This window comes from Muscardinus avellanarius (assembly GCF_963383645.1).
Source record: "Muscardinus avellanarius genome assembly, chromosome: 5".
Classification (NCBI taxonomy): domain Eukaryota; kingdom Metazoa; phylum Chordata; class Mammalia; order Rodentia; family Gliridae; genus Muscardinus; species Muscardinus avellanarius.
Window position 1 is genome coordinate 82,933,528 of NC_137790.1, and position 144,179 is coordinate 83,077,706.

The 144,179-nt window shown below is 39.6% G+C and overlaps 2 protein-coding genes across 2 annotated transcripts; one reads left to right on the forward strand and one right to left on the reverse strand.

Moving 5' to 3' along the window:
• Positions 1-2,149: 2,149 nt before the first annotated feature.
• On the forward strand, positions 2,150-35,704 carry TMEM207 (transmembrane protein 207; the record flags this gene model as incomplete). Its single annotated transcript, XM_080696729.1, has 5 exons — positions 2,150-2,224; positions 4,246-4,283; positions 16,740-16,784; positions 17,772-17,914; positions 35,568-35,704. The coding sequence occupies 5 exons, from the start codon at positions 2,150-2,152 to the stop codon at positions 35,702-35,704; spliced, it is 438 nt and encodes a 145-aa protein (XP_080552855.1).
• Positions 35,705-53,970: 18,266 nt separating this feature from the next.
• Positions 53,971-75,947, reverse strand: CLDN16 (claudin 16; the record flags this gene model as incomplete). The annotated part of the gene is made up of 5 exons (XM_080695726.1): positions 53,971-54,104; positions 54,735-54,926; positions 57,489-57,653; positions 61,669-61,771; positions 75,834-75,947. The coding sequence occupies 5 exons, from the start codon at positions 75,945-75,947 to the stop codon at positions 53,971-53,973; spliced, it is 708 nt and encodes a 235-aa protein (XP_080551852.1).
• Positions 75,948-144,179: the final 68,232 nt, after the last annotated feature.

A 144,179-nucleotide genomic window follows, 5' to 3' on the forward strand; every position in this document is an offset into this window, starting at 1 on the left:
AGATAATCCATACACCTTAATGGCCGATTCAGAGCAGTGGTTTAGTTAACTACTGTGGTCTATTTGTTTCTGTGCAATCTATGTCTGTGATCATGAACGAGTTCATATATTGTAATCTGAATTGCCTTTGGTGGACTATACTGGGGCTTAAACTACAATATATTTCTTCTAAATTATAGATGTTTGGGTTCAAAATTGGCCCTTGGAGATATATACATAGGTGTGTGTGTGTGTGTGTGTGTGTGTGTGTGTGTGTGTGTGTGATATAAAATATATTTATAATATATACATATATGTACATGATGATTAAATGACATATAGACATTATAAAATATAATATATCAAACATATAAGACACTAGAAGTAAAAAGTAATTCTCCCTCCTACTCTTTCTTACTGTTTTAGTCTCTCATTTCTGTTTTACAGAGACTAGCACTGTTAACATTTTAAATCAGGAATATTCTATGTATATATAAGTATATAATATACATGGGTTTTTTATTGGCGATTGAATTCAGGGGTATCCTACCTCTGAACTATGCCCCTCAGCCCTTTTATTTTTATTTTTTATTTTGAAACGTGGTCTCTCACTAAGTAGCTGAGGGTTTTGCTAAGTTGCTGAAGCTGGCCTCAAACTTCCCTGTCTTAGCCTCCTAAATATTGGGATTATAGGTGTACACGCTAACACCTAGAATGAATTTTTATCAAGAAAAAAACACTATAGTGGTATATTCCTATTTTGTATAAAATATAACACGATATGTTTTATGTTCTATGTTTTATTTAATAACTCTTAAAGACCTATCTATAATCAGTATCTATGCTATGTCTTCACTCTTTAAAACAGCTGCTGAGATTAGCAGCCATAGCTTCCTGGTATCCCATTAAATGAATATAACCAGCCAGGGGTGGTGGTGCACACTTGTAATTCCAGCATTTGGGAGGCTGAGACTGGAGGATTGTGGTTTGCGGACAGCCTCAGCTACTTAGTAAGGCCCTTCACAACTCAGTGAGACCCTGTTTCAAAATAAAGAATAAAAATAGGACTGGGGGTGTTGCTTGGAGTTAGAATGCCCCTGAGTTCAATCCCCAGTACTGTAAAAAAATAAATGGATATAACCATTTTTAAATTTATTCAGTTACATTTTGATGGAAATTTGCTGTTTCAGTAAACATTATTATATATGATTACTTGTACGTGCATGTGGTATCAATAATCATATAGATATTGTGACAAATATATATATGCAGTACTGGGGATGGAACCTGAAACCCAGGGGCATCTTACCTCCAAGCTACACCCCCAGCCCTATTTTTTAGTCTTTATTTTGAAAAAGGGCCTCACTAAGTAGCTGAGGCTGTCCAAGAACCATAATCCTTCTGTCTCAGCCTCCTGAATGCTGGGATCACAAGCATGTGCCAACATGCATGGCTATAATAATCTATATCTTTAATGATATATTCTTGGAAGAACAATTTTTGGCCAAAGGATGGTATATATATATATATATATATATATATATATATATATATATATATATATATATCCTAATTCTTTTTGCTTGTTTGTTTTGGTTGTAACTTTTCAAAGTTACATAGTTTTCTCAGTTATATATGAAAGAGTACTTCTCTATGTCCATTTCTCCCTAGTATATTCTCAAATTTTGAACTTGCCAATGTGATCATTGTAAACTCAAGCTGGGTTTAGTTTGTGCCTGAAAATGATACGCACAAAAAGAAGAGCAGAGGATACTCCAAGGGCAGAGAACTGAAAAAAATATTCCAAATATGAAATTCTATTTTTTAAAAAACCCATAAGTTTCCTGAAATGAAACATGCACTTGAATGTTGAAACTTATTTAAGCAGCCAACCAGCTTTGCAGGTCAGTATTTATAACCCCTCTTTTAAGGGCCTTGACAAACAGTGCCAAGGTTTTGGCCTTAAATTTAAATTCCTTAAACTTTTAGTACCCATGAGCATGCACCCGACATTCCTTCCCCTAGCTTGCATTGGATTTGTCACAAGGAGCTATCATTAATGCATGCCCTGGTAGAAAGCCTAACACAGAGAAGCTGACAAGGGCTCAGAAAGAGAGAGAGAGAAGCAGAGTCAGCAAACCACTATCTCTGAGCTGATCATCTTTTAAAGATGACCAAATCCAGACCTTTTGGTATTACTTCAGTGATCTCAACAACAGGAGCCTGGTGTTTGCCACTATTCCAGGTAACTCTCTCTTCCTGGGAGATTTTGTGAGGTACTCTAAGGACTTGATTTGCTATAGATATTTTTCATTGGGCAACTTAACTGCTCCTGCTTTTATCAGATTACTTTTACAAAAGTGTTACCAATGTCTTATGACTTAAAATATTTATTGGTCAAAGATAAGGAAAACAAAATATCCACAACATTATTTATTTTTATGTAGTTCTTTTATTATTTTATCATTATTATTATTATTATTATTATTGGAATACATGATGCAAATTTAAGCTTTATTTTACACTGCTCTGCTGTGAAATAGTTCTAAAATGAAAAATGCTATTGACATAAGAGGGTGCTATAGCTGAATTAATTTAAGAAATATTTGCTGTTGCCTGCAACCATACTTGATTCTTGAAAGTTTTTCAGTGCTGACAGACATAGAACCATTTTAGGTTTTTTGGGGTTCTGTTGTTCCAGCATCCCTTTCTGACTAATACTTGCATCCTGGCATACGTGTTACTTAAATGCAATGTGTCTGAAAGATTTAGGTCTCAAGCATATAAAGACTTCCCTTGTCATTTTATAATAACATGAAGTCTAACAGCTAATGCATTTGCAATGAAGTGGTAATAATGAAATACCATGTACTTTTAGCAATGGTACAACACACAGTGAAGACTAGAAGTGACTTGAAATGCTGGCTTTATTTGTTTATCTGGAAAGCTAGATCCCAAATGATTTCATATACTCATCAATAAACTTTCTTTATGGACAAAGTTTGAATGCTCATTTTCCTCTCAGTTAGTATGCAAATCTATTTGCAGCATTCTAGCAAAAGAGAATGCAACTCATTTTCTGTGCTTATAAATTGTTCATTATCATGTTCTCTGATGGCCAATTCATGGCTCCATCTGTAACTCCACATAGCTCTTTGCCCAGATAAACATGGTGGAGTAAATACAAGGTGCTAAAGAAGACACATTTGGGATTAAGGGAGGAAAATACACATCTCATAAAAAACCCCAGGTCTAACATTTTAGGTTTTGTAACTCTTGTACTTACACATTGAAGTCTAGGAAAACAAATGCTTCTACTAACCTCATCAACTCAGTTTTAGAGTTACATATAAGTGACATTTTAAGATTTTTCTCATTGTACATAGAAAGAATCATAGTTCACAGGAAAAACAAACAAACAAATAAATATAGTCTTTAGAAAGAAATATTTTCTCTCCTTGTGATTGTGGAAGTGAAATGTTATAACCTATAAAGTTTAACACAGAGAACTAAGATAATTATGTTAGAATGCTTAGGGTTTGGGTCTTGTAAAGGTTATTACTTTTCCTCTTTTTTGATAAAGAGATGATTGTAAATTTCAAGAGAATGCCATGCAATCTTAAATAGACCTCAGCCTTAGAGCAGGTTAAAGCCACCCCTTCGGGCATTTATTTAACACCCATTAATGCAAACAGTATTAACTTCTCTTCCTATAGACTGGGAATTTGGTTCCTTCTGAGGAAAATATACTCATAAATGAATCTTCTTCTGCCTAAAATGTAACATTGCATGCTATTTGTTTTTGTTTTTGTTTTTTATTGGTATATTGTAGTCAACACATGCTATTTGAAGTGTTTTTAGAGAAAGAAAAATCTGTCTAGAAAAAAATACATAGAAAATAAAATCGGTTTGCAAATCCATCTGTACTGGTATGTAAACTAAGAATCTGGTTCATGATACCTATATCTTAATACTGCTGAGTTTAAGAATCTACCTAGATTTTTTTTGTGTGTGTGTGTGTGGTTCTGGGGATTAAACCTGGGGGCTCCTGCATGCTAGGCAAGTGCTCTACTGAGCTACACCCCGAGTCCCCCAGAGCATTTTTTTCAATTAAAACTCTGTGCACCAACAATAAACTATGCTGCAGAGCTTTTAATTAAAAAAAAAAGGAAAACTAAAAACCCCCATTGTCTCTAGGCACTGCTTGTATTAAAGGATTAGACTGATGAGATGTTTGGATTTTATTGTTCTAAACATGTGTTTCAGTTGGCGCTCTCGGATCTGCCATGTGAGGAAAATGAAATGTAAGTAAATACCAAGAGATCCCATGTTTGTATTTAGCATTTTAAAAGTTCAAAGGCTCAAAAAAGCTCACATATTTGAAAAGCCCCCAGAGAATTTCAAAAGATGGTGATAATTACATAAGAAAAACATGAGTAAATACTTTTAAATGCAAATGGCTCAATTTTTCTAAAAATAGGAAATATAATTTTCATTATAATTAGCTTTATTAAATAAATTAGAGGCCTAGTTTATTTCCAGGTATTTTTGCTCACTCAATTTCTCTCCCTTGAGGTTTCAAGGCTACTCTAAGTACATGGAAGAACCATGACCTCATCTGTAGCAGCATTCACACCATACATTATGTAATGATGGAAGGCAATATTCTAGAAAGTTCAGTTTCAAATATAAACAAACTAACCCAAACTCTAACCCATATTATGTGCATATCTCAAAGTAATTTTGATATGAATTATGTGAATAATTGACTCACTTTTCTCACTTTCTGTGCTGTGGGCTTAATGGTTCCCAAAATTCCATTCGGGAGATGGGGAGCCATTAATAATGCCGATGATGATTAATGATAACTGTAATGCTCTGTGACTTAGTGCAAGTGTCAGAAAAGCACTCTGCCAAGTGCTGCTGCAGCACTCCCTGCCAACCAGCTGTTTTCAATTATCATTGTCTGTTACCCTCAAAGCCAAGTCCACTGGTGCTGGCTTGGGAGAAAGAGACCAGGCCGAGTGGGCGCTTCCCTTGGCTTAGGAATCATTCACCCACTTCTAATAGACCCTCTTGTGGATAATCAGTTTATTAAGTCTGTAGCACTCTCAGCTTTTGTATCACCCCCTGTTGCTGTTTCTTTGCATCAGGTTTGAACTTGGACATTTGTTCTTTCTTCTGCTATTTGGGACATAACAGTGATTTTGATTGTTTAAATGTTTATCTAACTCAGACCTCATGGCTATGTTCACTCTGCCTCCACAGTTTCTGCCTTTACCCATAATAATAGAATATAAAAATTCATAATTAGAAAGAATCTTAAATGTTGAATTTAGCTCTTTAACCAACATGTCAAAAAATTGTTATTGAGGAACTTTTTATGCTGACATGCTGACTTTAGAGCTTCTGAGGCCATCAGTCCCTTCTCCAGGTTAAGAAATTGAGAGCCAGAAAGAGATAGCAAACTAACCACAGGGTTTTTTTGTTTTGTTTTGTTTTGGTGGTACTGGGGTTCCTGGAAGCCCTTCTACCTCCGGGCTATACTCCCAGACCTATTTTTACATTTTTATTTGGAAACAGGGTTTTCTAAGCCAGCGCGAGCTGCTGGCTTCGAACCTGCGCGATTTTCCTGTCTCCACCTCCCAAGCGTGGGGATTACAAGCGTGCGCCACCACGCCCGGCTAAACACAGGGTTTCAACTGATACGTAGGTATGATCCTTTTAGGCTACATCATGTTAAGGATTGTGTAAAATTACATTATTTTACATCTAAGTATCTGTTATATTTATCATTATTTTCTTTTGAGTGACAACCAGACACTGCTTCAAATAAAATGAAAATTATCAGGAAATAAAGACAGAGATAGTAAAAGAGTCCCAGAGATTGCAGGGAAATTACAAAGCTATAAAGCATTGAAGATAGACTCAGGGTTCTGACGCAAGATAGAACTAATGAGATAAGTCAATAGTGAAAGGCATGCTATTATTTTGGAGTGGAACACTCATGCCCAAACAAGATTCTCATCCTCTTCATATATTTATTCTAAAGCTTTTCAATTTAGGATTGATTCTTTGATCTGAGATAGTAACTCTTGTTAAAATGTTACCTGGCCAAGAATATATATTCATATTTGATCAACACTTCAGCAAGAGGCTAACACAAGCCCACTAGATTACATGTAAAAAGACACGTGAAGATGGTTTACTCCAAATGTCCTTTAGAAATGAGAAACAGGAGAACAGTAACTTGTTCAACATTTGCATACAAAAGGGACACAAAGAAGGGAGACATATTGGAATGCAAGGGAGCAGAAAAGGAAAAAATACTGAAAGGAAAAGAAGAGCTTCTCTGGTGGAGGCATAGTAAAAGAGAAAGGACCTCTGACTAGATGGAAATAAATAACTAAACAAATATGTATGTGTGTATATAACTAACTTCTACATTCTAAAACTTGTGCAAAGCCATCTATATATATTTTTCATCTAAAAATTTGAACCTACTATTAGTTCTACTTAAATTATTTTCAAACACTAGATTCTTTAATGCACTCGTTTTAAAATTTTATAGCTCTGCTTTTAACATAAAAATTCATTGCTCTGCTATCTTTTCATAAAATGTAAATATTATTAAGTAATTTAGGGTATAAAATAAAACATGATAGAGCCCCCTCTAATTATACTTTTAATCCATTCTCTTCTCCACAAATAACCAGTGACACTGATATGTACTTATGTACATAGAATTATTCATAAAACATGAGTATGAAATACCTGTTAAGGATTGTGTAAACTATGTTATTAGATTTCCTAATGACATGTTACCATCATACTTGGCTGAGTAAGGTTAAATATTCTGTTCAAGAACTAGTAATACAAGAAGCAAAGCTTGGATTTGCACTCAGGACCTACTCTAAATTCTGAACCAAGAAATTTAACTGTAGACAAAATCACATAGTATATCCAACATTTAATTTATTTTATATTTGCTAAAATGTCTAAGGGATATACAGTCCATCCATTTTCCTAAATTCCATGCAGTTTGCCACCAATTTCTTGTTGATATAATCTGATATTGAACTCTATTTCAAATTACTATACCTGAATTGCATATTGGCCTATGTTGGGAAATCATTTTTTAAAAGAACAAAATACATTAAATTTGTTTTCTCATTTATCTGAGTTCTATGAAAACACGATTCCTATTATTAACAAGGTTCTTTTTATAATACCCCATAGTTTAAATTTTTCTCTGGTTTCTATAGAAGGAATAGTTGTACATCTGGTAAATAATGCTATTTATTTTGTTCATTTTAGAGGACAATGTGTAACGAATTTTCTCTCACTCATAACTGTGAGGAAGCCAAAGCCAGATCTGGAATTCAGTTCTAATTTTATATGGGATTCATTACATTCAGTTTGCACACTGACCTCACTGTTGGCTTATTCTCTTTGTCACAGATACTCTCTATGCTCCCACTTTAACTTTTATGTTTTGGATATTTCTTTAAGGTATTTTGAAGCACTAATATTGGGTGCATTCAGGCAGCATGCCACACATCAATGTGAGACTAGAGCTGGCTTTCATTGTTCCCTGTTGCAGAACTTCATAGTGGTAAGGGACAGGACACCACAGCCAGGTCACGTGTATGTAACTCCTGCCTTTGCCCCATTCAGGAATGCTATTTTCAACAACCTCCCTATTTACACACCCTCCATATGACTGAGTGTTCTGAATCATGAAAGGAAGATTATAATAGTGTGGCCCTACCTTATAGTGTTGTACGCTCAAAAGTGAATTCTCTCTCATGAATGTATATATCTGGATTAGAAGAGGGCCTGTAATGGTTTGGATTAAAATGTCCCCCTACCTCTCATAGAAACAAGATAGTAATGTTGGGAACAGGGCTTGGTTGCTAATGAGGGGTTCCTGGTGGTTTGGGTTGGGGTATTATGTGGTTCCTCCTCCCTGTGTGTGCTCTCTGCTTCCAGCCTCCAGGATGTGAGGGTGGAGTTCTGTTTTCCCCCACACGCACTCCCCTACTTCCCTCCACCATGTATTGAACTTCAGACTCTAGCCTCATATGGACTGAACCCAGAATCTCAAAAATAAACTATAAGCAAACAAATCATCCTTCCTCTATGTTGTGTGGTCAGTCTTTTTGGATTATAGCAATGAAAATGTTGACCCAGACAATGCCCAACTAGAAAACGCTAGATGATTGTAATCAAGGAGCAAATGAAGAAGCTCTGCTGATTTCTTCTTGAATTTGCCTAAGTAAGGAGCTGGCGATTTTAGGTCCATAGATCCTCAGCAGTGAGAAGAACAATAATGATCAGCTGGTCCAACCATCTACAGAAAATAGGAATCATCTCCACAACATCCAAGTGATGAAGGGTCTTCATTGTTCCCATATAAACAGAAATTGTGTCTTTAAAATATACTTCTAAAGAGTTCTGAATTATTTCAAATGTCTTCTGTATGCCTTATAGTCTGCTCTCACTTCTCTTTATTTTTTCTTTTTAGAATTGTTGTCCTAATTTGATCAATCTGTGAATAATTTCATTTTTAAAAACCTGAAATTTTCTTACTCTACAGAGTTTCATTTAAAATTTGAATAATTAGAATACTGTTGAAGTTCAGACACTGTCTTTTTTTTATGAACTCAAAACATTTTTTGAGTTTGATAAAGAAATAGGACTGATGATGAGGAAGGATACACATTGAGTCAGAAAGTACATATTCTAGTCTAGTTTAAGTTCCTTGGCCAGCTGTCAGTAAATCAGTATATAAAATTCTTTGAGTGAAACACATAACTCCACAGGTGCCAGGTTTTCTGGAATTACATAAGAACTTTGCATTTCTCTGGCTAACAGGTTTCTGGCCATTTTATTGCATATCAGATCTGCCACCAGAGGGTGCAACGGGCTCAGAAAGAGAATGAAGTTTGGGTAATTGTCAGCACTGAAAACAATACTGGCTGGCTCATAAATAAGAATTATAAAATAAAATAAGGTACTCAATATTTAGAATTGGCTTTAAGCTTTATGGACTACTTTTAAGTGGTAAAAGAGAGAAGCAGAGATTTATATTTGTAGGGGATGAAATAAACCACAGTCTTAGTCATGAGTTTAAATGTCAAGACTCAAAAAAGCTTTCTGCATTTTCATTTGGTCAGGACATCATGAAAATTTCTTGCATTCATCTCTTCAGTGTTTTACTATATTTTAAAGATCTTCATATTTTAATATAATATTTTAATACTTGATTATTAAAGTGATACATGAGCATTATAAAAAGTCAAGCAATATAAATATATTAAAAAGAAAATGTTCCTTATATTTAAGAGAAGTAAGCATTGATGATATATTTATATGTAGTTAATATTTATTTTGGTGAAATCATTATTTGTGTAAAATAATATATGCAAAGTAAGCTTTCTAGATTGTTTTTCTTAGCCTGACTTTTAATTATAAATACAAATCTACATAGTTTTTAGAGTCCTGGACAGAGGATTACTTAGGAAAGTAAGGAATACACATTCAAGGGAGAATTTGGGCAACCCCAAGAATGAGAAGAACCCTCTAGATGTGCAAGATTCTTCCTTTATAGGGGACTTTTGTGAGGGGTGGGCAGGAGGTATCTGAGGATGACCTCAATCCTGTAGTCACAAGGTGTCAAGTCTACATCTTTTGATGGGTATTTAATATTCTTTAGAAAGATGTGTCATTATCTATTTTTTTTAATTAATTTATTTTTTAAATTGGTGCATTGTAGTCATATATCAATCACATTGGAGTACAAGACTTGAGAGGATATACAAGCACACATCATCCAATTAGCCCTCCTGCAGCCCCCGTCCCATTCCCTCCCCCTCCCTCCATCCCACACTTCTTTGGTGATTTACTTTGATACATTTGTTTATGTACCTCCTGGATTTTAAAGAGGCTCCATCCTCCAGTATTACATACCCTCTGATTGATCACATTAGTTGCTTCACTATAGGGCCCTTTCTATAGCTCAACCTCTTCCTGTTGCCCTTTTCCTCCTAGTTATTGCTGATTAAGAGAAGCGTCTGATTTATATTTTCTGCGATATTTCTCTGTGCATGCTGCGTTGCAAGTACCAATCCCACTCTTGATGGTCCCAGTAGTGGCCTGGCTACTCAGTGGACTGATCCAGACCTCGCTGGCTCACGCAGCGGCCTTGCCTCATGGGAGGACCCAGTTCTGGTCTCGCTGGCCCCTGAACCAGTCAAACCCCTAAGCTGGCTTTGGTCCCGACCTTGGAGGCCGCAGGAGTGAACTTGCCTAACGCCAGGCTCCGATGCTGGCCATTGGCCCCTGCACCGGTCTAACCCCTTGGCAGGATTCCAATCCCGGTCTCGGAGGCCACAGCACTGGTAATGCCTCAAGGCAGGCTCCGATGCCGGCCTCACTGGCCCCAGCACCGGCCTAACCCCTTGACAGGCTCTTATCCTGGCCTCAGAGGCCCCAGTACCGGCCTTGCCTCATGGCAGGCTCCGATGCCGGCCTCACTGGCCCCAGCACCGGCCTAACCCCTCGGCAGGCTCTTATCCTGGCCTCGGAGGCCCCGGTACCGGCCTTGCCTCACGGCAGGCTCTTATCCTAGCCTCGGAGGCCCCAGTACCGGCCTTGCCTCACGGCAGGCTCCGATGCCGGCCTCGCTGGCCCCAGCACCGGCCTAACCCCTCGGCATGCTCCGATCCCGGCCACGGAGGCCCCAGGACTGGTCATGCCTCACGGCAGGCTCCGCTGCCGGCCTCGTTGGCCCCAGCACCGGCCTAACCTCTCGGCAAGCTCTTATCCTGGCCTCGGAGGCCCCAGTACCGGCCTTGCCTCAAGGCAGACTCCGATGACAGCCTCGCTGGCCCCAGCACCGGCCTAACCCCTCAGCAGGCTCTTATCCTGGCCTCGGAGGCACCAGTACCGGCCTTGCCTCACGGCAGGCTGCGATGCCGGCCTCACTGGCCCCAGCAGCGGTCTAACCCCTCGGCAGGCTCCGATCCCGGCCTCAGAGGCCCCAGTACCGGCCTTGCCTCAAGGCAGGCTCCGATGCCGGCCTCGCTGGCCCCAGCACCGGCCTAAACCCTCGGCAGGCTCTTGTCCTGGTCTCGGAGGCCCCAGTACCGGCCTTGCCTCACGGCAGGCTCCGATGCCGGCCTCGCTGGCCCCAGCAGCGGCCTAACCCCTCGGCAGGCTCCGATCCCGGCCTCGGAGGCCCCAGCACTGGTCATGCCTCAAGGCAGGCTCCGATGCCGGCCTCGCTGGCCCCAGCACCGGCCTAACCCCTTGGCAGGCTCTTATCCTGGCCTCGGAGGCCCCAGTACTGGCCTTGCCTCACGGCAGGCTCCGATGCCGGCCTCGCTGGCCCCAGCACCGGCCTAACCCCTCGGCATGCTCCGATCCCGGCCTCGGAGGCCCCAGCACTGGTCATGCCTTACGGGAGGCTCCGCTGCCGGCCTCGTTGGCTCCAGCACCGGCCTAACCCCTCGGCAAGCTCTTATCCTGGCCTCGGAGGCCCCAGTACCGGCCTTGCCTCACGGCAGGCTCCGATGCCGGCCTCGCTGGCCCCAGCACCGGCCTAACCCCTCGGCAGGCTCTTGTCCTGGCCTCGGAGGCCCCAGTACTGGCCTTGCCTCACGGCAGGCTCCGATGCCGGCCTCGCTGGGCCCAGCAGCGGCCTAACCCCTCGGCAGGCTCCGATCCCGGCCTCGGAGGCCCCAGCACTGGTCATGCCTCAAGGCAGGCTCCGATGCCGGCCTCGCTGGCCCCAGCACCGGCCTAACCCCTTGGCAGGCTCTTATCCTGGCCTCGGAGGCCCCAGTACTGGCCTTGCCTTACGGCAGGCTCCGATGCCGGCCTCGCTGGCCCCAGCAGCGGCCTAACCCCTCGGCAGGCTCCGATCCCGGCCTCAGAGGCCCCAGTACCGGCCTTGCCTCAAGGCAGGCTCCGATGCCGGCCTCGCTGGCCCCAGCACCGGCCTAACCCCTTGGCAGGCTCTTATCCTGGCCTCGGAGGCCCCAGTACTGGCCTTGCCTTACGGCAGGCTCCGATGCCGGCCTCACTGGCCCCAGCACTGGCCTAACCCCTCGGCAGGCTCTTATCCTGGCCTCGGAGGCCCCAGTACCAGCCTTGCCTCACGGCAGGCTCCGATGCCGGCCTCGCTGGCCCCAGCAGCGGCCTAACCCCTCGGCAGGCTCCGATCCCAGCCTCGGAGGCCCCAGCACTGGTCATGCCTCGAGGCAGGCTCCGATGCCGGCCTCGCTGGCCCCAGCACCGGCCTAGCCCCTTGGCAGGCTCTTATCCTGGCCTCGGAGGCCCCAGTACCGGCCTTGCCTCACGGCAGGCTCCGATGCCGGCCTCGCTGGCCCCAGCACCGGCCTAACCCCTCAGCAGGCTCCGATCCCGGCCTCGGAGGCCCCAGCACTGGTCATGCCTCACGGCAGGCTCTGCTGCCGGCCTCGTTGGCCCCAGCACCGGCCTAACCCCTCGGCAAGCTCTTATCCTGGCCTCAGAGGCCCCAGTACCGGCCTTGCCTCACGGCAGGCTCCGATGCCGGCCTCGCTGGCCCCAGCACCGGCCTAACCCCTCGGCAGGCTCATATCCTGGCCTCGAGGCCCCAGTACCGGCCTTGCCTCAAGGCAGGCTCCGATGCCGGCCTCGCTGGCCCCAGCACCGGCCTAACCCCTCAGCAGGCTCTTATCCTGGCCTCGGAGGCCCCAGTACCGGCCTTGCCTCACGGCAGGCTCCGATGCCGGCCTCACTGGCCCCAGCAGCGGCCTAACCCCTCGGCAGGCTCCGATCCCGGCCTCAGAGGCCCCAGTACCGGCCTTGCCTCAAGGCAGGCTCCGATGCCGGCCTCGCTGGCCCCAGCAGCGGCCTAACCCCTCGGCAGGCTCCGATCCCGGCCTCGGAGGCCCCAGCACTGGTCATGCCTCAAGGCAGGCTCCGATGCCGGCCTCGCTGGCCCCAGCACCGGCCTAACCCCTCGGCAGGCTCTTGTCCTGGCCTCGGAGGCCCCAGTACCGGCCTTGCCTCAAGGCAGGCTCCGATGCCGGCCTCGCTGGCCCCAGCACCGGCCTAACCCCTCAGCAGGCTCTTATCCTGGCCTCGGAGGCCCCAGCACCGGCCTAACCCCTCGGCAGGCTCTTATCCTGGCCTCAGAGGCCCAAGTACCGGCCTTGCCTCATGGCAGGCTCTGATGCCAGCCTCGCTGGCCCCAGCACCGGCCTAACCCCTCAGCAGGCTCCGGTCCCATCCTCGGGGGCCCCAACACTGGCCTTGCCTCACGGCAGGCTCCGATGCCGGCCTCGCTGACCCCAGCACCGGCCTAACCCCTCAGCGAGTTCCGGACCCGACCTCGGAGGCCCTAGCACAAGCCTTGCATCATGGCAGGCTCCAATGCCGGCCTCGCTGGCCCCAGCATCGGTCTAACCCCTCTGCAGGTTCCAATCCCGGCCACGGAGGCCTCAGTAGTGGCCCTGCCTCACAGCAAGCTCCGATGTCGGCCACTGGCCCCGGCGCCCGCCTAACCCCTCAGCAGGTTCCGATCACTGTCTCTGTGGTTAGTATTTCAAAGGTTCCAGTTGTAATGTATCAGATCTCTGCCTCCCCCGAATATTGGCCACTGGCATTGCCACTGCCTCCACCGTTTCAAATCCTTCCCAGGCTCTTTTTCCACTCTGAATGTTGTCCAGTGTTCCTAAGCATGCGTGATGGTAGCATTCGACATTTAGTGTAATTTCTCCAAAAAAATAAAGTTGGTAAGATCCGGTCTCTGCTTCTCCTGAATACAAGTCTCCATCACCATCGCGAAGAACTCTTTCAACACCGCATTTCTCCTTGGTCTCCGCTAAACTCTCTCCTTATATGTGATGTCTGAGATTCTTAACAATATAGAGAAATAGCAGTCCTCTTTCACGGCGAATTTTTCCATAAGTTCCAGTGCATTTAGATAAGTTTTGTCTGCATCTCCAGTGTCCTGGCATCCATAACGGCTTTCTTACCACCTCTCCGATATTTTTCTTTATCTTTTTCTGTTCTGGGCCCGGTTTCTCCAGGGGTCTGGCGTGCTACTCGCAGTTCCGCCGGGACCCAGAGTCCCGCGATCCGGGCCCCAGCTGGCGTGCCCTGTACTCGACCCCCGCCCAGAACCCAGCGTCTTACTGGGCCTTGTTTCTCCAGGGGTCTGGCGTGCTACTTGCAGTTCGGCCTGGGGCCCGAGTCCCGCGACCCGGGCCCCATCTGGCGTGCCCAGCCCGCGACCCCTGCCCAGAACCCAGCGTCTTACTGGGCCTGGTTTCTCCAGGGGTCTGGCGTGCTACGCGCAGTTCGGCCCGGGGCCCAGGGTCCCGCGACCCAGGCCCCGGCTTTTGTGCGCCGCGCGCGACCCCTGCCCAGAACCCAGCGTCTTACTGGGCCTGGTTTCTCCAGGGATCTGGCGTGCTACTCGCAGTTCTGCCTGGGGCCCAGAGTCCCGCGACCCGGGCCCCATCTGGCGTGCCCAGCCCGCGACCCCAGCCCAGAACCCAGCGTCTTACTTGGCCTGGTTTCTCCAGGGGTCTGGCGTGCTATGCGCATTTCAGTCTGGGGCCCAGAGTCCCGCGACCCGGGCCCCATCTGGCGTGCCCAGCCCGCGACCCCCGCCCAGAACCCAGCGTCTTACTGGGTCTGGTTTCTCCAGGGGTCTGGCGTGCTACGCGCAGTTCGGCAGGGGCCCAGAGTCCCGCGACCCGGGCCCCATCTGGCGTGCCCAGCCCGCGACCCCCGCCCAGAACCCAGCGTCTTACTGGGTCCGGTTTCTCCAGGGGTCTGGCGTGCTACGCGCAGTTCGGCAGGGGCCCAGAGTCCCGCGACCCGGGCCCCATTAGGCGTGCCCCGCCCGCGACCCCCGCCCAGAACCCAGCGTCTTACTGGGCCTGGTTTCTCCAGGGGTCTGGCGTGCTACGCGCAGTTCGGCCCGGGGCCCAGGGTCCCGCGACCCAGGCCCCGGCTTTTGTGCGCCGCGCGCGACCCCTGCCCAGAACCCAGCGTCTTACTGGGCCTGGTTTCTCCAGGGATCTGGCGTGCTACTCGCAGTTCTGCCTGGGGCCCAGAGTCCCGCGACCCGGGCCCCATCTGGCGTGCCCAGCCCGCGACCCCCGCCCAGAACCCAGCGTCTTACTGGGTCTGGTTTCTCCAGGGGTCTGGCGTGCTACGCGCAGTTCGGCAGGGGCCCAGAGTCCCGCGACCCGGGCCCCATCTGGCGTGCCCACTCATTATCTATTTTTAACATCCTTTATTGATCGTCGCTTGTCTTAGGATACATTTTAAAATTATGTTTGAGTTACCAGTTTTTACTCAGCCATTCATACTTAAGAACTTTGTTAAACCTTCGAGGTACTTAAAAATAGAGTAAACAAACAAACAAACAAAACCTTGTTGTTTGAGTGATTGAGTTTTGCCTTCAATTTTTGAGGACCATTTTTAAGTTGATAACACATATATTAAAAAGTCACTTTTGACTGGTATAATGGCAGGCATGACACACTATATTCTGAGAGTTACTGGGAGGAATAAATTAAAAGGTATGGACACTTTCAAGCTGAAAGATATTGAGCATTATTTTGACAATGGTTGAAGGAGACGTGATTAAAGCAAGCTCCAACTCAGAAACTTATCAGGCTCTGATGAACAGGTTTCCACTGTTCAATCTCAGGGCCCCTTAAGAATGGCCTTCTACTGAAGCCTGAAGGAAGTCCATCTGTAGACACACAGTCAGCATTGTGCTGAGCACAGTGAGTGACTCAAGATGAACAACATGTATTTCTCTACACTTGGGGTTAAATCACTGTGGAGTTGTTTCTGTGTGATATTTTTAACACTTATGAATGTGATTTAGACACACAAATGACGAGGTCACTCTGACTGAAAAGATCTACTTGTGACTTCTTGGTAAATGGTTTGTGTGGGCATACTTGCTTGTTTTCTTTCTAGCCTAGTTAATTTTCTTACCAATTGTCCAACTAGAAAGCAACCAGCTGCCCAAAGTTTTATATTCTCTATCAAGATCTTAAATTTTAACAGAGATTGGAAACCTTCCCTGGAAGTTTTAGATTACAAAGAACTCTAGATATCTGAATGAACAGAATGAATTATCTTCCTTGTATCTACGACATGTTGGCTTTAAAATGTTAGTCACCATTTTCCTTTTCTTTTTTCTTTTTCTTTTTCTTTTTCTTTTTTTTTTTTTTTTTTTTTGGTACTGGGGGTTGAACCTAGAGGCATTCTACCTCCAAGCTATGCTTCCAAACCAATTTTCTTTCTTCATTTAGAAACAGGGTCTCACCAGGTTTCTGAGAGCCTCTCTATTCTGCTGAGGCTGGCTTTGAACCCGAGATCTCCCTGTCTCAGCCTCCCAAGTACTTGGATTACAAGTATGCACCACCATGCCTCGTTTAGGAACCACCTTCTAAATGCACGGCAGCATCTTTAACTCTAGAATCCAAATATTGCAGCGCAGTTATCTCTTGACATGTATAAGAGAGGCAAAATTTCCCATATTCTCAGTACCTTGGGTGCAGTAAGCATAGGGTAAATTAATTGCTTAATTGTTCTGGGAGTGGATGTGTGAACCTGTGGGATAAATAGGTGATTGTATGGAGAAAGAGATGTGGTGAGGAAAAATTTTTATGGTTTTTAAAAATGGCTTTGGCCATCCAGAGTCTTAGCACTTACTGCTTTTCCTTTATCACCAGGTGTGTAAATTATAATGATCAACACCCCACTGGCTGGTACATCTGGTAAGGATATCCTCAATTTGTTTTATAAAACATCTACTGGAATATTATACTTCTTTTCCTAAATAATTTGAGACAGCACATTAAATCATACTAAAATTTTAGGGGTCATGTGAATCAATATTTATAGAAACATCATTTTCAGGATGTTGGCCAGTATTTGCTTAATTACTCTCTGTAACAGGGAATATTTAAAGAACCTGTTAATTTTAAGAATAAAAGTATATTCCAAAGTTGGGGATTGTTGATGATAAAATAATTGTTCTTTCTCTTGAACTCTTTCTAAATGACTCCTGCACTGATTCCATTTCTGGCTACAAAATCCACTCAGAGTAAGCAGCCACCTCTTTTTTGAGAAAGTCCATCAGAAATTTTAAAATATTTATTAAAGCTGGGCAGGGTGGCGCACGCTTGTAATCCCTGTGCTCGGGAGGCGGAGACAGGAGGATCGTGCCTCACTGGCTTAAGAGACGCTGTTTCCAAATAAAAATATAAAATAGATCTGGGAGTGTAGCAGTACTACCAAAAAAACAATCTATTATAACTTCCTAAATCTTCACTTTTATATTTTCCAGGTTTATCATCATCGGTTCTATCAACTAGTTGGTTAGCTCCTCAAAGGCAGAGACCTTATCTTGTCTACTCTTGAAAACCTAAGCCTAACATCTAAAATTTGTTCACTCGCTTAAGTACTAATTGAACACATGAATGAAAATCTGAATGAAAGGAAAATTTAATTAAATAGTTAATTAACCCACAGAGACACTACTTTTTAGAAGAATCCCCTTATTTCCAAGGAGGAAGTGATTGTCACAGCTTGGTAAGATCAACTGTCTCAGAGGGCGGAGGACACTCCACATTAGTGGCCATTTATGGTGGGGAAGTTTTGGTAGAGAATTTGCACCCAGTGTAGTCAAGTCCTTGTCTACTCTCCAAGTGGTAACAGAAACTCTTGCCCACCTCTCTCCTCCCTGCTCCTTTTGGAATCAGGCTTGTGCTGCTGATCTTCATGGTGTCTCTTCTCTGTGGAGTGGTGCTCTTCTGTCTCCAGTGCTGTCTGAGGAGATCCCGACTTGATTCCCCAAGACGCACCATGGCTGTTTTTGCTGTTGGAGACTTGGACCCCATTTATGGTGAGTTATCTGCACGCTCCTGGACTTTTCTGTAAAGCCTTGAAAAACTATCTTCTGTAAAACAGACTGGTGAACTAAGAACAATATATTGCTTATGAGCAGTTCAACAGCATGCATTGAAGAGAGAATAAGTGAAGAGACATCAGAAAAAAGGAGACCCCCCCCCAAAAGAAAGAAAATATGTCTTTGGGAACTGAATCACAGTTGAGTATGGGGATAGAAGCTGAACAATTTGCCCAGTCAATAAGCAGACAAGAGATTCATAGGGATAGACACTCCATATGTGTGGTTGAGCTTAAAGTGCAGAAGAACACCCCTGAGCTGTAGATATCAATATCTCCTCCCCTGTATTCACAGTCTTATTTCCTTAGGCCTCTATGACTCACTTATCTGAAGTAACACTAGGCCAACTTCGAAGACTATCTGCTGCCAATGTGGAGCGTGAAATCACTGAGAGTGGGCAGGTGTCAGTCCTTATGCTCCTTTCTTCCAGACAGGCTGGTAGCATCCCAGTCCTGGCTGCACCCAATCTCCACCCCAAACAATGCCCCTCTCAGCATTTTTTAATTTGTAGTAGGGGTAAAACGAAGGTCCTAGAAGTATGTGTAACTTTCAGCCTTACCTGTAAATTGAAAAAAGAAAAGTACTATCATTTATTGATTTCTAGACATCTATAATTTATAGTTTATTTATTCATATTAAGTATTGTCCTTCCCTAGAGACTTATGAGACTTTCTAAGGTGCTCTATTACATACCACAGTTGCCTCAAGAGGGCTTGGTAAAAATAACAGCTACCTTTCAGAAACTTGGGCCAGCATGAGACTTTCTTTACTTTTCTCTCTTTTTCTTTTTATTTATTTTTTAAATTCTTTGATACTGAAAATTGAAACCAGGAATATTCTGCCTTCAAGCTCTACCCCCAGCTTTTTTATGTATTTTATTTTTTATTTTTTATTTTATTTTATTTTTTTTATTTTTTTATTTTTTTTTAATTAATTTATTTTTTAAATTGGTGCATTGTAGTCATATATCAATCACATTGGAGTACAAGACTTGAGAGGATATACAAGCACACATCATCCAATTAGCCCTCCTGCAGCCCCCGTCCCATTCCCTCCCCCTCCCTCCATCCCACACTTCTTTGGTGATTTACTTTGATACATTTGTTTATGTACCTCCTGCATTTTAAAGAGGCTCCGTCCTCCAGTATTACATACCCTCTGATTGGTCACATTAGTTGCTTCACTATAGGGCCCTTTCTATAGCTCAACCTCTTCCTGTTGCCCGTTTCCTCCTACTTATTGCTGATTAAGGGAAGAGTCTGATTTATATTTTCTGCGATATTTCTCTGTGCATGCTGCGTTGCAAGTACCAATCCCACTCTTGATGGTCCCAGTAGTGCCCTGGCTACTCAGTGGACTGATCCAGACCTCGCTGGCTCACGCAGCGGCCTTGCCTCATGGGAGGACCCAGTTCCGGTCTCGCTGGCCCCTGAACCGGTCAAACCCCTAAGCTGGCTTTTGTCCCGACCTTGGAGGCCACAGGAGTGAACTTGCCTCACGCCAGGCTCCGATGCTGGCCATTGGCCCCTGCACCAGTCTAACCCCTTGGCAGGATTCCAGTCCCGGCCTCGGAGGCCCCAACACTGGTAATGCCTCACGGCAGGCTCCGATGCCGGCCTCACTGGCCCCAGCACCGGCCTAACCCCTCGGCAGGCTCTTATCCTGGCCTCGAGGCCCCAGTACCGGCCTTGCCTCAAGGCAGGCTCCGATGCCGGCCTCGCTGGCCCCAGCACCAGCCTAACCCCTCAGCAGGCTCTTATCCCGGCCTCAGAGGCCCCAGTAGCGGCCTTGCCTCAAGGCAGGCTCCAATGCCGGCCTCGCTGGCCCCAGCAGCGGCCTAACCCCTCGGCAGGCTCCAATCCCGGCCTCAGAGGCCCCAGCACTGGTCATGCCTCAAGGCAGGCTCCGATGCCGGCCTCGCTGGCCCCAGCACCGGCCTAACCCCTCGGCAGGCTCTTGTCCTGGCCTCGGAGGCCCCAGTACCGGCCTTGCCTCACGGCAGGCTCCGATGCCGGCCTCGCTGGCCCCAGCACCGGCCTAACCCCTCGGCAGGCTCCGATCCCAGCCTCAGTGGCCCCAGTACCGGCCTTGCCTCAAGGCAGGCTCCGATGCCGGCCTCGCTGGCCCCAGCAGCGGCCTAACCCCTCGGCAGGCTCCAATCCCGGCCTCAGAGGCCCCAGCACTGGTCATGCCTAAAGGCAGGCTCCGATGCCGGCCTCGCTGGCCCCAGCACCGGCCTAACCCCTCGGCAGGCTCTTGTCCTGGCCTCGGAGGCCCCAGTACCGGCCTTGCCTCATGGCAGGCTCCGATGCCGGCCTCGCTGGCCCCAGCAGCGGCCTAACCCCTCGGCCGGCTCCGATCCCGGCCTCGGAGGCCCCAGCACTGGTCATGCCTCAAGGCAGGCTCCGATGCCGGCCTCGCTGGCCCCAGCACCGGCCTAACCCCTTGGCAGACTCTTATCCTGGCCTCGGAGGCCCCAGTACCGGCCTTGCCTCACGGCAGGCTCCGATGCCGGCCTCGCTGGCCCCAGCACCGGCCTAACCCCTCGGCATGCTCCGATCCCGGCCTCGGAGGCCCCAGCACTGGTCATGCCTCACGGCAGGCTCCGATGCCGGCCTCACTGGCCCCAGCACCGGCCTAACCCCTCGGCAGGCTCTTATCCTGCCTCGAGTCCCCAGTACCGGCCTTGCCTCAAGGCAGGCTCCGATGCCGGCCTCGCTGGCCCCAGCACCAGCCTAACCCCTCAGCAGGCTCTTATCCCGGCCTCAGAGGCCCCAGTACCGGCCTTGCCTCAAGGCAGGCTCCGATGCCGGCCTCGCTGGCCCCAGCAGCGGCCTAACCCCTCGGCAGGCTCCAATCCCGGCCTCAGAGGCCCCAGCACTGGTCATGCCTCAAGGCAGGCTCCGATGCCGGCCTCGCTGGCCCCAGCACCGGCCTAACCCCTCGGCAGGCTCTTGTCCTGGCCTCGGAGGCCCCAGTACCGGCCTTGCCTCACGGCAGGCTCCGATGCCGGCCTCGCTGGCCCCAGCAGCGGCCTAACCCCTCGGCAGGCTCCGATCCCGGCCTCGGAGGCCCCAGCACTGGTCATGCCTCAAGGCAGGCTCCGATGCCGGCCTCGCTGGTCCCAGCACCGGCCTAACCCCTTGGCAGACTCTTATCCTGGCCTCGGAGGCCCCAGTACCGGCCTTGCCTCACGGCAGGCTCCGATGCCGGCCTCGCTGGCCCCAGCACCGGCCTAACCCCTCGGCATGCTCCGATCCCGGCCTCGGAGGCCCCAGCACTGGTCATGCCTCACGGCAGGCTCCGCTGCCGGCCTCGTAGGCCCCAGCACCGGCCTAACCCCTCGGCAAGCTCTTATCCTGGCCTCGGAGGCCCCAGTACCGGCCTTGCCTCATGGCAGGCTCCGATGCCGGCCTCGCTGGCCCCAGCACCGGCCTAATCCCTCGGCAGGCTCTTATCCTGGCCTCGAGGCCCCAGTACCGGCCTTGCCTCAAGGCAGGCTCCGATGCCGGCCTCACTGGCCCCAGCACTGGCCTGACCCCTCAGCAGGCTCTTATCCTGGCCTCGGAGGCCCCAGTACCGGCCTTGCCTCACGGCAGGCTCCGATGCTGGACTCGCTGGACGCAGCAGCGGCCTAACCCCTCGGCAGGCTCCGATCCCAGCCTCAGAGGCCCCAGCACTGGTCATGCCTCAAGGCAGGCTCCGATGCCGGCCTCGCTGGCCCCAGCACCGGCCTAACCCCTTGGCAGGCTCTTATCCTGGCCTCGGAGGCCCCAGTACCGGCCTTGCCTCACGGCAGGCTCCGATGCCGGCCTCGCTGGCCCCAGCACCGGCCTAACCCCTCGGCATGCTCCGATCCCGGCCTCGGAGGCCCTAGCACTGGTCATGCCTCACGGCAGGCTCCGCTGCCGGCCTTGTTGGCCCCAGCACCGGCCTAGCCCCTTGGCAGGCTCTTATCCTGGCCTCGGAGGCCCCTGTACCGGCCTTGCCTCACAGCAGGCTCCGATGCCGGCCTCGCTGGCCCCAGCACCGGCCTAACCCCTCGGCAGGCTCTTATCCTGGCCTAGAGGCCCCAGTACCGGCCTTGGCTCACGGCAAGCTCCGATGCCGGCCTCACTGGCCCCAGCAGCGGCCTAACCCCTCGGCAGGCTCCGATCCCGGCCTCAGAGGCCCCAGTACTGGCCTTGCCTCACGGCAGGCTCCGATGCCGGCCTCGCTGGCCCCAGCAGCGGCCTAACCCCTCGGCAGGCTCCGATCCCGGCCTCGGAGGCCCCAGCACTGGTCATGCCACAAGGCAGGCTCCGATGCCGGCCTCGCTGGCCCCAGCACCGGCCTAACCCCTTGGCAGACTCTTATCCTGGCCTCGGAGGCCCCAGTACCGGCCTTGCCTCACGGCAGGCTCCGATGCCGGCCTCGCTGGCCCCAGCACCGGCCTAACCCCGCGGCATGCTCCGATCCCGTCCTCGGAGGCCCCAGCACTGGTCATGCCTCACGGCAGGCTCCGCTGCCGGCCTCGTTGGCCCCAGCAGCGGCCTAACCCCTCGGCAAGCTCTTATCCTGGCCTCGGAGGCCCCAGTACCGGCCTTGCCTCACGGCAGGCTCCGATGCCGGCCTCGCTGGCCCCAGCACCGGCCTAATCCCTCGGCAGGCTCTTATCCTGGCCTCGGAGGCCCCAGTACCGGCCTTGCCTCACGGCAGGCTCCGAGCCGGCCTCACTGGCCCCAGCAGCGGCCTAACCCCTTGGCAGGCTCCGATCCCGGCCTCAGAGGCCCCAGTACCGGCCTTGCCTCACGGCAGGCTCCGATGCCGGCCTCGCTGGCCCCAGCAGCGGCCTAACCCCTCGGCAGGCTCCGATCCCGGCCTCAGCGGCCCCAGCACTGGTCATGCCTCACGGCAGGCTCCGATGCCGGCCTCGCTGGCCCCAGCACCAGCCTAACCCCTCGGCAGGCTCTTATCCTGGCCTCGGAGGCCCCAGTACCGGCCTTGCCTCACGGCAGGCTCCGATGCCGGCCTCGCTGGCCCCAGCAGCGGCCTAACCCCTTGGCAGGCTCCGATCCCGGCCTCAGAGGCCCCAGTACCGGCCTTGCCTCACAGCAGGCTCCGATGCCGGCCTCGCTGGCCCCAGCAGCGGCTTAACCCCTCGGCAGGCTCCGATCCTGGCCTCAGCGGCCCCAGCACTGGTCATGCCTCACGGCAGGCTCCGATGCCGGCCTCGCTGGCCCCAGCACCGGCCTAACCCCTCGGCAAGCTCTTGTCCTGGCCTCGGAGGTCCCAGTACCGGCCTTGCCTCAAGGCAGGCTCCGATGCCGGCCTCACTGGCCCCAGCACCGGCCTAACCGCTCGGCAGGCTCCGATCCCGGCCTCGGAGACCCCAGCACTGGTCATGCCTCAAGGCAGGCTCCAATTCCGGCCTCGCTGGCCCCAGCACCGTCCTAATCCCTCAGCAGGCTCTTATCCTGGCCTCGGAGGCCCCAGCACCGGCCTAACCCCTCGGCAGGCTCTTATCCTGGCCTCGGAGGCCCAAGTACCGGCCTTGCCTCATGGCAGGCTCTGATGCCAGCCTCGCTGGCCCCAGCACCGGCCTAACCCCTCAGCAGGCTCCGGTCCCGTCCTCGGGGGCCCCAACACTGGCCTTGCCTCACGGCAGGCTCCGATGCCGGCCTCGCTGACCCCAGCACCGGCCTAACCCCTCAGCAAGTTCCGGACCCGACCTCGGAGGCCCTAGCACAAGCCTTGCATCATGGCAGGCTCCAATGCCGGCCTCGCTGGCCTCAGCATCGGTCTAACCCCTCTGCAGGTTCCAATCCCGGCCACGGAGGCCTCAGTAGTGGCCTTGCCTCACAGCAAGCTCAGATGTCGGCCACTGGCCCCAGCGCCCGCCTAACCCCTCAGCAGGTTCCGATCACTGTCTCTGTGGTTATTATTTCAAAGGTTCCAGTTGTAATGTATCAGATCTCTGCCTCCCCCGAATATTGGCCACTGGCATTGTCACTGCCTCCACCGTTTCAAATCCTTCCCAGGCTCTTTTTCCACTCTGAAAGTTGTCCAGTGTTCCTAAGCATGCGTGATGGTAGCATTCGACATTTAGTGTAATTTCTCCAAAGAAATAAAGTTGGTAAGATCCGGTCTCTGATTCTCCTGAATACAAGTCTCCACCACCATCGCGAAGAACTCTTTCAACACCGCATTTCTCCTTGGTCTCCGCTAAACTCTCTCCTTATATGTGATGTCTGAGATTCTTAACAATATAGAGAAATAGCAGTCCTCTTTCACGGCGAATTTTTCCATAAGTTCCAGTGCATTTAGATAAGTTTTGTCTGCATCTCCAGTGTCCTGGCATCCATAACGGCTTTCTTACCACCTCTCCGATATTTTTCTTTATCTTTTTCTGTTCTGGGCCCGGTTTCTCCAGGGGTCTGGCATGCTACTCGCAGTTCCGCCGGGACCCAGAGTCCCGCGACCCGGGCCCCATCTGGCGTGCCCAGCCCGCGACCCCCGCCCAGAACCCAGCGTCTTACTGGGTCCGGTTTCTCCAGGGGTCTGGCGTGCTACGCGCAGTTCGGCCCGGGGCCCAGAGTCCCGCGACCCGGGCCCCATCTGGCGTGCCCAGCCCGCGACCCCCGCCCAGAATCCAGAGTCTTACTGGGTCCGGTTTCTCCAGGGGTCTGGCGTGCTACGCGCAGTTCGGCAGGGGCCCAGAGTCCCGCGACCCGGGCCCCATTAGGCGTGCCCCGCCCGCGACCCCCACCCAGAACCCAGCGTCTTACTGGGCCTGGTTTCTCCAGGGGTCTGGCGTGCTACGCGCAGTTCGGCCCGGGGCCCAGGGTCCCGCGACCCAGGCCCCGGCTTTTGTGCGCCGCGCGCAACCCCTGCCCAGAACCCAGCGTCTTACTGGGCCTGGTTTCTCCAGGGGTCTGGCGTGCTACGCGCAGTTCTGCCTGGGGCCCAGAGTCCCGCGACCCGGGCCCCATCTGGCGTGCCCAGCCCGCGACCCCTGCCCAGAACCCAGCGTCTTACTGGGTCTGGTTTCTCCGGGGGTCTGGCGTGCTACGCGCAGTTCGGCAGGGGCCCAGAGTCCCGCGACCCGGGCCCCATTAGGCGTGCCCCGCCCGCGACCCCCACCCAGAACCCAGCGTCTTACTGGGCCTGGTTTCTCCAGGGGTCTGGCGTGCTACGCGCAGTTCGGCCCGGGGCCCAGGGTCCCGCGACCCAGGCCCTGGCTTTTGTGCGCCGCGTGCAACCCCTGCCCAGAACCCAGCGTCTTACTGGGCCTGGTTTCTCCAGGGGTCTCTATTTTTTATTTTGAAACAGAGTCTCCATAAATTACCAAATGCTGCCCATAAACCTAGAATCCTCTTGTCTCAACCTCCCTAATAGGAGAGGGATTACAGGTATGCACTACCCTGCCCCTATTAAGACTTTCAATAGTTGAAATGGAATATTCTCTGAGAAAAATTAACAACTAAATAAAAGTAAGGAAATATAAATTAAAATGTTTTAAGAGCAAAACAATATTCTAAGCCTAGTGATTTTTTTCTACTTTTTCTTTCTAAAAGGCATTACTTAACAAGGATACTACATTATAAAGTTGAAAAAAATGTTATTTTGGTAAAGACAAATTCTACAACAACAATAAATCAATCTCCTAAAATCAAAAGCACCTTTCGAGGAACACAGAGGGAAGTAGGGTCACTGATCTTCTAACAAAATATGTTTGTCAAAATGATCTACATGGTAACAACAGTAACTTCTTTTTTGACTTAACTAGAAATAAATGACTATACTTTTTCCAATTGAATGTGTATTTCTCAAGAGGAGCATGAAAACTCTTCATCTTAGCCCTTCTTTCACTTTTAGAAAGAGCCTTTAACTTGACTATCTCGAAATCTTTTTTAGAAGTCTGTTTTTACATTTAACTGAATTATAAGCTACCCATTTATGCTATTATACAGTTTAAAGAAGTGTATTGCCAGGTTATGCGGTATAGTCCTATTTGTCTGATGTTTCTTTCTATTTCCTGCAAGGTGTTTTACATGTCTGCTCCTGCACTTGCCTGGTAGGTTTGAGGTTGGGGAGGGGACAAGGCTGACACATTGCCTCAACAATCTACATATGGCAACACCACCTGGACATTCGAATCACAATGTCTGTATTACTGTGAAATCATTATGAATAATAAGAAAAATCTTAGAAATAAATTGTTTTTAAACAATAATATAGTCAGAACTTATTTAATATCTGCCAAGTACTAGGCAGTAAGTCAAGGCTTTTCAGATATTATCTTGCTTTGGAAAAGTGGTCATAATTTCTCTGAGAGGATTTTGTCTACTTCTGTCACTCTTCTGGGTAAATATACACATAAATATTTGTACTGAGTCAATTAATAATCTCCAAAGTTTCATGATTTGTGGGTAGAGAGTCCGTGAAAATTTGGGCTGGGGGCTCATGCCCTAGCCATCTCACTCTCAGTCCAGAAGGTACTCCTGGACATAAGGTACAGCCTTATATTTTGAGCAGCCAGATGTCTCCATGTCCACTAGGGATTATGTTCTAAGTTTTTTTTTTTTTTTTTTCAGTACTGGGGATGGAACCCAGACTCATTCTACCTCTGAACTACGCCCCCAGTCTTTTCTTTCTCTCTTTCTTTCTCTCTTTCTTTCTCTCTTTCTTTCTCTCTCTCTCTCTCTCTCTCTCTCTCTCTCTCTCTCTCTCTCTCTCTCTTTCTTTCTTTCTTTTATTGCAGTACTGGGGATAGAACCCAGGGGCATTCTACCTCCAAGATACACCCCCAGTCTTAATTTTTATTCTTAATTTTAAAACAGGGTCTCTCTGAGTTGTAAAGGGCCTCACTAAGTAGCTGAGGATGTCTTCAAACCACGATCCTCTTTTCTCAGCCTCCCAAATGCTGGGATTATAACTGTGTGCCACCACGCCCCGGCTTATGTTCTAGAATATTAATTTTCTTCCTCATTCTATTATTTTTTTCCAGTGTAACCAGAATAGCTTCTGGTTCATATTTTGCTCAAGAAATATTGAAAATCTTTCAAGTGTGGTGGCATATGCCTATAATTCCAGAAGTCAGGAAGTTAGGGCAGGAGGATCATAAGTTTGAGGACAATTGGGGCAACTTAGCAAAACCCTCTCAAAAAATTAAAAAAGCCAAGGATATTGCCAAGGGGAAGAGTGCTACTGAATTTAATCCCCAGTATGACAAAGTAAATAAATAAGGAAATAAACAAATCAAAATGTTAAGCCCTCTTAGAAATTTGTCTTCTCTTGTTGCACATCTTGTAGTCTATTGGCTCAGTTACCCCTTCCCATTTATCTTTTCTCTTGCCTATAATAAGTTGAATATTAGGTTATACCACCTACTACCGTCTCCCATTCTCTCTGAGGGATGCTAAGACGGCCATAAAGGGACTGAGCAGCCACTCACTCAGTCTGTTGTGAATGTTGCCTCAGAGTTGAGCTTTTTGGCATTACTGTTTCTACTCTCCAAAAAATAAAATACAAAGGGGGTAATTTAGAAAGTGGTAATCTTTGTGATCTCTAGAGGCTTCTACACTCATAAATTTTGGAATTTAATTCTAGACAGTCCATACTCTGAGGCCATCTGAATCTGGGACCAAACTTGCTTTTACTTTGCTGGCTGGATTCTTATACTTTCACCTCCCTAGATGAACGATTCTTCCAACAAATTATTTCTAGAAGAAGGAGCTGTTCTCCTACGGAACATTATAGAACCACTCTAGGACCTTTGAGAGGCTACAGAGGCAGGCGTGGATTCAAACCAGAGCACCCACCTCCATAGCTACCTTATGCTGGTAGCTTAAGGCTGAGTCTAGCCACTGAGGATTAGGGATTCATATGACTCCGCAGATGTAATGGTTCTGTACTTTTGAGTTTTCTTCACAATTGCTATTTGGAGGAGGAAGAGAAAAATGAGAAATCACTTGAATGGCAATGGTGACATTAGAATATGAAATAGGGCCTCTGGACTCCCTGCCAGCCCTTACTCAGGAGGTTCCCTCCTGAATACAAAATGTGGGAAATGGGTCATTTACAACACTTTAATAGAGACACTACATTTGATGTATTAGCCTGGGGTTCCTTTTAGATTTTTATTTTACTTCTTCAAAAGACAGTTCACTTTAGTGTCACTACTTGTTGATTAAATTAGTTGAGAAGGCTCTGCTCCTCTGACCTAAAGAGTCAAAGGTTTGACTCTGAGGATCTCAAGGAAACTGTCTTCAAACGAGAAGAACCAAGAGAATAAATGTGGCTGAATATCAAGGTGGAAGTTCAACAAACTTTACTAATGTTAAATTTATAAGATAGGCAATTTCTCTCAATAGCAATGCTTGCCAATACTAAATGGGTTGGGTTGCCAATTATCTTGATTAGAAATACTAAAGAGAAAGAAAAAGTAACTACTTGGCTTGGCATCCTTAGAAAAGGTGCCAAGGTATTGCCAGCACAGCCCCTTCCCAATGTTAGAAATAAATTTCCATGGCGTCATAAGAAAAGACACAGGTTCAGAAGTGGCTGGACAAGCCAATTTTACTTTTTGCAAAAAGGGAAGTGCTACCGGTACAGTCAGGTGCACAAGAACAAAATGGCAGAAAACTGCTTGGCCTTTTATCTCTAACATGAGGCTTTTGTGCGATACTCCTGTTGGTAGCAGCATAGCCTCATAGTCTTCATGTCATTGGCTGGAGAGGATGCCAAGGGAGGGGTTGGCACTCACAATCTCCAAGAAATGCTGACTTTACAAAAGAATGTGAGAATATGCAAAGTTACAAAATAGCAATTTTATGAAATGGAATTTAAGTCAAGCTATTTCTTTGATAGAAAAGATCTGATTAGATCCTCACAGCAATGAGATTTCAGGTCTGGAAAAGGTCCTTGGGATCTCAGCCAAATACCATAGGCCCCAAAAGGATCTCCTGGGATAGTGAATATGCCTTTTCATAGTACTGTCCTGATTCAGTGCTCAGATAACTTGATCTCCCTTCCTTTCATAGTATCTATGCTCCTAGACTGAGAGGCTCCCCTAAACAGGCATTGGATTCAGAAGACACCCTGATATTGACTGTGCTCAGTCATCATTTTCTCTGTTTCTATATGCAATAGCAGAGCTCTTTTTTCTCCAGAAGGGAAGAAATAATCCCTCTGATCTCCCTGCTGTGGGCTGAATTATCTGCCATCTAAGTCTACATTTTCAAATCCTAGTGCCCAGTACCTAAAAATCTGAGTATATTTTAAAATATGACCTTTAAAAAGCTAAATAAATTTTAGGAAGTAATTAAAATAGATCTTAATCCAATGGGGCTGGCATCCTTATAAGGGGATATTATCACACAAACACAGAGGAAAGACCTTGAAAGACACAGGGATAAGATGGCCATCTCCAGCCAAGGAGAGAGGCCAAGAAGAGAACAACCCTGCTGACACTTGATCTTGGATTTCTGACCTCTAGAATTCTGAAAAAATAAATTTTTGTAGTTAAAGCCACCCAAGCTGTGATGCTTAATCGTGGCAGCCATAGCAAACTGATATATAATGGGGGGGGGGATTAGAAGGAAAGTAAGATGTTGTTAGAAAAAAAAAAGGAAGAAAACCAGAAGAAAGTCAAGAAGGAAGCAAAGAAAAAAATGAGAAGCAAGAAAAGAATCATACAGTTTGAATTTGTAGATATTTTAAGGACTTGGATTAAAATCCATTTATTTATACAAGCACTAAAATCATCTTCAGGCCTACCATCTCTTCCTGGACTTAGTTCTAGGATCTCCTACATAGCCTTCTCTTATAATACTCCCCTCCCCACTTCTAGGTCCCATTCCCATTCTCCCTTTCTATCTCTGCTCTGCCCACCCACCCCCCCAAATCCATTCAATGACCTTAAGTCTTCTTGAATAGAATCATCCATAAGGAAGTTTCTGATATCTTCTTGCTCTCTTCTCTCGGCCATAAGACACTAACAGTTGTAGTATTATTCAGTTGTTCTCTCCCAGTCCCTATGTTATGGACAAAATGACTTCTTCTTTCAATGTTTTATTATATAAGTTTCTTAATTATTTTAATAATGACTCTGGAATGCTCTCTGTTAAAAACACACACACACACACAGACAGAAGATTTCAACCCATTTTCCCTCTATAAACATGGAAACAAAGAGGAAGAATACATACTGGGCCACAGAAAGTGGCTTTAAAAGAATCTCTGCAATCCGGGCATGATTGTGCATGCTTGTACTCCCTTTAATTGGGAAGTTGAGACAGGAAGATTGCCGGTTAAAGAACAGCCTTAGCACGTGGTGACACTTTCATCAACCTAGTGAGATTTTGTTTCCAAATAAGAAATAAAATGGGCTGGGGGTGTAGTTCAAAAAGGTAGAATGTCCCTGGGTTCAACCCCAGTACCACAATAAAGAAAAAAAATGCAAAATTTTAGTAAAAGTAGGGAAAGAAGAAAAATTGTTGAAATTCTCACATAACTATGCATGTCCCAAATCTCTGTCGTATATGATTATCACAATCCATATTATAGAGCCAAAGTCTACAAGACAGAGTGAAATAAAAAGTGATCTTTTGGCTGGTACTGGGAATTGAACCCAGAGACACTCTGTCTTTAAGCTATACTCCTAGCTTTTTTCCTTTTTTATTCAAAAGCAGGGTTGGTCTTCTGTCAAGACCCTGCTTGAGCCTGTGATCCTTCTGTCTCAGTACTCAGTACAAAGCACCCAGTACTCCCAAGTACTGGGGTTAAAGACATGTGCCACCACACTTGGCTTAAAAGTGATTTGAAAAAGAAAAGAAGCCTGGTGAAGAGGCACATGTCAGTAATCCCAGCTATCAGGAGGCTGAGCTAGGAGGACTGTTTGAAATCAAGAGTCCCAGATAAGCCTGGGCAACCTGGCAAAAAATCACATCTCACACAAAAAAATAAACAAATAAAAGAAAGAGGGGGGGTTTATTTTGTTTATGTTATATTGCTTCATTTTGTTTTAAATTTGTATCTAAAAAGCATGCAATGTCAAAAGGGTTTTAAAAATTATTTTTAAAAAGTTTATTTTTATTTTTAATTCACTGAACATTATCATTTTTAATTTTGGATAAATTGCTATAATACTAGATGTCAACCACTAAGCCAAGCATGGGAAGGAGGGATGGGGAGAGAATGGGGTGGGGATCGGGTGGGGGCTGACTGGGCGATGTGTGCATGTATGTCTACAAAAGTTTGTATCCCACTATGATGTATGAATACAGTGCACCAATAAAATAAAAAAAAATACTGTGAAAAAAAAAAAAAAAAAAAAAGAATAAAGTAAGATTTCATTGAAAATAAGTTTGTGAAGCTGACTAAAAGCACATATTAAGGAGGAAGTGAAGAGAAATAGGTTTGGAGTGGGAGAGGTCTCCTGTTTGAACTTGGGGTTAATAGGACTTGAGGTAGATAAACATTCTCGTGTTCATTAGTAAAGGGCATAGGAGAATAACCCCTACCTCTATTCGTCCTCATTTTAATGAAAAGTATAAAATAACTATAAAGTCTGTACCAGGGCCCTTCTTCCTTCATTCCATGTAGTCAGTGGATTAGAGCCAGGTTCCCAACCCTGACGAGGTCCCCAGGCTTAGCTGAGATCCCAGAGACCCTCCTCCTGGGGACCCATGAGCTTGTCAGGGCTGACGTCCCGATTATGTTGCCCTCCAAATATCCAATTTCCCTGATTATTTTATTATTCCTTGAAATAATCTCCCGTTTTTCTTATTTCAGAGAAAATAGAAATACTGGTCTTCCGTCAGTAATTAAATATGAGTGCTCTGAGCGGGGAAAGAAGGACTGGAGAAAGATGAGGGAAAAGCAGGATGTTCCACACTTCTCACTTTCTCCCTGCCAGTCTCCCAGGACTCTTTTATTTTAGGATTTTTTTTTTTTTTCGGTACTGGGGGTGGAACCCAGGGGCCTTTCTACCTCTGGGCTATACTCCCAGACCTGTTTTTTTTACTTTATTTGGAAACAGGGTCTCACTAAGTTGCTGAGAGCCTCACTAAGTAGCTGAGGCTGGCTTCAAACCTGTGCGATCCTCCTGTCTCAGCCTTCCAAGCGCTGGGATTACAAGCGTGCGCCACCAAGCCCAGCATTTATTTTAGGATCTTTTAGAAATCTTTCCCTATGTTATTCATTCTACATGTAAATAGTCTGTGCCTTATTTTAGGTAAGGAAAAAGGAACTGTTTCATTCACACACTTTCATCAAAGAACACAATAATAGTAATAACTCACATTTACCAATTATTAATGTGAGCCATGACTTTGATGTCTCTAAGTTCATTTGTTTTTCCCTGGGACTCTTAAAGTATTTATTATTCTTTGCAGCACTCTGTACGTGGGGAAATGAAGGTATTTACAAATTAAGCAACACAGTACTACATTCTATAGAACTGTGACTCAAATGAGGCTTTTGAAAGCCATTCTCATGCATGAGAAAGGGATGAGTTAAAGAAAGGAAAAGGGAAGAAAGAGTTGGAAAAGGCATGTTCAAATAAGTCAATCCATTGGAATTATTCTTAATAATGTGAGAAATCTGAATTCTGGCTATAAAACCTGGGTGGTAAGTATATTACTTTTACTAAATTAATCAATAAACTCTAATACCTGAGTTGGAAGTTTTGTTGACACTGTAGGATGGTTCCAGGCATTTTAAACTGAGTCCTCTTAGTTTCTTAACTGTGCAAAATGATAAAAAATAATTTCTGTTTCTTCCACTTCCAATTACATAAAATTGATATGAACATGCTTTGAATAAAATTAAACACTAGTACGAGTTTTATTTTCAAAAGCTTTCTGAGCACAGTGGCTTAATCATGTTTATCAGTCAAATACCTCATGTTTTTCATAACAAGAGCAACAACTGTGTTTGTAATAAGATAATAAAACTTTCCTGCGATAGCAAGCAATTATCAAGTTCCTATCACCTAGAACAAAACACTGATAATTTCAGATCTAGAGATAAATTGGAGCTAGCACAAATAATAGCTGTATAGAATCAATTGGTCAGCCATTTCTAGGCAGAGAGATGGATAAGTTTCCTTTGACTACACTCAGAGCAATCGGCCAGGAAAGCAGACAGTGTTTAGTACAAATATTCATAATGGAAGGAATTACTGGGGCAAGTACGTTTTATCAAGTTTGTTCTGGTTGATCAAGTCCCACAGACTTAAGCTAATGTAAGCCTGAACTGCAAAAGGCATTACTCCATCATAAAGCAATTTTTATTTAATCATTCTAATAATTATATCATTAAAATAGATCAGTAAATAAAAATTCATGTATATTTCTAGAATAGATCAGTTCTTAATATGTAACAATTAAAATAATAAAACTTTAATGCATGTCAGGCCTCATATTAAACACTGCATACTCACTTAGTTTTACTTTTATAGAGGTAGATAATATTATTATCATTTTATTGCATAAGAGAAAGCTGGGGTAAATAAGTAGTATAAAATAGGTTAGTCGTGAATTGTCCCATTTAATAAATAAGAAAAGTACTGAACCAAAAGATAATATTCAAAATATAGCTCTAACCCTTATATACTATAGTAATATCTGAATGATTATACTTTGCTCTGAGGGCCATCAAGATAGAAAATAAGCAAGTACAAGCTGGGCGCGGTGGCTCACAATTGTAATCCCAGCATTCGGGAGGCTGAGACCAGAGGATCATGGTTTTTTAGACAGCATCAGCTACTTAGTGAGGCCCTCTGCAACTTAGTGAGACCTAGTTTCAAAACAAATAATAAAAAATAGGGGAGGGGCTTTAGCTCGGAGGTCAATGCCCCTGGGTTCTATCTCCATACCAGAAAGAAAGAAAGAAAGAAAGAAAGAAAGAAAGAAAGAAAGAAAGAAAGAAAGAAAGAAAAGAAAAGAAAAGAACAGGGCTGGGAGGGTGTAGCTTGGAGGTAGAATGCCCCTGGGTTCCATCCCCAGTACTAAAAAAAAAAAAAAGAAAAGAAAAGAAAAGAAAAAGAAAAGAAGCAAGTACAAATATATAAAATTCCATGATTCTAAATTATCATTATCTACTCCAAAGTAATCATTCTGAGTAAACTACATATGGATTCCAGTGATGCAGCTAATGTCTAATAAGTAACAACTCTTTGAATTCTTTGGATAATTGTGGCATGTTCTTTGGAATCTTCCCAATGGTGTTAAATCTTAATCCTTTAACAAAGGTCAGTAAACTTCTGTTAAAGGACACATAGGGGGGAAATAAGGATACCTAGAAAATAGATTTGGAAAAATAAGGACACATAGGAAATATTTTTGGCTTTGCGATCTATATCATCTCTGTGGGTGCTACTCACCTCTGCCACTGTAGTTCAAAAGCAAACATAGTCAATATGAAAATGAGTGGGCATAGTTATATTCCAATTAAATTTAATATTCAAAAACAGTCAAGGGCTGGATTTGGTTCAAAGATCCAGTTTCTTCTTTAAAAGTGATTTTTGTGGTTGTTACTATTGTTTGGGAAGAAGCAATAAAAAAAATCATTACAAGTCAGGTAAAGACCCACATGAAAAAAATGTGTATAAAGAGAAAATGTTATAAAATATTACTATTGATTTTCTGTGTGACTCAAAAAATAGTCTTTAAGGAAAATATTAATAGAGTTCCAAAAGAGTTACTGAAACAAATTCAAGGTTTCTCAAGGTGACCAGTTTGTGGAAGAAAAGACTTGACTTTTTATATTTAATAGCTGTGTTGCACATTATCTGGAGGTCAAGAACTTTGATTTCAAAGTATGCTTTAAAGTTTTAGAATGTCTTCTCTATTGAGTGTGTATACTTTCTTTCTTTCTTTCTTTCTTTCTTTCTTTCTTTCTTTCTTTCTTTTTTTTTTTTCTTTGCGGGTCTGGGGATGGAACCTAGGGGCATTCGACCTCCGAGCTAAACCCTTGCCCTATTTTTTATTCTGTATTTTGAAACCGGGTCTCACTGAGTTGCAGAGGCCTCACTAAGTAGCTGAGGCTGTCCACGAACCACGATCCTCTGGTCTCAGCCTCCTGAATGCTGGGATTGCAAGCGTGCGCCACCACTCCCGGCTGAGTGTGTATTCTTTAATGTAAGCTTTTCATTACTTATCTGAACATTTTTTCTATTTATTACAATAAAATGTTTAATATAAATATTTGTATTAATTGTAATTTCCAAGCATAAATATAAAATAATAAATTATAGGAAGTGATATTTTAACATTTCTAGTGAGACTTGCATTTCCCATGATGAGAGCATTAGATACAATGTATTTAGAGTAATCCTTTCTTGTGATCTGTAAGAGAATATTCCTTCTAGTTTCAGCTACTAAATTATGAATGCTTTCTGGTGCATTGGTCAATGATCATATAGTTAGTTCATTTAATGAAGTTTTCTTACTATAGTAACAAAACTATCACAGTGAATGGCAAGATGGTTGTAATTGTTTCTCAATAGTGAAAAGATTTTTCTATTGGATTTCATCAGATAGGCCATGTACTTCTGTTTTATGCTGAATAGAAAGATCACACATCTCCATCTTTTTCTTTCTAGGGACAGAAGCAGCTGTGAGTCCAACTGTTGGAATTCACCTTCAAACTCAAAATCCTGAGCTATATCCTGTTCCCTGTTTTGGTATATTAGGTCCTCCACCTCCATATGAAGAAATTCTAAAAACAAGCCAATTTTAGAATTTTAGATCTAGATTATAATGGAAAATATTAAATATACTGGTAATTCCAAAACAGCAGGCTTAGAAACAATTATTTTCTTTAATGAGAATTCCTGAAAAAGAATGGAGATAGAAAAGAATTTTGGTCTTGAAAGTCTTTTTCTTTACTTTTTTTTTTTTTTTGCAGTGCTGGGGATTGAACCCAGGAGCATTCTATCTCTGAGCTATACCCCAGGCCTATATTTTATTCTTTATTTTGAAACAGGGTCTCACTAAGTTGCAAAGGGCCTCACTAAGTAGCTGAGGCTGGCTATGAACCTGCAATCCTCCTGTCTCAGTCTCCCAAGTACTGGGATTACAATTGTGCACCACCACATCTGGCTTGAAAATTTTTTAAAAATGAATTTGTGGAATCGATATATCACATGTTACATTTTTATGCAATATAACCAAATTAATATTTCTTCATTAGTACTCAGACATCCAGTAATCAGGTATGAGGAATCATCTTCATTAAGTTAAGGATACGCCTGTATTATTCTCTGCTCCAATATATTCATCTTGATCTGACCTCTCTCCTAGTATAGTCAATAAAAGTTACCATAGCTAACAATGGGCTGAGTAGAGATTGCAGATGCAGTCCTAGAACTAGAGAGTGCCTGAGTGAGGGCGAGGAATGAGAAGAAGAAGAAGAAGAAGAAGGAGAAGGAGAAGAAGAAGAAGAAGAAGAAGAAGAAGAAGAAGAAGAAGAAGAAGAAGGAGGAGGAGGAGGAGGAGGAGGAGGAGGAGGAGGAGGAGGAGGAGGAGGAGGAGGAGGAAAGAAGGAAGAAGGAGGAGGAGGAGAAGGGGAAGAGGAGGAGGATGACGACGACAACGATGACAATGATGACATTTGGAGTTTAAGGAGAAAAGATAAAGATAGGATTACATGTCTCATTCCCAAAGTTTCACTTTTTAAGCCTAATGAGAGATAAAGTGTAGCTAGAAGCAGAAGGGTATTGCTTAAGACATGAAACACTTGTAATACCAATATGGGGGGAGAAAGGAGATTCCCGTTTTACTTGTGTGAATGTGAGGTCCAGAGACCATGATCTTTCTCTAGTCCCTTAAAACTTGTTATTTATTATAGCACCATAGTAAAATCTTTCTTTGGCGTGTGTATCATTGTTTTTTGTGTGTGTTTTTTTTGGGGGGGTGATTCTGGGGATGGAACCCAAGGGCTTTCTACCTTTGGGGCTACACCCCCAGAACTACTTTTTATATTTTATTTGGAAACAGGGTCACACTACGTTGCTGAGCACCTCACTAAGTAGCTGAGGCTGCCCTTGAACCTCGATCCTCCTGTCTCAGCCTCTCAAGTGCTGGGATTTACAAACATATACCACCACACTCAGCTTGCTTACTTTGTTTTTCTAATTGAAGACTCCTGTTGCAGAAATAGCAGTTGGTGTTTTCAAATAGCATTTTAACAGTGCCACCAGCAGGGGCCAAGACAGAGGGGGAAAAAAAACAGAAAAATCTATGGCAGATGTCATAAGCTAGGTGGCTGACAAATTTGTTACATAAAACAATGGATATAGTCACTTGGTTTTCAATAGATAGCTTGAATTTAACATGACCAAACTTAACTCCTAGTCTTTTTTCCCCAAATATGTTTTTATAAAATTCTTATTTATGTCAGTTAACAGTACCTGCCACCTTCCTATTGCTTACTTTCCTATTGTCCTAGGCTGAAGGACTTGGAGTCATCCTTGAGTCTTCCCTTTGTGTTACTTTCTATATCCATTTTGTCAATATTTAGACTAAACATTTCCCAACTACCATATTTATAGGAAGAGCTGCTCACCAACTGTTCTTGCCTGATTACCACAACAGCATCGGGATGGTCGTTCACCTTCAACTTTTATCATCCTGTATTCTATTTACAATACAGTAGCTAGAATCATATTTTAGTAGACTTTGTAGAGCTGTTGTAGGTTCAAGCAATAATAAGCAGAAGGTACAGACATTTCCCATATACTAGCTCTCTCTACACATGTATATCTTCCCCTATTACCAACATCATTCGCCAGAATGGCATGTTAGTTACAACTGATGAACCTACATCTGCACCTCATTATCACCCAAAGTCTCTAGTTTCTATTTGGCTTCCCTGTAGATGTTGTACATTGTATGGGCTTGACACATTTATAAGGATGAGTATCAACCATCATTGTATGGTATAAAGTAGGTTCACTGTCCTTAAAATTCTTCATGATCTGCCTCTCCCTTCTGATATCACCTTTGACTTCTGACAACCACTACCTTTTTCCAGAATATCATAGAGTTTGGATCACACAGTATTCAGTTTTTTCTGTTTGGCTTCTTTGATTTTTGACTTTGATATATAATATATGTATTCCATATATATTTTTTCATTTATATATTTCCATATATATGGTTCCTTTGATACATATATACATGTATGCATGTATACATATATACATGTATACATATATACATATATGCATATATGCATATATACATATGAATATATACATTTACACGTATATGTGTGTGTATGTGTTTCCTCTATGTATTTTTATGGTTTGATATCTCATTTCTTTTCAGTTCTGAGTAAAATTACATTGTGTGGATGTACCACCATATATTTAGCTACTTACATCCTAAAGAGCAACTTCATTGCTTCACTGTTTTTGAAATTATGACTGTAGCTTCTATCAACATCCATGTGCAGGTTTCTATGTAGGTATACCATTTTAACTCTTTCAGTAAATACTATAAGCAAGGTTGTTGAAAGTTTAGTTTTATAAGAAACTGCCAGACTATCTTTCAATGTGGCTATATCAGTTTGTAGTTCCTCCAGCAAGGAAAGAGAGTTCCTGTTCCTCCACATCTTTGTCAGCATTTATTGATGTTAGTGTTCTGGATTTGGGTCATTCTAATAGGTGATAGTATCTCATTGCTGTATGATGTGAATTTCCCTCATTATATGTGATGTGAAGCATATTTTGATAGAGTAATTTTTTACAATATTAGGAGGATCATGCCCCTTAACTAAACTCTAATTATGTACCATCTTAATTAGAGAAAAGTGTCAAAGTCTTTAACACCTGGCCTATGCAATCTGTACTCCTCTTGGGTTTTCTTTCCTATGACTCTCTCCTTTACTCATTTCTTCCAGGAACACTGATCCCGAGTCTACCAAGTACCATCCTATCTCTGTCTATCTCTGAGTACCCTAACAGTGCTGTTACTTTTGTTTGGAACAACCTGCCCCAGACAATGACACCACTTCACCCCTCACCTTCATTTAGTCTTTTTATTTTTCTCAAACATCACATTTTCATTCTAATTATCCTGCTTTAAATTGCAGCCTCTCCCAAACCTGGTGCTTCTACTTCCTTATCCCAGGTTTATTTTTCCTTTTCCATAGCATTTATCATCTGCTGCTATGCTACATAGCTGAAGTCTATGCTCTTTTGCTTCTCTTGCTAAAATGTAAATCTACAAGTAGAGAGATTATTATATTATTCACTGTTTCATACCCTGAGTATCTAAAGAATCTTACCTCATATTTAGTAAATATTTAAACAAATTTTATAAGTGATATTCCTCAATTCTAGATATTTCCAAAAATAATTAGGTAAGATTTAAATGAGCATAAGACTTTATGAATATGAATGTGGGCTAAAACTAGGGATAGCTGACCATGTTATAAACATAATCTCACTGTTTCTACTGGTAAAAGAAGTCAAGAAATCTAAAAAACTTATGTTAATGTGATTTAAAAATGTCTTATATGTGTATAGGGCTTCATGATTTAACAACTATTTTCATATACACTATCAGATTTTATTTTCATGACAATTTTGTTACTGGATTATTCTGAAATTCAAGGTATGCTTGGTAGAATGACCAGCTATTTCCTTCAGATACTCACTATGATTCTAGTTATGAAATAAAAATGTATTTAATTCACAAGAACAATGAGATAGTGAAAAGATGACAGAAGAACGTTAGTCATACCATCTTAACACCTGGAAAGATTCATGAGATGGACACGCATGGTTGTCATATTTGACTGAGCTTTCAATCTTCTCTACTTTGTTAAGTGTCTTCATGAAAGAAACTGAAAATAATCAAGTACCACTAAATGGGAACAATCCAGAAACATGCAAGAATGAGAGAATTCTAAAGATGAAGTCAATCTACAGGGAGGTCACATTGCAGAGAAGACTCCACTCCAGTCATAATATAATAACCGAGAGCTGCAGGAGATCCAGAAACCAGAGAGAAAATAAATGGGGTCATAATTAATGACCTATAAATAAAACCTGAAGGAATTGAGAAAAATTATTAATTTTATGAAAAACAAAAGTCAAATTAACGAAGGATCAATGCATAAATAATATAAATAATTAAAAATGGTTAATTGTGAATACTATAAGCACTACTGTGCAAATTAATTGAAATTATGACATTAATATTTTAAAAATTTGTCATTTTTTATTATAAAGCTGGGTAGGAGGAAAATGCATTGGAGGTAGGATATAGTGTAAACCTAAATTCTAATCTCAGATTATAGAAAATCAACTAATAATATGCAAACTAAAAAAAAAAGCAAACTGTGATAAAGCACCTCATTTGTAATTAGGTACAAATATTTTAAAAACTACTAAAAGTTGAAATTTTTGTTTTAAGAAATGTGACTTGGAGTTTATAATGCATGGTAGAATGAGAATATAAGTATTTGTTTTTATTATGATATAGTACTATTTGACTTTAAAATTAAGTGTGAATTTTAATTTAACAAAAATACACAATTAGACAACTAATTGATTTGGCAAACAAAAAGTAGATGATTTGGCAATGATATAGCTTACATTTACAACCTAATAAAGAATCTTATACTTAATAAATACAAAATTTTCCCATGTTGCCATGTTGTCAGACATGGTGGTGCATGCCTCTAATCTTAGTGTTTGGGAGGCAGAGACAGGAGGATTGCAGATTCAAGACAGCCTCAGCAACTTAGTGAGGCTCTCAGCAAACTAGTGACACCGTGTTTCAACATAAATAATAGAGATGTTTGTTTAGCTTGGAGGTCCCTAGGTTCTACTCTCAGTAATAAATAAATAAATGGACAAGAAAAAAGAAGAAAAGAAATAAAAATGTTAAACAAATGGTTTTAGATGATAAGTCTATACATGATTTTGTTTTTTAAACACATTTCAGGATTTTCTAATTGTATAATGTGTACTTTTACAATTTAATATCTAAAAAAAAGGTTTTAAAAGTTTGAGGTGCTTAATGTGCTAATTACTCATTGCACATTTATACATGATTATGAACAATTATTATGTCCAACTGAAATAAAGTACGTACACACAAAGATATATATTTGACATATATATATATATATATTTGACACGTGTGTGTGTCTGTTGTGTGCATCTTCTTCTGAAAGATGAGAATATATGGACTATGAGAGAGTATTTGATCTGTCTGAGGTATATAGCTAATTATTGTGAGGAGTAAAACTAGAGACTTACTACTTTAAAAAAAAATTCTTATTCTAGCCGGGCGTGGTGACGCACACTTGTAATCTCCGCGCTTGGGAGGCGGAGACAGGAGGATCGCGCAGGTTCGAAGCCAGCCGTGCTGGCTTAAGAGACCCTGTTTCCAAATAAAAAAAAAATGTATAAAATAGGTCTGGGAGCGTAGCTCGGAGGTAGAAGGGCTTCCAGGAACCCCAGTACCACCAAAATTCTTATTCTAGGTATTTTTCAAAAATGGTTTAAAAGCAAAGATTATAGAATGTGGCTTATGATTTTATTTATCTCAAATACAATTCTCTAGGAAAATAGTTTTCATTTGCAGTCAGTGAGCCATGTATTTTAAAATGCATTCTACTTACAAAGCAGAAGTTAAAATTAACACCTAGAAAAATATCAGCAACCCAGAAACAAAGCCAATAATTTAGCAGCTAGATTTTAATAAAATAGTGAAACAGTAAAAGAAATCAGAATTTATACTTGACTGCACTTATGTGTCAGTGCAAGTTTAACTTGGTGAGTGGTTGGTTGGTTTATTAGGGGGAGAGGAAATCTAAAAAAAGGTGTATCCAGTGTCTAGTGTCTGGTAATCTGAAAAAAGGTGTATCCAGTGTCTAGTGTCTGGTGAGTAGGGCTAGTAAAAAAAAAAAAAGTTTTTTTCATAGAAACTTTTCTGATAATGATCTCTTAACAAATATCAAAGATTGAATTTTCAATCTATGTTTAAAAATAATTGAGTGACTATAGTGTGTTTTCTGTAAGATTTGTGAGATATTTCTGCAACAAGCATAATGAGTATTAATTATAGTGACAATGAAATTATGGCGTTTCTGCTAGTTAATTTTTTTTGAGACAAGTTATTGCTATGTCGCTCACTTTGAACTCGTGATCCACTTTGCCTCAGTCTCCTAAGTAGCTGGCATTCCAAGCACGCTGCCTTGCCAGTCTGTTTTTCTTTTGGATAACTGAGGTTTAGTGTACATTTCTCTGACGTCCAAACAGGATATTGTATGTAATATCTATGGTTCCCAGAAAACTACTGTAAACAATGAAATAATAACACAATTTGGAATGTTATGATTATTATGCCAATTAAATAATAAATTGAAATAGATAAATATGAATTCTTTTTCTGTTATCTCTGAAATCCCTTGACTGTATTTTAGTTATTTGATAGCTTTTTAAGTATATTTAAGCTGGTTTCTCATTTTATTATTATTATTTTTTGGTGGTACTGGGGTTCCTGAAAACCCTGCTACCTCCGGGTTACACTCCCAGACCTATTTTATATTTTTATTTGGAAACAGGGTCTCTTCAGCCAGCGAGGCTGACTTCGAGCCTGCATGATCCTCCTGTCTTTGCCTTCCAAGCGCGGGGATTACAAGCATGCACCTCCACACCCGGCTCGGTTTCTCATTTTACTTCTATAATAGGACTGGGTTTTTTCTTTCATGTGTACATTTATTTATTTTTTTATTTTTATATTGGTGCATTGTAGTCATACATCTTAATGAGGTACAAGATGTTAGAGGCATGCATGCACACCTCACTCATATAGCCCTTCCCTAGTTCCCATCCATTCCCTCCCTCCTTCTCATATGTTCATTTTTAATATACTTTTACTGATGCATTATAATTATACATCATAATATGTTTCACAATGGTCGTGACATATATGCATATAGTACTGGGTGTGTTTCCCTGTGGATTTCACTCTCCTCCCTCCCTTTCTCAAACATGTTACTGAGATTGGCATTGATACTTCTGCACATGTACATACCATTATTTGAAATGCTTCTTTCATTATCCCCTTCTCCAACTCTTCTTCCCCAGAACCCATCCAAGGCTCCACTGTAGCATCTCTGCTTTTATCTGATTCCCTTTTGTTACTCTCTATAGCTTCCACATATGAAAAAGAACACTCTCTGACAATGGCTAATCTCACTTCAAATAAATATTCCCTAGTTCCGTGTGTTCATATTTTAGTAAAATCTTTCTTACTTCTGAGGAGCAGAGTACTCTAAGCATCCACCAGGGGGCATGAAAACCTATGATTCCACCAATTAACAACCTTTGTTTGACATACGGGTTGAATGAAATTAGGAAGTTGAGTAGTTATTGATAGATTAGTAACAGATTTGGCAGACCCTAGTGAATGGAATAGTAATGAAGTTGAAATTTGCAAAGAGGAATCTGGTATTTTAGTTTAGATTATTTACAGTGAGGCTTAGAAGTAAGAAGCTTACCATCAGAAGAGTCTAGAAATTTTGAAATACACTATCTTCAGAGGATGAGACTTCTGTATTTGAGCTGCATGCAAAATCAGGGTAATGTAGGCATGTGATGTCTGAGTGGTACATCATATCTACAACACTGACCCTGTAGGTCTAGCTTATTTCTTTTTTACCTGACCATAAGTTCTCCTTTAATTTTCAGTTTTGTATTCCCAAGTTTGTTCATTTGTGTTAGGAGCACACCTTTTATAAAAGACAACCTTAAAATCCAATATATTTCACGGAAATGAAATAGGGCTGAAATAGGACTAACATTCATGTGGACAGTGAAATGAAACTCACCTAGAATATAAAATTTAAAGTAAAATGTGAAATACCTCAGAATTGTGTAAGAGAAAATAAGACAATGAAAATGTGTTGGCTATAAGACCCCACTCTCAACTGAATTAGATTTTTATAAAATCAGAATAAAGAGAGTAGAATATGAATCACAATGCAATCTTTCACTTCTAAATTCATTTTGCTCTGTGATTTTATACAAAATAAGTCCTAAAGGCATTTTTGGAAAATTTAATATTAGAACCTGGAAAAATAGCATCATTTTTATGTGATTTGACTAACTATAGCTCTGAGAAAATGAAATAAAAATAGTGGCCCTTTACAAAATGGAATAGCTTGGTGGTAAACACAAAGTATTTTATATTTGTGCTTTTGAAAAATATTCATTTTTTCTAAAGTTGTCAGTCTAGTTTATGATCTGGTTACTAAAAATACCATGTATATCAATAAAAATGTCAATTTTTCAGTTATCAAAATGAAAAATACTGCTCAGAAATACTCAAAAAACTATAGGCTGCAATAAGCAAAACTTACATAACTTCCTTTTCTCTAGCAATTAATATAATGATATCACTTTTACTTAATAAACAGCTAAGGTGAGTTTTTCTTCACTGTGTAGGAAAAATGACCATCCCAAATGAAGTCATGTGTCAATTCATATTATTGTCCTTTTATGTATCTATATCCATGTAAATTTATTATGCTAAAGAATATTAGCTAATAATAACTAATTGCCTTCTAAATTAAGAAAGACTTGAGCTAGTGTCTTTTCTGAGAGTATTCAGAGACACAAAATAAGAAAGCCCAGAGATTTATTAGAAATGGACAATTGTATGCTTACCTAATAACCTATGAAATGATTGCCACCTCTTATGTACCCAAAGAAATAAACTAATGCTGTATGCGAAAAGTTGAAGTAAGCAATGAGATGTCAAATTCTTAAGAGTGCCCCAATTCTGCTGGAATGCTAGATGTATATCTCTGGAATTATAAAGACTTTTTTTTCCTTTTCTTTTTTTCTTTCTTTTCTTATTTTTTTCTTTTTGCAGAACTGGGGATGGAACCCAGGGGCATTCTACCTCCGAGCTACACCTCCAGCCCTCTTTTTTATTCTTTATTTTGAAAAAGGGTCTCACTGAGTTGCAAAGGGCCTTACCAAGTAGCTGAGACTGCCTGCTAACCGTGATCCTCCTGTCTCAGCCTCCCAAATGCTGGGGTTACAAGCATGCGCCACCAAGCCTGGCTTTTCCTTTCTTTAAGGAGATTATTCAGCTGAAATACTTTGATAAGCTGCTAAAAGTAAGGGGCAGATTTCCCCTTGAGCACACTCAGATTTCACAAGAATGTCACTAGAAAGGGTGAGTCTGTATATCTGCAGGCTTTGGGTATCTGATTGAGATCAGAACTAAAATGTAAAGCTTTAGAGGAAAGTTTATTAAGATCGGACAGGCCAACATACATGCACTCATATGTATATATAAATATACATGAGTATATATTTAGTATAGTTGTATTAACATAATTTTATTTCATCGTGAAGGCAACAAAAATTAGCTCAGACCAGCCATGCTCCCATGTGATTAAGCTTCCATCTTGTTTTTAACTCTTTCATTTATGTTTGTTTGTTTTTTGTGGGTGCACTGCAACTTTATCTGATAGTGATTGATAGACGCGTGAATACAGCGTCTGTTGTGTTCCCCTCTAGTCCCCACAACACTCCCTCTGCCCCACTTTATTTTTATTCCCAAATAGCACAATTTTATTTTTAGTTCCCCCCATCTTTATTTTGCCTGTTTTCAGCAAGGTTCACTCCCCGCTGTATGAACTAAGTTAATTTTGTTTCCATTTATTGAATGTGCGGATTCTTCTTTCTCCTAAAAAGCTCCTCTCTCAGTCTTCGTCCTGTAGTCAATAAATACTTCACACTTAACAGCCTTAGAAAACAAAGGCATGGTATGATGGTTTAAGGAAAGGCAAAGCTATTTTTTGTAGTTAGGGCATTTCTCAATCCATTTCTTTGATAATCTAGGTTGTATAGTCTTAGGCTAAGAGCACATAACTTAATTTAGAAAATGGCAGGAAATTTTGACAATTTCACCGAGCCTCACTAGTTTCCCAGCTATATTCAGCCTCTCCCCTAGCTGACTCTGGATGAAGATTAAAGGGGCCAGGTCTACTTTGCTTCATCTCACTAAAGGTTTATCACAAAAGTATCTCTTTTACTTCTACTTTCCTTTTCAACTCCAATTTTCTTATCTTTCTCCATAATTTTTATCAACAAAATTCAAACTTTTTTTTAGAGAAAGCAAAGGAAACCTTATATTTTACATTTATCAAGTTTCTTGAACTCTGAATCAAATCAAGATTACAAGAATTAAATTTACTTTTTCGTGTGTGTGTGTGGGTCTGGGGATGGAACCTAGGGGCTTTCAACCTCTGAGTTACACCCCCAGCCCTATTTTTTATTCTTTATTTTGAAACAGGTTCTCACTAAGTTGCAGAGGGCCTCACTAAGTAGCTGAGGCTGTACGCGAACCGTGATCCTCCAGCCTATGCCTCACAAATGCTGGGATTACAAGCATGCACCACCATGCCTGGCTTCAAATTTACATTATTTTACTTGAGTCATATCAATTCCAAAGTGTGAACCATGTTCGATTTTGAATTTTGGATCCAATTGAAAAGGACAAATTTCAAACAGCTGGAATAAACACTAAGAAAATTAGTATTAAGGAAGTGTGTGTGTGTGTGTGTGTGTGTGTGTGTGTGTGTGTGTGTGTTACTGGAGATGATGGAACCCAGGGGCCTTCTACCTCAAGGCTATATCTTAAGCACTACTTTATTATTATTAATTTTGAAACAGAGTCTTGCAAAGTTGCTGAGAGCCTCACTAAGTTGCTGAAGCTGGCCATGAACTTGCAGTACTCCTGTCTCAGCCTCCCACATATTAGGAATACAGGCAGACACCACCATGCATGGCTAAGAATTATGAATTGTTAATATTGTTATCTATGATGATGTATGTGGCTATATTGCCATCTGTGTGTCTGTGTGTGTGTTAAAATATTTGTGAGTAAAATGATATGGTTTCTGAGATCTGTTTTAAATAACCAAATAAAATTTGTTGTTGTTGTTTGGTTCTGGATAATGCCTACGTATTGAATTTGACCACATATTCATTTTATATTTGCTAAATCGAGTCCTAGCTCTGTTTTGGGTAGGCAGTGAAATTTAATAAACTATCTTACCTTTTGCTTAGAGTGCATTTTATTTAAGAAATAAAATATGTGAATTAATCTAGTATATACCAAAATTCAAGTCACATAACGTCTGAAAAGCAGTTTTATTTTATTTAGTATATTTTAAAATCAACTCAGTTTCAAACTTAAATGTCTTTTAAGTAGAAAGTTTAAGTCATACTAGAAATGGAAAACTGGCCTTTTTTTCAAAATTCACATAAGGGTAATAAATGAGCATAAAATAAAAACATTCTATGATCTAAAAGTATTTCAAATACCATTTTTAGTATATGTCACCTTTGGGGAACCCATTGATAATATGATTTGAAATTGAAGAGACACCAAAGAATGGGAATTAAAAACAAGCAAAATGCTAATAGTTCCCATTTTTTAAAATATATACAATGAACACACAAAAAGTTACTCAATTGTGTTCAATTTGATAAAGTTAATGAACACACAAAAAGTTACTCAATTGTGTTCAATTTGATAAAGTTAATGAAACAATATAATTTTATTCATAAGATGTACAATTTAATAATAGCTTATGTTAGTAAGAACATGGGGAAACAAATTGCTTTTGTACACTATTGGTGGAATTCTATTCACTTACTGGAGAAAAATTGAACTACATGGATCAAATTTTTAATTTCAAATATTCACGTGGAAGTCGGGCTTGGTGGTGCATGCTTATAATCCCAACATTCGGGAGGCTGAGACAGGAGGTCACGGTTTGCAGTCAGCCTCAGCTACTTAGTGAGGCCCTTTGCAACTCAGTGGGACCTGTTTCAAAATAAAGAAAAAAAACCTAGGATGAGAATGTAACTCAGAGGTAGGATGCCCCTAGCTTCCATCCCCACTGCTGAAAAAGAAAAAAGAAAAAAATATTCACAAATATTCAGCATTTGTACTTTTATTTAATTAATTAATTTAGTTGTATTGGGAATTAAATCTGGCGGTGCTCAACCACTGACCTCCTCCTCCAGCCTTTCTTTACATTTATTTTGAGACAGGGTCTCCCTATGTTTCCCAGGCTGAACTTGAACTTATTATCCTACCTCAGCCTCCTGAGTAGCTGGTACTATAGCCATGCACCACCTCCCTAGCTAGCATCTCCACTTTAGACATAATTAGAAGTTAATACTATAGTTATAATGCTATAGAAAGGAAAAATGTTTATCAAACAATATTTACTGCAACATTGCTTATAATAGCAAAAACTAGCAACAATGGATATATTTAAGGAACCAGATTAGATGATAGTACAGATGTGCAAAATAGATGGTCATTAGAAAAAAATGAGGTGTGGATAAAATACCAATAAAGCTGGGCATGGTGGTAATATGCCTATAATCACTGTATTTGGGAGGCTGAGATAGAAAAATTGTAGTTTCAAGGCCAGCCTCAGCAACTTATTGGACCCTGTTTCAAAATAGAAAAACTTAACAAAAGGGCTGGGGTGTATCTTGGAATGTTATATGTAAAATCAATAAACATTTACTTATTAATTTTATTTTTAAAATTACAAAGAAAAGGAATAAATTAACAACAACAATAATCAAATTAACAAGAATAAGAATAAATTAATGTAGAATAAGTATGTTGCATACATTTTCAAAGTATCTACATGTGCCATCAATTTTATTTTTTGTTTGAAGGGATATAAGAAATTGGGGATAAGTACACTTCTTAGGAGTGGGGTCTTGGGGGAATATCATGATGTTGGGCAAGAGAGATGTTGAATATACATATTCTTGCATTTTAAATTTTTCAAAACATTATAAATGTATAATTTTCTATGTTAAAAGAACTCTGCAGATGCTGGAATAATTAATGTGACTTGTTTGTTTCCTGGTTTTTTCTTTTCTATTTTAGGCAAATAAATATTATTTCATAAAATTCTTAGAATTATTAAATCACCAGCTTTTACAAGTGATAATATCGGGTCGTCAGTGTTGATTGCCTATATTTTTTCCAGTTAATCACTGCATATCAGGAGGGCAATCTTATCCACCTGAGAACAATTATTTCTGAGCTCTAAAGCTGCAGAACCTGCTCCAGGAACAATTTTTCTGCCTAATTCTCAGTTTATCCCCTTACAACGAGATGGGAGCTACTTTCTATAGCCTGAAAACATTGAGATAAAGAGACAAAATCAAAAATGTAAAATAATTGATTTGAAAGAAGATTAAACTGTAAAGGAGAGTATTTGGGGGGAAGATTAAGTGGAGAATCAGAATTCTCTCTTTGATGGTGAAGCCTGGCTTAGCAAGATTTTGCTACACAGATGATGTAGGAAATGTACTGGAATGTATTTCTATTGGTGGATTGACTGCTTTCTAGTAGACATCCTCAAGTCAGTTTTCCTATGGTCTTTGTGAATATCAAAACCTATTTTTCCCAGGCATGCTCTTGGGATGTGGAACTGCTTAAAACTTTTAAAAATATACTTTTATAAGGTTCAGAGTGATTGGGACATACAGGCATTCGGTGGTTGGTACATATTATTGAGACTGATGTTGATAATTTCATATGTGTATATAGCATTATTTGAACTGTCTCCTCTAAGTCTTACCACCACTACCTCCCTCTCTTAATTCCCTTCCACTCATTGCCTTCTTTTGTATTTCATTATGCATTTCAGGCTTCATACATAGAATTATTTCCTCTAACGTATTTGCTTTGAAAATGTTTATAATTTTTCTTTACTCAACCAAAATACTTTTTCTCTCTGAAGCATTCCACTCTTAAGCAGATTTTGAGATTGTTTTATCTATGGTAATTATATATAACCACACTATGGCGATTATTTTTGTTACTCTAATTTCTGTTTGTTTTTGTTTGTTTGTTTTTAATGTGTCTGCCCTATGTCTTGGACTGCTTAGAAACAGAGAGATTGTCTTTTCGATAAAACTGCACAAACATATGCATGAATAATGGAAGGAGCGATGTATTGGGCAAATAAATCACATGCAATAAACATTTATCTTTTCCAGGCCAGTGTATTATTATTCCCCTTTATTTACTCATCTGTCTAAAAATCCGTATTGACGATCAACTATGCATCAGATACTGTGTTGGATATTGAAAATGGAGCAGGATACATGGCTGAAATGTTTTGTCCTCTTGAATTTACAGCCTTGCAGAGATATGGAACAAGTAACCACAGTCCTGAGTGCAAGGAGGGCAATGAAGAGCAAGCCTGTGGACCTTACGGACCTGCCAGTATCTAACCTAGGCTAGTGGAGGTGAGGGGCAGTCTCCACAAAGCGATATGTTATTAAACGCAGGGCAGATGTCAGATAAGGAATCAGCAAAGGGAGCAGGTGTTCCAGATCTAGAAGCAAGAGAAGCATGGACCACTGAGGCAGAGAAAGAAATGCAAGCCGGCTGGCATGTAGAGAGTAAGGGAGAGAATGGTAAAAGGAGAGAGAGGCCTGCACCTGAGGATAACTCCTGGCCAGGCTGAAATATCCTGCTCCCGTTCTGTTAACTTTGTTGTTGCTCTTGTCCTTTTTGTTACCTTTTTGGAAACTATTTAACTTGATTTCATCTGAATTTTAAATCTCTGAGAGAGAAACTAAACAAAATCACTAGACAAATCCAGAAGGTGAGACAAACTTGGAAAATAGATTCAGTTTTTCTTATTAGCAAATTAGGGCAGTGGGGAAAATGTAGCCTAGTGAACATGGCAAGTAAGTGAAACATAATCCTAACTGGGACAAACCAGCTGTACAGTGTACATAAAATGCTTGAGAAATTTTAAATGTACACTGGATGTATTTCTACCAAAAGGCAGACTCTATTAACCAAAACAGAAATAAGGTTACAAATATCACATATAAATAAAACTTTTAAAAAGATATGTATGTATACATCTGTGTGTTTGTGGGTCTTTGTATAAATAAATATCTAGAAACGTGCAGATATTTAGCAGTGCTTGAGGAGTAGTAATGTTCTAGCTGGAGAACAGTGGTTCTTTAATGAGATGCATTTCTGATTGCATTTCTCAACTTTCTACAATGCATATAGACAACTTTTATAATAGCAAAACTAGTTTCAATTTAAAAATGTAATATTGGTAAGTGAATAACTAATAAAGGAGAAGGTAAACAACATTGTCCAATTTTATGTTTTCTTTTTCCTTATCATTAACAGGTTTGATTAAATGACCAGAACCCAGAATTAAGTAGATTATTTTATTTTTTCAACATATTATGTGAGTATACTTCTGGCCTATATTACCTTTTTCATTTTTGCCATTTTAAACTACCATTATGGCTGGGTGTGGTGGCACACGCTTGTAATCCCCACGCTTGGGAGGCAGAGACAGGAGGATGGTACAGGTTCAAGGGCCAGCTGCTCTGGCTTAAGAGACCCTGTTTAAAAAAAACATATATATATATATATATATCTGGGAGTGTAGCCCGGAGGTAGAAGGGTTTCCAGGAATCCCAGTACCACCAAAAAAATAAATAAATAAATAAACCAAAAACCAAAAAACAAAAAAGCAAAAAACTACCATTATGTCAATTATTATTTTTTATTCTTTTAATATTTTCTCTGTTGTACATGAATTGTTATGTAAAATGTAATCTTTTATGCTTATTTTTTATGCTTCATTAAATTTTAATGGATTAGAAATAAATATTTCAAATAATTAAAAAAAAACAAATATTGATATCCCTTTCAGGATATCCAGAACATTTTAATTGAGAAAAAGGCAAAATGTTCATGTTCATGCATAGCAATTGTTACCATAATTATCTGAAATACTTTCTCATACAAATGAAAACTTTAAAATAAAAAACCTTTACAATATAATGAAAATATAATTAATTTTCCTGTTGTTGTTCAGAAGAATTTAAAGAGATTTATTAGAATATATAAAACATGACAGATAATGTAACATAATATTAAAGTAGGAATAAAAATAAAAACAAGTTTGAGAAAAGGGACAACACAAAATAAATTTCAAATGCATACGATAATGCCCATGTAACTACCACACATAATCTGCAAACAATTTTTAAATGTCAAATACTCAGTTAATAAGATCCACACAATAGCAAATCCATTTTTTCTTAATCCTAGAATTAGACTGAAATTGCTCCACAGGGTACTGTTTAAAAAAAACGTGTGAAGTCAGGAACGACATTTTCAATGGCATTAACACACACAATTGGATTCCATCATTTTGTTTACACATTATTCTTAGTTTTCTAAATCTGAAGCACTTTGGGGGGCCTTCAGAAATCCACAACTTCATTTCAATTTTTTCAAAGAAATACTTTCTAGTTCAGTTGATATTCTTAAGGTAATGCAAGGATATTAATATTATTCATGTGAATTGCAGGGAATCAAAAAGCTTGAGATTAAATTTTCTAGCCTTTAAGAGAACTTCACCATTTAAAAAAACTCGAGGTGATTACATTATAAATATGAATGAAACCCCATTAACAATCATCACTGACTTAAGTGTGTACCTAATTTTATTTTTCTCAAAGACCCACATATTTGGTAAGGAAAATTGATTTTTTCAGCAGAGTTTTGAAATGTCATTTAATTCAATCAATGTATGTTTTGTTTAATTTTGTCATATATTGGATATTTTGCTGCTTGGTGATGAGTGTCTGGAGGTAAGTGTGCATTTGAATTGGTGAATTCTAAAGTGAATTCAAGGAGAGATTTATATATGCAGGAATTCTCTAGTTGAGCTTTTACTACTATAGTCTAATAATTAGGCAATATATAGACAAAGTTGATGTACTACTGAAAAAATACACTTATGTCTTATGTTGCTAATGAGGCAGAAAGTCACCCCTGACTCCAATATTAATTTAGCATTTGCCTTTGACAGAGTGCAAAGGAGGACACTCTTTAGCTTTTGCTGGTGGCTGGTATATGAGGCTGATATGTTCTTTTTCTGTCATAATTATTTCAAAAAAGAACAGACTTTTACATACTGGTTAAAATTTGAAAAAAAATAGTCTTCCTCAAAATTTCTAAATAATTTAAAAAATACAAAAAATGAACCAAAAGACAGGGATAGAGCTTGTAGGATTCATCCAAAGATTAGCATTTTTGGCCATGTTTAAAGATTGCTTATATTATTAAAGTATAATTTTATTTTAATATATCATTATCTTTGAAAGCACTATAGAAATAAAAAACAAACATTTCTACATCCTAGCCTAATCTTAAAACATAAGTATATAATGTACCAATAAATTAAAACACACACACACACAAATATACAGAGACAGAACAAAACAGTGAATACTAGAGGGGAAATGTAGGAAAAAGAGAAGAAATGGGAAGATATAGCTCAGAGGACACAAAGTAGTAGATATGTAGGCTGAACAAGTCTATAGATGTTTGTCTGTCTGTCTGTCAATGGTGGGTTCTTCCTTTGTTGCCCAGGCCTGCCTCAGCCTCCTGCCACTCAAGAAATCCTCCTGCCTCTGCTTCCCTAGCAGCTGGGACTACAGATGTGTGTCACCGTTCTTGGCTCAAGTCTACAGATTTAGACGTGAGAACTATAAGTAATATAATTATACAGTTTATGGAATTCATGTTAAATAAGTAGATTTTCCTCTTGGAATAAAAACAACAAAAAATGCGGGTTCCACTATAGTACCTTTTTATTATCTCTACTTACTCCTTAATATCATGTTGTGTACTTTAAACATACACAATGAGATCTACTTTTAAAATGTAGGGAAAGTACATGATGAAAAATAGAAAAATAGAAAGAAGTGAGAGAATAAAACATTTTGATTAATTAAGCTAGAATGAACTTAGTTGAATAAGAAATGCGAATAACTGTCCCAGGATTGAGCCACTATTTTATGAATTTGGACACATTGATTGATTAGCTACCTAATACATGAACACAGATTGACATTTGGTGTTCTATACTCTTGTGTCTACAGCATACATTTTAGCAGTCTCTGTCCGAGAGGCCATGTATGACTTGGCTGTTGAAACACCAGCTGTAGAATAGGGATGTCTTCTGGAATAAGGATAGTTTCTCTCAGGCCCAACATCTGCTTACAAAGGATAAATGCAGAAATAGAAAAGTAAGTATGACTCAGTAAACCTTGTAAAATGAAAAAAATAATGGCATTTATATGTTTTTCCTCTAAAGGAACAAGAATAAACTTCTCAGTAAGGAATCATCTAGGAATCCTTCAAAGAATTTGAGAAGAAATTCTGAAATTTTTATCCTGAAATTTATTTTTAGGTTTAAAATTTAAACAGCTATTTTGTTTTTTTGCTGATGAAGAGAGGAATTCTTGGTCTTTAAAGTGAGAGTTTTAGAAACTCAGTGTGACACATGAAATTCTCTAATAACTACTTGGCTCTCAGTCCACTTCTCCTTTTAACTTTTAATTCTCAGTACAACTTTAGTGTCTTGGGTGAAGTCAGATGTATAAGAAGGATTGATACATCAAAATAACCATCGCATATTTGAATATTGGACACAGTTGTGGCTGTGATTTTCTCAACTAATATACTATTATCTGCGCAATATAGCTTGAGTATTATAATTTAGTTATCTTTGACTGACAATTTTTTAATGGTAATAGGTAAAAATTTAAACAAGCAGTAATTATAAATGAGATATATTTCCACTGGTGGAGGAAAGAAAATGTGCTATTTTACTTTGTTATTACCTTTAAACAGGTATAAGCAGCAAGTGAGGACCGCTCCAGCCAAAAAGCAACCCAGAGACCCAGCCATTCCAAGCCAACAGGACCAACCAAATTTATATTGGATACCAAGAAATATATTGTGCAAAATGAGAGAAGAACGTTCCACATAAACATCAACAGCATACCACACAGAGCCAATGATTCCAGGGGCACCTGAAAGAAAGGAAGGATTCTGAGAAAATTTGGGGTATACTCCAAATTTAAATCCAAGAAGGCCCGCTTGCTACTCCAAATGCATGATGTCATTTAAGGAGGTAACAAAGATACTATGGATTAATGGGCAACTAAAATTTTGGGTAGTTCTTCTATCTTTGCCTTTTACCTCCCATTTTGTAATTTCTTCCATATTTACCTCAGTTTATTAATAAATGGAAATGAAAAATGAGATTCTCATCAGTTTGTGTTTACCAAAACTGATCAGAATTATTTGTTTTAACATTCCACTTTCCAATGTTATTACAGCCATGTATATCTTAATGATAGAGCTCTGTTCTGAGAAAGGGGTGTAGAGGTTGTTTCACCCTTGTGTGAACATCATGGACTGTACTTACATAAACTTACATGGGATAGCTACTCTACACCTAAGCTCCATGCCATAGCCCATGTTCTTAGGCTATGAAGAAGATGGTCTGAGATTAAATCAAGCACAAGAGAAAATGATGCAGTGAGAAAATTCAGTAAATATGAATGGTACGAGGCTACCACTGGCATAACAGTATTTTTTTATAGCAAACATTTTTATAGGTAGAAAGAGTATACCCTCAAATAATAATAAAATGCATTGATAAAATGCAATATAATAAATGTATAAGTCATTAACAGCTATTTATTATCATGATCATATAATTCAGTAGGATTATGTATATCAGCCTCACCACACAGAGGTAATGCCTTGTGCTATGATGTTATGACACCTAAAATGTTTCTATATAGCAGGGACTTTTGAACTCCATTATGTAGTTGTATAGGGTTACCATCATATATGTCGCCTGCCCTTGACCTAACTTTCATAATACAGCTCATGACTGTGTTGCAGGGAGAAAAATATTTTTGTTTTGTTTTTCAAATGGCACAAAACCTTCTGTTTTATATCTTAAATGTACACAAAGTTCTTACTTAGCACTGTGTATTTTGAGAAACATATCTTCAGAAAAGAAATTCTTTTAATCAGTTTTGTAATTTGTGACATACTTCAGAAGAGTTGTTTAATTTTGTTGCACAGTGACTAAAAAGAAATAGACATACATATCCATATATATATTTTAACAGGATATATATTTATATCTTGAGACATGGAGAGAAAAAAAGAACACCACAGTCAAATATAAATAATATAGAACATATGTTAATTCTATACTGACATTTAAAATTGCAAGTAGATTCAAGGCAGCCCCATTTCAAGTGTGTGAAGGGCAGGTTCCCTGAACCTTTTTTACTGAGTATTAAATCTAGGGCCTTGTGCACACAAAGCAAACACTCTACCACTGAGGTACACCCAGCCCTTTTTATTTCCCTTGAAATAAAACCTAGGGTCTCCCTAAGTTCCCCAGTCTTGAACTTGATAATCCTCTGCCTTGGCGTCCTGAGTCTCTGGGTTTACAGACATGGGCCACTGCACCAGCTGAAGATGCTTATTTCCAGAGTTCCCGCGATTTGTCATTTGCTACTCCACACTGCCTGTTAGGTTCTCGTTTATATTTATTTGCTAAATTTTTTGCTTTTACCAATTAAGATTGTTTTTCTCTCTAGGGTATGCCCTTTGCTTTACAATCTTTCTGTCCTTTGATGTCTTCAATGGTATTCCTCCTCCAAGCTTATATTAAGACCCCAAAGAGACATCATATTGTCACAGAGGAAGACTTTGAAGTTGAAGACATTATTTGTGTAAAATTCAGTTTTGTTGTTTTCACTAATAATTCCACATAAAAATTATTTCTTGACTTAGCTATGTTTGGTTAATTAGTCTTCAGAACTATTATTTTTTATCTGCTTCTAAAGTATAGATAATAATGTGACTGGTTTATTGCTACATTTATGATCAGATAGTTTGGCACAGGAGAAAAACTGAAAGTAGGACTTGGTGCAACTCAGTTCATTGCTAACAAGAAAAACTTGTAAGGAGAAAAGAAAGGTCGGCAGCTTGGAGCTTCATTTAGGATTTAACTTTAGGAATTAATTATTTAAAAATAATTGTTTTTAAACTTGAAAGCATTATGTAACATTTTTTGGTAGATAATGGGGATTGAACCCAGTGGCATTCTATTTCTGAATTACACCCCCAGACCTATTTATTTATTTATTTATTTGTTGTTTTTTTGTTGTTGTTGAAACAGAGTTTCACGAGGTTGTGAGAGTCCCTGGTTTTGATGCTGGTCTCAAATCTGTGGTCCTCCTGACTCAGCCTCCCAAGTACTGGGCTTATAGGCATGTGCTACCATGCCCATCTACATTATGTAACTTTTTGAATGACCAAAAATTGTTTAAGAACTTTAGCCTACCTTAATCTGGAATATTAACAAAGATTAATTACTTGATTCCAAAGGTAAAGACATAGGAGGATAATTCTATGGAAGAATAGGTGTTCTCTATTTTTTCAGTCTATAAAAATATGCCATGTATGATCCTAAAATAAATTGCATGAGGACAGCGCCCTTTTCCTTCACCTCCAGTCCTTAGGTCAGTGTCCATGCCCCTGCTGCTTGTCCCCACCAGTACCTGCTATCAATAATGTGGTTCCAGCAACAAAGCAGAGGCGGACTTTAATGTAGGGCTCATCAGGGAGGAATTTCACGCAGTCCAGACCAAGGAGCAGGGTGATAAATCCAAAACCAGCCAGAATGTCTGCAGTAATCATCAGTGCTCGAGTCACCACCAGCTTCACTGGACGACCAGGGCACGTGGTTACAGCAGTCAGAGGAAGGAAACATGTTAACTCCCAGAGGTACACACGACACAGAAAACCACACACAGTACAAGCTCACTGAGAGGAGTCAGATTTGACATTGGCATGAACTAGGAAATGAAGATCCTTAACTTCTTCAAACATTCAAAACATGATGAGATTATTGACATCATCACTTGCTGAGGCACTGACACTACTTCATTTTGTTGGCATCTTAGCAGATAGAATCCTGGTAGACAGTGGAGACTAGGAAAATTTTTCCCTTTTGCCTCCTGCTCTGGAGTATTATAGTGAATAGTAAACCGAAGGCAGAGTATCGGTTCTGTAGAAATTAGTCGGTTAATATTGAATAAATAAACAAATAATTGATCATCATAACTGCCTGGAGTTTTATTAGAACATTAAAAATAATTGGCTTGAATTTTGCACATGAATGTAGGCTAAAATATTTTAAGACTTGTCCATTCAGGCTAGTGGGAGGCATGAGCAGAACTTTAGAAAGGAGAATTCATTCCTGCTATCACATAGAAGCCATATCATGTTGTTTTTAAGCCCTTCAAGCAGAGATCCTTCTTAGCCAATACTCTATACCCTTTAACCCTGCACTGTCAACTGAGCATATTTTATAGATATAGCCAATAAGGAGGTGTAGCAGGAAGCTAAGAAAAGAAAACATCAGGTAAATAAAGGTGGGACAACATCAGTCACCTTCTGTGAGTAGAAACATCTCCAACTCTGAGTGACAGCTATGCCACATTAATAAAAGAGAAGTGGCTGAGACAGGAGAATCCGGGTTCATGGCCAGCCTCAGCCACTTAGTGAGGCCTTCCGCAACTTAGTGAGACCCTGTTTCAAAATAAAGAATAAAAAATAGGCAGGGGGTGTAGCTCAGAGGTAGAATGCCCCTGGGTTCAATCCTCAGTACCCCAAAAAAAATTTAAAAAAGAGGAGGGAAGTGATGTCACAATAGGAGAGTTAACTGTGTGCAGCTGATACTACTGCTGTGTTAGCTGACTGACGCATAAGAGCAATAAAATGTATTCCTTTCATGGTACAGTGATTATATTTTATTTTCATAGTGATCTGGGGTCTCCTTGTCCTTTAAATACTTTTTTTTCTCAATGGTGAGGTAAAATTAAGACTTTTTGGCAATATATTGCTTGCAGAATTGCAGCCAATTTTCCTCTTTTAAAAATAAGGAAATATCTTTATGGTGTATCTGAGAGAGGAAATCAATGTGTAAAATCCTCTTCTACCTTATTTATAGGAGAATATACTATATGTTTTCTTAGGAATATGTATAAACATTCATTTGTTCTTAGAATTGAATTTATATTCCAGAAATTGGCATTTCTCAAAAAATTTTAATATTTTAAATCTAAGACTCATTTTTCTCAAAATTGGGGGAAAATATTGGAACTTAATAAGTGATATTAGATCCTTTTTGTTTATGAACATGATGATTGGTTGTTCACAGTTTGTGTGAAAAGTGCCTCCTTCTTAAACCTTGTTATGTTGCTGGTGCTTTACCTGTCTGACATTAAAAAAAGAAAAAAATAAGTGATACCAGTTTTTTTCTGGCTTAACACATACTTTTGATTAAAAGTAATATATATTAAAATTATATAAATTACTATATTAAAAATAGTACACATGAGCTTCCTACTCTGTATTCTGGGCCAATGAATACTTTGGAGTGCTTCCACTGAAATTTTCTCACTCCCTTTTTGGAACCTGTTACCACCCAGGAACAGCAGTACCATCAGGATGAGGGGGAAGGGAGGAAGTTGTCTGAACCCATCCAGACCCAAGTGGTCTCGATTTTTCTTTCCTCACAGAGACTGTCCCACCCTCTTTCCAAATGTAGGGTCTCTGGAGCTCCAGGACTTATGCCTACAGGATGGCCCATTGACCCAACGGTCATCTTGGTTCCAGTAGAACATTCCTGCAACTAAATTGCTCCTGCTACCTGGTGAGAAATTCCTTTCTTTGTGATGAAATGAGATTTGGCTACCAGAATAGAGCTAGTATACTATTGTGAGTGTGTGTGTGTGTGTGTGTGTGTGTGTGTGTGTGTGTGTGTGTAGGGGAAGAGGTTCTTAAATTATCTTTGTTAACAAGAACTACGCAGCCGGGCATGGTGGCGCACGCTTGTAATCCCTGCGCTTGGGAGGCGGAGACAGAAGGATCGCGCAGGTTCAAAGCCAGCCTCACTGGCTTAAGAGTCCCTGTTTCCAAATAAAAAATATAAAAAATAGTTGTCTGGGAGTGTAGCCCGGAGGTAGAAGAGTTTCTGGGAACCCCTGTACCACAAAAAAAATAATAATAATAAAATATATAAAATTTAAAAAACTGAAAATATAGGGCTGGGCGTGTAGCTTGTTAGTGCAGTGCCCCCGGGTTTCATCCCCAGTACTGAAAAAAAAAAAAAAAAAGTAAACTGGCTTCAAACCTGCAAGATCCTCCTGTCTCCACCTCCCAAGTGCGGGGATTACTAGCGTGAGCCACCACCCCCGGCTAAACTGTTTTTTTTTTTTTTTCCTGTATAATAGGTATATTAGTAATTTTACATTCTGCTTGTATAAATGTACATAGTAGTATTTAAAAGGGTGTTTCTTTTGTTTTATTATTGTTTGTTGGTTTGATTGTTATACTGATGATTGAACCCAGTGACATTCTACCTCCAAACTACATACCTAGCCCCTTGTATTTTCTATTTTGAGACAGGGCCTGGCTAAGTTGCTGAGGGTCTCACTGTAATACTCCTGTCTCAATCTCCCAAATAATGGAATTGGGAGGCACGTACCACGACACTCAGCTTATTTAAAATGCTTAAATATTTAATCTTTTCTCTTTCTTCTTCACTCTAGCAAAGCACTGACTTTTTGGAATACGCCGAGTGTCCAGCATAAATGTCCACTGTTGTTCATCAAATCATGCTTCTTTGTAGGTACAACTTGCTTAGTATAAGGAGAAGAAAAGTAAAAGAATTAAGAAGACCTTTAAAACAAAAATTTAACAAAGGCATTATGAATTATGTAAAAAACGTTTCAAGCCCCTGAGTCCTAAATAGCAGGTGAAAATATCTTAGAGCACGGTTCTAAGTGCTTTTTCTTGGACTGAAATTGCTGTCCAGGGGAAAATCCACATTCCAAAGGTTTACTTCTCATTTATCTTGAGAAAATAAGTTGCTATGTGAAGCCCTCACCCATCATTTGCTTTGAAGGGGACTAAAACCACTTTGCTTTAATAACAGAGTTAGTATTTCTTGGCACAGTTCAATGTTCTAAATAAATAAATAATGCTATGGAAAAGGACTGAAAGAATGAACAATGAGATTTGTAATTTATGGAATCTCTTATTCATAGAAACATGGACCTTGCTAATACCTAACTGGGATTTAAAGCTAAAAGGAGAGAAGATGAAGGAGCTGGCTTCAATATTGCTGCTAACAATGTGTTTTTTTTCCTTCCATCCACTGATCCCCATAATCTGTGGGTCTCTTTTTGGCAATCTCTTTATGTCTCTGCCCCTCTATCTCTACCTCTTTATTTCTTAGCAAATCTTCAATTAAAATAACTGTAAACTTTCTATTTGAGCTAAGTCATAGCTGAAAGACATCTCTGAAATATTATTCACATAACTTGCCAATTCTAATCATAAAATTCTAACATTCAAAGAATACATTTCAATTAAGAAAGCATTTACTATAAGCCTACCATGCACATGGCATTATATGAGGTCCTGTGGGAGATGGCAGAAATAGGACACTTTTGCCCCTAAGGAATTTATAAACATATAGAAACAGATAAAATATGCTATATGTTTCAATTCACATTTCAGAAGTAAAATTAAATTCTAATTGCAAGATTTCAAACTGGACAGAACCTTAATATACTACCACAGAAAACCAAAAGCACACGATGGAAATGTGAGCACAGTTTCCCTTGGCATTCCTTTCCTGGCAAGCAGAGACGTCCCAGGTATACTCACACGGGTGTTCCGCATATATAGAGTCGTACTCATCACAGGTGCGAATCCCATCAAAAGCGTTGGTGACACATTCCCACCAGAGGCCGCGGCACTTGGTGCTCACCTGCATGTTGGAGAAGACAACTGTGTGAAACAACCCATGTGGGCACATTTCGGTTCCCCTTCATCACATGGAGACCCCGGCTGCCACGTTCAGTAACTAAGTACAGTGGTTACAAGGGTGATCAGAATCTCATTTACAACAACCAATGCATTTTAGAATATTTTCCCTTAAGCACTGACAATTAAAGGCTCTCCAGACCAGGAAATGATTCTACTTCCTGATTCTGCATGCGTATGTGTGCACACGTGTGTGTAAGAATTAAGTCATGAGTAAGTTGGATAAACACCGAACTAAGTTTATTCAAATATCTACGACTAGTTCCATCATCCTGTCATGGCATAGCATGAAGACAATACTTGGTCATGCTGATACTGACTCAAAAAATTCAATGCAATCATAGATGGTATCTGCTAAGGTCTTGAGTATATTTATATTACTCAATGCAATTTTCCTAAATATGAACACCGATTTCATATATAAAGATATTATTTTATGTCTTGTAAATTTAAAATTAGCAAAAAAATTTGCCAGTAAATAAAAAGCCACCAATACATGACTAAAAGCTCCATGTCTTCTTCCTCTCTGTTCTACTAACATATGACAAATGTTTGAGCTATGATCTGTATGTAAACAAACTTTATAGCAATTTGACAGCTGTAAACTACTTTTACTTGGAAGTGATTTGCAGATGACAAGGATCCTCTTGCAGCTAAAAGGTGCCAGTGCCCTGCATCTTCCCATCCTTTGTCCATAAACACAAGTCACAGTAAAGTTTCACAATGGCAAACATGCCAACAGAAAACTGTTTGAAGTATTGTGGACAGTTCAGACAACATAGCAAGGAGCTAATGTGATTGCTTCTTCAGACTCAATTATGGATTCACATTACTTTGGAAGCTGAAATAATTTAGTAATGTTTAACAATTATCTTGGAAAATTAAAACTTAATATTTTATCCAAGAATGAATAAAGAACAGAGCAAGGTGGAAAGAGGAATGCAAAGGAAGGAATGTTAAACTGGTGGGTATATGAAAGGAAGGGACATAAAAACGTGGCTTTGCAAAAGAAAATCATGGGAAGGTATACATACACTCGCTGCCCATCTTCTGCTTTGAAGCCTCTTGTGGACCAGCTAAAACTCTGCTGCTTGAAACTCCAGCATGGTTTTGAGTGTGCTATCTCTATTTAATTTATTTTGTTGTGAAATATTTACAATTAGTAAGAATGAACGAGTCTGAGACTATACTTTGAAGCTGTTACTATTTAAGCATATAGCATTTCATCTAGATGTTATTGTCATAATCCATTTTACAAATGAACAAATGGAGACACAGGAAATTAATAACCCTAATTCAGCACAGTTGATAAATGGAGAAGAGAGGACCAAGGATCATACTGGTATGTGTGTGTGTGCTCTTAAGCACTGCACTGTATTTATAGCTCAATGGAGATGAAGAAGGAGAAAGAAGAGAAGGAGAAGGAAGTGGAGGAGAAGGAGGAGGAGGAGGAGGAGGAGGAGGAAGAGGAAGAAGAGGAGGAGGAAGAGAAGCAACTAGGCATGGTAGCACATGCCTGTAATCCTAGTGCTTGGAAGGCTGAGACAGGAAGACTATAGGTTCATGGCTAGCCTTGGCAACTTAGCAAGACCCTCTGCAACTTAGTGAAAACCTATTTACAAATAAAAAACTATAATAAATATAAGGATGTGAGTATAGCTTAGAGGTAGGATGCCCTTGAGTTTAGTCCTCAGTACCAAGAAAAAAAAAAGACAGAATTGGATATTGGAGGATAGGTTTAGGTTAAGGAAGCCCTGACTGGAACCTCATACCAAGACTATTCTTCTTCCAAACCTCACTTAAGCTTGCTGTTCCTAAGGTTAAATCTGGAAATGATATTATGGATATTTTTTGGTGGTACTGGGGTTCCTGGAAGCCCTTCTACCTCCAGGCTACACTCCCAGACCTTTTTTATATTTTTATTTGGAAACAGGGTCTCTTAAGCCAGCGAGGCTGGCTTCGAACCTGCACGATCCTCCTGTCTCCACCTCCCAAGCACAGGGATTACAAGTGTGAGCCACCACACCCAGCCTGATATTCTGGATTTTCTAGCCAATTATCTGACCCAGAGAAACAGAGAGTCCAACAATCTAATGAAGAAATTTTATCTTGTAAAATCTATCACATCAAGTTCTAAAGAAAGACATGAATATCTAGTTTATACATGCATAAACTTTAGATATAAATTGGCAGTTCTAATAACTGTGTTATAACCTTGGGCAAGATCTTACTTCAGTCAAATCTGTCTTCTTACCTGATAAAGGATATAATGATAGGGTGGCTCTAAGTAATAATGGTTATAAATATGTGCGGTATAAATTATTTGCTCCATAAATTAAAATAATGGTAAGGTGCTCAGACATCATAATGATATTGTAGGCAGTGGCTATGCTCAGCTTTATTAATAATAATGAAAGTGAGAGAGGCAGATGCAATAGGATGATTAGTGGCTTTCAAAAAAGACCTAATCCTGAGAACCTAAGACTATGACCCAGCTTGGAAAAATAGTCTTTGCAGATGTAATTAAGTTAAGGGTCTTGAGATGAGGAGATCATCTTGGATTAGCCAAGTAAGCTCTAAATTAATGTCAAATATCTTTATAATATACACACAAAGGAGAGTTATAGACAGAGGAGAAGGTGATGGGTCCATGCGAGCAGATCAGAGCCACACAGCCACAAATCAAGGAGTGCCCAAAGCCACCAGAAGCCAGAAGAGACGGGAAGAAAATACCCTTGGAACCTTCAGAAGCAGCGCAACACTCCCAATACCTGATTCCAAACTTCTGGCATCTAGAACCATGAGAGAACAAGATTTTTCTTGCACTAATCCACCCAATGTATGGTCTTTTGTTATGGCAGCTCCAGCAAATTAATGTAATAGACAGGTTGGTTGTTAGGTCAGCTCCAGGAAACTAACTCAGTACACAGGAAAGTAATAGTCTGAAGTGCTATCCCATAAAATAAGTCAGGCCTACACATAGCCTGTTGCCCTTCAGTCACCCAATTAACAGACACACTGGATCCAATTTCCTACATCTGTGGTTAGGAAGCTATTGCTCTACTGTCAGACAATGATTGGCCACAATTTCCTTCCTGTTTGTAAGTCAGCCACCACAACATTCCTGTTGTGTGTGAATATTCCTATTATATATGTTGGTGCTAAGAAAATGGACTGAGATGTGTGTATGGGAATTCTTTACATTGGTAAGAATATTCCTGCCTTGCCAAAATAATCAAGCAGCAATGACAATTTCAAGGCTATTGATCATTTACTTGCAATGACCATATTTAGAAAAGCAATGAGCTCATTAGAGAAAACAAGGAATCCAATTTCATTAAGTATTAATGCTCAGGGGCACACTGTTAAATTGCTTGGTATTCACACTCAGTTAAGGTACGTGAGAATAGTGGCTGTAATTAACTAAAGTTCTGCGTTAATATAGCACTTACTGCAGACACCCTTAAAGGTGCCTTTGTGCATAAAATACAAGGTTAAAGATTTTACTATTTATTATATTTAGGAAAGCCCTCCTTGCTGTAATATATAGTCTTTACTTAATCTAACCCTCCATTATAAAATGGCATATTATGAATACTCTAAAAGGCAAGCAAATGTAAGTTCTTGAAGGTTTTAAGACAAAATTCTTAAGAAGCAGACTGATGCTTAAAATATTATGGCTAACCTTTCTGAAAAAAAAATGCAAAACATCAGCGAGTAAATTTATTTCACAGGACCATCCTAAGTAGAGAAGTATAAACTTGAGCTCACCCCTTTTAAGGTGCAGTTTATACATTTAGAAATAATATAGAAAACAATGTTAAAAGAACTTGTACATGACTTTAATGCTATTGCTCCTGGAATGGAGAGTAAATTATCTCCTAAAAGAGACATCAGTTTATCCAAGGGATGAAAGTAAAGTAGAAAGATACCCACAGCCAACACGAATCTCTTAATTACTTGCCAACAGTTTGAAAGGAGAGATTTTATAGGACACACAAGACTTCTGGCTTCCCTTGAAAACTGGTTGCCTGGACTCCACAGTCCCACATACCAACAATTAGCATGATGGAGCATGGAGCGACTGCTCCTACTTAGGTGGGGCGGGTGGAGCCTGCATTCACCCAGCTCCTGCAGTGCCTTGATCAAGTATGTTGGCCACCTGCCTCCTAAAGGCGTTTGAATGTTTTTCTGGGGCTACACACTAACAAGAATACCATTCTTACTCTCATCCTCTCAAACTTCTACCTGTCATCTGCCCCACTTCAAAGGGATGCTTCCATGAGGCTTCACACACTTGCTCTAGCTAGAGTTCACCTCTTTTTACCCTGAAAGTTCACAGTAATTTCTCCATATAACATATAACACTTACAATACTGAATTATTTTTTGTATGTGAGTTTTGTGCAACCCTTGATTTCTAAGCTATATTCACTGAATATTTGTCATTTATCAGTCAACTTGCCAACCAAAATATGTGGGTACCAAAATGATTAAGACATGCATGGCCCCTTGCTTCAAAGATCCTATAGTCTCTCCTTCTTGGCAGGTAGGAGATACTCAACAGATGTTTATGTAAGAAAAATGACCTTTTATTTTTAATTCTATGTATATGCATATTAAATCTTATTTGATCTTTGGAGTAGAAAATAATAACTGATATACTGTCTGCAAAATTTTTGCTTCATATGTGCTTTGAACAAGGCTAAATAAACCAGAACACTTAAACCCCAGAGCATAAAGAATGATTACTTAGTCCAGAGAGTTTATACTAATTTGGTTTCATCCTAAAACCTGTCTAATCCACTAGCTCTGAAAAGTGTTTACTATGTTCTAAGAATGAACAGGATACCTCTTAGGAAGTTTTAAAAGATCATGATGTTGATGACTCTTCCCAGTTGAGTAATAGTGTCATAAATTAGTTCTTTAGTCCTGGAATTTCATATTTTGAACTCCATAGCAATCTCCCACTAAGACTTTTCTATCCTGCAGAACTGAAGGTCATTATGTTAAGTGAAATATGCCAGGCACAAAAAGGCAAGGAATGAATGATCTCAAGAGATAAGTGCTCTTGCTTTGTTGTTCCTCACTCATATGTGAAATTTAAAAAGGTGACCTCTCAGAAGTTCAGAGTAGCATGGTGGTTACCATATGAGTGGGAAAAGGAGATGGGAGAGAGGAATGAGGAAAGGTTTGGCAATGGTACCAAGTTACAGCTGAATAAGATCAAGAAGTCCTACTGTGCTATGTAGGGTAACTTATAAAGGCAGCGTACTACACATTCCAAAAATCTAGAAGAAATGATTTTGAATACTTTACCATAATGAAATTATAAATGAGGAAATAAATATGTTTTATCTGACTTAACCATTACACATGTAAATGAGTATCTTAACATCACATGGTACCTCATTCATGTGTACAATTTTCTTGGTTTTGTGTGTCACTAAAATACTCATTTAATATAAATTTAAGAACTCCATTTTATTATTTGTCAATATATCTTTTTATCCTTCTTAAAATACAATTGATGACACGTGATTTTGCCTGCCTCTCTTTTTAATTTATCTTTTCAAAACTAGAGGTACTCAAAATTCAAAATACTTGGTATAGCTGGGCATGGTGGCGCACGCTTGTAATCCCAGCATTCGGGAAGCTGAGACCAGAGGATGGAGGTTCATGGATAGCCTCAGCTATTTAGTGAGGCCCTCTGCAACTCAGTGAGACTCGGTTTCAAAATAAAAAGTAAAAAATAGGGCAGGGGGTGTAGCTCGGAGGTCAAAAGCCCCTGGGTTCCATCCCCAGACCTGCAAAAAAAAAAACTTCATATTTATCTCTTCTACAGTCACACACACACACACACACACACACACACACACACATTATTGGCTGACCACTATCAAATGAGATTTTTTTCTCAAGATGCAGTAAGTTATAAATGCATAGGGGTGAATAATGCATACACCAAAAACAAATGTAATAAATAATTAAGATATATTAGTTTAAAAACCATCCTGCCAGACCATATTAGTACTTACAATTTTGGACAGCACTTTAATATCTTTGTACTGATATATTTTAACACTGAGTATTCAACATACCTGCATCTATTACTTAATTAAATATACATATGGAGACATACATTTTAAAATATTTTTGTAAATACTATATTTTATGACAAATAATTGGAATGTCTTTCATTGTAATATAAAATTACTATGCCATGGTACAAAATACTCAACAAGATTAAATAAGGATGAGGAAGCCAGGCTAAAATAATCCTGATAGCTACTGCCCAATATTTATAATATCTGAAAGAAATTAATAAGTTTATTTACTAGAATATGTTTAGCTCTGTCCAGTCTTTCATGAAGCACTGGCTAAAGGTATAAATGATAAAAACAGAATAATTCAAATTTAGGTGGTAAAATATAATTTTGTGGGACTTTGAGTTTGTATGACCTAGTTTACATAACTAAACTATCTTAATATTTCAATTTTAGCACTTCTTGTTTAATTTACTTAAATTACATGTAGTATAATGCATTGTTATAAAAGTATAGTTTAGCTAGGAGTGGTGGCGCATACTTGTAATCCCAGCGCTTGGGAGGCTGAGACAGGATTGACACAGGTTCGAAGCCAGCTTCGGCTCCTTAGTGAGGCTCTCCGCAACTTATTGAGACCCTGTTTCCAAATAAATTATAAAACATAGGGCTGGGGGTGTAGCCCAGAGGTATAAAAGCCACTGAATTCCATTCCCTAGTACCACCAAAAAAAAAAAGTATAGTATAACAACTTTCAATTATACTACCCAATATCAGAAATCACAATTTCTGAGTGAATGATTATAAAATATTAATTTCATTTTTCTTTTGCTTTTAAAATTTTTTCTTTTTAAAGTAGCAAGTAGAAAAGCTTATTATATAGACAGAATACATTTCTCACCAACCTTATTAGACATCTCAGAGGATTAGATTTTTATTTCTATCTTATTTTTAAAAATTGAGCCAAATACATTTATTGAAAAAATTAGATTACAGCAAGATAGGTTTTGCATGGCTTTTTTAATGGCTGTTTCTCTACATAAGATACTTCTCATTGAGGATTTTGTGTGAGATTTCCAAAGATCATCTCATAATATATTTCATGTATTTATTCATTCTTTAAACAATGTCAAGCTTCTCCATAGATGTTCTGTAATTCGTGTGCACAAATGCATCGTGGGCCGCTGTAATGTGGACATCAGTGCTCAGTGCTGCACAACATCATGAACTGAGTAATAGAACATTTGCAGTCTCAAATGTCTTCTGGAAGATTCTGAAATCAACTGGAAAGTAAAACTAGCATACATATATAAATACATACATATATACATATACAGCATATACATGTATATAGTATACATGTCTATATATATATATATATAATTAGAACACATACTTGATATAATAATTTTAATATGTACTTTATGTCTTAAAGAATTATAACATCACTAATGCAAACAGAAATCCTAAGAGAGAACCTGATTATTAGGATAAAATACATTCTAATGTGTGCAGCCTTTATTTTGAGATCACAAAATTTGAATAATAACAGTGTTTGGTATATAGAAGTTTCACAGAAAATAATAAACATAAAATACCTAAAATAGAATCATTTTGTGCAAATGTTTTTTTTTTCTTTTGCTAATGAAGAAAGCAGTAACTTTGGGCAGAAACTATTTTTGTCCCAGTGCAGATAATTAATAATTATAACCTTATGACATAGTTTCAATGTCATTAATACTATTAATTATTTTCTTGGTTAAGTATAAATATTTGACAGACTATCTTTTGTTTGTATCATTACTCTAGTCAGAAAATAAAGAAATAGTAGTAAGTATAAAGATAGGTGAACCACAGCCCAGAGAAGTAAGCAAAATTTCTCCAAGAGAATCAATGGCAAAAATAGGAATAGAGCCTAAATCTCGTAGCTCTCTGTTCAGTGAACATTACACAAAATGTCATCTCCTCCTCCAGTACAACAACAATCTGATGAACCAAAACTCAATCATAATATATCCAACACTTATTGGCTGATTTGTATTTGCCTAGTGCTCTGGTAAATGCTTTAGATACATAAGATCACTTAATCATCACGAGAAACTTATGATGTGTGCATCATTATTGTTTCTTTACAGAAGAGGAAATCTGGCTTCTAGCAATTAAAGAGCCCACCTCTCCCTCATAAGACTATCCAGCAAGGTGGGATTTAACCTTAGGCCCCTCTGACATCAAGTCTAGCCTGTGTATTTCCCCACTATAAAGAACTGTGTTCCTGCATCCTGTGTTATAAGATAAACTAGGCCAGAAAAAAAAGCATGTGGGCTGACCCAGGGGTATTTCTCCATGATGACTTCACTACAGAAATGAATTTTCCCATTTAAACTCTAGTTGAATGTCTCCACCATCCCTCTAGTTGTCCTAAAATGTTAAGGTGTGTTCCAACTTTGATTCCTCTCTTTATCACTTTCTTAAATATGCAATCATATCCTCCTCCTCCTCCTCCTCCTCCTCCCCCCCCTCCTCCTCCTCCTCCTCATCCTCCTCCTCCTCCTCCTCCTCCATCTTCATCATCATGTTACTAGAAACTGAACCCAGGAGCCAGAGGCATTCTATTATTTAGCTACATCCTCAGTCCCTTTCTATTTTTTTTATTTTGAAACAAGGTCTCACTAAGTTTCTAAGGGTCAACTATGTTGTTGAGGCTGATCTCAAACCTGTGATCATCCTCTTGTCTCAGCCTTTCAGGTAAGGAATTAGGCGTGCACCACCACACTCTGCCTGCAGTCATTTTTTAAACCCATCAATTCAAATTCTTAGAGTTGCTCACATCTTTTCCTATATTCCCATGCTTGTTGCACTCTAGTTCCGACCGTCATAACTTTCTTCGTTTCTCTGGCTCATGTTTCCTGACCGGCCTCCTAGTGCCTCACTTCACCCCTCCCAACTATGCCTCACAGCTACTAAGAGTGAGTGAATTTTCTAAACTGCATGTATATGTGTGCTTATATGGAAGCACCCTTCCTACAGAATAAGATCTGTAATTTACAAATACATCAAGCCTTTGGTGACCAAGACCCTGATTTTTCATCCCTGCACTAGAAACCTTTACATGCTGAAAGGTGTACCATGACACAGACACGAAGCGCTTTTGTTTCCGGAAATCTGTGTATACCTTTTGCTTTGCTTAGAATGCCCTCTACTCTGGCTCATTTGCCTGGTGTTCACGCCCCAGCTTAGCTATCTCTTGTTCTGAGTAAACTTCACTGATAACCTAAGACAGGTGAGCTGCCATCCCAGGGGCATTCGTGGCCACAGCACTGGCCACTACACTGGTTCACCTGCCTATGCCCCTCAGTACACCAGGAGTGATCTAGAATGTTCCAAGTTTCCTGTTTTTCCTGTACTATACTGCAGCAACCTACAGATACTAAGAAATTTTTGTGGAATAAAAGAAGATAGAAAAAATGTATATAGAGGCAGAGAATGGGGTAGGGTTCAAGAGATGAAGGTGAAAGGGGTAAAAAGATAAAAAAGGAAGGAGAGGAAGAGAAAGAGCAATAGAAAAAGAAGGGAAGGAGAGAGGGAGAGAAAAAAAGAGGAAGGTAAAGAAAGTGGAAGAAAGGAAAGAACAAAGAAAAAAGGAAAGAGGGAGAGAAGGTTAGAGAAGAATTAAAGAATAAAATGGAGCTGCGCATGGTGGTCACTCCGGTAATCTCAATACTTGTGAGGCGAATACAGGGGATCACAGGTTCGAGGTCGATCTCAGCTACTTGATGAGACCTTGTCTCAAAAATAATAAAAAGGGCTGGGGGAACCGGGCGTGGTGGCGGACGCTTGTAATCCCTGTGCTTGGGAGGCGGAGACAGGAGGATCAAGCAGGTTCCAAGCCAGCTGTGTTGGCTTAAGAGACCCTGTTTCCAAATAAAAATATAAAATAGGTCTGGGAGTGTAGCCTGGAGGTAGAAGGGCTTCCAGGAACCCCAGTACCACCAAAAAAAAGGGGGGTGCTGGGGTTATACTTCAGAGGTAAAATGACCCTGGGTTCAATCGCCAATACCAAAATATACATATATATAAACTTAAATTGAGAATATTCCCATTATACTCTGAACATTGGAAGTTTCTGGAGACCCTGAACACCACTGGTCCTTTAGTCACTGGCCCTCTCCCTGGACTTGCAGACAGAGATAAGGGAGTCCTTTTATATTTATTTATTTATTTATTTATTTATTTATTATTTTTAAATTTTTAATTTTTATAAGTGGAACATATTGAAAGGAGAGTCCTGATGTTAAAGAAAGTAAAGGCTAATAGGAATTTAGAGACAAATGAGTTCAACTTTACCACTGATGAAAGTGGGCTGAACAGGGATGTGACTCCTCAGCAGAAGGCAGGGAGCAGGTTAAGATGTGAGCGCAGGTTTGAAGAGATCTCACACCCAGGCTCTCTCCTCCACGTCAGTCCTCCCAGGAGCACAACAGTTTCAAGAGTGAGAAGAGCCGGGCAGCGGTCAGGCATGTGACCCCTGGTTTAGGGCAGTGCACGCTACAATTTGGGGTGTTATTTCTTCCGTCCTCATTTTTAAAGTTATTTTTATTGGTGCATTGTAATTACATATAATAGTGATATTCAAAGTGTCATCACATTTAAATACAAAGGACTTCACTCAGCCTAGCATGGTGGTGCATGCCTGTAATCCCAGTAGTTGGGAGGCTGAGATAGGAGGGTTACAAGCTCAAGAAAATCCTGAGCAATTTAGTATTCCTCCTAAGACCCTGTTTCAAAATTTAAAAAATAAATAAATTAGGACTGGAAGTGTGGCTGAGAGGTAGAATGCTCCTGAGTTCACTTTAGTCCAAGTACCACAAAAAAAAAAAAACTTTACGCCTCAAGGTAGATGTGGGAGCTGTAAAACCAAAGAATAGCTGAGCTCTCTCTGCCTTTTGCTTTGTTACTCACCTTAATCTTTTCACAGTCCCTATGTTTGTTCTCACCCTATGTGTTTCTAAGCACTTACTGTCCTCTCCTCCGAAGCCCCTGCTGCCATGTTTACCTTTTGAAGTCCTTGGCATCATTTGGAGGCTTTGCTGGAAAGCCTCTTCTCCCATGAGACATGTTTCACTGTCCCCAATCACATCATCATCTCTATTCCTATAGGACTTCGTTTCTTTCTCAAAATATGAACTGATCTATTTCTTTTTTTGTAGTTTCACCCATATCTTTTTTTCCACACTCAATGTACCTTGCTGGAAGGCAGGACCCATTCTTGCTTTATCTTTACCTCTCCCGGTTATATTAACATAGTACCTTTGATATATATTTGATGCATTTATTAAGTTGAACTGAACCTTAGAACGCACTTTAAGCATCATGCTACATCAGCTTAAATGTTATCAAAGCTATAAATCTATGTGTCTACCTTTTCAAATTTTCATGAATGCTTTTTAAATTTCTGTTGTGTTGACTTTTTTCTAGCAGTTGTTTGAAGTGAGCTGCTAATATGGCCCAACAGACTAGGTGTGGTGGCACATACCTATAATCCCAGTACTTGGGAGGCTGAGACAGAAGGATTACAGGTTCAAAAACCAGCCTCAGAAAGTTAGGCCCTCAGCAACAGAGTGTGACTCAGTTTCCAAATAAGAAGTAAAAAGGGCTGGGGAATGTAGCTCAGAGGTACAATGCCCCTGGTTCAATCCCCAGTACCACCACACACACACACACACACACACAAAAAAAAAAAGAATACCTGGGCCAGTGGTGAGAGAGAGAGAGAGTTTATGGATAAAGTGATGACTTCATATGACTTCATATCCTGGCCAATAAAAGCAACAATTATGATAGATTTCTGTGCCTTCAAAAATATTGGCAAATAAGGAAATTGGCAAAAGAGAAGGGTCCTCACATAGTACAAACTTCTTTTCATATGGAGGTTTCCTTAGCTTTCAATTAATGTAAGTAAGAAAGAACTGAGAAATACCCACTAGCTTTTGTCCAAGGTTAGCAAGGATTTACTGGAGGTGAACAACCTGGACTGCTTATTTCATTAATTTTAACTAGATGCATTCTTGCACAAGGAAGATGGCAAATTAGTTGCATGTACTGAAATGAGAGGAAGAAAGCACTTTCAATGCCAGGACTGCCATCTCTCTCTTGGGAAGTTTTGACCCTTACCCTTCCTGAACTCTATTTCTTATACAGCAAAGTTAGCAATTCTGTCACCTTAGGTGGAAAGACTTGCACATTGTTTCAGAAAAATATTTTAGCAATGACTTTGAATAGGATTTTTGCATGCTTTAGAAACAGTTTTTAAGGCTTATTTTTAATTATGCTCTGGTCCAGCATCCAACAGACTTCTTTATTGATCATCTGCTCTTGGCAGTCCAAAGGAGAGCGAGCTAAGGGCGGCAGGATGTTTTGTCTGCACTTTCCCCCAGCACTGTTGAAAGGGCTTTCCTTTTCCATTCACTGCTTTTTTGCATGGCCTGATAAATATGTCCCCAGACTCAATTTAAAGAGGACATCCTTTCCAGCAGTCCAATTCGATTCTGTTTTAGAAATATACTTTCTAGCACTAAGAATGTGTTTATAACTCCATTGGTTTTGAAATGTCAGGTAGAAGTCAGAGGAAAACTTAAAAAATAGAAAAAATAAAGAGCAGAAACAATGAACAACAAAAGGGAAAATAATTACTTCCATTTCTAACTACACAAGAATCTAATAAATAAAGATAGAAGAAAAATATATAAACTTGTTCTCTAGTGTTTTTCTAAACTTCATAGAGGTAGCAATTATAGTATCTGTTAGGATTAATTAGTCCCTTCAGGATGTATGTAAAAGAGCAGATTGTACTGCTATATACTCCTAGAACTCCCAATAGTGTGTGTGTGTGTGTGTGTGTGTGTGTGTGTGTGTGTGTGTTCTTAACTCATATTTCCCTAAAGCTTATTATAAATAGCAGCTGAGTCTAAAATTTTTCTCAGTTCTAAATTTTTCTAAAATGTTTCTCAGTTCTGCCACTCTTACATTTCTATAGCCATAAGATGTACTTCTGAACTCAGATGAACTTCTTTCTGAGCTTCTTTGGTGAGAAGGATAAAACCCTCAAATGTGAACCCACCCACTCGTCTCTTGCATAATAGTTCCCAAGTGTATCTTGGTTTGAAGAAATAATTCTTAAGTCTGGGGTCTGTCTCCTGTACTTCAGGATGCGCTGGGAAGACTCTCAGAATATTTTCTTCTGCTTGGAAGTTCATTAAAATAACACTTTTCTACTGCATACTAATTGGGCAGGTTTTATATGTCTTGAGTTTGAATATTCAATGTCTTAGAATGTTAACACTTTTGGTTGTTATTTTTGGTATTGGGAATTTAACCCAGGGGCATTTTACCTCTAAGCTATAATCCCAGCTCCATTTATTATGATTATTCTTTTTTTAAATTCCAAACAGAATCTACACTAAGTTGCTTAGGGTCTTGATAACTGCCTCAAGCCTGAGATTCTCCTGTCTTAGCCTCCCAAGTACAGGGGATTATAGGTGTGTGCCACCACCCCGGGCTTATTAAAATGTCTTTAGTTACCATAGTACTCTTAATGCTGAACAAATTTACCTAAGGGGGAAATGCTGTTACTGAAGCGCGATTCACTTTGGTGTATGTAGCAGTGGAAGATGTGAATTTCTGAATGACTCCATGACAGGAGTTAAGAATTCTGTAAATTTCTCCTTATGATAAAAAGAGGAATTATTCAGTTACCTCATCTGCAAAATGGGCTGACACCAGTATCTCATCGATGAGTGTGAGGATGAAATGAGCTTATGATACAGAGGTTCAAGAAGTAGTAAGTCAGTCTGGTGACAGCTTTCCCTGTTCTCTGAATCCTGGGAAACACAACGAGGCTTGTACAGGGGAGTAGGCTGAGAGAATGTTTAGGCTGGGTTAGAAAAAGAAGTTGCTGATGGCTTACCTCCAGGGAGTCATCAGCATTCACCATCCAACAGTCTGTCCATGTCGCCACAATCAAAAACCCAGTGGAGAAGAAGGCAAAGAAGCAGGCTGTGTACTGAAGAAGATCCTTCATGGTGGCGAGCGGCCCGTCTGAAGAGACTCATGGGCAGGTGCCAGCCCCGGGCCCAGGTCGCTGGAATGCTACTGGCCTCCTGTTCCTGGTACCTGTAGATGAGAAAGTGCAGGCCTTCGACTTTTCCTCACAGCCTCTGCCTTACGTGGCAGTGCAACAGTGCAAACAGGCTGTAACCCACAGAGGGGTCCTGGAGGTCCTGCTCTGAGGGAACCAGCTTCCAATCAGAAGCCGGGTCCGCGAAAGGCCTGAGGTCACTTTGGGCGGGGGAGAGAAGGACCCCGGGTGACATTTCCTGCCCAGACTGTGGGCTAATGCTGAATGATGGTCACTAGAGGCCTGAGCCAGTGCCAAGATGGAGGGCAGGAGGAAGGGTCTCACCCAGGTAGGTGAGGGCCTGTAAATTGATCTGTCTCAGCCCTCCAGGGAAGGTGAGCTAGGCTCCGCCCCTCAGAAGAAGGCTCTATGGTTGACTGAGTGCTGTTTTATTGTTAGGTCTATTTTAATATTCGCTGACTACCTCAGACAGACAGGCCAAGGGTGAAATTATGCTAAACAGGTGCTTGTTCAAGGGAGCTTGCATTCCAAAGTATTGCAGGAAAGCCCCTAGAAGGGTTTCTAGCACCTGGGAAACCAGCAAAACCAAGGATCCTAACCTTTCAGCACCAGAGGCTGGGAAAAATGTGCACAAAAATATTTCAAAGTTTAATTGACACATAATATTTATACATGTGTATGGGGTACAGCATTGCTTGTCAGTGAAAGAAAAACAAACACAAACATGCAAGAAACACATTGGGAAGAAAGCAAAACAAAAACTAATTTTTCAGCAGTACAGTCTACAACAAGTACAAAATGCAAAATTGTTCATTGTTTTACAATGCTCTCATAATACAGAGGTTCTCTTCTTTGAGATGGGATTGTGTGTGTGTGTGTGTGTGTGTGTGTGTGTGTGTGTGTGTGTGTGCACTTGTGTGAGAACTTCAGTGGTTTGCTGACTTAATCTTCACATATATTAACAAAACTCCTCTAAATGATTTACAGACATGATGTCATTTAATCTTCTTAAGCATCATATGAAGAAACTGCAGCCAGCTCCAAAGCTCTCAGCCTACAAACTTCAGAGAAAGACTTTCACTAAACTGTCTGGATTAAAATTCTCACTTATAAATTATTAAAGTCATTATGGAAAACAATATGGAGGTTCCTCAAAAGATTAAAAATAGACTGCATATTCCAGCAAGCTCAGTAGGGATACAGCCAAAAAACTGAAGTCAGTATGTTGAAGAGACATCTATACTCCCTCGTTCATTGCAGCTCTATTCACAATAATCAAACAATGCAAATGTTCATGGTCTGATGAATGGATAAAGGACCTGTGGTATGTACACACAATGGAATACTATTCAGCCATAAACAGTAATGAGAGTCTGTCATTTGTAGCAACATAGATAAAAATGGAAGACATTATGTTAAATGAAATAAGCCAAATATAGGAAGGATAGTATCCTATTATTTCACTCCATGTGATTTAGTGGACTCTAAATGAAGTTGATCTCGAAGAAGTATAATGTAGAATAGTCATGACTGAGGGCTAGAGAATATAACCAGAAGGGTTGGGGAGAGTTTAGATAATGAGTACAAAGTTATCGGTAGTAGGAATATGTTCCATCCTATTGCACAATATGGTGGAAATAGTTAAGATGATAAATTTAGATCTCAAAGTATCAGAGAAGATTTTGAACATTTTTATCACAAGGAAAGTATGTTTGATATAACTTTTACAGTGACCACTGCTTTTCCCCTTTGTGAGTTAGTACATAGTGCCTCTGTGTTATGTGTGTATGTGTTGTTTTTTATTAATTCAAGTATTTTATCAAATACATTTGATTTTTCTGTAAATCAGACTTCTCTTCACATTTGTACCATTTATTTATTTATTTATTTATTTATTTATTTATTTATTTATTTATTTATTGGTACTGGGGATGGAACCAGAGGAATTCTACCTCTGAGCTACAATCCCAGCCCTATTTTTTATTCTTTATTTTGAAATAGAGTCTCGCTGAATTACAAAGGGCCTCACTAAGTACCTGAGCCTGTCAGCAAACTGCAATCTTCCTGTCTCTGCCTCCCAAATGCCGGGGTTATAAGCCTGTGCCACCACACCCAGGTCTTTTTGTACCTTTTTGAGGTTAGTACCTTTTTTTGCTTGTTTGTTTGTTTGTTTGTTTGTTTGTTTGTTTGTTTGTTTTTGGTGGTACTGGGGCTCCTGGAGGCCCTTCTACCTCCGAGCTACACTCCCAGACCTATTTTATACTTTTTTATTTGGAAACAGGGTCTCTTAAGCCAGCGCGGCTGGCTTCGAACCTGAGCGATCCTCCTGTCTCCGCCTCCCAAGCGCAGGGATTACAAGCGTGCGCCACCACGCCTGGCATAAGGTTAGTATCTTTTTAAGAATACTTTTATTGGTGCATGGTTCACCAATAAAATGATACAAATGAGGTTCAAAATGATACAAATACCCATGCACACAGCACTGGGTTTTTCCCTCTGGATCCTCCCCACACCATGAACTCCCTCCCCCTGTGAAGTTAGTGTCTTTTTATATGCGTAACTATGATGAAGTTTATGTTTTGAATACATATGTTCTTCTCTCTCAGGAATGAGTTCACTAGAAATTTTTTTAAATCAGCTATTTTGCAAAGCTGCGAGTCCCAGAAGGTAAAAAAGTAAAGGTGACAAAAGCAGGCAAAAAATGGGCTCTCGTGTGTGTGTGTGTGTGTGTGTGTGTGTGTGTGTGTGTCTGATACCAGGGACTGAACCCAGGGGTATTCAACCTCTGAGCTACACTCTTGTTCCATTGATTGATTGATTGATTGATTGATGAAACAGGGTCTTTCTAGGTTGCTGAGGCTGGCTTTGAACCTGCAATCCTCCTGTCAGCCTCCCAAGTACTGGTATTATAGGTGTATACCACCACACCTGGCTTCTCTTGTGTTCTCTCTAGCTTTAGCTATAGTTATTTTCTCTTTTATTGGTACTGGGGATGGAAACCCATGGGTTTTCTACCTAGCGGCCCATTTCACTTTTTTATTTGAAAATAGGGTCTCTCTGAGTTGCTGAGAGTCTCAGCAATTACTCGTGTCCTAGCGTACGAGTCTCACTAAGTTGTTGAAGCTGGCCGCAAACCTGCGATCTTCCTGTTTCAGCCTCCCAAGCACTGGGATTACAAGCATGAACCACCACGCCTAGATCTCTTTTTCTCTTTCACTCTCTTCCTCACGGACTCTTTCTTCTTCATTTGAACCATACCTCCAGACTTACTTGTTGAAGGGTTAGAGAATGAATTCTGATGTATATAAGTACTAAAAACAATAGGCTCTTTCTTTTACTCTTACAAATATTTTGGACAAATTATCTATTTAAAAAATGTTCTTGTATTAATACATTTTTGAAAACAAGGTATCATCATATACAATATTTGTAATTACAAGAAAATTATTTAAATAATACAGTTTATAAAAACATGGTTTTTATGCTTCTCATTAAAAGAGAATATGACAAATTTTTCAAAAGAGTATTTTAATAAAAATAGCTAAGTGGTAAATATTTGCATTACCAAGATTTCTCTATATTACCACTATTTCCCCATGCACCAACGTTTGAAAATGTGACTAATAAAAAGAATAAAACCTGTTTGTACTGGGGGAAAAGGTTGTTTGTGTTTGTTTGTTTCCAGTTTCCAGTTTTTTGTTTTTGTTTTTTTTTGGTACTGGGGGTCCAACTCAGGAACATTCCACTTCTGAGCTACATTCCCAATCCTTTTTTTTTTTTTTTAATTTTTAAACTGGGTCTCATTACGTTTCTGAGGGCTTGCTAAATTCCTGAGACTGGCCTGTAGCCTGTGATTCTCCTCTCTCAGCCTCCCAGAGTACAAGGACCAGAGGCGTGTGCAACTGCAACCAGCCTAGGAAAAGGTTTGACATAGTAGAGACAACTAGATTTACCTACACTTGAGTTGTAGACCTTAAGGAGTATAAATATTCTATAGCATATGGTGACTTAAAAATACTTAAAACATCACACATCACCACTTTATCATCAAATAGACTTGTTCATATTAAACATTTTTTTAAAGACCTTGATCTTCCCAACAGACTGTACTGTATTATTTATCGATGTTGTTTCTGTGCCCCCCCAACTGTGGTGCTGAGGTTTTGAACTCAGGGCTGTGGGCATGCTAGGCAATTGTTCTACCACTGAGCTACATCCTCAGCCCTCATACTAAACATTTTTGAATGATAATAGTAAAATGTATTTCATATGCTTCTTAATACAAGAGAGAATGAAAAAGAGAGAGAAGGAGATGAACAGAAAAAAAGAAAAGGCAGCAGAGAAAAATATTCAAACAAATTCCTTATTTCAAAAAACAAGTTACTGCTGGGTATGGTGTCACACACCTGTAATCCCAGTACTTGGGAGGTGAGACAGAAAGATCAGGGATTTGAAGCCAGCCTCATGAACTTATCAAGGTCCTCAGCAACTTGGGAGACCTTGTTTCAAATAAAATAAAAGTAGGGCTGGAGGTGTAGCTCAGAAGTAGAATGCCCCTGGGGCAACCCCTTGTAGCATGCACACACACACACACACACACACACACACACACACACACACACAGAGTTACTGAGATAGTTATTGTAGTAACAGCTTACAAAGTGATTGTTTTTCTTCCATTTAATAATGATTTGGCCATAGTGCTTAAAGGTAAAGCCTAAAAGGCTAAAATCAATATTAATTAAAGAATCCTAAAGTAGGAGTGGTGCTACACACTTGTAATCCCAGTACTTGAGAGGCTGAGACAGAAGGGACACCAATTTGAGGCCAGCCTCAGACACTTAGTAAGGCCCTCAGCAATGTAGTATGACTTGTTTCAAAATAAAGAATGAAATAGGGCTGGGAGTGTAGCTCAGAGATAGAATGTCCCTAGGTTCAATCCCCATTAACACACACACACACACACACACACACACACACACACATCCTTTGAGAATATATTAAAAATAATAAACTCTTGTGTCTAAACTTTGTTATTTATCATTTTAATTCCTGTTTATACAATTTAAGCTTAAATGTGAAATCTGGATATAATCCCATATGTAGAACACAGGGCTAAACGCTGTCATAGTAAGGACCTAATTAGCAGCAGCAGCAACATCACTAACCTGTGAGCTGTGCTCCACACGCCTTTCTTGTTTATTTCATCCCTAGGGAATCAAACCCAGGGTGTCCTGCACACTACTCAAGCACTCGACCACTAAGCCACATCCCCAGTTCTACAGAGCCTTTTATTTTACTTCTCTTATCTTAGCAAGCAGTTAAAAAAAATTCTCATTGCTTTCATGCTCATTCAAAGAATGTGATTAGCTATTGTGTAAGGCATCTTCAACACACAATGGTATTTGGTGAGTCACAAATAACTCTTTCCTTGTTCCCTAAAATATGTAATGTTTATGCTCTGTTGATCTGACAGAGCAAACCAACTCCAAGAAAACAAGGCAAGAAAGTCCTGGATTTCTCGACTATCTTCCTGCCCAGGACCCTCTCACAGTGTGGTAATCCGGCTAACTGTGCATCCTGGGGAAGTGGTTCCAAAGCTTCTAGTGCACACTGGAATTCCCTAGGCTGCTTGTTCTAGATACAGACCAGGTAAATCCAGACCAGAAAACAGAATTCAGGGAATTGGAAGGGGGGGGGGAGGCAGGAGTTCATACTTTATATATGTTTGGCACAAACATCTTTTTCTGTGACAGATGATCATACTTGAGAGATTAGTTCAGAAATAGAATGAGAAACCAGCACAGTAACCAGCATGTCAATTGTGGACCAGAGACCACAGATAGAGCTGCAGGCAATGCATATCAGAGTTGCAATTCAGTATCAACCTTTCCCTAACTAGTACCACAAACCAATATTAGCACCTAGTGGAGGGAAGGAGGGAAGGAAGGAGAAAAGGCAACTCTGAGCATTCCCACATGCAAACACATTGGTAAGCATGTATTTCCTGAAATTAGGGATTCTTCCATAAGAAATATCTAGACTTTAATATCTAGACACACATACACACACACACACACACACACACACACACACACACACACACATATATATATATATATATATATATTTTTTTTTTTTTTTTTTTTTTTTTGCGGGTCTGGGGATAGAACCCAGGGGCATTCTACCTCCAAACTACAACCTCTGCCCTATTTTTAATTCCTTATTTTAAAACCAGGTCTCACTGAGTTGCAGAGGGCCTCACTAAGTAGCTGAGGCTGTCCGCGAACCATGATCCTCTGGTCTCAGCCTCCTGAATGCTGGGATTACAAGCGTGCGCCACCATGCCCGGCTTAACTTACATATTTTAATCTCCATATTTACTGGACACAGTATGTGGTTGGGGGAGGGGGGTTTTCCCAATAGCTATAGAACTCGTCCTACTACTTTTAGAAAGAAATAAAAGATAGTGGTACTTAAATGTTAATTTCTGTGGATGAAGCTATAATAGTAGATGTCAGAATGACAAAACTGCAAAGCCTTCATGGGTGGGACACAACTGTACTTCTCAAGAAGAAACACTTGTGTGGGGAGCTGTGAGGACGACGGAGGATGCAGGTCCTGATTAAAATTATTTTTCCATCTACACATGCCACATCCTGCCATGTTCTAGACTCTATAGTTAGCTTTATCAACTCACCCATACTTTAGTTTCATTTCATCAAGCACACATCTATAGTCAGACTCCTGAGGCTCTCAGATGATGCTAGGTCCTGGGGACCCAGAGGGAAAAAAAGGTGCTGACTTTATCCACTTCTGGAAATGGACTGTTCCTGAGCTTTTCTCTGGAATGTAGCCTTTTATCATGGCCTGCTCTTATACTGTACCCCCATTTCCCTAAACAAACTTATACATTCCCCTAAAAAAAGTAAAAGTAGAAGGTGAAAGGTCTGATCTCAATCCTTACTATGATGCGTGCGGACCTCTCAAAGCTCCTTACTGAGAGGAAGTGACAAGCTCCATCCAGGTGACTCTGTAAACACCAAGTACAATTAGCATGTGGCTCAAGAGGGTTTAGAAAATATTTTCCAATGCATAATCTCTACTAAGCTTCCTGAAGACAGACATATTTGTTTTGTTCATCAGTGCATCCCACATGCTTAAAATTCTGCCTGGCACGTGGTGGCCTCCCTGGTCTGTATTTAATGGTCTGGGTGAGATTCCATTGTGCCATCGAGCTTAGGAACCACTGCTGAGAGTAGTGCCAGGACTCAAAGCTTCACATTCCCAGTACATGTAGGCTCTCAAAAGATGGATATTTCTAGGAGTAGTGGCACATGCCTGTAATCCCAGTACTTGGGAGGCTGAGACAGGAGGATTGCAGGTTTGAGATCAGCCTCAGGAACTTAGTGAGATTCAGCAATGCAATTAGTTCCTTTTTGAAAACAATAAAAAATAAAGGGCCCAGAGTGTATCTCAGAGGTAGAATGCTCCTGGGTTCAATCCCCAATACCAAAAAAAAAAAAATTCATATATACATACATACATATATATATATATATATATATATATTAGTTTATAAATTATATTGACTTTATAAATATGTATATATAATTTTAAATTAGATAACATATACAATTTACCTCTACCCTCACAGTCCTTATATTGTACAGAAAAGAAAGCATATTTGAATTCCTCTTTCTAAACATCCAGAGCCCCTCAAAATGGACACTAGGGTGGCGGAAGTGGCCTGATAATCTATATTTCAGAGCTGTGTGTTCTGTCAGATTCTGAAGACAAAGATTTTAGAGAATTCACTACACGATATGCTTCCAAGCCCTGGTCTTTGCATGAGTGCTGACTGAGGCTTTAGAGCCACCTGGTGATCAGGTGAACAACGCCCTCAGCTCGCCACCCTGGCTTTAGCTTATGAAAGAAGTCACTGTAAATCTGGAAACACTGCAGTTGTCCATGTGGTCTGCAGGTGGAAGCAGCCCTGCATTTTCAGATCAGCAAAACAACACCGTGTTAAATCTGCTGTTCCTTTCAGTCTCACAAAATGTTCCTTCTATTATTACTATATTATTGCCTTTTCTTTCCCCCATTTGCTACAGGGAATTGAGCCCAGGACATTGTACCACTGAGGTATACTTCTAATCCTTTTTTATTTTTTAATTTTGAAACAGGGTCTCACTGAGTTGCTAAGGATCTTGCTAGGCTGCTGAGGCTGTCCTTGGACCTTGTGGTCCTCCTGTCTCAAACTGCAAAATACTGGGATTACAGGTGTACACCATCATGCCCAGTTTAAATACCCAGTTTTCATCAGAAAAATAACTGCATGGTAAAATCAGCTTCCGTTGTCAATTCTAGACTGTCTGTAACTAATGGCAAAATAAATCATTGGTTAAAAGTTTAGGTCTCAGAGTCAGACAGATCTGAGTTCAAGCTAAGCTCATTAATACATGTCAGATCTTGAGCAAGCTACTTAATATTTCCGGGGCTGCTTCTTTGTCGATAAAATAAAAATTATGAACCCTGTCTCATAAAATGGCTGTGGAAAATAGCTAACATTTGTTAAAATTTGAATATGGTTCATAGAGCATAATAAAACTATCAATAAATCATATACTTTTAAGTGACAACCTTGCTGTTGTGCGTATGTGCCATAATACAGCATACATACTAGTAAATATACTATCATAGCTTATGCGCCATATATAGTACATATATATCATATATATCATAGGTTTCCATGTGGATATATGTATATGTATCTCTATCTGTACCTACATAAAACAACTTTGTGAACTGAACACACAGGAAGCAAAAAGTATAACTACACAGCAACTTTATTTTTTATCTCCTACAGTTCTTTCAAGTCCACTTGATTTGGGCCAGTTCTTGTGTCACTCCTTTCTAGGGCAGGCTCCATCACATTTATGTCATTTTGAGGTGATACAACTCAATCAGCATTTCAAGCCACAAGGCTACTGTTTCATTCCAGGGATGTGAATGTATGCTAGCGTAAAGGCCACACTCCTGCAGCCACTCCTCCCTCCATCCGGTGGGCAGCAGAGCAACTTGCCTGCCATCACCTTTGCCCACTGCGTTTCTTATGCCAGAGACATACAGTAGTACAACATGTCTTTCCAGATCCAGGGAATAAAGGCCAGGTTTTCTGAGTAGGTAAATTGAAACTTTCTTGCCTAGTTTTAAAGTGAGTTACAAGGTCCCAGGTTCCCTCCTTCATGGTGAAGTGGTACTGTCTCTCTACAGAGTCTTTCCTAATGTCAAATGACTTTCTTGGATTTTACCTTGTTTTCTGGGGGTAGGGTGGGGCTAGCTAATCCACCAAATGTTGCAAAACTGGATCTCTGATGTTTTTGCAACTCCTAACTGCAGGTTTCTCATTTCATTTTGAAATGTACTGTTATTGTTGAGTTGCCTTAAAAAAACTGAAATGAGGGGGACTTTCGGGAAGACAGCGACCGAGAAAAGCAGGGCTTAAGAGCCAACCAATCTCCATTACCACAAAATCAGCACCTTTTATAGCCAGAAAACACCATCACCAGAGAAACAAAAAAATCACCAGGCTCCAGAGAGAAAGCGAACTGAGAACAGAGCTCAGAGCCACAGAGGAGATACACCGGCCTCACCCCCGAGGACGTGGCAGCAGAGCCATACTGCCGGCGGCAGCAGCGAATTCACTGGACGGCTACAGCAAGCCGAGGAGAGCCGCTGCGGAACAGCCAGGTGGGATTTTTCAACGCAGGGAACATCTAAAGCTCCCAGTGGCTGAGCTCAGCACACGCTGCAAGGACTCAGAGTGGAATTCAAAACCAAGAAGAAATAAGCCAGCCTCACGGCCGAGGGCGTAACAGCGGCGCCATATTGCCACCGATGGCAGCAGCAGCAGCGAATTCACCGAGTCCAGTACAGCTACATCTGCAAACTCAAGAACAGTGAGTCAAATTGCGGGCCACAGAGGAGAAATCCCAGTACTGTACTCCCTGGGACTTGACCCAGTGAGGGAGTGGCGGTGGCAGATATATCACACCATAGGAGAACGTGCAACCTGGCACCCCCCATAGTTTAAAGCAGCCTCTATCGACTCCCTTGGTCGGAGACTCTGTGATACAACCCAGTAATGGAGTAGTGGGGTCTGAGATACTACAGACTTGAGATCCAGAGCACCTTAAGTGAAGTCATAGTGACCCAAGGAAAGAACCCAGAGAAGGCACAAACTTCCGAAATCATGGGAAAGAGCAATAACACTGGAGCAATGAATGCCCACAACCCCACAACATCAGAACCCGATAAAATTGAAAATCAGAGATTTCTACAAGATCAAATGAGGAAAATAACTGTAGAAATAATAGAGGTGCTTTGAAAAGAATTCAGAGAGAGCCAAAAAGAGATAAAGGATGCAATTAATGAAGTAAAGGCCAAAATTCAAAGCACAAACAACCGATTAGACCACATGGAGAACAGAATCTCGCTCTTAGAAGATGATCATTCCAAAAATGAACGCATAGTTTCTAATCTAGAAAAAAATATCCGACAGCAGGAATCTGACATTGAAGGAATATGGGCCCATTTTAAGAGAGCTAACCTAAGAATAATTGGAATAGAGGAGGGAAAAGAAAGTGAAAACAAAGGGATCAACAATCTCTTCAAGGAAGTAATAGCAGAAAATTTTCCAAACATAGAGCAAGAGGTTGATACACAGGTCCAGGAAACTTATAGAACTCCCTTTAGACAGGATCGGAGAAGAGAATCCCCACGCCACATAATTGTCAAAATGACCAATGTGGAAGCCAAGCAGAGAATCTTAAAGGCAACAAAAACAAAGGGCCAAGTGACATTCAGAGGCAAACCAATTAGAATCACTCCAGACTTCCCAAACCAAGTCATGAGAGCCAGAAGGGCTTGAAGTAACATATTCCAAACTCTGAAAGAAAACAACTTCCAGCCAAAAATGTCCTACCCAGCAAAACTTTCTATCAAATTAGATGGAAAAATAAGAAGCTTCCATGACAAACAGAAACTGGAGGAATTTATGTCTTCATAACCAGCACTAGAGAAAATACTCAAAGAGATTAACTACAAAGAAGAAATAGGTAACACACACCAGAACCAGAGAAACAAGAGTTTCCATCCAACAGACAACTAAGATTGGTTATCTGTGGAGATTCATTATTTATGTTATTCTTTTACCTATCTCTAAATATTGTTTGCCTTTATTGTTGTTAAATTTTTAGGATGTCTAGTTGGAATATTAATATACCTTCAGATATAGCATTTGGAAATATTTTATCCCATTCTATCAGTAACTTTTAACTCTGTTTACATTGTCCTTGGATATACAATATTTTTTTTTATTTTTTAGGGAGTTTGTATACTCTTCTGTTGCCTGTGCCATTGAAATCATATCCAAGAAATCACTGCCAATTTCAATGTTGTGAGGTTTTATGACCCAGATTTTCTTCTAAAAGTTTAGAGTCTTAAGATTTATATTTAGGTCTTTTATCTATTTTGAGTTAATATTTGTATATGGGATTAGGTAAGGGTCCAATTTTATTCTTTTCCATGTAAGCATTATTTTTCAACAATATTTAGTTAAAAGATTATTATTTCCACCACCAAATGTTCGTGGAAACCTTGTCAAAAATAACTTGATAATATAGGGAAGAATTTAGCTCTAGGCTTTTATTTAACTCCAATGGTTTATATATCTGCCTTTAGAATAGTACTACACTGTTTCAATTATTGTAGCTTTATATGGTTTGAAATCAGAAAATATATATCTTCTAGCTTTGTTCTTTTTCAAGATTGTTTTGGGTATCTAGAGTCCATATTCCATATTAGGATAGATTTTTTTTTCTGAAAAATAAATATATAAATATATGATAGTTTCACCTAAAAAAATAAAAAAAATATTCTCTGTTAAGAAAGAAAGCAAAAAGAAATATTGAAATGTTATCTTTAAGTCATCAAAAGCTTGGTATCAGACAAATGAAACTATTATGTGAGATTATCATTTTTAATTTTGGATAAATTGCTATAATACTAGATGTCAACCACTAAGCCAAGCATGGGAAGGAGGGATGGGGAGGGAATGGGGTGGGGATCGGGTAGGGGCTGACTGGGCGATGTGTGCATGTATGTCTACAAAAGTTTGTATTCCACTATGATGTATGAATAAAAAAAAGAAATTAAAAAAAAACTTAAATGATAAATGGTTCCAATAGAACTATTACAAGGGCTTTTATAGTGCCAGACCAGAACTTGAGCTTTCATTCTCGCTAGCCTACACTGGATCTGTGGTGTTTAAAATTCTGCCTGGCACGGATTTTGGTCTTGGGTACTACCATGTAGGATAAACTGGAGCTTATCTAGATGAAAAGGTTCCAGTTAGAGAGATTCCTGAATCTACTGGCAGCCATTTCACATGAGACATGACCAAAGGAATTGGGGATGAAAAAAAAAAAGTATTCTAGGTTCTAAAAAAGAAGATGGAATAAACATAACAGTGCATTTTAAATGTACTATCCAAAGGGTGATCTTTCCAGAAGGTTTCAGAGAACATAACTAGATAATGGTGAACACACAGAGGAGAATTTACTCAATTCCGGAGCACTTTTCAGCAGTCTGCATGATCTGAAAGGGAAGTGGTTCAGTCTGATGGGCTTCCTGACACCGATGGGGAAATGGAGCTGGACTCACCATTGGTGTAGATGCTCCCAGATGGCTCACAAATCATTTCATGATGGAAACTACTCACCTCTGCAATTTGAAGAATGCTTTGCAGAGCTTGGGGCCCTGGGAAACTGATGATCTTACTCTATGTCTTACATCACGTAGGCTTTGAGTTTTATTTAAACCCAACCGCAGAGATGACCCAGTGAATCATTCTTCAAAAATCACTCCTCAAATTCAGCAGCAAGCATATGTCATTACTCATTTTGTTACCTATTCCATCTGGACAAACAGGATGTGCATCGTGATACAGCACAGTTAAGCCATCAAGGGTGTTCGGGGTGAACCAGGAAATAAAGATGGAATAAAACTGGTGTCAAATGTTAGCATTTTATTTCCTTTGAGTTAACAGGTAACTCATGAATTCATTCTGGCATGAAACTTCTTTGTTGAGTGCCCTATGCCCTTCCCCATACATCTTCATGCTCATTATTAAATTGGAAGTTAAATAAATCTATCTGAGCAAGACTTCATCTCACAAGTTGAAGTTTTGTTCTGGGTTGACTCAAACACATTCAGTTGCCCATGTGAATAATTTCTCACCATTTCACATTCCCTCCTTCTTCTGCCTCTCATCCACAGTTGGTGTCAGATTTTCTTTTCTTCTCTCTACCTTCAAAAAGGTGGAGAGAAGTTCAAACTTTTCTTCCGTTTTGACACTTGAGTCAGATGAAATAAAATGGTAATAGATTACTCAAAGGAAAACCATAACAAAAATTTTATTTGATTATATATTTTTGTGATATGGAGGCCTCAGTCTGAAGACCCAAAAACTCAGAGAACCACCATTTTTATTCTTAGGTTCAATTAAGCGTACTCATATAGAAACGCAACTGGACACCGAGGGTCCAATCTAATAGTAATAGACTTGGGTGGGAAGGTACAGAATGGCCTGTCAGTTCAGATTCTCCTTGACCTCTCTGTGCAATGTCCCTTCTTTCTGGGAAAAGGGCAAGACTTTCTGGAATGGAACAAATGTGACCTACAACCAAACAAGACAGGTTGGAGAATTTATGGCCAACTTCTACACAGACAGGTGGAGGAAAACTGGAGCAATATTTTTAGATTTTATGGCTCACTTTAGGTGAAAAGAGCTGTGGTATCAATGACTTGCCTTGGAGAGAAGGAATACTAGCTTCTAGAGTTGTCTCAGGGGAAAAAAAAAGGTGAGCGATGAGGACAGAGAAAATCGGATGAGACTCTGCTTCTGAGGCTGCTGAGGCCCTCACTTGGAGGTATTGTTTTCTGAGCACCAAACAACTTATTTGAATAGAGAATGCTCAGGGTATGCTTAATTCATATTAAGCAGGAATACACCGAAATTGCCAAATTGTCAGGGGAGACCCTCTTATAGACTGTTAGGCTGTGTGCTTACCACTGAACTCACATCCATCTTGCAGTGCCGTCAGCTCTACTAACACATTCTTAGCTCATCTGCTTCCACCTAAACAGGTTGGAATGGCAAGTATGCAAGGAGAGTTTCTATCTGAGATAGCAGATGACTTTCAGTTTTATGCATACAGCAATGCTAAATGGTATCAGGGACTCAGATACTATTAGCAATGTGCTCTAAGACATGCAGTCTCGATGCTGTGCAATCGCAGCACAGAGGTGAGCTCTCAGCCACACAAACCCAAAGACGAAGCACCAATAGGGTACTATGTTACTAAGATATGTTTGGTAGGTGAAGTGCATTAAATGCATTTTTTACTCATATTTTTAACTTATGATATATAGGTTTATTGAGACATAAACATATCATATATCCGATATCATCTTCATTTTAGAGAAGCTCCTGCTTTTTGCCCCATCATCTCACATCACCCTGTCTTACAGCAGCTTCCAGGAGGTGGAGACTTTGGAGTTTGTCATCTAAATAAGAGTGCTAATCCTTTGAACTTGATAACTGACTTTGGATTTCCAAGCTTCTCCCGTCACTGTTTTTAGAGCACAACTTATACTCAACCTCCTGGCCCTTCCCATAACCTCCATCTCACCTCTATCCCTGGGATGTAACCCAGTATCACTTCACTGATAAGAACTGGTTCCTGCAGCTCACTAGGATGCAGCAACTCCAGGCCTTCACTGTACCTCTGATTCCTTGACATATGACCAAGAGTTCTACTAATTATAAATAAATCCATTGGTCAATTTTTAAAAAATTTTGTACATTTTCCATACCCTATATAACCAGTAATATTTTCATAGTCAGTTTTTAACTGGGAAATGAGGAGTGAGAAGAGAACACAAATTCAAAGCACTTGGTTATTGATGAAAAAGGAGATGTGAATTGGGGTTGTATTTTACACTCTTTCTATATCCTATGCTACATTCAAATATCCTATGAATTCATGACTTAACATCATTAATGAGAAGAATGACCCCCATTAAAATTCAAAGTCCACTTATCCAAAACCTACAAGCCCTTCAGTATATTTATTTCTTTTCAGATAGCCTATTATTAATACTGTAGGAAAATAATATTTTCTAATAACTTCTCTATCCATCCTGTGATGGTTAATTTTTAAGTGTCACCTTAACTGTACACAGTGTGCCCAGATAGTTGACCAAGCATTGCTTTGAGTATTTTGATTTGGGGTAAAATTAGCATTTAAAATATTTATAAACCAAATAAACCAGATTATCCTCTTTAACGTGGGTCGTCCTCATTCAATCCATTGAAAGTCTGAGTAAAACAAAAACAGCTTGCCTTCCCCCAAAGTAAGAAATAATTCTTCCTTTTTGAGTGTCTTTGAACTGAGACATGAGTGGTTTTTTCCCCCTCCTGCCTTTGAACTTAAATTGAAACATCACCTCTTCCTGGCTCTCCAGCCTCTGGACTCAGACAGAAACACTACTGGCTCTACTGGTTCTTGGGGCCTGTATCACACTTAAACCCTTGGCTCTTCCTGTAGGTCTTAGTTGTTCACTCAATAAATTGGGTGAGTCAACCTCTTATAATAAACCCTTTCTTTTTCTCTGTTAATTTTTTTTACTTGTTTTCTCTATTGGTCTGTTTTTAGAGAACCCTTACTAGTACACATCTTATAAGAGTTACGTATTGCCCCTCTTTGCTAATTCAGTCTTTCTTAACTAGCAGCCTCCATTCTAGTTGTTATGAAATTTTTCTGGTTACTTGTCTCTCTGACCTATGTTTGTGTTATTTCTTCTGTCTGTAATACTTTTTATTTCTCTTCCCATTGATCACAATAAAACCATCCCTCAAGAATGAATATTAGTTTCATGAGGTGTGCTGTTAGACCTGTAATCAATAACTACATAGTTGAATTGTTGCCATCTCAAGGTTTCTATTTGCTAATCTGATGTCTCTAGATGACATTAGTTTGTAGAAAAGGAAGAAAGGATGAGAAGAAAAGGAGAAGAAAAGAGTAAGAAAAAAAAGATAGAAAAAATATTTTTTTTGTGTGTGTGGTACTGGAGGTGGAACCCAGAGGCTTTTCTACCTCTGGACTATACTCCCAGACCTCTTTTTTTAATATTTTATTTGGAAACAGGGTCTCACTAAGTTGCTGAGAGCTTCACTAAGTAGCTGAGGCTGGCTTAGAACCTGTGAGATCCTCCTGTCTCAGCCTCCCAAGAGCTGGGATTACAAGCGTGTGCCACCACGCCCGGCTAGAAAAAAGATTTTAAAAGACTTCACCAAATAGAAAGTCTGTTAGTTACAGGGTTAGGAAATTCGTATCCATAGATTAATAAAACATCATTCGAAGAGTTTATGGTCAGATGGGATAACATACAAATATACATAGATATAGATATCAATCTATACATCTATACATAGAATTGAAATATATGTTTTTACAAAATGGTTTAGGAGCATAAATGAAAGCATGATCTCTGGGAAGTCATTACCTATACCTTCATGGAAGAGATAATGGTTGATTTGGTTCTGAAATGATAATTTGCTAAATGCAAACGAAAGAAAAGAGCATTCTTAAGGGAAAAATATTGAGCAAAGGCAAAAAGATGTGAATGTGCATCACGATTTGAGAAAAGTTGTAGCAGGCATCTTATAGACAACTTAGGGGCAATAAATTGTTTTTTACTTGTGTTTGCAAATGCCTCAAAATCCTAAGCACAATACTTGGATCACTACTGAAGTCCACATGCTGATTTTTTTTGTTTAGAAATTTAAGCCCCACAAATATATAATTTTTAAAAATTAACACTGAAAAATAATCCAATCAAAAATGGACAATTGAATTGAATAAACACATCTCAAAAATGGCCAATAAATATATTAAAAATGTTCAGCATCATTAGCAATCAGATAAATCCAAATCAAAACTATGCTGACATTCCATCTAACTCCAGTTAGTATGTCAGTAATCAAGAATACAAACAAATTCTGGCAAGGATGTGGGGCAATAGGAGCTCTTATATACTGTTGGTGTAACTGTAAATTAGTATAACCATTATAAAGATCAGTAGAGGCTGGGCGTGGTGGCGCATGCTTGTAATCCACACGCTTGGGAGGCGGAGACAGGAGGATCTTACAGGTTCGAAACCAGCCGTGCTGGCTTAAGAGACCCTGTTTCAAAATAAAAATGTATAAAAATAGGTCTGGGAGTGTAGCCTGGAGGTAGAAGGGTTTCCAGGAACCCCAGTACCAGACATACACACACACACACAAAAAGATCAGTATGGAGGTTCTCAAAAGACTAGGAATGGAACAACCTTATGATACAGTTATACCACTTCTCAGTGTCTTTCCAAAAGAATTAAATTTAGAATACTACAGTGATAGCCAGGCGTGGTGGCGCACACTTGTAATCCCCGCGCTTGGGAGGCAGAGACAGGAGGATCGCGCAGGTTCAAAGCCAGCCATGTGCGCTGGCTTAGAAGACCCTGTTTCCAAATAAAAATGTAAAAAAATAGGTCTGGGAGTGTAGCCCGGAGGTAGAAGGGCTTCCAGGAACCCCAGTACCACCAATAGAAAAAAAAAAGAATACTACAGTGATTATGCATATTCATGTTTATGGCGGCACATTTCACACTAGCCAAATTATGGGATCAAACTAGGTGTCTGTCAAAAGATGAATGGATGAAGAGAATATGGTCTACACACACCATGGAATTTTACTCAGTCATAAAGAGCAAAAAAAATTATGTCATTTGCAGGAAAATGATTGGAACTAGAGAATATTATGCTAAGTCAAATCAGAAAATCTCAGAAAGTCAAGGGTCAGATGTTATCTCTCAAATGTGGAAGCTCTAGAGAAAATAGGAACCAAAAGGGACTTGGGTAATAGAGGAGTGTGGCTAGTGGAATGGAGGAAAGGGACGGGAACCATGTGGAGAGGGGAAAGGAAGAATTGATGAAGGAAACAATTCAGATTATCCCCTGCCGTACTGTTAGGGAATCATGGCTAAGGATCTCACTATTATGTAGCAGAAGGTACACAACGGTGGGGAGACAGGAAGAAAAACATTCCAGGACATGTGTGCATCTTTGCTTTCAGGACTTTGAACCTCACAAAGATGGATAATTAAAATGTACCCAGTAAAATTATTTTAAAAGTTAAAAAATAATTTAAGCCTCACAGAAAAAAAAAAAGATTGTGTACCCAGTTTTATTGGGTGTCTCATTCAAGTAGAGGTTAAGTTCCTGAATAAATGGATACTATGTGCCAGGCATTGTGCGAGTTGCTACTTACTTTCTATCACAGAAAGTTATAAATCTACTGAGCATTCTGAAGAGATCCTTCTGAAGTGACCCTGTTGTAAAGTACTTTATTTAGAATATATTTTGTAGTCACGAGGCAGAGCATTTTAAAACAGGGGACTGGGTTAGAATTCTAGATATATGGTTTCAGTTCAAGGTATGCTTCGGATTTTTGTATGACAATATTATGGCATACTGTGTTTTATGGCAATGAAAGATGAAACTTTGATAATTATCCAGCTAATTCTGTCACTGGAAATAGTCTACAGGACTGAGGCTTAAACATCCACCCTACACACCAAAAAAAAAAAAGCATAAATTTCCTTACCCATAACTTGAGTGAGTAAAAGCACTATGTATCAGGGATTTTTATTTTTATCTTTTTAAAAATTGATGAAAAGACTATCAATACTCCCCATTTTAGTGATATCTAAAAGAATTATAGAAACATTTTCATGCTTAATTGTATATAAAACACATAATTTTATATAAAACACTCCACTTTACTTGTGAGGAAGGTGTGGGCATTTTTTTAAGTGACAGAGCTAGAGAAGAGCAAGATAAGAGTTTGGACCCAAGATAAGGTGGAAGACAGACCAGTATCCAGGAGAAACCCTGAGAGCTGACTTGTTGATGAATCGGGGAAATAGAAGTCCTCTCGAGGAGAACAAGGCCTGTTCAAAACGAGTGCTTGCTCACTCGCTGGGGACCAGGCTTCCACCCCACTTGGCACCTATCCAAAACCCTGCCTCAGTAAGGTCTTAAATCAGGTTTCAAAAGGATTGTCTTCACCCATCTGAATAGGATTAAATCAGGTCCCAGTGCTCTTATTTGTATTATCAACCTGATTTCAAGAATGCTTTCTGATGAAACTATGAAGCAAGTCACTTTATTCCTTTAAATTATCCGAGAGCCAGGTTTGGTGGTACATGCCTATAATACCAGTACTTGGGAAGCTATGATAGGAGAAACACAGGTTCAAGACCAGCCTTAGAAACTTAATGAGGCTCTCAGAAACCTAATGAACCCCTGTTTCAAAACAAAAAGTAAATAAGTAAAAAGGGCTGGGTGTATAGTATGAAGGTATAATGCCTCTGTGTTCAATCCCCAGTACATATATATATAGAGAGATAGATAGATATAGATATAGATATATAAATATATAGATATATAGATATATCTCAATAATGCAATCAGGGAAATACATATTATATATTTATAGTATACATATATTTCCCTGATATATAGTGTGTATATATATGAAATATACTAATCACATGACCTCCATTTTAGTGAAATATTACAACTACAGAATTTAAATATCAGTGGTTCATCATATATGTGTGTGTATATATATATATGTGTGTGTGTGTATATACATATATATATATATTCTCTATTATATATAACATAGAAGTAGTTTCAACCATTCTTCCTTCAGAAAAGCATTGCTCATGAAAGGAAGAGCCTCTGTTACACTTTGTATTCAATCATATATGTACCTAAACACATGTAAGTTCCACCTTCCCATTCTTTCCTCTTTGTCTCCTTGTCCCATCTGCTGGCATCGTCTTCTGTCTTCAAGGATTTTCTCAGATCCCATCTTCTGATGAGTGCACTGTGGGCTCCCATTTGTATGTAACATTTCCTATGAATTAACTTTGCTTATTGAAATACTAACTATATAGGAGGTAGTTGCTATTATAAATGTGTATATAATGGATGGTGAAAGAGATGGCTTGGGGTAATGTAACTTATCCCAGTTAGTAAGTACTAGAGCAAGCATCCAATCCCAGGCTCCAATACCACCATGCAATAGAAAGCTGCCCTGCACTATCACCTCTTCCTATTAGATCCCTGGAGATCCATGGTTAAAGCTAAAAGAGATGTTAGGTACACGTTTGCTTAACCCTTTCATTTTGTAGATGAATGAACTGAGGCTCAAGAAAATTATGTTATCCAGGTAAAATAGCTGATAATGAGAAAGGTAAGACCCACACCTTGATAGTTCCTATAAGATTCATTAGGGGAGAGGAGAGATTAGCCTCTTATACAAACTCTAGTGCACACATATAATTCATTGCATGTACGTAGAAAAATAAATTTCAATGAATTCTTTGTGTGTGTGATCAGAGGCTACTAATCTGAACACACAGAGATATCGGGGCTTACTTATAACTAGATACTTTCTAAAGAGACTAAAGAAGTGAAATATTCCAACCGCAGATTTTAAACATCAGTGGAGACAAAAGTTATTTGGGTGTCAAATGAATTAGCATCATTTCCTTGGTAGATCCTCTATGACATTCTTCTCCATTAACCTCCTAAAGATTCTTATAACTTTCAGGATAAAATAAAGTATTTAGCATGCTATGCAAGAAAGATCTGATCCCTCTCTCCTTCTTTAAATTCACTCCTTATGGGTCTCTAACTTGTACCCAACTTTCTTGCATTCTAAATGTATGCAGTTACTTTAAATTAGGCACACCTCCTTGGCATTTGGGAACCTCTTCCCTTCACCTGGAAGATCCCTGGCCTTCCCCTTCCTTACCTTTTAATAATCTCTGCCTCCTTTTAGGCTCAGGCTTTATCATTTCACACATAATAGATTTTGAACACTGTTTTCTCACAAGAATCACCAGGGACCATCAGATGCCTGGAGAGACTGTGGTTTCCAGGCAGCATCGTTTGTTAAATCAGATCATGGGGAGGTTTTGAAGGAACCACTATCTTATAATACTACCCTCAGACTATTCTTTCTGATTACATCCTTTATCAGAATATAATTCTCTGTGTCCTCCCTAGCAGGTTGAAATTTTCTTATGGACAGACAGTGTCTTCCATTTTTCTAATGACAGCCTTAGATCAGTAATAAAAGTTTTGTGAATAAATAAATAAGTGAGCTTGGCAAATCACTAGCTTCTTTACTCAAATTGTTTCTTCTTCCTACAATATGACCATAACCAACTCTATTATTTTATGATAACCTTTACATATTCTTTTGAAAGATATGTGGGTTTCCTTTAAAAAAAAAAAAAAAACACTTTAGGCTGGGAGTGGTGGTACACACTTGTAAACCCAGTACCTGGGAGGCTGAGACAAGAGGATCACAGGCTTGCGGCCAGCCTCAGCTACTTAGTGAGACTCTCTCCAACTTAGTGAGAACCTGTTTCAAAATAAAGAATAAAAAATAGGGCTGAGGATGTAGCTCAGAGGTAGAATACTCCTGGGTTCAATCCTCAGTACTGAAAAAATCACTTTATCGTCTTATTTATACTTAGGTATTTGTAAATTTGTCTCACCAAGTTCCTAAAGTCAAAGACTAAGGATTTTTCTTTCTTATGATTCCTTCAACAAATACCAACATACCTTATCCATGCTGTTGAAATACATAAAATTTCTATATTACTTTAATTTTCTAATCCTTCATTTCATTGAGATTACTAGAATGCAGTCTTTATGACCATTTAATATTCAATACAAACAGTTTTCCTGTATATATTCTTGAAAAATATTTTTTGCTCGAATTGGGCAGAGTCAGTCCTTCCTTCCTTCCTTCCTTCCTTCCTTCCTTCCTTCCTTCCTTCTTTCCTTCCTTCCTTCCTTCCTTTTTTTCATTATTTCAACAGAATCTCACTTAGCTAGGACCTTAGCTGTGAAGAGGTAAGTCAAAGCAAGGGTTAAAAAATCAACTATGAAAAGAAAGGGACCAGTGGAAGGTTACTGTATTTTTGGAGAAACTGAATCTTCTAAAAATAGAAAATTTCGTGGGCACTCATATGTATTAATTCACAAATATCTTGCTGATACAAGAATATCTCTTGAAGGCAATAAACTGAAATGGAATGTAAATGGTGAATAAATACACAAATGAAGAATGTGTAGTTCAGGTGTGGTAGAGCACACCCTGTAGTCCCAGTACCTAGAAGAGGAGAAACAGGAGAACAGCAGGATGGAGGCCAGCTCAGCAATTTAGCATGCCCCTCAGGAACATAGGCCCTGTTCCACTATAGTAAGGGCTCGGGTTGTAGTTCAGAGGTAGAGCGTCCCTGAGTTTAGCCTTCCGTACCAAAAGAAGAAAAAAATAATAAACGCATGAATGAAAGTCTGGTTTTACTTATGTGCATAATCTCAAGTAGGACCATCATAAATTGTTTTTTGAATGATCTGCCTTTTCTCCCCTTCCTCCTCTCCCTCCTTCTCTTCCTCCTCCACCTTCTTACTGGAAATTAAACCCAGATATGCTCTACCACCAGCTACATCCCTAGCCCCTTTTTAAATTTTGAGACAGGGTTGTTCTAAGTTGCCCAGGCTTGCTTGGAACTTGCAGCCCTCCTGCCTCAGCCTCCCGAGTAGCTGGAGTTAGAGGCTTGTGCTCCCGTACCCAGCCCCTGTTCTACTCTGTCTGCACAATGTCTCTATCTCTCACCTGCGGCTGGTATCAACCATAAAGAAGACTGTTTTCCTCATTCGTGGTCAATGGTCATGTGTGAGGCATTTCCTCCTACTCTCCTCATGTGATCCCCATCTGACTTCCTGTATGGCCAATGTCTTCCTCTAGTAATACTACACTCAGACCTACAACACTGCTGCACTCACGACTGTGGCATCCCAGAAGAACCCAGAGGCTGAAGCAAAATTAAATACCAAGTCTGAAAAACAAAATGAAACAGCCTAAATCCCCTTGGTCAGTTAACATTTGCAAAAATGCCTTCGGTTTGTTCTTAAACAAACACTATTTCTTTGACCTTCAGGAATTATATATGAAAGGAAAAGGCAGGGCTGCTTATCATTTATCCTAAAGTACATCTCACTAACCAAAGTTTTAACATTCCTCTGAATAAATAAGAATGGCAGGTGTGAGGTATAGGAAGAGAAAAGGGAAGGACATTTTCACAGTAACCTAAGACTTGTAAACACATATCCCATTTCATAAAGCAATATAGATATATATCGCAAGCATCATGAATTATTATTATTATTATTATTAATTAGGTGGAACCCAAGGGCCTTTCTACCTCTGGACTATATTCCCAGACCTATTTTATATTTTATTTGGAAACAGGGTCTCACTAAGTTGCTGAGAGCCTCACTAAGTAGCTGAGGCTGGCTTTGAACCTGTGCAATCCTTCTGTCTCAGCCTGCCAAGTGTGGGGATTACAAGTGTGCACCACCACACCTGGCTCAAAAACCTATGAATTTCTGTGTGTTTGTGTGTGTGTGTTCTTGGGTACTGAACCCAGGAACATTCTACCTTTGAGCTACATTCCCTAGCCCCATTGTTTTTATTTTGAAACAAGATCTCACTATGTTGCTAAGGGCCTCCCTAAATTGCTGAGGCTGTCCTTTAACCTCCAATTCTCCTGTCTCAACCTCCCAAGTACTGGGTCAAAGGCCTGTAAATCTAATGCTATTAAAAGTTATTTAAATCTGTCCTAGTCTCCTATGTTTATTTGAAATTCTCAAATCCAACAATAGAAATAAATACTCTGCTTATATTCTTATTAGACATGCTTAAAACTAGATCAAAAAAAGCATTAAAATTAGTATACAGTACATGAAGACATGTTAAAATATTAATCTAGGTATAGTAGTTTTCAATCTGTTTTTTCTAAACCCAACTATCTTTTCTGTTTATTTTAACAAACTAATATTTTTTCAATTAAAAAAAGAATGTGAATAAGAAAAATTAAAACTAATAAGTGCTGTGCCTGTATCTAGCTAGATACTTTGGTGTCTGGGTGCAGGAAATAACTCAAAAGCTTACATGTTGAACTTTGTGTGCAGTGTGTATTAGGTCCAACCACAACAGGATTGTTTTACAAAATTATGGCCGAAAACGAGTCCCATCCTGCAGTGGTAACAAAAAAGAATGGAGCCTTTTAGAGAGCTAGAAAGAGGAGGAGGAGAGGGAGGTAGCAAACAGTGAGCTTGCCACTCCCTTAGAGGGCATGCCTCTTAAGCTGTGAACTTTTTTCTAGGCTGAAGAAATTCATGGAACTTGTTGATAACTTACACATTTGGCTTTGTATGCACAGGAAAGGCCTGCAAGTGTGTGCGTACACACACACACACACACACACACACACACACACACACACACACACACTGCAGCTTTGGAAGAAAAATAGAGAAACCTAACATTGCCTCGCAGATTGATCACTTCTGCTCTCCTGTACTAGATCAATCTGGGAATCTTGGCATCTGCAGGGTTTTACTTAGCTTTGATCCCTCCAGAACCTTTCTGAATTATCTGATTGTATAAGATATAATCTAACAAGTTCAAATTCCTTTGCTAAAAATTTCTGCTCTTACTTTCATCACCCAGGAAGAAAGATAAGCATCTGAAACTGAAGTTCAGAACTGGCAAGTTTCTTCCTTCTAAAATGGAAAAGTCAGGGGGAGTTAAAAGATTCTTAACCATAAAATGAGCTTTTTTTTTTAGAAAAACTGTGTGAGAATCTCTCAGGTCCCTCCCAAGACTTCGAAACAATAATGTTCTGTCATACATTTTTTAAAGAGTAAGTTCTGAAAAATTTAAATGTATAAATATGTATATATAACATATATATATATATTACCTATTTTTACTTTCATGTCATTAAGTAGTCCTCAAGAATTTATTCATAAGCAGGGTGTGATGGTGCATGCTTGTAGTCCCAGCATTTGGGAGGCTGAGACAGGAGGATCGAGGTTCACGGACAGCCTCAGCTACTTAGTGAGGCCCTCTGCAACTCAGTGAGACCCGGTTTCAAAATAAAGAGTAAAAAACATTGCACGGGGTGTAGCTCAGAGGTAGAAGGTCCCTTAATTGCATCCTCAGTACCACACACAAAAAAGAATTTATTCATAGAGCAAAATGTCTGCCTGAGCACTGTAGCAGACACTGGGTAATAAAAGCTGACTCAGATTTTGTTCTCCAGAAGCTCAAGTTTAACCCAAGCAAAATAGCACTACTTAAAGACAATATAAACTAGTAAACATGATGTATTACAACTATATTTGGGGGATAGCCATATCTTACACACTAAAAAAGTCCAAGAAAGGATTGTCTTTCTCAAATTCTTTAAGCTAAAAAAAAGAATTAAGTCGAAATTTCTCTTAAGCATGTCAAGCAGAGTAGAAATCAGAGAATGTTTTCTTTTTTCTTAAATGACTCACTCATAAAATTCTTATATGTTCTTAACTCAGATGACTAATGAAACTGTTCATAAAATGCGTCTATTGTGTGAAGCATTAGCTAGCTCTAGCTCACAGGCTCTGTGGCACCCTGGAGATGAAAGAAATTTGTGAATGAAAAATAGTAGGTGAACTAAGTCCCAACTTCAATAGCAACTCAAATAGATCTCCATGATTTTATTTTATTTCTTATGTGAAAGATCTGAGAATATAAGTTTATATATTTATTACCAAGAGATATATAAGTATAAATACACACACAGATACACAACAATAATTTTCTTGTCCTTATGTTAAATTGAGACATTCACAAAGAATAGTTACTATTACTTCAAATCCATACCCATATTTGAGTTGGTATAAGTATATTTTTCATATGTGGAAGGTGAAACATATATGTAAGGTCTGGAGGTTTCAGCTCTGTGGTACACTGTCTGCCTTGCCTAGCACACACAAGACCTGGAAAAATATATCACTGCTTCGAACCTTCCTTTCAAAATATGAAGAGGGAGGGAAAGGAGGCTCATCCTTTAAAAGTCTTATTCTAAATTGGATTTCCCAAATCTTACATATGTCAAATAAAAAGACACCCGAGGGATAGAAACAGGCTGGTAATGTCAGGTATTGGAAAGAAGAACAAAAAAATAAGGGCCCACCAGCATGTACAGTAAGGTGGAGATACCAGAAACAGAAAGGTAAAGAGTTAAAAGCTGGGTCCATTAAACTGGAAATAGAAGCTAGGCAGGACGGAGCTATAAAGACAGGCCTGGGCAAGCAGCTGATACAGATACACTCCCTGCATTAGGAGGACTTTGATACCTAAGGCAGGCCTTTGACAAATCCCAGCTTGTGTGTTTCCCCCTAAGGAAAGATGGAAGGAAACTAATTTGTACATAATTACTAGGTACAAAGGGCCATAGGATATACAAATGCTGGCTCACGATTCTTTGCTTTTGAGGAAACTGAGGTTTAAAGAATGTCAGTAATTCTCCCAAGATTCAGGAATCAGAGGAGCCACTAGTCTATCCTGAAAGGGTCTGGTGATGTGGCTGTTAGCAGTGTCTTCCTCTCTTTGCAAGGCTTTTCAAATCTTGGATTAAAAACAAAATGCAAGCTCTAGTATTAACCAGGCTTCAATATCGGGTCCTGTTGGGAGTAAGCTAGGTCAGAATTGAAAAAGGCTGAGAGATACAGCAGAAAGGAGACACCGTCCACCTTGGGAGAGGTATACAGAGCTATACTAAAACTCCTGAAATTTGGGGGCAAACAGAGCAGAAAGTAGAGCAGAGAAACAAACCACTATAGTGGCCAGGGGCAAGCAGCAGCCAAGCTGGGTAGATGTTAGGCCTCTTTGAACAGCAGACATGTAGACCTCAGTGTCAGGAAGTCTGGTAGCTGTCAACATCCAGAACTCAAGAGAATGGCAGAAACTGAGAGACTGGGTACCTGATTGGCAACAAGAGTTCACAAGGAGGCAAAACCCCGGCTGCAAATTTAATTGGACATAATATTCCATCATTAATTGTGTCACCAAATATTTTTGAGCATCTATTGTCTATCAGTTAAAAAAAAAGACACAACAATTCCTGCCCTCCTTAGAATAAGGATTTGGAATAAGAAAAAGGACAATATTTCATATACCAATGAATAAGTCAGGAATATAATTTCAAGAGCATAAATCTGGGAAAACAGAACAGCAGTCTGTTCTGTTAAGCAATTAAGTTATTGCTTAATAAGCAATAACTATTGCTTATTAAGTACCTTATTAATTGGAACACAGTTGTTCTTAAAGCCTGGAGTGGTGCTGAAATTCCAAAGTGTGAAGTTTAGCAGGATGGGACAGGAAGAAAGTTACTCCTGCTGTCAGAGAATATATTAAAGAAAATTATCAGCCAAGCATGGTGGGACATGCCTATAATCCCAGTACTTGGGAGGCTGAGTCAAGATAAATATAGGTTCAAGGCCAGCCTAAGTAACTCAGCAAGACCTTGTTTCAAAATAAAAAGAGCTGGAGATGTAGCTTGGAAGTAGAATGCCCCCAGGTTCAATCTCCAGCACAAAAGTAAAAATAAAATAAAGGAAATTATCAAGTAAAAATCCATATATTTGTTTTTTTGTTTTGTTTTTTTTTTAATTTTTTTTATTGGTGCATTATATTCATACAACTTATTGGGGTAAAAAACTTGTGTGTACAAACATGTACTGATCGCTGATTTAACCCCTACCCAAATCCCAACCCATTCCCTCCCCGTCCCTCCCTCCCTTGCTTGGCTTAGTGATTGACTTCGATATGTTTAAGTACATTGTGAGCTTTAGAGATTTTCCTCTTCCCCCCTCATTTCTCCTCCTTTAGGTTGTCTTGTTTGCTCCTCTTTTCTCCCTAACTCTCACATATTAGGGAAAGCATCTGATTTCTTATTTTTTGTGCCTGACTAATCTCACTTAGCATTATGTCCTCCAGTTCCATCCATTTCCCTGAAAATGATGTAATTGAGTTTTTTTTGATGGCTGAGTAAAATTCCATTGTGTACATATCCCACAGTTTTGTAATCCATTCATCTGTTGATGGACATCTTGGCTGGTTCCATAGTTTGGCTATGGTGAATTGTGCAGCTATGAACATAGATACACATGCATTAGTTTGGTAGTTTGGTTTCTTTTCTTTTGGGTAGATACCCAACAGTGGTATTGCTGGATCAAATGGTAGATTTATTCCCATTCTTCTGAGGATTCTCCATACTGTTTTCCAAAGTGGTTGCAAATTAGCAATCCCACCAACAATGTCTTAGAGTTCCCACTTCTCCACATCCTCGCCAGCATCTGTTGTTGTTTGTGTTTTGAATGATTGCCATTCTAGTTGGAGTTAGGTGAAATCTCAGGGTAGTTTTGATTTGCATCTCTCTGATTGCCAGTGATGTTGAGCATTTTTTCATGCATTTATTGGCCATTTGAATTTCTTCTTTTGTGAAGTGTCTATTTAGTTCATTTGCCCATTTTGTTATTGGATGCTTTGTTTTCTTAGTGTTGAGTTTCTTGAGTTCTCTGTATATTCTAGATATTAGTCCTCTATCAGTGGTGTAGGTGGCAAAAATCTTCTCCCATTCTTTTGGCTCTCGATTGAGATTCTTGATAGTTTCCTTTGCTGAACAGAAGCTCTTGAGTTTCATGCAATCCCATGTATTGATTCTCCTTTTAATTTGTTGTGCCTTTGGGGTCTTGTTGAGGAAATGTTTGTCTGTGCCTATGTGTTGTAGTGTTGGACCTATGCCCTCTTCAAGGAGCTTCAAAGTCTCTGGTTTAATTTCCAAGTCTTTGATCCATCGTGAGTTGATATTGTACAGGGTGAAAAAGTGGGATTAACATCCAATTTTCTGCATGTGGTTAACCAGTTTTGCCAACACCATTTGTTGAAGAGGCTATCTTTTTTCCAGTGTATGTTTTTGGCCTCTTTGTCAAAAATCAATTGGTTGAAAGTGTGTGGACTTGTTTCTGGGTCTTCTATTCTGCTCCATTGGTCTATATATCTGTTCTTTTGCCAGTACCATGCTGTTTTTATTACAATGGCTTTGTAGTATAGTTTAAAGTCAGGTATTGTGATTCCTCCTGCGTGGTTTTTGTTGCTAAGAACTACCTTGGCTATTCTGGGCTTTTTGTTATTCCAGAAAAATTTAATGACTGATTTTTCTATGTCTGTGAGGAATGATCTTGGTAGTTTAATGGGCATTGCATTAAATCTGTAGATCACTTTTGGGAGGATAGCCATTTTAATTATATTTATTCTGCCAATCCATGAACATGGAAGGTCTTTCCATTTTCTAAGATCTTCTTCGATTTCTTTTTTCAGTGTTTTATAATTTTCTTTGTAGAGATCTTTTACCTCCTTGGTCAAGTTTATTCCTAGGTATTTTATTTTTTTGTGGGAGATCCTGAGTGGAAGTGTTTTCTGAATTTCTTTTTCAGTGGATTTATGGTTGGTGTACAGGAAAGCTTCTGATTTTTTAAGATTGATTTTGTATCCAGATACCTTGCTGAATTTGTTGATCAGTTCTATAAGCCGTTTGGTTAAGTTTGTTGGGTTTTCTAAATATAGTATCATGTCATCTGCAAATAGTGAAAGCTTAAGTTCTTCTTTTCCTATTTGTACTCCTTTGATTTCCTTTTCTTGCCTTATTGCTCTGGCTAGAGTCTCTAGTACTATATTGAAGAGAAGTGGTGATAGTGGACATCCTTGTCTCGTTCCAGTTTTTAGGGGGAATTCTTGAAGTTTTTCCCCATTTAATATGATGTTGGCAGTGGGCTTATTGTAGATTGCCTTAATAATGTTGAGATATGTTCCTTCTATTCCAATTCTCTGCAGTGTTTTTATCATAAATGGATGTTGAATTTTATCAAATGCTTTTTCAGCATCTATTGAGATGATCATGTGGTTTTTGTCTTTGATTCTGTTTATATGATGAATTACATGGATTGATTTTCGTATATTGAACCAGCCTTGCATCCCTGGGATGAACCCTACCTGGTCATGGTGAATGATTTTCTTGATGTGGTTTTGAATGCATGTTGCTAGTATTTTGTTTAATAGTTTTGCATCCAAGTTAATCAGAGATATAGGCCTATAGTTTTCCTTCCTTGAACTGTTTTTATTCGGTTTGGGTATTAGTGTGATGTTGGCTTCATAGAATGTATTTGGGAGAGTCCCGGTTTTTTCTATTTCCTGAAATAGTTTGAGTAGTATTGGGATTAGTTCTCCTATAAAGGTTTTATAGAATTCACTTGGGAAACCATCTGGTCCTGGGCTTTTCTTTGATGGTAAGCTCTTTATTGCTATTTCAATCTCTTTGATTGTTATTGGTTGATTTAAGTGTTCTATATCTTCTTGACTCAGTTTAGGAAGGTTGTATTTATCTAGGAAGTTGTCGATTTCCTCCAGATTTTCCATTTTGTTGGAGTATAGTTTTTCAAAGTAGTTTCTGATAATCCTCTGGATTTCTATGCTGTCAGTAGTAATGTCTCTTTTTTCATCCCTTATCTTCATAATTTGGGTTGATTCTCTCTTTTTTTTAGTTAGGTTGGCTAGTGGTTTATCAATCTTGTTAATTTTTTCAAGAAACCAGCTTTTGGTTTTGTTGATTTTCTGTATTTTTTTTTATTCTCTATTTCGTTAATTTCTGCTCTAATTTTAATAATTTCCCATCTTCTGCTGGCTTTGGGGTTCAATTGTTCCTGCTTTTCAAGGGATGTGAGGTGTGTCATAAGGTTATTTATTTGAAGATTTTCTGTTTTTCTTATGTGAGCACTCAGTGCTATAAATTTTCCTCTTAATACTGCCTTCAAAGTGTCCCAGAGGTTTTGATATGTTGTTTCTTTATTTTCATTTGTTTCTAGAAATTTCTTGATTTCACCTCTTACATCTTCTATGACTCATTCTTCATTCAGAAGTGTGGTGTTCAGTCTCCACATGTTTATGTTGTTTCTCTGGGTCTTCTTATAGTTGATTTCTAGTTTCATTCCATTATGGTCTGAAATGACACAGGGAAGTATGTAACATTTTTTAAATTTGCTAGTGCTCATTTTGTGTCCCAGGATGTGATCTATTTTGGAGAAGGTTCCATGAGCAGCTGAGAAAAATGTAAACTCTGCTGTAGTTGGGTGAAATATTCTATATGTGTCCAACAGGTCCATTTGGTTAATGGTGTTCTTTAGTTCTGAGACATCTTTACTGACCCTTTGTCTGGAAGATCGGTCTAGTATTGTGAGAGGTGTGTTGAAGTCTCCCAGTATTATTGTGTTGGGATTTATGTGTGACTTCATGTCACAAAGAGTTTGATTTATGAAAGTAGCTGCCCCTATGTTTGGGGCATAGATGTTGATTATTGTTATTTCCTCTTGCTGGACTATTCCTTTTACCAGTAAAATGTGACCTTCTTTGTCTCTTCTAATAAGTTTGGGTTTGAAGTCTAACTTGTCTGATATCATAGTTGCTACTCCTGCTTGTCTTCGAGTACCATTAGCATGGATTACCTTGCTCCAGCCCTTTAACTTGAGTTTGTTCCTATCTTTACTTGTAAGGTGTGTTTATTGTAAGCAGCAGATGGATGGATTCTGGCTTTTAATCTATTTTGCCACTTTATGTCTTTTTATTGGGGAGTTGAGGCCGTTTACATTCAGTGTGATTATAGAGAGATAATTTTTAATTCCCAACATGTTAAGATCTTATTTCTGTTTGAAATACTGTTTATTCTTCTTTGCTTAGTTGCCTGCTGGATGGGAATTCTTGTTTCTTTGGTTCTGGCGTGTATTACCCATTTCCTCTTTGCAGTTAATCTCCTTGAGTATTTTCTCTAGCGCTGGTTTTGAAGACATAAATTCCTTCAGTTGCTGTTTGTCATGGAAGCTTCTTATTTCCCCATCTAATTTGATGGATAGTTTTGCTGGGTAGGAAAATTTGGCTGGAAGTTGTTTTCTTTCAGAGTTTGGAATATGTTACTCCAAGCCCTTCTGGCTTTCATAACTTGGTTTGGGAAGTCTGAAGTGATTCTAATTGGTTTGCCTCTGTATGTCACGTGGCCTTTTGTTTTTGTTGCCTTTAAGATTCTCTCCTTGGCTTCCACATTAGTCATTTTGACAATTATGTAGCGTGGGGATCCTCTTCTCTGATCCTGTCTAAAGGGAGTTCTATAAGTTTCCTGGACCTGTGTATCGACCTCTTGCTCTATGTTTGGAAAATTTTCTGCTATTACTTCCTTGAAGATATTGTTGATCCCTTTGGTTTCACCTTCTTTTCCCTCCTCTATTCCAATTATTCTTAGGTTAGCTCTCTTAAAATGGGCCCATATTTCTTCAATGTCAGATTCCTGCTGTCGGGTTTTTTTTTCTAAATTAGAAACTATGCGTTCATTTTTTGAATGATCATCTTCAAGAAGCGAGATTCTATTCTCCATGTGGTTTAATCTGTTGTTTATAGTTTGAATTGAGGCCTTTACTTCATTAATTGCATCCTTTATCTCTTTTTGACTCTCTCTAAATTCTTTTAGAAAGTCCTCTATTATTTCTAAAGTTATTTTCCTAATTTGATCTTCTAGAGATCTTTGGATTTCTGTGCTATCAGATTCTGATGTTGTGGCGTTGTTGGCATTCACTGCTCCATTGTTATTTCTCTTTCCCATGATTTTGGAAGTTTGTGCCTTCTCTGGGTTCTTCCCTGAGTCACTACAAGTTCACTTAAGATGCTCTGGATCTCGAGTCTGTGGTATCTCAGTCACCACTACTCCTTTACTGGGTTGTATCACAAAGTCTCAGACCCAGGAAGTCAATCAAGGCTGCTTAGACCGGGGGGGGTGCCAAGTTGGGCGTTCTCCAGTGGGGAGTTGTGACTATGGTATGATATCTCTGCCACTGTCACTCCCCCACTGGGCTGCACTGCTAAAATCTCCGACCCAGGGAGACTATCTGTGCAAGTCCTTGGGAGTGTAGTACTGGGATTTCTCCCCTAGGGGCCACAATTTGACTCACGGTTGTTGAGTGCGCTGATGGTGCTGTAGTGAACTCGGTGGATTCGCTGCTGCCGCCACTGGCAATATGGCACCACTGCCACGCCCTCGGCCGTGATGCAGCGTATTCTTCTGTGGTTTTGAACTCCGCTCTGAGTCCTTGCCAGTTGTGCTGTGCCCGGCCCTTGGGAACTTTAGATGTTCCCTGCACCAACAAAACTGCTGACTGCTGCCCGGCTGTTCAGCACCTGCTCACCTCGGCTCACTGTCCACCCCTCCTCTCAGGCGCCTGGTGGCTTGTTGAATGGGTTGGTCTAGGGCCGTCGGGTGAACTCACCACTGCCGCCAGCAGTAAGACGCTGCTTCTGCATCCTAGGCCGCGAGGCCAGAGTACTTCTTCTCTGGATTTGAGCTCTGTTTTGAGTCTCCCTCCTCTCTGGAGCCTGGTACTGCTAGGGGAGATGTAGGCCGCGCCGCTCCGGCCGCTCTGCACCGCGGCTCTGGCTGCTCTGCACCGCGGGTCTGGCCACTCCGGCTGCTCCGGCCGTTCTGCGATGCGGCTCTGTCTGCTCCGGCTGTTCTGGCCACTCTGCTCGGCTGTTCTGGCCACTCCACTCAGCTGTTCTGGCCACTCCGCTCTGGCTGCTCCAGCCGCTCTGCTCCGCGGCTCCGGCCACTCCGCGCTGCAGCTCTGGCTGCTCCGGCTGTTCTAGCCGCTCCGCTCGGCTGCTCTGGCCACTCTGCTCGGCTGCTCTGAACCGCGGCTCCAGCTGCTCTGCACCGCGGGTCTGTCCACTCCGGCTGCTCCGGCCATTCTGTGATGAGGCTCTGGCTGCTCCGGCTGCTCAGGCTGCTCCGCTCCACGGCTCCCCCCAATCTGTGCTGCGGCTCTGGCCGCTCCGGCTGCTCTGGCCGCTCCGGCTGCTCCGGCCGCTCCGCACCGCGCGGGCGCGGCACTTCGGGCTGGTTTTTTTCCGGTGTCTTCTTTTTCCAGCCCTTTTTCTCTGTCCCTTGTATTTACCATTTTTATTTCTTTGCTGGTGGTGTTTTCTGGCTCTGAAAGGCGCTGGTTTTGTGGTAGTAGAGTTGGATTGTTAGCGGGACTTGTAAGTGCCGCTTTCCTCCGTCGCCATCTTCCCGGAAGTGTTCCAAAATCCATATATTTGCATGACTTAATTATGTCTATCTGCTTGTCTTCCTGAGGTGTTTTAGAATCATGAGTATACTTACAGTCAAAACATTTTTTTTGCAGGTTGTATATCACTGAAGTCTAGTTTATCAGTCAGACCAAATTTTATATGAATTATACCCCTGCAGTAAGCAAACCTGGTTGACTAGATCTAGAAACCCTAAATTTTTACCACAAACTGTAATGATTGATGCTAAGTTGGCACTGATGTTAACCAAGATGTATGATACTAGAATTATTCATTAAAGTTAAGTTAACCCATTTAAATTAGCTAGTATGCTTAAAAAGTAGATAGTCAAAGGTAGAGCATAAATTGAGGGAAAAAATGTATACATTCATTCTCCATGTATTTTTGAAAGAAAAATATTTTAATCCAATCTTATAGACATGTATTTTTGAAAGAAAAAGATTTTAATCCAATCTTATAGACTCATAAAAATAACATAGCTAGTAAAATACCTCTAAGATTTCTAAAAAGAGATGCTCCCAAGGTTCCATAAGCACTAGTGACAGTCTCCTAGCTTCAGATCCCAGGTTTCTATGGTCAAATTTTGTGTTGAGAGAATCTGGTCAATATTGTCACACTCATCCTATGGAGGGTGACAACAAGTATCCTCTGCATGTATCAGCTTTTCCCAAATACAAAATTTGCCTTGAAACTTTCTGCTAATTCTGACTCAGTTCACAGAAACCTCAGAGGTTTCACCTACCCACACCTACTTTTATTTGAGCAAGGGGAAAAAATATTTAGCTCTCCTTTCCAACAAACAAGTTTCAACTAAACCAAAGCTGGTTTAGTCATTTTTCCAGCCATTCTTTCGTAATATTTTGTTTATGATAAGAAACCTGAGTCACTGTTTTTCCTTAAGTTAGATACAAAGAAATGTATGCCACAGTGAGTATGAGGGCATAGAACTTAATAAACAAGTTAATTTACTGACAGTAAATTACATTTTGAAATGATAAAAAAAAGCAAATAAAAACTAACAGTAAGAGCTCATTTTGTAAAGTATAAATAGTTTTTATTAGAAAAAAGCTAGGAAAATTTATATCAAGATTTAAATAGTCTAGTATCCACTGATTAATATATTCTATATTACCTTAATTAATGAAGTACTTTGTTTTTCTAAGTTTTCTACAATGAATATTTATTGTGTAGCAAAAATAAAAGAATAATCAAATTATACTAATTTCCAAGTAGACGTTCCCATATCAGCACTTAGAATTCATTAGTTCTAAGAGTACTTTTATGGGATCCAGAGGGAAGCATACCAAGTACTCTGTACATGTATGTCCTTATCACTCTGAACCTCATTGTGGCAAATAAATAGAAGGTAGCAATAAAAATAAATAAAAATAAAATGCTCACACAGCTACCATACATAGACTGAGAAATTACTATAAGACAAACCTATACACAGTTTCATTTGAACCCCATAGTAGCTTTGTGGCAAGTCAGTTGAAAGATACCCTGGAACTGGGACTTTAATATAGTTGTTATCAGAGAGAAAAGCAAAGTTATGGTCAGGTACAAAGGGCCAGTAAACCTGATCTAGTTCTAGGACCAGCTCCTCATAGGCCAGTCTGAGAATGGTATACACATTAGTAAGGTGCATATGGTAGCAAGATCTACCAGTTAGTAGAGAGAGAACCTAAATGAGATGGAAACAGTGTTCTGTTGGGAAGAAAAACAGCAATATAATCCACAGCCATGGAAAGAAGGGCGAATCAGTTTAAGATCTATGGCCCCCTGTTTGAGATCTAAGACTCAGATGCTTGACAAAATTGCTCTTTGTGGCCTAAATGTACAATCTAAGATGTCTGTTACAGTTTAAAAGCATGATCTCTGCCTAGGTGTACACTGGGATATTTGAGAGTATCAAATGACACGAAATAAGTAAAACTAGTTTGAAAAATAGAGGGGTTAGGTTAGTAAACAAAAAGAGATAAGATATAGGGTAGAGATACAAATTTTAAGCAAGGTTTTTGCTCAGGGTCTGGCTGTTTCTCCCATTTTTTTCAGGCTCTGCCCTCTTTGGAATGGCAGCTTTGTCTCCAGGCTGGCTTCCCTCTTCCTGCAGAATGGATGCAGCACTCACACACAACCCTTCAAAAGATAGACAATTTCCACATAATTTTCCTGCAACTCATTCTGAATTGACCAACTTAAGTCAAATGTGGGACTCCATTTCTCTCAGTGTGGCAAGAAGAATTAATTATGCTGCTTGGCTTAGTCTAAAATTATTGTTTTAATTCTCTACTTCTATGTAACAAATTACCCTGAAACTTAGTATTTTGACATAACACACATTTCTTTGTATGGATCAAGAAAACCAGGTTATGTTAGCCATGTGATTCTAACTCAGGATCTCATATGAGTCCCCAGTCAAACTATTGACTGGGGCTTCAGTCTCATCTGAAGACACCAATGGGGAAAGACTTGTTTCCACTCTTTTATGGTTTGGGTATGGTTTGAGTGTGTCTCCCAGGGATCCCAGTGTTGGGAGCAAGGTCCTTTATGTGAAGATGCTAAGAGGTGGTGGGTCCTTTAAGAGACAGAGCCAATGAGAGGGCCTTTCTAATTCCTCACTGGTTTCATCCTGGGTTCATATCTGGTCACACCAACTCTCCCTTTAGCACATGTTCCTTCTATTGTGAAGCCATCTACCATGGCGTCTCCACCAGAATTGGTGCCATATGCGTGAACCTCTAGAATGTGTGACAAATGAACATCTTTTCTTTTTAAAGGACTCAAATTCCGGTGTCTTTTTCTATTAACGGGAAACCAATTAATACACATTATGTCATTGCTGGTAGGACCCAGATCCTCACTAGTTATTGGGAGATCATAAGATCTCTGTTATTTGAACCTCTCCATATGCTGTCTGAGTATTCTCAGGTCCTGGCAGATGACACTCCACAAAGTAAATAATCAGAGGAAGACAGGATGTGCTCCCACAATGGAAACAAAATAATTTTATAACTTGACCTCAGAAATAGCATGCCATTAAGCCGGCATGGTGGTGCACACTTGTAATCCCAGAATTTCGGGAGGCAGAGACCAGAGGATTGTAGTTCACGGACAGCCTCAGCTACTTAGCTTTGTAACCCAGTGGGACCCTGTTTCAAAAAATAAAAAGAATAAAAAATGGGGCTAAGGGTGTAGCTCAGAGGTACATTGCCCCTGGGTTCCATTCCCAGTACCGCAAAAAGAAAAGAAAAAAAAAGAAAAGAAAAAAAAGAAAAGAAAAGAAAAGAGAAATAGCATACCATTAATTCTATTGACATCTTGAACTAACCAATCTCTATTAAAATGTGAGAGTCTGCACAGTCTATAAAAACTAATATGGAGAACCCATTGAGTGGTATTTATTTATTTATTTTGCAGTACTAGGGATAGAACCCTGGGGCACTGTACCTCTGAGCTACGCCCCCAGCCCTATGTTTTAGTGTTTTTATTTTTGGAACAGGGTCTCATTGAGTTGCAAAGAACCTCCCTAAGTAGCTGAGGCTGTCTGCGAGCCGTGATCCTCTGGTCTCAGCCTCCTGAATGCTGGGATTAGAAGCCTGTGCCACAGTGCCTGGCTCCATTGAGTGTAATTTTAAAGATTAGCTACCACAGCCACCTATACCACTCTGCTACCAGGAAAACTATCAGCTTCCTCCACAGCATATGGGAGCCCAACATTAATTAGATCATTGGACTTTTGGGAAAGAAAAAAGAAAAAAGATTCTGGAAATATAGTCAACCATTAAGGCCTATAGCTTGTAGTTCCCCATTTTAGTTTAATTAATATAATTGTTTTGGGACCTTTCTTGGGAAACAAAAGATTTTCAAGAACAAATCAGAACCAGAAATACATAAAATGCATACTACTAATTCTTTTTCTTTTTCAGGTCTAGGGATGGAACCCAGGGGCATTCTACCTCCGAGCTACACCCCCTGCCCTATTTTTTATTATTTATTTTAAAACAGGGTCTCACTAAGTTGCAGAGGACCTCACTAAGTAGCTGAGGCTGTCAACAAACTGCAATCCTTCAGTTTCAGCCTCCAGAATTCTGGGATTACAAGTGTGCGCCATCATGCCCAGCTATACTACTAATTCTAATGAATTACAAGGAATTCCACGATAAAGTATGTTCTAGGGCAGAATATTTGGGCCTCACAACTAACATGGCACTTTTTGGAAAATAAAACCATTTCAAAACATAGCAAGCACATTGCAGGACTTGTGGAATGCTCTTTAGGAAATAGAGGAATGCTACATTTAGAGAAAGTTTTCACCAACCTTCCCTTAATTCTGGCACATACTCCTTGCTTATCCAGCATGCATATATCAAAGGTCCCTGCTGAAAATATTTACAGTGGAGCAGGAATATTGAGTCACTAATTCACAGGTCAAATTTCTCTGTTCATTGGATTTCATCTAGTGTGTGAATAAATTTTTGAGGGAAGATAATTTATAGCTATAATTTCAAGTGTAAAGCATCAGTCTTTAAAAGGTAATAGGATAGAAAAGTTGTTTCATGAATGTAATAAAGATACATATTTGATATATACTACTTTGCTTTTATCACATCTATGTACTTCTAAAACCAATTTACACACAAACTTGTATAGCTATCAGGGCAGATATTATTACTATAAGATAAGGAAGAAGATAAAATGTTTTCTTTTAGAATAATAAATGATTCTCCCTACTCAAAGGAAAGCAAGACATAAAAGATAGGCTTAAGCAAAGATAGGGCAGATTTCAAAATAAATTGTGGTTTCAAATGTTGTGTTGGAACCAAAATCTTGAATGTTAATATTTATCTTGTTTCTTGAACACTCCCACCTCTTACACTAAAATGATTTTTTTTGGGGGGGGGCTGGAGATGGAACCTAGGGGCATTTGTCCTCTGAGCTGCAGCCCCTGCCCAATTTTTTATTCTTTATTTTGAAACAGAGTCTCACTAAATTGCAGAGGGCCTCACTAAGTAGCTGAGGCTGTCCAAGAACCGCGATCCTCCGGTCTCAGCCTTCCGAATGCTGGGATTACAAGCGTGCGCTACCATGCCCAACTTACACTAAAACAATTTTAAGGCATTTGTAATTCTTAGATATTCTTAATTTTGGAGGCACCAGCTTTGATTATATCAAACAAGGAAGCTGTGATGTCTTCCAAAATTCCTTATAAAAAAGATTCTTATTCCCCTAAATTGTTGGACTTTTAGATGCTGGTGACTCACAGATGAGATCTTTACAGATATTCCTATGTTATAGAGAACTTCTCCACCAAGGATACCCTTCCTCCTTGGAAGCAGCTAACATTTCAAGAAGTGAAAAAAAAAAAAAACATGTAATGTCTTCTGTCCTCATTTTGAGACAACTGTGAAAGTTTATTGCAAATCTATAGATTTCAGTGGGAATGGCCAAAGCCATGTTGAATTCTTTCAAAGTTAAACATCTCTGGTCCTATCAGTACTCTTCAGTAAATCTCTACTTCCAATTCTCCATATCAGAGTTTTTCCCCCAGGGAACTTGACTTAACATCACTAATATTAAGAATGAACCTAAGAAAAAGCCTCTAAAGTAGACGTTTAAAGCTGAATGACCTGCTGACCCACTGGGAATAAAGACCCTCTATGGTGGTGTCATTACTCAAAGTCGGTGACATCTATATTGGTAACCTTCTTAAAACTTTCACTAGGGATGAATTTAGATAATACTATGATAAAAATAATACACTAGTAGATCAATATGTCTCGCATTAGAAGAAAGGTAATAAAAGATTGAAGATTATAAATTAGCAATTTAAATGACCAATTTAAGGTAAATGTCAAGGCAGCATACATAAACACTCTTATCTCTGGCAGTTAAAGGAACAATTAAAGCAGACTCAAGACTCAAGAGCTCCGGAAAGAGTTGATGTGCTGCTTGACAAGTACTTTGTGCCAAAATCAAGACCCTGACCAAAAAGGAAGAAGATCCTTAGGAGTTGGTGTACTTAAAAACCTTGACTTCTCAACCTGGATCCTCAAGGCCTGAACGTGTGAACCACTCCTTCAAGATAAAGACTTGAGAACCTGACTAGGGCACAATCACATAGGAATGTCGGTATTGTAAGTCCACAGATACCCTCTCTACACTATACCTCTCCTCTAGATCAATAACCATGGTTATGTTACAACATAACTTGGCTGTGAAGACTTGGGCTTGCTAAGGGAGAAATGGGACACTATAATGAAGAAGTTGTTGGGCATAGAAGAACTATCTAGGCAGGAACTAGCATAGTATATAAAGGACTAAATTCTGAGAAGTCTAAGGGCATTATATTTATTTATTTATTTATTTATTTATTTATTTATTTATTTATTGTGGTACTGGGGTTCCTGGAAGCCCTTCCACCTCAGGGCTACACTCCCAGACCTACTTTTCATATTTTTTATTTGGAAACAGGGTCTCTTAAGCCAGCCTGACTGGCTCAAACCTGCGCGATTCTCCTGTCTCAGCCTCCCAAGCGCAGGGATTACAAGCGTTTGCCACCATGCCCGCTGTCTAAGGGTATTACATGGAAAGAGGTAGGTAGAATGTCAAGATGAATACAGAAGAGGTCATTTATATGAGATTTCTTTTCTGTGTTACAAGATTCAATGTTTATCAAAGACCCAGGATGTTAATACTAAAGCTAAGCTGGCTCTTAGAAGCTTTGGGGGGAAAATGGCTCATACTAGATGAAGTAGAAACACTAGGACTCATGCTTGCTTCGGCAGTAATATACTAAAATTGAAACGATACAGAGAAGATCATTAGCATGGCCCCTGCACAATGATGACATGCAAATTCGTGAAGTGTTCCATATTTTTTATGATGTGAAACTATAATGTATATAAAGTATGAAAATAAAATAAAAGATGTTACTTCCAGGAATAAAAAATATTAGGATATTCATGAAAGATGGTGGCAGGAAATATCCAAAGGCTTAGAGAAGGGAACCTGTCAGAATGGCTAAACTACCTAATGCTGGACACTATCAGCCAATATATTTTATGGAAGGGCTCACGAAACACATTAAACACATTAATACATTAAAGAATGAACTAGAAAGTGGGTCATCAGAATGGTTGAGATTAGAAGTGGCTGTTTTTAGCAGACCAGGCCTGTAAGCAGGAAAGGATGTTATAGAATGAGCTCCTGGTGACAATGGGGAATCCCAAAAGAACATATAGTGGTGACAATAAACTATCTGAAGCAAGGATACGGAATGATTATAAGGTTTACAGTGGTAGCTAGAGAAGATGAATAATGCTCACACCTATGAAGATAATTAATTCACCACAGTGCTCTTAGACACAGATAGACAGGTAGTCCCAAAGGCTGTTGCTTCATGCACATCAACAAAACAAATTAAGGATAGCTGAAGCAACTGTCCAAATGAATGTTCTAATTTTAGATCTGAGCCAGTTCTTAAGACTAGAAGTCACAGACTACAAGAAAGAAAGGAGAAAAGAGATCTGAATGAAGAGGAGCCATAAAAATATTCAGGATTCTGCCATATCAGTGGGTTTGGAGAGGATCCATGATATGGGAGGCACTGAGACATTACTTCTTAACGAAAAAGACAACAGTGAGAAGCCCTCTTTGGAGGCAGTATGACTCACATTTGGAAATATTTCTTTGACTTATTTACCAAGGAATATTTAAGACTGACTGCTTTTAGTACATCCAAAACACTAAAATATCATGTAGAAGATCTTGGCTACAATGCAGATTGCCTTGTCACTGAACCAACAAGAACCTAATATTACTAGAAATGTGGTAACTTCTAGTAATATAATATAGAACCTAATATAACTAGAAATATATAATGTATATATGTCATCTGCAGCAGAGAAGTAAACATCATTTGACATATGGTTACCAGTATGCTACTGGGACCTGGCAGAGATAGAGGATCTATTCACATGATGACAAGGGACCATTTAGCCAGTTTACTATCATGAGCTACATTCTTTAAGAACCACAAATTCATAAGCTCAGACAAATCCACCGTATTTTGCTGTTAGAAGAGATACATCTAGAACGGCATGAATGGAACCAGATTTACATGAACAAGTGGCACAGGTACCCGAGCCATGCCAATAAATACAAAGGACAAAAGAAAACATACACACCATGGTTCTGGTATAGCCCCTTCCACCAAACTGTCTTCACAGGGTAGCTTCCTTAAGTCTAGCTGAAGAAGTAGGAAAAAGGATAAGCTTGATTCAAAATCATTTATTTTACTCAATGTAAGTTATAAGTCAAAAGAATATGTGCATTATACCTTCACTCAGAGTAGCACTTAAAGATAACAGTAAAATTCCTTTCATTAAGCATAACTTCAGACAGCACAAATGATTCTTTAACTTGCCTGGGAAGAGAAAGACCTCTTGGTAAACACACACGTATTTAAGAATAAGTGTTTCATCAAGGATGCAGAGCAGATTAGGTTTGGGGAAATGACCTGTAGAGCTGGGCACATCCACTATGGAAGAAGCAGTAAACGACCAAGCAGGCAGCTGACATCAGCCAGAAATATGACTTGGTCATGGTTGTAGGAGCAGCTCAACTCAACTCTCTTTATCAATCGGTACTTCACACTAATCACCAGACAGATTAAAGAAATGAACTAAAGAAATGTGTTGGTCTTTACCATTCTTTTGCTCACAACATCTAAATGAAATAAAATATTATAAGAGAATCAAGAATCAAGGAAGTAGAAAGGTGAATAGCCATGATTTAAAAAAAAAAAAGTTTGCCGGGCGTGGTGGCGCACGCTTTGTAATCCCTGCGCATGGGAGGCAGAGACAGGAGGATCGCACAGGTTCTAAGCCAGCTGCGCTTTCTTAAGAGATCCTGTTTCCAAATAAAAAAGTATAAAATAGGTCTGGGAGTGTAGCCTGGAGGTAGAAGGGTTTCCAGAAACCCCAGTGCCAAAAAAAAAAAGAGTTTGTAGAAGTAGTCCAGCAGATGAACTAGATCCATTTGTTGGAATTAGCAGTCAAATTAGCAGATAAATACATTAAATAATAACTACAGCAAACCATTCATAGATAAAGATGAATATAATTAGTAAAATAATGGACTGTTTAAAGAAAGAAACTGAAGCTCTAAAAAGAAGCAAATAGAAATATTATAACTAAAAAAAACCCACAACATCCCGAATTATAAAATCCATTGAATAAACTGATTAGAAAATTGAACAATAAATAAAGAGGAAGAGAACAAGAAGACAGATAAATAAGAATCACCTGAACTGAAATAGAGCAGAAAACTGGGGTAAAAAATTAGTGCTCTGTAAATTAATATCAAGTGAATATAATTCTCAGAAGGAAAGAACAAATTTGGAATACAAAAAAATAAAGTTTTAAAGATTTCTCCACTAAGACATATGACTACAATGCACCAATAAAACATTTTTAAAAATCTAAAAAATTTTTTCTTTCAATTTTTTAAAAATTTTAAGTTAAAAACTGTATATATTTAAGAAGTCCAATAGACACAGCAAAAAAAAAAAAATTACAAGTATATTTAGATTCCTCAGAAAGCTGGGAATGGATCCACCATATGATCTTGCTATATTACTCCTGGGCATCGTCACAACTGGGCTTAAATCAGAATATTATAGTAATACATGCATATCCATGTTAATAGCAGCACAATTCACAACAGCCAAATTATGGGACCAACATAGGTGTCCATCAACAGGTGAATAAATTACAAACTCATGGGATATGCACACAACAGAATTCTATTCGGCAATCAAGAACAAAATTATGTCATTTTCAGGAAAATGGATGGACCTGAAGAACATTGTGTTGGTGAGATTAGGCAGTCACGAAAAGTGAGGGTTCATGTTTGCTCTCATGTGCAGAAGTGAGGGAGAAAGGGCAATACAAAAGGGATTTTAGATAATGCAGGAGAAACCCCAGTGGAACAAGGGAGGCGGTGGTGTTGCCGGGAAGAAAGAATTAACACAGGAAGAACTTCAATTGATGTTATGTACATATATGAGAATGCCTGTGCTAATCTCAATATCCTGTTTGGGGAAGGGGAAGGAATGTGGAGGGAGCAGGCAAAACTCACCCAGCTAAGTGCTGTGTGCTTGTATGTCACTATCGCTGTGAATTACATTATGATGTGAGACTATAATGCACCATTAAAATTATATAAAAATAAACTTTGTGGGGTTTATTGTTTGTTTGTTTTCTCGGGTTTTTATTGTTGTTGTTGTTTTTGGTGGTACTGGGGGTGAAACCCAGAGGCTTTCTACCTCTGGGCTATACTCCCAGACCTGTTTTATATTTTATTTGGAAACAGGTTCTCACTAAGTTGCTGAGAGCCTGACTAAGTAGCTGAGGCTGGCTTCGAACCTGTGCGATCCTCTTGTCTCATCCTCCCAAGCATGGGGATTACAAGTGTGCGTCACCACGCCCGGCTAAAATTTGTGTTTTGAAAAAACAAACAAATAAAAATAAATGCAATAAAAGAAATAAAAACATTAAAAAAAAAAGTGAAGCCAGGCATGGTGGCACACTCTTGTAATCCCAGTACTTGGGAGGCTGAAACAGGAAGATCAGCCTCAGCTACTCAGTGAGGCCCTCTGCAACTTAGTGAGACCCTGTTTCAAAATAAAGAACAAAAAATAGGCCTGGGAGCCAGGTGTGGCAGTGCACGCTTGTAATCCCAGTGCTTGTGAGGCTTAGACGGGAGGATTGCACAGGTTCGAAGCCTCAGTGAGGCTTTCAACAAATTAGTGAGACTCTGTTTCCAAATAAAGTATAAAATAGGTCTGGGAGTATAGCCCAGATAGAAAAGCCCCTGGGTTCCACCCCCAGGACCACAAAATAATAATAATAATAATAATAATAATAATAATAATAATAATAATAATAATAAAGGCTGGGGGTATAGCTCAGAGGTAAAATGCCCCTGGACTCCATCCCCAGTGCCCCCCCCAAAAAATTAGCTACATTTGTTCTGATCTCACTCTCTTCAACCACATGTTCACTTTGTGTTACATCAGGTTCTTACTATCTCATTTTAATAACTCAGAAGACTTCCTAATGTGGTCCTCCTGCCTCAACATCCCCATATTCAACACCACTTCCAGGCAAGTTTTTCTTTGTCATACAACTTGGCTGGAATAATCTTCCTATTGCCTTACCAATTTCTTTCCTACCTACACATGAGGCTACATGTCTATCTATAAAAGAAGGCCTAGCCAGGCGTGGTGGTACACATAATTCCACTGATTCAGGAGGCTGTCAGAAATACCACAAATTCAAGGCCATTCTCTGCAACTTAGTGAGTCCCTGTCTCACAATAAAGAAAAGGGGGGCTGCAGATACAACTCTGGTAGAGTGCTTGCCTACCTTGCACAAATTCCTGAGGTCAGTCTCCAGTACTATGGGGAAGACAGGGGGCCTATGGGTGAATATTAGAAACAAAGTATCACTTTTGCTTCCCCCTACCCCTAAAATAGCTAATACTCTTTTAAATAATTTTTCAGATTCTATGCCTTGGTCTAGGCCTTTGACTCTGCCCTAGGTCTTTGGCATCCCTATTTGGGTTCACAATGTTTCTTTGTTTCTTATCTACTTTACTCCAAAAAGTAGTTTCTTCTCTGCTCCATAATTTGGAGCCAAAGGGTCAGCCAAGCCTCATTTTCAGCTTGGTCTAGTCCAGCAGAGCAAGGCCAGCCCAGCTGAAATTCCCAGCCTTGGCAAAGCAGTGGCTTTCCCAGATGGAGCTTTCAAATAGTCTGCACTGCCCAAACTCCTGCACAAGCGTTTCTTCACATTAAGCTCTGCAGCTTCTTTTAAGCATCAGGTTGTAGCCACACAAAACTTCAGAAGTTCCCTGGACATTCCTTTCCATTTCATTTGTTTGCATCTTTATTCCCTTTCTTTCTTCTTTTGGAAATACTATAACCATTTTTTTCCTGCTTTAGAATTCTTACTCTAATACTGGCTCAAATCTTGCACTCAGTGAAATGTTTTCTTTTCCAAATGCTTTCTTTCCTTCCTCAGTGGCCCATGCTACTTTGAATCAGCACAGATCAATTTCAATTGTAAGTATGATCTGTCTGCTCCAAATATTAAACTGTGAAAAATAATATTTTATCATTTTTCCTTTTCTTGATGCTTAGTGCTAATGTTAATATTTAAAATGTTTTTGTTGAACATTATCACAAAATGTAGAGTATGCTATATTTTATATATTTTATAAGAAACCTAAAATAATTGGATGCCGGGTGTGGTGGCCTACACCTGAACTCCCAGTTCTGAGACAGTAGGATTGAAAGGTCAAGGTCAGCTTCATCAGCTTAGTGAGGATCTGTTTCAAAATAAAAATAAAATAGGCTGAGTGGTGTAACTCAGAGGTAAAAAGTCCCTGAGGTCAATCCCTAGTAACACGCACATGTGCATACACACACACACACACACACACACACACACACACACATTGGAATGGAGAGTTATATACTGGTTAGAAACTGTAGAATTCCTATAAAGCTTTACTGTATTCCACTCTCTTAACTCAACTACGATTTACTAAGCATCTCCATTTAGAGATCAAACATATATAAAAGAACGTTGGGTAAACGATGCTGAATACTCCTCTGGAGAGTCAAACATGGAGGTCTTTTATACAAAGTGTGTAATATCTGAACTTAATTTAAATATTAAGGTTTTTCATTTAAGAGCAAGATTGATAATGACCTTTATTTAGCAAATTTCTAACTAGAGATAAAGCAAATAATAGCACAAAGTTATATGAGGTACTTAAAACATTTGAATGACCAAACTAACACTTCACATGTATCTAAATACACACAGAAAATTGGTGCCCTGATTACAAGTCATACTTACTGTGCATTAATTGATTTGGGAACATATATACATTAAAGCCAATATCAGAGAACTCAGAATGAAATCATAAATCTGAAACTCAAAAAATTCTCTATGTAAAATAATAATAATAATTAAGGTTTCAGTAATATCCCAAATTATGAATGTTTTCAAACCTCTTTCTTAAAAAAAATGTGCCTATTAAATTGGACTGCAAATTTCAATAATTACTGAAGTTCTTCTGGGGGTAATGGCTGGAAAAAAAAAGCATGATTTACAGAAGAATAAGACTGGATGGACAAGTTCTGTCCACCAAGTTTCAGATCAGACAGCCCATTAAAGCTACGGCCAGGTCATTATGAGTTCTCCATAGGATCAGGCCATTATCGGTTCTCCAATAGAAGCTTGGATTGTTGAAGTTTTGAACAATGTACTTGTGTATGAATTTTCCTGGAAAAGTTCACTGTGGAAACTAATTATAACATCTGGGGAATAAACAGCCTGTTCTCCTTGCAAAACCCCACACAGTTTGCATTTATTTCGCAGTTGCCTCTGTCCCTGGAGATGCTTTGACTTTCCAGTCCACTTTTTGTGTTTGGCAAAGAATTTACAGTGTGAGGTTCTCTATCTGACTGGTCCATATGTTTGTACTCAGGAGGGGTTAGCCAGATTTTCATTTTATTTGAAGTGTTCAGCCTTGTGTTACATTTCTACTTCTAGAGTTGCTGAATTGGAAAAAATGAGTGCATTAATAGTTAGTTATTCTTCCTACACTGGGCAAGAAGACATACTTTACAAAGAAGGCCTTACTTCTGGTTTATCTTTACAGTTCCATTCATTAGCTCTTTTTAGGTTATAAAATTCACAGTAATATTCTGGGCTGACCAAACAGTAATTTGAGGCAAGAACAAAATTATTTTTTCCAAAATCACAAAGCAAATTGTATCCATTCTCATTTATGAAAGAAACAGAAAGAAAACAAAAAATAAACACACAGCAAAATTGAATATCTCAAATTCTTATTATGTAAGACTTCTAATATTTCAACATATGTAAGTCTCTTATTAGGATCCTCATCTATAAATGACTTTACAGACTTCTGTGTTGGTCCCTATGTCGAAAGGAAAATAAAAGCATAAAAGCAAAATGAACAATTCTTCCCCCGAATGATTTCACAGTTCGTGACAGAGATTAACTAGTGTTAATATGCAACAAAGTGTAATACTTGCCCTGGAACTAAAGTGCCATAGTAATATGGAAAAAGACATATGACTAACAAGTAGATTCCAAGATGGCTTTAGACAGGCTGTGATGTTTCAGCAGAGCTTTTTGTGGTGTGTGTGTGTGTGTGTGTGTGTGTGTGTGTTTGTGTTGTTTTGTTTTCTGGTGCTGAGGATGGAGCCCACCGGCTCATGTGCATGGTAAGCAGGCCCTCTACTACTTACCTATGCACAACCTCAGCTGGATTTCAAAGCAGGAAAGGATTTATGAAGCATAAGAAAAAAAGTGAACTCACAGTCTGGGCTGATGGGAAACCATGAACACAACAAAACCATGTGACAGAGAAAATCATAATCTACCTACGCAGAGGGCCAGGTGTGGGTTAGGACTCAGAAAGGTATGGTGGTACTAAGAAATGGAACTTTAGTCATTGGAAAAGCAAAGTTCTTAAAGATCATGTCTAGGTCTTAGGAAGATTCCTTTAGAATAGAAAAGTATAGGAGAGGACATGAAATGAGGAAAGGAAATAAAGAAAAGTCAGAAGGAGTCAAAGGATTGTGGTTGTAGATGAGGCAGAGATAAAGTATGACTGAGCCAAACTGTTGACTGTTAGCAAAAGAGAGGCGAAGACTATGAGACAGTTATCAAAGCAAATTCCAAGTTCTGAGTTAAGAAACTAATGACTTGATGGTTGTGTTGATTTATCTTCATTCTATTCCTTGTTTTCAATAATTTTGGACAAGTTTTGAGTCTTTGAAGCATTTTTAGAAAATTGTACCAAAATTTGGTATTAGGACACACTCTATTGGAGGATATTCACTCCATAAAACGTTATCTATAAAAATGAAAGTAGCTTAATTTTTAGTACAAAAATTGTTGTGATTAATTGAATTCTGTTAAAGTGGATATAATTAAAAAGACTGAATATTTCTTATAATGAGCATTTTTATAATGTGAAGATTTTTATCTTTTGCAAATATAAAATGCAAGACTGTGTACAAACATAGCAGAGAGAATCATATACCAACTCTACTGATATCCTTGTGTATTAATTCATACAGGATAATTTCTTAATATGAATGTAATATTAACATGTAAAATTGAATGATCAATGTTTTATTATTTATGGCTATGTTGCCTGTATTCACTAAGCTTCAAAATTATACAAATGAGGCATAGCTATAAGAATGATTTTTGATTTGCAAATATCTTTTTCTGTAAGACTCGGTGGTGTGAGGGAAAACTATAATTCTATTTCTTTAAAATAGAGAGCTATCCCATTACCACTGATTTAATATTGCCCCTACTGCCTTTAAATACCAGCTTTATAACAAAGTAAGTTATTTTAAGCATTTTAATATGAATAACACTGAGTTTTAAATGAGACCAGGGCAGGGCTATCTAATCATTCTGGATAGACATGCCTTTGGTTTACCACAAATAAGTAATTTACCAAGGTGTTATTGGCGCCTAGGAGTTCAGAAACTTCATTAGCTGGCACATTACTCTGAAAATCTACAGATTCGTCCAGACATGAGGTATCTTTGCTCCATGTGTGCAAACATTTTGTTACAAACACAAATCACCTAAATTTGAATGTTACTGCAGCATTATTATCTTATCATGCTTACTACAGCAGTATTTTATCAGTAATTAAAGGAGGATATACTAAAAAACAAAAGAGACATATTCAGGCTTATTGTTCATTAACCTCATGAAATGTAGTTCTAAAGGTAACCTATAGATGTAATTATTACGATAAGTGTTTGGTATAAGCACCCTAAACAACAACAAAAAAAAAAATCTAGATTTTCTTCCGGGAAGATGGCGACGGAGTAAAACGGGGCTTACGAGCCCCACTAACAACCACTCTCTATTACCACAAAATCAGCACCTTTCATAGCCAGAAAACACCATCAGCAGAGAAACAAAAAATGTAATTTTAAAGGACAGAGAAAAAGATGGCTGGAAAAATGAGACACCAGAAACCAGACCGCAGTGCTGCAGCCGGAACCGCGGCGTCAAGCGGCGGGAACCATTTTGACTTGCAGCACCAGGCTCCAGAGAGGAAGGGAACTCATAACAGAGTTCAGAAACCAGAGAGGAGATATGCCGGCCTCGCACCTGAGAACACGGCAGCAGCAGCGCCTTACTGCTGGCGGCAGCGGTGAGTTCACCGGACAGCACCAGACCAACACACTCAACAGCCCACCAGGCTCCAAGGAGCGGCAAACAGCTAACCGAGGTGAGCCGCTGCGGAACAGCCGGGCGGGATCTGGCAGATCTCTCAGCGCAGGGAACATCTAAAGCTCCCAGGGGCTGGGCTCAGCGCACCCTGCAGGGACCCAGAGTGGAGTTCAAAAACAGAAAAGAAATACGACAGCCTCACGGCCGAGGGCGCGGCAGCAGCGCCATATTGTTACCGGCGGCAGCAGCAGCGAATTCACCGAGTCCACGACAGCTCCATCTGCGCACTCAACAGTTAGTCAAATTGGGGCCCCTAGAGGAGAAATCCCAGTACTGTACTCCCAGAGACTTGACCCAGTGGGGGAGTGGTGGTGGCAGAGATATTACGCCATAGGACAAGACCCAACCTGGCACCCCCCATGGTCTAAAGCAGCCTCAATTGACTCCCAGGGCCTGAGACTCTGCAATACAACCCAGTAAAGGAGTAGTGGGGACCGAGATACCACATACTCGAGATCCAGAACACCTTAAGTGAAGTCATAGTGACCCAAGGGAAGAACCCAGAGAAGGCACAAACTTTTGAAATCATGGGAAAGAGGAATAACAATTGAGCAATGAATGCCCACAACCCCACAACATCAGAACCTGATAAAACAGAAAATCAGAGATTTCTGGAAGATCAAATCAGGAAAACAACTGTATAAATAATAGAGGTGTTTCGAAAAGAATTCAGAGAGAGCCAAAGAGAGATAAAGGATGCAATTAATGAAGTAAAGGCCTCAATTCAAAGTACAAACAACCGATTAGACCACATGGAGAATAGAATCTCGCTCCTAGAAGATGATCATTCAAAAAATGAACGCATAGTTTCTAATCTAGAAAAAAAAAATCCGACAGCAGGAATCTGACATTGAAGAAATATGGGCCCATTTTAAGAGAGCTAACCTAAGAATAATTGGAATAGAGGAGGGAAAAGAAGGTGAAACCAAAGGGATTAACAATCTTTTCAAGGAAGTAATAGCAGAAAATTTTCCAAACATAGAGCAAGAGGTCGATACACAGGTCCAGGAAACTTATAGAACTCCCTTTAGACAGGATCAGAGAAGAGGATCCCCAAGCCACATAATTGTCAAAATGACCAATGTGGAAGCCAAGCAGAGAATCTTAAAGGCAACAAAAACAAAGGGCCAAGTGACATTCAGAGGCAAACCAATTAAAATCACTCCAGACTTCGCAAACCAAGTCATGAGAGCCAGAAGGGCTTGGAGTAACATATTCCAAACTCTGAAAGAAAACAACTTCCAGCCAAAAATTTCCTACCCAGCAAAACTTTCTATCAAATTAGATGGGGAAATAAGAAGCTTCCACAACAAACAGCAACTGAAGGAATTTATGTCTTCAAAACCAGCGCTAGAGAAAATACTCAAAGAGATTAACTACAAAGAAGAAATAGGTAACACACACCAGAACCAGAGAAACAAGATTACCCATCCAACAGACAACTAAGATTGGTTATCTGTGGAGATTCATTATATATGTTAGTCTTTTACCTATCTCTAAATTGTATTGTTTGCTTTTATTGTTGCTAATTTTTAGGATTTCTAGTTGGAATATTAATATACCTTCAGATATAGCATTTGGAAATATTTTATCCCATTCTATCAGTAACTTTTAACTCTGTTTACACTGTCTTTAAATATAAATTTTTTTTTTATTTTTTAGGGAGTTTATTTACCCTTTTGTTGCCTGTGCCATTGAAATCATATCCAAGAAATCACTGCCAATTTCAATGTTGTGAGGTTTTATGACCCAGATTTTCTTCTAAAAGTTTATAGTATTAAGATTTATACTTAGGTCTTTTATCTATTTTGAGTTAATATTTGTAAATATGTTAGGTAAGGGTCTAATTTTATTCTTTTCCATGTAAGTATTATTTTTCAACAATATTTAGTTAAAAGATTAGTATTTCCTCCACCAAATGTTCGTGGAAACCTTGTCAAAAATAACTTGACAATATATGGAAGAATTTATCTCTAGGCTTTTATTTAACTCCAATGGCTTATATATCTGCCTCTGGAACAGTACTATACTGTTTCAATTATTGTAGCTTTATATGGTTTGAAATCAGAAAATATACATCTTCTAGCTTTGTTCTTCTTTGAGATTGTTTTGGGTATCTAGAGTCCATATTCCATATCAGGATAGATTTTTTCTGAAAAATAAATGAATAAATGTATGATAGCTTCACCTAAAAAAAAAAGAAAAGAAAAAAATATTCTCTGGTAAGAAAGAAAGCAAAAAGAAATATTGAACTGTTATCTTTTAGTCATCAAAAGCTTGGTATCAGACAAATGAAACTGTTTTGTGAGATTATCATCGTTAATATTGGATAAATTGCTATAAAACTAGATGTTAACCACTAAGCCAAGCACGGAAAAGAGGGATGGGGAGGGAACGGGGTGGGCATCGTGTAGGGGCTAACTGGGCGATGTGTGCATGTATGTCTACAAAAATATTTTCTTTATACCATTATGATGTATGAATACATTGCACCAATAAAAATAAATAAATAAAATAAAATAAATTTTTTTAAAAAATCTACTGCTCATGATCAGCCCACCAAAATGATGTTTTTGTTTTTTTTTGTTTTTTGGTGGTACTGGGGTTCCTGGAAACCCTTCTACCTCCGAGCTACACTCCCAGGCCTATTTTATATTTTATATTTGAAAAAAGGGTCTCTTAAGCCAGCAAGGCAGGCTTTGAACCAGCGCGATCCTCCTGTCTCTGCTTCCCAAGCACCGAGATTACAAGCGTGCACCACCACACCTGGCCAAAATGATGGTTTTTAAAGTATGTGTGCTTGTAATCCCAGTACTTGGAAGGCTGAGGCAGGAGAATCACAGGTTCAGAGGCAGCCTCAACAACTCAGATAGGCCTTCCACAACATAGTGAGATCCTGTTTCCAAATAAGAAATAATATTGGGCTGGGGATGTAGTTCAGATGTAAAATGCTCCTGAATCCAATACCCAGCACCTAAAACAAAATAAATAAATGAATAAATAAATAAATAAATAAATATATACGAAATTATGGTTTTTTAAAAATATTTTCAACTAAAACTCATGTTGGTTTTCCTCTCAATTTCTTTTAGGGTCAGTTGAATTTTTAATGATCCTGAATTTCTTCATGGGAAAGACTCTAAACGTTAAAAATTAAGCACTTCAAATAACCTTGAAATAGAAAAAGAAAAATATAATTAAGATCAGAGACAACCCACAGATGAGAAACCTAAGTATGAACCTGAAAGTAGCTTTTTTTTAATAGATAAGCTATAGAAAGAATTAGCTATACTGATATTTCCCTTAATTATGGGTGATATGACATTTACTTTGTACATAACATTTATACCACTGGAATCTGAATGAATGTGAACATTCCATGAAAATGCCCTGTATTGTGCACACCTGTAATGCCAGTACTTGGGAAACTCAAACAGGAAGATCACAGGTTCCAGGCCAGTCTCAGCAACTTAGAAAGGCCCTATTTTTAAAATTAAAAAAAAAAATTTTTAAAGAACTACAGGTGTAGCCCAGAGGTATAATGTTCCTGGATTTAATTTTCAATATTGATTTTTTTTAATGCCCTATATCCCTCTAACAGTTGTATGTGCTGTAGGATTGACGGGAAAGCATGGATGCAGAGTTACTGGCAATTCAAGAGACTATGTTTTTCCATCTTAAGCTCTGTATCACTTGGTCAAGCTTTTGTCTGAAAGGGCACCTCTCAACCAGGGGAGCTGTTTCCTCTAGTGCTTGGCGAGGATTTGCTGTTCTTTTTCTTCCCTCCTTTGTAATTCACCAGCAATAATGCTTATTTTCCATATACTGTGCACCTCATATGAGTACAGTGGATTTCCTCACTTTCTTGACATCCACCAGTGCTTCACATAGACTGTTGAGTCGGGGTTTACAGCTGTTCCTGGCCCACATCATTCTGTCTCTGTGTGGTCCTACCTGAAATGTCCATTCAGATCCCTGGCTTTGCCACTTGCAAGTGTCTAGAATTGTTGAGTCTCAGCTTTCAAAAGTCCTGGTTCTGTAGACAGGACACTATGTGATGACTCTTTAGTGGGACTTATGACCTACAGATTTAGTTTGTATGTAGATATGAAGGAAATGTTTTTTATTTTTATTATTATTATTATTATTATTATTATTATTATTATTATTGGTACTGAGGGTGGAACCCAGAGGCTTTCTACCTCCGGGCTATATTCCCAGATCCATTTCATATTTTATTTGGAAACAGGGTCTCACTAAGTAGCTGAGAGCCTCACTAAGTAGCTGAGGCTGGCTTTGAACCTGTGTGATCCTCCTGTCTCAGCCTCCCAAGTGCAGGGATTACAAGCATGTGCCACCACGCCTGGCAGGAAATGTTTTTTAAATAAATTAAAAATTAAGCTGTGAGCAGCAGTAGAACTTTATTTCTCAATTTTAAAATATGCTGATATGCCTTAAACTGTAATTGTAGCCCCTTGTCATTTTGTTGTTTGAAAACAACCAATGTGTTTTCTAAAACTTGTGTAATCAATATCCAGTGTTAATGCAGAATTGTCATATAAGCTGCATGTTAGAAACTTGTTTTTTTTAAGAACTAAAATAATTGTATTATTGTGAAGCATCATTTTTTTCTTCAAGTATTAAAGTAATCGCTCAGCAACCTGCTGCATAATGTAGTGTTTATTAAAGTAGGAGAGTAGTGAACAGGTAATCTATGTATATATCACTAGTGCCAAGACATAAAGTGGGGGAAAATATATTTTTACTCAAAAGTTTAAAAAATGCCCTATATCAGTTTTCTTTTTTTTTTTTTTTTTGCCAGTGATAAAATTTATTTTATTTTTTTTTTTTTTTGCACTTTGGGTCTTCTTTATTTATTTGTTTTTTTTTCTTTTTTTTATTGGTGCACTGTATTCATACATCATAGTGGGATACAAACTTTTGTAGACATACATGCACACATCGCCCAGTCAGACCCCACCCGATCCCCACCCCATTCTCTCCCCATCCCTCCCTCCCATGCTTGGCTTAGTGGTTGACATCTAGTATTATAGCAATTTATCCAAAATTAAAAATGATAATCTCACATAACAGTTTCATTTGTCTGATACCAAGCTTTTGATGACTTAAAGATAACATTTCAATATTTCTTTTTACTTTCTTTCTTACCAGAGAATATTTTTTTCTATTTTTTAGGTGAAACTATCATATATTTATATATTTATTTTTCAGAAAAAATATCTATCCTAATATGGAATATGGACTCTAGATACCCAAAACGATCTTGAAAAAGAACAAAGCTAGAAGATATATATTTTCTGATTTCAAACCATATAAAGCTACAATAATTGAAACAGTGTAGTACTGTTCTAAAGGCAGATATATAAACCATTGTTAAATAAAAGCCTAGAGCTAAATTCTTCCCTATATTGTCAAGTTATTTTTGACAAGGTTTCCACGAACATTTGGTGGTGGAAAAAATAATCTTTTAACTAAATATTGTTGAAAAATAATAATTACATGGAAAAGAATAAAATTGGACCCTTACCTAATCCCATATACAAATATTAACTCAAAATAGATAAAAGACCTAAATATAAATCTTAAGACTATAAACTTTTAGGAGAAAATCTGGGTCATAAAACCTCACAACATTGAAATTGGCAGTGATTTCTTGGATATGATTTCACTAATTGCAAGAAATCTTTTCTTTAAGAAATTATAACAAAAAATATTATTAGAATCACTATACAACTATACAGAAATCTCTTCAATCATCCATTTTCCTAATTTTTAAGCTTAAATCAATGTAAATAAAACATGAAGCTTTCTGCAAAATTAGTTCTCAAGTAACATTTGTTAGAAACTTTTCAAAAAACAAAAATAAACAAGGGCCCATAGCCCGTTTGTTGTCTTTGTCTTTCCAAATCAAAACTTTACAGAGAAAGAAATAGGAATTGCAGATTTTCAGCAAGTTAGTAATTGTTAAGGATCTGGTAAAGTGGGGTCGAGGAAGATCACAGAAAATAATATTTTTATAGCAATGAAAATATGACAACAAAGGTATCAACAACTTAAAAAATGATTCTTTGTCTAGCCATGACAAACCTTATTTATCATAGACATTTAATTACCTCTGGAAGCATGTAATGATGGTGTGAGAAAGAGACTAGATTACTAGGAGTGTTTGCTGCGTGGAAGAATATGATTAACACAAAGAGGCTCTAAAATTAACTTTGTAATGGTTTATATATGGTGGGGATTCTTTTAGTTTCTTGTTAATTCACCAAACAACTACTGCGGCATCTGTGAGCCAGACCACTTGTCAGAAACTTAATGTTTGAGCTACATGTTTTGTTTGATTGGTTTTGTTTTTCAATGCTGAGGGTTGAACTCAGGGCCTAGCAAAACTAGGCAATCTTTATAACACAAAGCCTAAGGTAGGTGTGTGTGTGTGTGTGTGTGTGTGTGTGTGTGTGTGTGTGTGTATTAGGTACTGGGAATTGAACTCAGGGGCATTGATCTCCCTCTGATCTATACTGCCAAACCCTTTTGCTTTTGATTTTGAAACAGGGTCTCAATAAGTTGCCAGCCTCAACAACTGAATGGTAACTCTCAACAACCTAGTAAGATCTATTTCAAAATAAAAAATAAAAAATGGCTGGAAGTAGAACTCAGAGGTAGAATGCCCACCAGTTTAATCCTCAACAATATAAATATGTGTATGTGTGCATATGTATATATACTATATAAACACATATACACACAACTTTGTGTTTCATGCAAATAAATAATAAAATGTACATATTTTGGAGGTATATGTTTTCTTTATTTACTTATATACTATCAGTATTAGGTGAACAAAAATGCTTGAAGACAATACTCATAAAAAAACTGAGAAGATATTGGAGGCTTGGGGTCATGCACTTGTTATGATAAAATGTATACTGTAGAAAAATAAAGGTGATAGTAAAGAAAGAATGTGGGAGAGAAAAGATTGAAAAGAGACCAGTTAAAAGATTATTGTACTAGATTGGTCATATTAAGTCACTAAAACTGAATTTTGAATAAAAGTGGCATAGTCATACAGCTAATACAATGAATGCAATAATAAGCAACATTCAGGCTTGCCAACTGGGCAGCCATCTCTGTGTTTTTGTAATGATATTCATAATATACTTGGGCTACAAGTATAACATTCATCTTATTTCATACAGTTGTTTATTCAGTAAATATTGAGTATGTACCATGGGTTTAGTAGTATATTGTAATATGAAGAGAAAATAAAAGTCATTGCCAAGGGCCCTTCTAAAGTTGCACAACTACGAGACACTGAGCTGGTACCATAGTCAGGCCTGATTTACATCTATTTTTGAAGGTCAAAGAAAGAGGAAAACAAAATATGTAATAACTTAGCACTATCTTGATTGCTTAAATCTAGACATCCACCTGTTTTCCAGAGGCAGTTGATAATAAGAAAAATATTTTTTTCCTGAGAAAACAACAGATTCCCTGATTAAACTCAAAGACGTTGTCACTAGAGGTCCTAACTATTCTGAAAGTAGAATATTTCAAGGATTTTTTTTGATGACCTGGAATTGTAGCTTTGAGTTATACTAATGAGCCCTTTAAAGAAAGCAAGCCAACACATTCAAATACAGCAGGGCTCTGTACAGCTGTTCTCAACCATAGCTAATTCGATTTCTAATTACATGATTAGAAGTTAACCTGATTAGCCCGTCTTAGAATAAAAATTCAAGCCAAACTTTGCTACTGAAAGAGGAATGTATTGTTAAACATTCCAAAATGGTGTCATAAATATTTCTTAAGCCAGGAATGACCTTGAATGTTTATCTTGTTCATTTTTCTATTTCAAGGCAGAGCTAAATAAAGATGATTCCCATCATACATCCTATTTCTTAACTATTCCAGTAAAATTAAATATAAAAAATTATTGAGAATTTATGTGCCAGATTCAAATGTAGAAGAAGAAAAACTCAATTCCCTTGGGAATCTTTTCTTATTTTTTAAAATTTTAATCATGTTTGAAGTTAGAAAGAAGCAATTCTGCCAGGAGTGGTGGATCATACCTATTATCCCAGTATTTGGGAGGCCGACATAGGACGCAAATTAAGGAGATCCTGCCCTCTTAACTTTTACTAAGTTATTCAACCCACCTTTCTTTTCAAAGCAAACCACTCATTCTATTGTCTTCCAATTTCAGTTTCAGGTACATATGTTGAGTAAATCATTACCTGAGTATTATAATCACTGTCAAATTATGACCATTAATTACTTGTGTATTCTCAACCTAAGCAAAATGTAGAATATATATAACTACATAAATAATTCCAGCCAAGAAAAACTTTTTGCTACATTTGCTAGACTTCTTCCTGATATTCAGTTATATTAAGGAAGAGATGGTTCAGTTTAATCTAAATGCTCTTGAATTTTTCCACAATCAAGAGAATTTAATCCCCTATGATTCAATAATGCCAAGCCCACGTTTCTTAACTCTTAATCAATATTACCTTTTACTTTGGATAACTAATAGATAAAAAAGACCTGGTCTTTGTGATTTTTAATACTATATTTTATTAATGATTTATATAGTCTGTTAGGTGTGTGTGTGTGTGTGTGTGTGTGTGTGTGTGTGTGTGTGTTGTTACTGGGGATTGAACCTAGGGGCACTTAACGCCCAGCCCTACTTTTATATTTTGTTTCAAAACAGGTTATTGATAAGTTGTTGAGACAGGTATCAAACCTGTAATTCTCCTACCTTAGCCTCCCAAGTACTGGGATTATAGGCATGGACCACCACACTTGGCTCAAACAAGCTGTTGGAAACCTGGAATGGAATCAGGGACCCAGTAGCAAACAGTCTTCAGCCCAGTATCTTTTAATGTGTTGCTTGTTTTGGACTTAAAAAACAAAACCTTAAGAAATATTAATCAAGCCGGGTGTGGTGGCGCACACTTGTAATCCCCGTGCTTGGGACGCTGAGACAGGAGGATCGCACAGGTTCAAAGCCAGCCTCAGCTACTTAGTGAGGCTTTCAGCAACTTAACAAGACCCTGTTTCCAAATAAAGTATAAAATAGATCTGGGAGTGTAGCCCAGAGGTAGAAAGCCGCTGGGTTCCACCACTAGTACCACACACACAAAAAAAGAAGTATTAATCATAACAGCAATAATAAAAACATACATTGATTAACTCAACTTTCACTAAATGACAGTCAGTGGGCAATTATGCTTTAAATGTATTGGTTCATTTAAATAGTACTACAAGTCTTTTGGATAGGTTCTGTTCACAAATTAATCAAATTCAGAGAGACTAATGTGTCTGCATTCTCAGGAAGAAGCTCTCAAGATGAGATTAAATGTGCAAAATTTAAGAGAAAATACCTGTGTCAGAAAATAGGGAGGAAGCAGCAGAAGGCTTGGGGTAAGAGGAGCAGATCACAGTGCAGCTCTGGCTAGACATGAAGGAGCAAAGGAAAGAAGGTTGGTAAGAGCATCTAGACAATCTGACATCTAAGGAAGTTGGGGCAAAATTTTCCAGAGTTCATGGGCCAAAGTTACTGATGAGAGTTTTCTGACTCCAGTAAGTAGGTCTGTCTAGCATCTCTGCCACCACACTAAGGCACTGGGCAGAGGAGCCCAGGAAGGCATGGCCCTAGTCTCAACAAAGTAATGGATTTGGAAGCCAGTAACCTGAGCTGTCAATCACAGGCTACATAGATCTGGAAGATGAATTCTCATGGCCATCACAGCTAGTTAGGTGAGGCTCAAATTCAGCTCCACACAACCCTCACTCCAGAGGCCTTTCGATGTATTTATTACATTTTTCATGACCTTTGCATGCTCTTTTTATTTTGGTATCAAATACTTTTTTTTCGACATTTTAAAATCAGAATTAGCAATTCTAAGTTACTTTTAAATTATGTGACATTTTTCTAACAGTGTATAAATCATTTTCAGTACTATTAAGATAAATAATTTAACAATGCAACCCAACATTTATAATGAAGTTGATATTTCATAATAAATCATGATTCTTAAACCTGAAGCCAAGCTCTTGTTTAGAAAGGCTTTATCATTTTATGCCAAACTTTGGGTCAATTTGAAGAGCTTTATCTTGGGAATAAAATGAATCATGTCTAAAAAATTCAAATCTGCAAATATTACTACTAGATTCTCAGAGCCTTCACGAAGGACTGGGAAGTACTCAGAAATGTGAGTTGATGGGGCTGGTGTAAGCGGGCCTAGGCAGACTCGCTTTCATGCCTGCAGGTGAGATGGGGCTCTGCTCTACGTGAGACATGACTGTGGACATCTTGAAACAGCTGCAGTACAGGTGTGCATCTCCTGTCTCCCTTGATGTCCAGCTCAGGAGTGTCCTTCTCATTGAGATGGCAGAACTTCAAGTGTGTAAGTCGAAGACATGTAACATCTGCATTCAGAACTGGCACGTGTAACTTCTACATCATGTCACTGGCCAAAGCAATCACACGTTCACACTATATGCAACTTAATGGAAATATTATGTGTTCCTTTAGTGTAAAAAATAAACAAAACAAAACAGAAAAGTTACATAGCCAATTATGTAGCCTCCACCAAAATAAAGACATGGGACTCTCAGTGAAAAATATCATGAGTGGGAGTCTTATCTTACTATTGTCTTTCATTTATTTGAAGTGAAGTCCTTAAATATATTTTGATACAATTTTACATGAGACACTGCTTGGCTCTGGGGAAACAGCTTTACTTAAATAGGAGAAACATACATGAAAGCACTTTACTTTCTTCCTTCCTGCCTCTATGCCCTCTTCTACATAAGATGTCAGTCACTGCAGGCCTCTGACACGGGCTTACGTTTGCTCTCATTCTGAACTACCTAGGCAGTATCTTTCATGCCCACAGCTTTATATATTTTATTTGTGTGTGTGTGTGTGTGTGTGTGTGTGTGTGTGTGTGTGTGTGTGTGTAAAGAGAGAGAGAGAGGGAGAAACAGAGAGAGGGGAAAATAAAGAGAAAGAGAGAAATGCTGGGAATCTAACCCAGGGGCATTCTACCTCTGAGCTACATTCCAGCCCTTTTGATTTTGTTTGTTTCTTTTTAAACATGATCTTTCTAGGTTGCTGAGAGCCTTTCTAAGTTGCTGAGGCTGGTCTAGAACTTGGAATCCTCCTGTGTCAGCCTCCCAAGTACTAGGATTACAGGTATGTGCTACCACACATGGCTATGTATATGGCTTTAAAAATAAAACTCTGTATGTTTTTGAATATTTGTGAGAAACATCTTCCAAAGAAGCACACACACACACACACACACACACACACACACACACACACCCCTCCAGGCTTCCTTGGCATCCAGCTTTCCCCCTCCCTTGGTTCCCTGTGCACCAGCCACACTGGACTTTCTTCTGTTTCACACAATCTTCCAGATCCTTCCGACTGGGCTTTTAGACATTTAGGGCATGAAATTGGCTCCTCATTTTACTAAGATTTCAATTCATCTGCTGCCTCCTCAGAGAAATCGACCCTTACCATCCACATTGCCCTTTCTCTGGTCTACTCAGCATTTGTTTCTATTTGAAATTATTTCATTTAACTCACTGTTGACTGTCTGTCCCTCCACCCCCATCCAGGATGCCTTTCCAAGAGAGCAGGGACCGTGCCTATCTGCCCATCTGTTCTCAGCTGTGTCTTTGAGGCCTGCAATAGCAACTGACAAGTGACAGATACTCATAAATATTCGGTGAATAATGAATTAATGATTTTGGTGCCTTTTTTTTTTCCGTGCTGGGAATTGAACCCAAGACTTCTCACAGGATGCTAGGTAAGTATTCTACCACTGAGCTGCATCCCCAGCAACAATTTAGTTTTCGGATAGCTCAGCCTGGATCATTTTTGAGTGCCATATATTATATTCATTTCCTATTAGACACTCTACAACCTCAACCTCAACATTGGCAACCCTGAATTTTTCTCTGCTTCTCAAGCCTGTTTTTTTTTTTTTTTAAACCAGTGTTCTTTATTGCTGTAAATGTCAGAGTTTGCACCAGGGGCTTAGGTCAGAGCACCTTGACTCTGACTCACAGACTCCTCAATTCAAAATTGTTAGCAAATTTAATCCTACTCTAGTCATCAGAGCCCTTCACATTTTCTGTCCCCCCCTGACACCATCACCATTGCCTGGCAACCATTTCCTAACTGGTTTCTCTGCCAGTCCAGCTCTGACACACATTAACCTTGGGACCTGGAATATATTTCTTAATTTTACAGTGCCCCTGTTTCTTCATTTTTAAATTGTGTTAACTTTTTAAGGTTACTGTGCTAGGTAAAACGGTCACTTCAAAATTTATGTCTCTCTAGAGCCCCTAAATGGGACTTTATTTGGAAGTAAGGTCTTTATTGATTGAATAAATTAAGATAAAGTTATACTAGATTAGGGTAGGCCCTAATATAATGATAGATATCTTTATAAAAGAAGGAAATTTGGATGCATAGACAGGGGCAGAAAGATGAGGTGAAACACAGGGGAAAACCAAAAGAAGATAAAAGGAGCAAGTGGGAAATACACCTGTAAACCAAGGAGCACACAGTCTGCTGCGTGTGGTGGCACACGCCTGTGACCCCAGCACCTGGGAAGCTGAGCCAGGAGGATCACAGGTTAGAGGCCAGTGAGCAGTAATTTTGGAAGACCCTGTTTCCAAATTTAGAAATATATATTAAAAGTACAACTCAGTGGTAGAATGTTCCTCGGTCAATTCCTCCCACCCACCCTCACCACACACACACACACACACACACACACACACAAAAAGATTTCCCATAAGCACCAGAAGCTAGAAAAAGGCAAAGGAGGGTCCTCTAGGTCTAGAGCCTGCTGCACCACACAGCAAACATGACCAGGCTGACTTTAACCTTCTGGGCTCTAGAATTGTGAGAAAATAAATTTCTTTTATTTTAAGCCACTCAGTGTGTTGCTATTGCCCTAGGAAACAGATACAATTGTTGTGAGGATTAAGTAGAACAGTCATGTACAGAATTCATAGTTGTGCTGGCAGTATTTCATTATCATTATAAATCCCGATTAAAACTTTTAAAATGCAAATATGACCATGGGATATCCTTGCTTAAATTTTCAGGGGCTTTGTGATATCCATAGAAGACAGTCCAAAATTTAAAGGTGGCTCAAAGTGCCCTGTAAAAGAGATCTGGCCACACACTCACTCATCCCTAGATATTTCTATTTCTCTCATTATCTTTTCTTCAACTAAACAGAACTTTTTCAAATCCTTTTTCTCTTCAATTACAAGGCATTCTAATAGGTATTTTCTTTGTCTGAAAGAACATTCTTTTTTTTTCCTTCCATAATACCTCTCTCTCTCTCTCTCTCTCTCTCTCTCTCTCTCTCTCTCTCTCTCTCTCTCTCTCTCTCTCTCTTTTCTTGATGGATGTAAACTCCTTCTCCTTTTAGGGCTCCCCTTTTTCTTTGCGGGTCTGGGGATGGAACCCAGGGGCATTCGACCTCCGAGCTAGACCCCCTGCCCTATTTTGTATTCTTTATTTTGAAACCGGGTCTCACCAACTTGCCTAGGGCCTCACTAAGTAGCTGAGGCTGTCCGGGAACCATGATCCTCCAGGTCTCAGCCTCCCGAATGCTGGGATTACAAGCCTGCGTCACTACACCTGGCTAGGGCTCCCTTTTTTCTTTCCTTTTTAAAAAATTTTCCTTTCTCTCTCTCCTGTTTTGTTTTTGTTTTATTTTGGGGAGTTATTTTGGAGCTTTTTTTGTTCGGTGGTACCAGGGATGGAACCCTTCTACCTCCGGGCTACACTCCCAGACCTATTTTTTATATTTTTATTTGGAAACAGGGTCTCTTAAGCCACCGCGGCTGGCTTCGAACCTGTGCAATCCTCTTGTCTCTGCCTCCCAAGCTCGGGGATTACAAGTGTGCACCACCACCACGCCTGCTCTCTCTCCTGTTTTTATTTTGGTACTGGGTGGTACCAGAATCCAGGGCCATTTAACATCCAAGCTACACTCCCAGCCCTTTTTCTACTTTTTATTTTGAAAACAAGCCCTAATTTCTGAGTGATTTGCTAAGTTTCTAAGACTGTCCCCCAATCTGTGGTCCTCCTGTTTTAGATTCCCAAATACTGGAGTTGCAGGCGTGCACCATCATGCCCCTCTAAGGGCATCTTCACTCATTAGGAAGGATACCTCTGTCTTAATCCCTTGGTATCTGCAGGTCTGACCTCTTTCATCACATTTGTGAATGTTCATTTGCATTCCCACTTACACTGTGAGCCCTAAAAGAACCAGATACAACTGGCCCTATTCTTTGCACTTAGCCTAGTATCTGGTATATGGTCAGCACTGCCTCAGTACATAGATGTATGTATTCTATATTACATGAACAAATAAATAGAGTGATTTGAAAACAACATAATATGATAAATGGACAATCATGACTTTATAGGACAACAGATGTATATGCAGGCAAGTCACCTAAAACAAACCAAGAACGAAAGTTTTATTGAAAGAAAAGCCAGTAAGGTGCATTCAATTCAATCCTATCCTGTATTTCATGAATGAATTACCAGAATCCCAGTGAGGTAAAACCTTTACCAGAAGCTGCTCAGGCATCATAAAAACCTTAAATTCAAATTTGTTATTCTTGGCATTATGAGTGCATAAAGCTAGTGGGGGTGCACACCTATAATTCCAAACTTGGGAGGCTGTGAAAGAAAGATCACAGGTTCGAGGCCAATCTCAGCAAGTAGTGAGACCTGCAGCAACCTAGCAAGATCTTGTTTCAAAGAGAAAAATAATAAAGGATGTAGGGTGTAGTTAAGAGATAGAATGCCCCTGAGTCCAATGCCAAGTACCAAATAAAAGAAAAGAAAAGGAAGAAAGGAAAGGAAAGGAAGAAAGGAAAGAAAGAAAGAAAGAAAGAAAGAAAGAAAGAAAGAAAGAAAGAAAGAAAGAAAGAAAGAAAGAAAGAAAGAAAGAAAGAAAGAAAGATAGTTGAAAGAATGAACCAGGGAAAATCACTAGCCTTGTTTACACTGAACAAAAATAACAGAGTTGAAATAGACAGCAAAGGACTCGAGAATTCCCAAGGAGTGATTCAGACTGATGAGAAGTAACTCAAATTCCTTAAGTGCAGTGAGAGAATGTGTAATGAAGGGAGGAGAAACCAAATTCCTGAAGGTTGGTGAGTGTGAGATCCAGGGAAAAGAGAAATTTTTGAAATTGAGATATGCCGCAGAAGAAACAGAGAGTTCATAAAAGACCTCTTGTCTAGTCATACCTACCCAAGCCACAAACTTGCCAGCCCTGAAGTTCTCCCCAACTTGCCATCCCTCTGGTTGCAACTGAGTTTGGTCAGACAAAAGGAACCAGAAACTAAAACGTAGCTTCACACAGATAGCAGAGCTCTGTGTATTGGGTGGAGAAGGGCGTCTTCCTTCAGTTAGATTTTTTTTTTTTTAATTGACAAATTCCAGCACGAGCACTAGGGTTAGATTAACATTTCTTCTGACTGTGAATTCTGTTTTTCTCTGCTCTTTTCAGAATAAAGTACAATCTTGTTATTCTCTCTACTTAGACTTCCCGGTGATCAAAATTATTTCTACTCACTCATCCATTCTGAAAGCTCACAGCTCCCTGACCCTCCTCTGTTAATATTCAGTCAGTCTCTAAACGGCCACCAACCCGTAGCATGGATAGGAAGAACGGTCATAGCTTGACCTCAGCCAACTTTTACAATCCTTGCCAGACATTTGACCTCATGCACCTTGCATGCTAATCACCCTGTTCTCGGAAATCATTAGTCATTTCTTACATTTTCACACCTTGGCTTATCTTATTCATTTATGAAGACAAGCTGGGTGTGGTGGAACACACCTGCAATTCCAGTACTTGGGAGGCTGAGACAGAAAGATCACAGGTTCATGGCTAGCCTCAGCAACTTAGCAAGGCCCTCTACAACTTTGTGAGAGCCTATTTCTAAATAAGAAATAAAATAGGGCTGGGGGTGAAGCTCAGAGGCAGAATGTCCCTGGGTTCAATTCCCAGTTACACACACACACACACACACACACACACACACACACACACACTACACTTAATGCACTTATGAGGACAAGCGATAATTTAGTGATTTAATTCCGATTTTTTTTTTTTTTTTTTTTGGTGGTACTGGGGTTCCTGGAAACCCTTCTACCTCCGGGCTACACTCCCAGACCATTTTATATATATATACATACACACACACACACACACACACACACACACACACACATATATATAATTTGGAAACAGGGTCTCTTAAGACAGCGAGGCTGGCTAAGAACCTGAGCATCCTCCTGTCTCTGCCTCCCAAGCGCGGGAATGACAAGGGTGCGCCACCACGCCCAGCTTATTTTGAATGTTTTGACAAAGTAAAAATTGGGGCAAAAATTTTACATTCACATGTAATTTTTTTTGTAATGGGGATGGAACCCAAAGGCATTGTGCCTCCGAGCAACACCCCCAGCCCTATATTTTAGTGTTTTTATTTTTGAAACAGGATCTCAGTGAGTTGCAAAGGGCTTTACTAAGTAGCTGAGGCTCCACAAACCAAGATCCTCCGGTCTCAGACTCCCCAGTGCTGGAATTACAAGCATGCACCACCACCCTGTGGCTTAATAGCTAAATTTTTATTTTCATATGTATATATAGAATATGTGATGTGTAATACAGTGTGCACTGTTTATAATTATGCAATCTACACACATAATATATACATTCTTAATTACTTTATGATATCTTTATGAAAGTAGAAAAAATTTATATGCATATTAAATCCATCATGTTACTGACTTTAAATAAGATCTAAAATCAATTTATTTATGGTACTGTTAACATGTTACTCAACATGACTAAGATAAATAAATATATTCCCTGGGAGGTGTACATCTAAAAATTCACTTTTCTGGTTATTTTAAGAAAATTAGAAGTCGGGCATGGTGGCGCACACTTGTAATCCCAGCATTTGGGAGGCTGAGACCGGAGGATCGCATTTCACGGACAGCCTCAGCTACTTGGTGAGGCCCTCCACAACTCAGTGAGACCCTGTTTCAAAATAAAGAATAAAGCCGGGCATGGTGGCATGCTTGTAATCCCCACGCTTGGGAGGCTGAGACATGAGGATCGTGCAGGTTCAAATCCAGCCTCAGCTACTTAGTGAGGCTTTCAGCAACTTAGTGAGACCCTGTTTCCAAATAAAATATGTAATAGGTCTAGGAGTATAGCCCGGAGGTAGAAAGCCTCTGGGTTCCATCCCCAGTACCACCAAAAAAAAAAAACAATAAAATAAATGAAGGAAGGAAGGAAGGAAGGAAGGAAGGAAGGAAGGAAGGAAAAGAAAGAAAGAAAGAAAGAAAGAAAGAAAGAAAGAAAGAAAGAAAGAAAGAAAGAAAGAAAGAAGGAAAGAAAGAAAGAAAGAAAATTGGACAGGGGGTGTAG